This window comes from Anolis carolinensis, chromosome 3 (assembly GCF_035594765.1).
Source record: "Anolis carolinensis isolate JA03-04 chromosome 3, rAnoCar3.1.pri, whole genome shotgun sequence".
NCBI classification, from domain to species: domain Eukaryota; kingdom Metazoa; phylum Chordata; class Lepidosauria; order Squamata; family Dactyloidae; genus Anolis; species Anolis carolinensis.
The window spans coordinates 111,881,598-112,017,887 of NC_085843.1; the positions used below are offsets into that span (position 1 = coordinate 111,881,598).

Sequence of the window (136,290 nt, forward strand, 5' to 3'; positions counted from 1 at the left end):
TTATCAGCAGCAGCAGCACAATTCCAGTATGCAAAGCACAAAAGGAAAATATAAAATAAAAGGAAAACAGCTAACTTTGGAATAGTGAGGGAGAATGTGGGAGAATTCCCCCTCCCCCATTTGTTTTACTGGCAGAAAGCCAGCACAAAAGCAGAAGGGACTCATTGCTCCAAGGCAGGTGATGGGAATGTTGTGAGATTGGAAGCTATAGATACTAGATAGGTTTTACCCATCATTATCTTAGGATGGGAGAATCATGGTGGGAGACAACCCAGGAGTGGATGCACATGGTATCATGTGTTAGTGGCTGTCACCAGAGGTTTGTCTGCCTCGGGTGATAAGTTCCATAATTAGACTGGTGTGCATCTTTCTGTCTGTCCTTCCTTTTCCTATATGGCAGGGTGTTGGACTGGATGTCACTTGTGGTCTCTTCCAACTCTGATTCTGATTCAGTTTTCCATATTATCTTGCAGAGTTAGATTGGCAATATATATAGATCCCTAACACAAGGAACTTTTTTTGCAAGCAGAGTTCTTCGTTTATTGTCCATCTTACTCTGGTAGGCATCCTATCTCTGTATGTGTAACTACTGCTCAATCAAAGCAATTAGAACATGTATGCATAATTCAGATGTGGCAGCTCTGTAATCATCTGTAGTCTTAGCAGCTCAAGGCAGTATATCCAGAGGTAAGAAATGCTAGGAATTGCAGCTCACAATATCTGGGAGGCTATACAATTGTCACCCCTGGTGTATCTATTGTTTGATAAGAGTTTCTGAATCATTGCATTGGTTACAATAAATAGATTACTTACTTCTCCCATTCTTCAGCAGGGGGCAAGCATTATTTTCTGGACTTTGAAGAACAGATCACAACCAGGTTGGTCTCTAGAGATACAAAAGGGTTATTCTTGGGCAAAGAAACATTCATACTCAGTCTGAAAGTCTATAGTGCTAGAAAATGAAATCCCAAAGCTTACTTTTAAACCCTTGTGCTGGCAGAACTGCTGACCAACAGTTTGAATCTGGGTAGAGTAGGTGAGCTCCCTCTGTAAGCTCCTGCTCCCCATGTGGGGACATGAGAGATACCTCCCACAAAGATGGTAAAACATCAAAACATCTGGGTGTCCCCTGAGCAATGTCCTTGCAGACAGCCAATTCTCTCACACCAGAAGCAACTTGCAGTTTCTCAAGTCACCCCTGACACGAAAAAAAAACTTTTCAATTTTTAAGTAAGAACTGATTGTAAGCTTTGCACCAGATTCACCTCCATCCTTAAATCAGGCCAAAACTAGTCTGGATGAAATGCAATCAATCAAGATATTATTCTTAAAGTTGGCATTACAGACATTGCCTGTGTTTTTAAAAATATGTTGGTACATTTTGCCCTATATAGAGATTACAAAGAAATAAAGAGTGCTGACTCATAGAGACAGGCTCACAGTTTGGGAAACATTAGATCATGTTTCTGAAAATCATGTCCCAATTATTTCAGTAGGACTAATAATGTTCTGATCCTGGTAGTCATTCCCCCTGCATAGCAAAACATAATAATAATTTTTAGGGTCCCAAGGTCAGCAACAAATCAGATTGAATAGCTTTGGGCCAGCTAGTCTGGTAAGTTGTTTCTTCATGACACAGCATAGAAGAGTCCCAGAAAAATGCTTATGCCATGTTACTAGGATGGGAAATTGGGAAAGATTATGATAACCAAAGCAGCATCCTAGGAGCCATTAAAGTCAATTTGCTGGAACAATCACACAACTTCTCAAGTGAAGAACAAAAAATGAATGAGAAGGTGCATAGATCAAATACTGATGAACTCACATAAATACTTAGGTGGATTTTGTTTTTAAAAAAACATTGGAATCAGACACCTTCAGATTCAGTTCATTCATCTGTAGAAACACACATTTGTAAATTCAGTTAACTTATAACTGAAAGTCAATGGGATTCAAGAGGAATCCTTTTAACATGCAATTATTATTCACTCTGTCTGTCTGTATATTTCTTTATATTTAAATATTTACCTATATGTTAATCACATATTTAGCCTGGAACATGTAACAACAATAATCCAAGCAAATTAACACTGTAATATGAATCTCCCAACTTCATTGATCTCTTATTAGGAAAAATCAACAATCCCAGAAATGTTTTAAGTGGACATTTAAACAATGGAGAATAGATTGTTCTTCATTTTGTATACTTGCTAGCAAGACAATAGTTTTTTGCATCCATTACACTGGTCAACAGTCAACATACATTTTGGTGCCTCAAATGTTAGTCCTGTTTCTGGATATATCTGACCTGCTGATTCCAAAAATGGCACCAGTTTTCCCCGATCAGCTGTAATTTTTGAGATACAGAACATATGCCACCTACCAGTTGCCACCTGATCTCTCATAGAAAACCATGATAATCATATCTAAAAAATTAGATATGTGATTTTTCCAATCCAATCTCTAAATCAGGGCGCCAAATAACCCCAGGAACAGACCAAGACAGCAATAATTTTGTTGTTGTTGTTGGGTTGTGTTATCATTGAAACATCCTTAAGGGATGAAAATTCCTACGAAGTGCACATTTGTACTTGGAAGTACCGTCCATGTATTCAGTATAGTTTAACACCCAAATAAGTGTGCATAGGGTACATTACTGGCAGGCCTTAATATTCATTGAAGGGTTCAATAACGATCACAGCCTTAATATTCTTTAATGTTTTATGATTTCATACAGTTTATCATTTAGTACCCAAGAGTTATTTGACAGTAGAATATGCTGTCTCAGACTGTAATGGAATCTCCTTCTTTGGAGGTTTTTAAACAGAAGCTGGAAAGCCATCTGTCAGGACTGTTTTGATTGAATGCCAGAATAGGGTTGTACTAGATAGCCCTTTATGATAAACTTTTGATTAAAATTCTTGGTTGTCCAATTTTGCCAGGTTATTGGAGGTAGTCACAGTCCCCAGCTTAAATGGGGCTGGGGGAGGGGGGCTTCTTGTTCTAAGAACCACAGCTTTAATGATAAATAATAGTTCTTTGAACAATGCCATGTCAAGTTTAGGGAGAGCAAATCATCTTCCAGGTCAGATGAAGACATGTGCTTATCGATTTTCTGCTAGCTTGTTTTCAAAGGTTATCTCACACAGGGCAATTCTTTTTCTATATATTTTGCTGGCACTGAAACCCATATTTAACCTAATAGAACATAACAAGGTAATGACCACTAACTAACCTACAACTGCAAACCTACTCATCTTTACTTGGGAGGAGGACTCATTGAACTCTATGGAATTTGCCTCCCAAGTATTATGCATAGTAACAAAGTTATTTAGAAGGTGTCAAGGTTTCAAATGTAGTATTCCCCCCTCAATTTATCCAAAAATGCCAGGAATTGGTAGTTCCCAAGGGGAAGTAAGTGTTTCAATCACTTCAAAAATTTTATATATTATGGATTTGTTGTTGTTGTGGAATTTCAGCCTGGTGACCCCTTTCCTGGGGGTTTGTTGGCAAAATGTATTCTGAGAAAGTTTGCCACTACTTTCCTCTTAGGATTGAATTTGAAATCTGGTCCGAGAGTCTGAGTCCATTATTCAAACCGCTACACCATGCTGATTCTCTAGCTTCAACTCTGGCCCCATCTACACTGCCATATAATACAATTAGAAACTGCTTTATATGGTCACTGTAGACTCAGTTGAGACCGCATTATAAAGCCACAGCAAAGCATCCCGCTTCTCCGGGCTTCTGGAGAAGAAAGAGGGAGCAGCAGGGCAAATCTGTCACCCCAAATTCAGGTCCCTCTCAGTGACGCTTTCTCCATCACATGGGGAAAATGTCGTCATTCCAGAGGGGCCCGTACTTGCTCCATTGAAGCCAGCACAACACGGGAAGCCTCCCGTGTTGCCAGGAAAACTACCAGTGACACTTACACCCCAGTTGGGGGTGTGGCCTATGTTGGAAGTCACAGGACATTGCATGATGTCCGGCGTCTGTCCCCCCAGATGATGTGAAAGCGCCCCAGGATGCTCAAATCACCCCATCTGAAGAGACTGATAATGTCATTCTACACTGACCATTTAACACTGTTTCAAACTGCATTATATGACAGTGTATATGGGGTCTCTGTGAGAAGGAGCTAAATGTACTGCCTCTTCCACAACTGCTAATGCATGAATTGAGCTGAATGGTATGCTGTAGTGTAGCCATCTGAAAAGAGGGGGTGCAAAACACTTTCAAGTTTCATACTTGGGGGAGAAAATTCCAGGTAAAGAAGAGGTCTTGTTTTCAAAAGTTGTTTACTGACCACAAAATTTTGTTCAAACCCTAGATTCTGGAAGCAGCCTGATTTGGCTCAGAGCAATTTGGAAACTATCTGATTACACTCAAATCTAAAGCCACACCTCAAATTGCAAAATTATTATTTCTGCCTCTTGCTATCTTTCATTAAAAATTCCCCAAGCGGCTATAACTTTCCTATCCCATTCCCTATTTGCCAGAATTGGATGGATTTTGACAATTTTGTTCTGCCATAAGACGGGACTATGGCTCCAGTTTTCCAATAAATAAGTGCATGGAGTTTGGGGTATGCTTTTTGACTTTTTTAAAGGTGGGGAATGCAATTTTCTGAAAATTCTTTCCAGAATTAAGACAATGCTTTTAGAGTTTGTAGCCACTTCTGCTAAGTAGCAGAAAAATAGGACTTTGACAGACTTTACATTTAGGAGAGTAAAAGGAGAGAAGCATTATTTTTTCTCTCCAAGACAAATGTGCACAAATGTTATGAAAATAGCATATGGAATAGTGATTGATCCCACAAGGAAACCTGCAAAAATCAGAAAAACAGGTGCAGAAGGTTTGTGTAGAAGGAGAATGTAAAGTAAAATGTGAGGGGTGATTTGCTTTCCCACATAGATTTAGAGGCAACTCCTTTTTAAATAACATTTATTTTGAAAGAGCCCTGAGCAAGTAATCTGTAAAACTTCAGAAGTACAGGTGTTCATGATAGAGAATTATGATAAATAAAAAATAATTCAAGACAATGTAATAGAAGAGGGTGGATCATGGGTGCGGAGCATACAGTAGTAAAAGAAGAACAACTTGAATATCCAGCATTTTCCAGGCATGTGCCCAATGTTACACCCTCCTAGATGTAGCATTGGGCATCTCCAAGGAAGTGCCGCTAATATCTCTGTTCTTGGAAGAGAAATCTAGCATAGAGCACCCAATACCAAAATGGTTTTGTAATATACTGCTTCAGCATTCCAGGCTCCCAAAGCACTAGGATAGCAGAGCTTGGGTAAAACCATTTGCTATGGTCGAGTATATTACTGCCAATCACAGAGCTACTTTACAGTATTTTCTTTATGGGGGTATCTACACTCTAAAATTAATGACATTTGATGCTACTCAGGGCTATGGAATTATTGGGATTATAGGTTTACCAAGTCTTTAGCTGTCTCTGCCAAAGACTGCTGGTGCCTCACCAAACTACAACTCCCAGGATTCCATAAGATTGAGCCATGGCAGCTAAAGTGGTTTCAGACTACATTAATTCTATAGATGCATCCTATATATCAGGGAGGACATGCAAACTTTCCAACTTCCTTTATCATCACTTTAAGCAGAAAAGGAATGCTAGAGGGAATAAGGGACGGCTTCTCTGTCCCAGGCTGCCTCCCATTGGAGACTATGGATTTGTTTCCTCCTTGCTCTCTTCTTGCTAACAAAACCCTTTTATTTTGATTGTTCCATATAGGTTAAGGATGGATACTGTACTGTATGTTAGTATTAGATTTAAAATGCTTAAATTGTTTTAAATTAAGGCTGTTTTAGTTACAATTGCTTACCTTTATTGAGCTCTTTATATTTTAAATGGCTGCTTTTTAATTTAATTTTTTAAAGTGCTGTGGGTACCCTAGGTCCCATATAGGAAAAAAGGACACAAATGAGAGAGAAAGGGAGTACTATGGACACACAAGCTTTTTTAGGCTTACCCTGTGTATACAGAGTGGGAAAGACTTCTCCTGAAAGTAAAGTTCTGCTAGGAATTACATAGTGTATGTACAGTAGAGTCTCACTTATCCAAGCTAAACGGGCCGGCAGAAGCTTGGATAAGCGAATATCTTGGATAATAAGGAGGGATTAAGGAAAAGCCTATTAAACATCAAATTAGGTTATGATTTTACAAATTAAACATCAAAACTTCATGTTATACAACAAATTTGACAGAAAAAGTAGTTCAATATGCAGTAATGTTATGTTGTAATTACTGTATTTACAAATTTAGCACCAAAATATCATGATATATTGAAAACATTGACTACAAAAATGGCTTGGATTATCCAGAGGCTTGGATAAGCGAGGCTTGGATTAGTGAGACTCTACTGTATATGTGAGCCCCATCTACACTGCCATATAATGCAGCTTAGTTGAATTAAACTGCATTAAATGAGCCCACACTGACCATGTAATGCAGTTTCAAACTGCATTATGTTGCAGTGGAGATGGAGCCGTGGAAGCATACGTATTGCAAAGTTGCCCATAATAATAATGTTACTTATTATTATTATTATTATTATTATTATTATTATTATTATTATTATTATTTTATTTCTTACTTGCCTCTCCTCCCGGTGTGTTACAGAATAATTAAACACATAAACATAGTAAAAATACCACAAATACACATATTAAAATGTATTTTTTAAAAAGAACACATATTACTGAAGAGATATAGTTTGGAATAATTGAAATTTGTGCTATTTGCATTTACTTAACAAATATTCAACAAACTTGCTGAACTGCTTAATTATTTAACAAGTGTATTCAATTCAACAATTCCAAATGTGTATTAACCACTGCTTTGATTTGCAAAACAACATGGTGTGTATTACTAATTGCCTAATAGCTTAAACAATAATGCAAATTGGTATTGATCACTGCTCTGTGACTCACACGAAAGTTAGTTTTAGCAAGTGCAGTTTGACCCGGCAAGCAGTGACACTTCAAAGCATAAATTTAATGAGTTGTTTTGCTAAACATGGGATAAGCTAATGGGAGCAATAGAGACTGGCCAAGACAGCAAGGTTATATATCTTCTCTTAGAACAGTGGTTCTCAACATGTGGGTCGTGACCCCTTTGGGCAGGGGTTCCCAAACTAAGGCTCGGGGGCCACATGCAGCCCATCAAAGCCATTTATCCAGCCCCCGTGGCAGTGGCTCCCTCCTCCTCCGCTGAGGAAGGCGTATGCAGCACGAGGGAGGAGGGAAAGGCGCATGCCTTTCCCACCTCCTCCCTCGCCTGGTGCGTGCCTTCCAAAGCTTTACTTGTTTAGAATGGTATTTTAATTATTTTATTAATTATTAATTATTAAAGGGTGCTTTGCTAGTGCTTTTGGTGCACAAAGGCAGAAGGGCGTTGGACTAAATGGCCCAAGGGTCTCTTCCAACCATTATTATTATTATTATTATTATTATTATTATTATTATTATTATTATTATTGACAGAAGGACACAGTTTAACACAGCAAACGAGATATATATGCTGGATTTTGTATCACAAAATCACAAGTCGAACACTTCCCAAGCATTTAGGACTGTGTGTTGTCGACCGCGTTTTTAGGGGATCGGGCCCCTTAAGGAGAGAGCCGATCCGGTCCTGAGAGAACGGACCTTGGCGGAGCCAATAGGAGAATATGAGCCGCAATACAACCTGAAGCCGAAATGAAGAAGGTCCGCCAAAGTTGAAGGAAAATCCGCCAAGGAGTCTTTATTGAGCGATTCAGCTGAAAAGGACTCTAGTAGTGATCATTCAGTCTACTAGGGTACCATATAATCAAAATAAAGCCATATTTATACAATGTTTCAGTCTGACAGCCCCTTGAATTTCCCGCCCCGCTCCCCCGCCCATCTGATCGCGGATAGGCTAGAGGGTTGAACGAGGCGGGCTTTCGTTTCCCGCCTTGCTCTGTTGGCCCAATAGGGAGCTGCTTTTTGTCCCCACTCGAGCCAATCAGGGAGGAGAAGGCGGGAGTTATTGAAACAATGAAGTGACAGGGCAGGAAATATCATATTAATTCCTGCTAGACCGATTTCTAAAGGGATTAATGACAGCAATCAAGGGTTCCTGTCACGTATACAGATTTTAGATATGCCTTGGGGTGTCAGAGGTGGAAGTAAGGATGGGTGGTAATGAGCCATATTTACAGGCTCTGCAGGGCGCCTTCCTGAGGTGTCCTGGTTTTTCCTTTGGGTGAGATATGACAATGTTTGCCTTGGGGGCGAATCACCTTTTGTTTTTGGGAAGGGGAAGCCTGGGTCATAGGAGCTGGGATGGGTTCTAGGGTTCAGGTTGAGTTCAGAATATTTCCTATTTGATTTCATGACTTGACAATTATATGAAATAAAATGAAAAATAAAACAAAGTTGGAATATAAACCCTGCTGGGAAAAATACATATTTTCCGGGGATCCCAAAGAGTACAAATACATATAGGCAGACAGATAGATTTCATGGAAATAAGGGAGAATCCATAAAAGTGAGTTACATTGCATAAGGGGGGAATCATGAGTGATATAAACAATTGAAAAACATTTGATAAATACGAAATTCATAACATCTGGGGAACCCAATATGGAAATTCATAAAAGTGGAGTTTTAGCAGCATGATTTTACAATTCATGAAGTTGTTATCTCTTGCCTCAGAGTGCAGGGATAATCCACAGTAAACTCCAGTAAAAAGTCTCAATCACCTTCTACTATAAATATATGGAATATAGAACATAAAGTCTTGATTTTTGAACTATCTTTTACAAAGTCCTGGGGGGGGGGAGGGTGGTCATCTCGATCACATGTGTGATATAATATTATCATCATCATCAACAAACAACAACAACAACATTGAGGCTGGATGGCCATCTGTCAGGGGTGCTTTGCTTGTGCTTTTGGTACACAAAGGTAGAAGGGGGTTGGACTAAATAGTCCAAGGGGTCTTTTCCAACCCTCTTTATTATTTTTATTATGATTATGATTATTATAAACATTGAGGCTGTATTTCTTCCTGATTTTTTTTTACTTCAAAATAAGATATGTGCAGTGTGCATGGGAATTTTTTCATAGTTTTTTTAAAAACTATAGTCCAGCCCTCCAATGGTTTGCAGGACCATGAACTGGCCCCCGTTTAAAAAGTTTGGGGACCCCTGCCTTTGGGGGTCGAACGACCCTTTCAAAGGGGTCACCTAAGACCATCGGAAAATACATATCTACAACATTCACAGTCTACAACATCTTCAGGAGCCAGAGGCACCATCAGCAGCAACAGAAGCAGATGGCCAGCAGTGGGAAGCGCTGCCAGGGGCCCCTCCACCGCCCTCTCTGCTGCCCCCTCCACTCCTCCTGAGGTCAGCTGCCGGGACGCTGTGCTCACCAGGCTGGCTGAGCTGCTTCTGTGGTACCATGCTGCCCTACAGAGCCCCCAGGTGGTGTGCAAGGTGACCTCAGCGGTGCTGAAGATGCTGCCCTTCATCAAGAGCATGCCTTGCTTCCAAAAGAGCAGCTGATCCTGGGCGCTTCTCCTGGCAGTGGGCCTGGCTCAGGACTGTGTCCACTTCGAAACCATGAGGAGCGCTCAGCCCAGCATGCTCCAACACCTCCTCACCACCTAGCCGCGCCCAGGGGAGATCCAGGCAAGCCTGAGCAGAACCAAGAGGAGGAGGAGGAGTGCTGCCAGGAGCAGAAGCTCAAGGGCCGAGAGCTCCACTGCCCAACATACAGCTGTAGTTACCTTCAGCAGGGGAGATCCAAACCAAGGTTTCCTGGCCTAGTGCTGGCGCCTGGACATCAGCACCAAGGAGTATGCCTACCTCAAGGGCACTCTCAGAACGTATCTCCCCCTATGGGCCATCCCGCAGATTAAGATCTTCGAGTGAGCTCTCGGTCCCACAGCTGTCACAGGTGCGGTTGGCAGGGACGAGACACAGGGTGGCTCCACGGCGGTGGAATTCCTTGCCAAGGGAGATTAGGGAAACCCCGTCACTCAGGTCTTTTAGGAAGCAGCTGAAGACCTGGCTGTGGAACCAAGCTTTTGGCCCATCCTAAGATATGATTTGATATGACCTGGATTCTGTGAATTAATATTAATATTAAGTCGAACACGGACTGGCTCTGACTTTTGCTTAAAACTGCCCCTGTTTTAATGGTCACATGGTTTTAATTGTTTTAATTTGATTTGGATACCAGCTTTTAATTGTGTTTTATGTTTGGTTTTACTACATGGTGTATTATATGTGGCATTTAATTCTGCCATTGTCTAAGACCGCTCTGGGTCCCCCTGGGGGAGAAGAGCGGTATATAAATTAAATAAATAAATAAGTGGAAAGGAGTGACAGAGTTGGACATCATCTGCGTACAGATGGCACCGTACCCCAAAACTCCGTATGATCTCACCCAGTGGCTTTGTGTATATGTTGAACAACATGTGGGACAGTACCGAACCTTGCGGAACCCCACAGAACAATGGTTGTGGGGTCGAGCAGGTGTTCCCCAGTAACACCATCTGGGAATGACCCTCCTGGAAGGACCGGAGCCACTGCAAAACAGTACCTCCAAGCCCCATTCTCGCGAAACATCCCAGAAGGATACTGTGGTCTATGGTATCGAAAGCCACTGAGAGGCCCAGCAGAACCAGCAGGGGCACACTCCCCCGTCCAGTTCCCGGCGTAGATCATCTACTAAGGAGACCAAGGCTATCTTGGTACCATGTCCCGGCCTAAAGCCAGACTCCACTGGATCTAGAAAATTGGTGTCAACCAAGAATGCCTGGAGTTGTGCAGCCACCACACATTCCACGACCTTGTCCAAGAAGGGGAGATTGGAAATAAGCCAGTTGTCAGATGGGAAGGGTCAAGGTTCTCTCCCCCCACTTCCCCCCACTCTCTCTCTTTCCACTCCCTCCCTGCCTTGCCCGTTTTCCTTCCTCTCTCCCCTTTTTCCCCTCTCCTCCTTTCCCTCACTCCCTCACTTTCTCCCTCTCCCCTTCTTCCCAGCTTTCCCTATACTCCTTACTCCCTCTCTCCCCTCCCTAGCTCTTTCTTCCTCTCGACTTCTTCCCCTCTCCCTCCTTCTCCTTCCCATCTGATGACCTTCCTTTGCTCCTTAGAGCAGCCCTGGGGCAAGTTCCACCATTCATTTCTGATCTGGTGAGAAAGAAGCAATCTCAACGTTCGCACTGACGTTGGCTTGTTATGCATACTGTCGCAAAATGTAGCAATGTAGTTTGCTGTTGTTATATATTAAGACTCTTACCCATGCTACACAATGCTTCAAGACAAAATTTCATTTATTTGTAATTAGAAATAAATATTTCACAATATATAATTATGTATTGTTTTTGTGATTAATCACTATGCTTTAATTATGTTCAGTTTGTAATAATGAAAATACATCCTGCAAACCAGATATTTACATTTACATAACAGTGGCAAAATTACAGTTATGAAGTAGCAACAAAACTAATTTTATGGTTGGGGGTCACTACAACATGAGGAACTGTATTAAAAGGTCATGGCATTAGGAAGGTTGAAATACGCATGCTCACACAGCAATAAACATTTATGAGGGTATGGAAATGGTTTTTGACGCCTGCGCACAGAAAGGAACAATTTCAAAAAGAATCAAAAGTTAAACTGTCTATAAAACAGAAACTAGATTGAGGCATGTGTGTGGCGCTCTGGACTTTTTTTGAAGAACCTCACCGTGATGTTTATTGCAATCGAAATAAACTCACTAAAAGAATTCTTGTCTCTAGTAATGAATTGGGACCTGAAATTTCCCAAAATCTACATCAGTTGCCTGGGAAAAAGGGAAACAGGATCTGGGTAATATCATCACAATGTATTTATATAAATACATATTAAAATACACAAAACAGATATTAAACAAAGGACATGAGTTTAAAATTAATGCTTAAAAACTGGCTGGGTAGGCCTATTGGAAGAGATAGGTTTTTAGATAGTCCACAATCTTGGGGCAGCCGATGAAAAAGTCCTCCGGATGACAGTTACTAATCTGACTCTGGACAGCTGGAGTACCCCCCCTCCCCCCGGAGGTCCTACATGTGCAAGACGTATTGTACGAGATGTTGATAACCTGGACCCAAACCATGTAGGGCTTTAAAGGTCAAAATCAACACCTTGTACTTTGTCCAGAAACTAATTGGCAGCCAGTGAAGTGACTTTAGGATAAATGTAATATATTCATTCCTAGATGCTCCTATAATCAAACTGGCTGACATATTTTGGACCAAATTGAGTTTCTGAAAGGTAGTCCAATGTAAAGTGCATTGCAGAAGTCCAACCTTGAGGTTACCAGTGCATGCACTGCCATCTTCAGGTCCTACAAATCTAGGAAGGGGTGCAGCTGGCGTATTAGCCAAAGCTGGTAGTAAGCACTCCTCACTGTCACATCTACCTGGGCTGACATTTGGAGAGACAGATCCAGGAGCACTCCCAAGCTGTGAACACAGTCTTTCAGGGAGAGTGTAAACCCCATCCAAAACTGGGTGACACACCTCCATCCCCAGATTAGGATCCTTGATGGCAAGCACTTCTGTTATCTGGATTCCGTTTCAATTTCTTTTTCCATATCCAACCTCTTCCAGGCATTCATTAAGAGGAGACATACTATCCTTGCCTGAGGCTGTTTTTGAAGGCATGGAGAATAGACTTGGATGTCATCAGCATACTGATAACATCCCGCCCCATGCCTACAGATAAAATAAAATATACAGTAGAGTCTCACTTATCCAACGTTCTGGATTATCCAACGCATTTTTTTAGTCAATATTTTCAATATATCATGATATTTTGCTGCTAAATTCGTAAATACAGTAATTACTACATAGCATTAATGTGTAATGAACTACTTTTTCTGTGAAATTTGTTGTATAACTTGATATTTTGGTGCTTAATTTGTAAAATCATAGCCTATTTTGATGTTTAATAGGCTTTATCTTAATCTCTCCTTATTATCCAACATATTCGCTTATCCAACGTTGTGCTGGCCCGTTTATGTTGGATAAGTGAGACTCTACTGTAACACAATTTTTGTGGAATTTTAGTTGGTAAGGTGTTGCATGAGCTTGCTTTGCACCATGGCAGGTTACAGGTGCCCAAGCCTGTTGCACCTGCTGGTTTGGTGCCAGTCCCAGTGAAGCAACATCTGGAACATAGCCCTCTGGGCCAAAATCAACAACAACAACAACTCCCATGGGCACTCTCCCCTAAAGTGTCTTAACTGACGATAACAAAAACAAGTCAGTCCTTACTGTTTCTTTCTGCACCATCTGCTATAAACAATCTATTACATTCTCTCAACCCTCCATATTGTTTGCTAGTGTTTCCTTTGCCATAACCATGTTTCCTTTGCCATACAGCTCCTGCCTTTTCTAATTCCAGGAAGCAACTGCACCATAAAATTAATGCAGGTCGGCACCACTTTAACTGCTGTGGGTCAATGCTATAGAATCATGGGAGTTGTAGTTTTACATTATCTTTTGTCTTCACTGTCAAAGTGTTGGTTTCTCATCAAACTACAAACCCCATGATTGCACAGTATTGAGACATGTCAGTTCAAGAAGTATCAAACTGCATTCATTCTACAGTGCAGATGCAGCCATTCACCATCAACTTCTCGTGGAAACATATTATAGCATCATGCCGGATCCCTCTTTGGCAGAGAAGGCTAAAAACCTTGAAAAAACTACAACGCCCAGGATTCCATGATACAGAACTACAACAATTAAAGTATAGGTGCACCTGCAGACATTTCAATTGCAACCAAAGTCATTATATCCATCTGCTTTTTCTCTTTCACATCTTCCCCCGTCTCATTTCATACATAGTCTGCACTTCCCAAAACCTCTCTGATGTGCTTTGAAAGCTGTATGTTTAGTAAAACTTTAAGTTCATGTGGACATGCGAGTTCTTATACTACATACACTAACTCATGTTTAGGCATTCAGTATATGTTTATTAATTCATGCAGTGGCTTCACTAGGAGAGCGTGGGATGTGATCAAGAGGTGATACCAAAATGAATGTCTGTAAAATTTCTGTGAGGTGATTTAGCAGAAAGAGTTTTTTTATAAAAACATCCCTGTAGTTAGATTTAAACACAAAAACGTTTTTCAAAGGCTCAGCTTACATGTACCGTATCAATATATTTACAAGGCTAAAACAACATGCTGTTTGACTTTTTGAACCTTTCGAAGTGCAGAGCTGTTATTACCCAATTAACGATGCTTTGAATCATGCTGTTTCATCAGCATGCGCTATAAGCACAAGCTGTTTTCGGGTTTTTAAATTATTATTATAGTTACTGATTTTCTAACTTTTTCTGATATTTTAGTGTACAATATTATTGTTTCACCTAGACTGGGAGGAGGTCCGTGGGGCTGACATTAGTTACTGCATTAGGTGACATTGGCACCTTCCGTGTATGTCTTATTTCTCCAGAGCCATTTTATACCCTTCTAGCTTCGAATATTTCCTCTTTTACAGCTTAAGGGTCTGATTAGAGCTGCTTCATAGACACTCCAGCCCAGAGGTGTCAAACTCATTTTCATTGCAGGCCATATCACTCTTATGGTTGCCTTCAATAGGTAGGTGAATTTAAAGTGGTCAGTGTCTTTCATTTTTACCCAATTAGGGTCCCCAGATTTTATTCAACGACAACTCCCATTGTTAATGAGCAATTTAGAGCAGCATTGGATAGTGAGATCCAAGCTCTGGGTTAAGCCTGGTGAGAAAAAGAACCCAATAATTTCCAGAATATTACTCACCAAGTCGAAGCAGAAGCCATCAAGGAATTTTATTTAATTTCAGCTGAAATAATAAGTCCCTTGGATGGGAGTCTGACACCTGAATGCCAGTCCTATTGTCAAAAGAGAAGCAGCATTGGAAATCTTGATGGGATTAAAATGACTCAGAGTCCAAGGAAGGGAGATGGCTTTGTTTGGACAGCTGGGGCTTATCCTTGCCTCCCCACAGAGGAGGTAAGTCATTTAGGTGAATGATTGGAATGTCCAAAGGTTTCTTCATTCTCAAATGGCCTGGCATTGCCCTCCGAGGTTTGAGAAGAAGTCCACTGTTTTATTTCCAGAGGGTGATCATGGTAATCCATACTTGTAGTATATGGCCTGAGGCATCCTGGTGGTGCTCAGGTCAGGATGGTGTGCTGGTCAAATGTTCACATCAGGGTCACAGTGCTTCTTTTATAAGGTATAATCATAAAGTATAATAAAAATAATAAAATAAAATAAAATTGATAGGAGACACATGTGGGATTCACAATGGGGGAGAAACACGAGATTCAGCATCCGCATGTGTTGTGAATGCGCCTTCAGAGACTGTGGATGATAATGGTGGTGTCAGGAGAGGAAGGAAAAACCCTCGCAAGGAGGGCTCGTTGGAGGATTTGTTTAGGAAGGGGTAAGGGAGACTGATGGGGAGTCTTCTGAGGAGGATTCATGTGTTTTCTTGGCTAGCCTTTAGCCTAGATATGTAAATGTGTCTTAGCTCAAAAGGGAGTCCCCTTTGTTTGTGAGTCGTTGATTGAGATGGGAAACCATTAGAAGAGTCGTTAATTCTTTGGCCCAGGTGTGGCTCAGATTAAAAAGGTCAAATAACTTTTGTGGCATGGTTTCCAGTAATAAATTTGTTACCTTCTGCTATAAATATATGAAATACGGGGCATGAAGCCTTGATTAAATGTACACACATCTTCGGAATAAACTCTGTTTTGTTTGTTAACTGGCATCTGACTCTTGACAGGCACTAACAACAAAAAGGGTCCTTTTTGTTGTTAGTGCCTGTCAAGAGTCAGATGCCAGTTAACAAACAAAACAGAGTTTATTCCGAAGATAAGCCAAAAATAACATAAACACAGAAAGTATCCTTGAAACACTTCACTTATCAGTGTTTCAAGAGTAGTTTGGACAAAAATAACTCAAAAAACAAGCCACGCTATTTTCCCATGCTGGCATTCAATAAAAACTAAAGACGCTTCAATTCAGCTTTGGAGAAACAAATAGAGTTTACTGCAAGAAAGTATGCAAAATAAACGAAGGCTTGAAACCTTCCAAAAGCTGCAGAGTATAACAGAAAGTGCAAAAGCCTCTTTTGGCTTCAAACCGTTTCTGAAAACAGACAGCCGGCTCTGCGGAGTTAAAGGGACAGTTCCCAAAAGAAAAACAGCAAACTGGCTTGAAAGCAAACAAACTAGAAGAGCAGTAAACTGCTTCCACGGTGCAGATAAAGCCGAAGCTTCAAAGGGATGATGAATAGCCGTCGTCAGGAGAATCCAAGGTCAGGTCGGGAGGCAGCAGCAAATTCCGAAAGGCAAACCAGTAGTCAGAAGCCGGGAGTAGTCGTCAGTCAGAGAGCGTAGACAGAAGCCAGGTCAAATTCAATCCAAAGTCCGAAGAGGGTGCAGACATCCAAACCAGGTCCACGATAAGACACAGCGAGAGCCAAGCCAGATGGTATCAGCAGCTAGAAATAGTAATCAGAATGCAGTGCAGGGAAACCCACACAGTTCCATCCCTCTGCTGCAGAGCAGTCCCAGATAACTTACATCCGAATCACAGTCCAAGTCCAGTCTTCACGGAAACACAGAGATCCCAATGGCGCCTCAGCAACACCTTGCCACACGCAAAGTGCAATGGCCAAACATTCCCATTTTATTCCCCTTCCTCCTGGGTGACCAAACACTCACACCCAAACACCAGGTGTCCCAAATCTACTCAGAGTCCGAACTCCACACAACTAGAGCTCGTGGATCCGGAGTACCTAGCAATTCGTCGGCGTCCCAATCATCCTGCCCACACTTAGCCCCATGAACACTTAAAGAACCATCCTCCCTTCTCCAAGCATCCCAAGTGGGATCAGTTCCTGCAGAAACCCCAGGTTCAGTAGTATCCATAGGCCCCAAATCCCCAGACATCTTCAGTGGCTGTGCCCATTCAGTGCCCACTTCCCCAGCCACCACCTGTTCTTCAGCATCCATTTCCCCAAACTCCCCATCTGAATCTTCCTCAGAAGATCCCCCATATAGCGCTCTAAGTCGCTTCCTGTGCAACTCCTCCAGTGAACCCTCATCACGAGGGTTTTTTCTTCCTCTTCGAATCCCATCACCATCAACCATAATCCCCGAAGGCGTAGTCACAACAGTGCCTTTACAAATTGACCAAGACTTAACCTTTATTATCCAGCCCGATGTCCTTGTCCTTAGCAAAACTATAAGTTACTATCTTTTATTTGGGGGGGGGGGGGGGTCACCTTTGACTTCACCATCACTCTTGAGTATCTGCCATGCAGACTGGGGATAATGGGAATTGCAACCCAACAGCACTTGTGACCCTGAACTGGGAGAAAGGCTAAACGGCATTTTAAAGTCAGACATCATATCCACAAGCCATGTGTTTGAATTCAAACCCCACTATATTAAGTAGAAATGCAGCCTTCCAAATATCACTGCATCACAACTCCTATTTGCTGTAGTCATGATATCTAATTAGGAATGCAGGAGTTGCAGTCCAGAGTCCACAGCCATTGGTGAGGGGTACATTGATTGTGCTTTTCCTGCCTGGCAGGGGGTTGGACTAGATGGCCCATATGGTCTCTTCCAAGTTTATTATTCTATGATTCTATAATCTGAAGGGCCGCATAAAATGACATGGTGGTCATGGGCCGTGAATTTGGCAAACGTGCTCCGGTCTATGCCCACATTCAGAGGTTGTAGACAAAACTACTGCCAAAGGAGAAGAGGACAAGGCTTCTCTGGAGGCTTTCAAACAGAGGTTGAATAGCCATCTGTCAGGAGTGCTTTGATTGTATATTTGGTTGAACTGGATGGCTCTTGTAGTGTCCTATTTCCATTCTGAAGAATACTGAAGAATTCATGCAGTTTGGCACCACATCAACTGGCAGAGCTCATTTCTGTGGAGCCCTGGGAGCTGCAGTTTGGTGTGGCAGAGAAGGCTAAAGGCCTTGCAAACCTACAACATGCACGTTTCTATTTTATGATGTTTATTAGTGAAGTCATTTCTAACTCTTTCTGACCTCATGGACCAGTCAAATGTGGACTATGCAGAACTACAGTTATAATAATAAAAACTTTATATACCGCTCCATCTCCTAGGAAGGCTATATTTGGAAGCTATATAGGGACGCCATTGCTGCTGCTGTTGCTTTGTGAGGCAAAAACAAAGCTGCTTCTGCCTCCTTTTCTCTCCCTTCGGCTTCTCCTTCCTTTCCTCCTTAGGCTTCTCCTTAGGAGGGAAGTAGAAAGAGGGATTTATAATATTATGATTTATACAGTAGTCTCACTTATCCAACGTAAACGGGTCGGCAGAACGCTGGATAAGCAAATATGTTGGATAATAAGGAGAGATTAAGGAAAAGCCTATTAAACATCAAATTAGGTTATGATTTTACAAATTAAGCACCAAAACATCATGTTATACAACAAATTTGACAGAAAAAGTAGTTCAATACACTATTTATGAATTTAGCACCAAAATATCACGATGTATTGAAAACATTGACTACAAAAATGTGTTGGATAATCCAGAACGCTGGATAAGCGAGTGTTGAATAAGTGAGACTCTACTGTAATATTATTTTAGTGTTTATTTAAAAACTGCAAAACAGCGAATCCGCGAAAAGCAAACCATGAAGTAGTGAGGGAACACTACTCCAGAAGACAGGAGCAGAATTCAAAGTTATCTTAACAGATTAGAGAGATGGACCAGAACTAACACAATGAAGCTCAACAGGGACAAATGCAAGATACTCCACTTAAGCAGAAAAAATGAAATGAAAAGATACAGAATGGAGGACGCCTGGCTCCACATAAATGGAAGGAAAAAGCAAGAGGTGCCGACCAAAGGCAAGATGGGTGTATGGTAAGTGTCCTTGAAGGAGCTGGGGGTGGCAACGGCCTACAAGGAGCTCTGGCGTGGGAAAGCAGATGGCGACTATTGGATGGCTATTCTGTATCAAAAACTAGAGTTGATGTGGTCTATCCAATGCAATTTTCTGAATCAACACCCCAAATAACCAAACCGAATCTAAAATTTTCCAAAAACTGATTCGTAACCTTTTTGGTACTAATGCTGGAAAGTGGTCTCTGGTCAAAAAAAAAAAAAAAAAAGGTTGGAAGCCACTGGATTCGGTTGAACTGGGTGGCTCTTGTGGTCTCCTCTTCTCACACTTAAGAATTAGTGCAGTTTGGTGTGGCAGAGCAGGTTAACGGTCTTGCAAACTCACAGCACCCCCGTTTCTATAGCATATAGCACTGTGGCATGACAGGTAAAGTGGTGTCAAGCTATGGAGTGCACAGTAGCCTCTGGCAGGCGAGGCCTTCCCCGGAGAAGGCGCGCGGAGCGTGACTGGGACACAGCACGGGGACACGCCTTTCTCCACCTCTATGGCCCTAGCACTGCCAGAGCGTCCGCGCGGGCGGGAGCGCGCGCCGCCGCACGGGCCTACTTTTCCCCATGCGCGGTGCATGCCGGGCTACTCCTCCTTCCCTCCCTCTCTCCCGCGAGTCCTCCAAGGAGGAGGAGGCTGCGCCGCGGTGACATCTCCCTCCCGCCTGCCTTTCTTCCCCCTCCTTCGCGCCCCCTCCAAGATGGCGGCGCCGGGCTCCTCAGGCTAGCCCTCCCCGCGCGCCGCGCCCCGCCCCGCGCGCCCCGCACAGGCCCTCCCTCGGCCTCTCGGCAGCCCCGCGCAGGCCTAGAGCGCCGCCGCGGCCTTTCCCCCCTTCGCGGGCCTCGCCTCCTGGATCCGGCCTCGCGCCCTCCCTGCCTCAGCGCCGCCTCCGCCTCGCTGCGGCCTAGCCCCAGAAGAGGCCGCCAGGGGAAGCAGGAGCGCGACGGGCTGCTAGGCCTCGCAAGAGGGCGCCGAGCGTGTGGTGGGCCCAGGGCGGGAAGCCCGGCCGAGCCAGGTAAGGCCCGAATGCGAGGCCCCGCTTGGCCTGAGGAGCTCAAGGGAAGGGAAGGGAAGGAGGTCTTCTCTTTTCTCGGCGCCGCAGTGGCGCTTTTGTGAGGAGAGGCCGATGTTTTCCTTTGAAACAAAAACACTTCCACCCTCGAGAGAGATGGGCAGAGACGCTCGCCCTGTGGGCTTCTGATCGCATCCAATGCCTCCTCCCTGTCAGTCCCGAGAAGTAGAAGGGGCCCTGGAGTGAGCTTGCCCTCTCCTTCTGCGTACAGCCCACTCCTGGACGTGTTCACTGCAAGAGCAGGGAAGTTTTAGTCAGGAATCCGGCCCATAATCGGCCTCTCCTCTGTCTCGTTAGTTTACGCTTAGGTATCTCCTTGGCAGGTCAAGCCAGAGCCCCCATTTCTTTGTTTGCCCTCGTGTAACGCTGTAGGAAGCAACCCTCGCTTTAAAAAAAATGCTATAAAAATTACGAAAGGTTTGCCCACTGCATCCCCATCCACATGGGTTGCTTGTTCATTGATGGAGGAAAAGTCGAAATTAAAATGTGCACGCTTTCAGGGCCGCTAGCTGTTGGCTGCTGCTATCAGGTGACTAGAAAGCACATTCCCGTGTTTGGTGGAATAAACGTTTGTGTAAACTGATATTTCTTAACACAGAGATTTCTCCCCCCCCTCCCCCCCACGTTTTATACTGAATCATCTGTATAAGTTTGCTGAAAACATTGTGTGTGAGAGGGACGTGATTGTAGAAACAAAGATATTCAAGTGTATAACTGTTTACACAGTAGTTGTATCGTTTGTCAGATATTTGAGTGCATCATAGGATGGCCATAATCGTGTATATTTTGAATTCTCACCAAAAACAAGGTTGGAACTTGGGGATTGTCTGTATGTGGTTAGTGGTGCTGACTATTGTAGTTTTTCTTGATTTTCCGAAGACATTAAAGGGGGCTTAATATTTTTTCATCCCTTTTGGTCACTTGCGGAAACATGACATGTATGTATGACTTCAAGTAATCTGTCAACTATTAGTGACCCCATGAATTTCATAGGATTTTCTTAGCAAGATTTGCTCAAGTGGTAGTTTGCTATTGCCTTCTGACATTCAGCCTTAACAGCACTGGGTCATTACTTGACTCTACTGCAACCTAATAATAATAATAATAATAATAATAATAATAATAATAATTGTTATTTATTTTTAGCCCACCCTGTCTCTCCAGAGGGACGCCAGGCGGCTTCCAAACATAAAACATAAAAACTGGCAAGCATTCAATGCCATTACAACAACATAATAATGTATACAAATAAATTAAGGTAAATTAAAAACAATGGCTGATGTTCTGGTGGTCAACATCATGGAACATACAGGCGAGTGATTAAGTTATATGAAGTATAAAAATATAGCTGTTCAATAAATTACAATTAAATTGTTAATGTCAGCTTCAGTCCTCTTCAAGTGTCAGTGATGTTACTCATCCTCCTCTCCATAGGCAAGCGAGCAAAGGTGGGTTTTTAGCTCTTTTTTAATGGAGAGGAGTGTGGAATCTGTTCTAATTTCTTTTGGGAAGGAGTTCCAGAGGGAAAGGGCAACCACAGAGAAGGCCCTCTCTCTCCTTCCCACCAGCCATGTTTGAGACTAAGTACTAAGCAGGCTTGACTGCATAATTTCCAAGTTCAGGTAGGACCTGGTACACACACAGTGCGGTTTATATGCTGGACTGCAACTCTTGAGACCAGAATTTGAAACACTTTTCTGCCATGGAAACCTATTGCTTAAACTCTTGGATAAACCAGTCTCTTTGCCTCAAGAGGAAGGCAGAAGCAGATGAATTCTGAATAGATCTTGCCAAGACAACCTCATGACAGGTTCACCTTTGGGTTGCCATAAATCAAAAATGAATTCAAAGGTTCAGAACAAATGCAGAAATAATAGGCTGCCTTCATCTTGAAATACAAGTTGTTTTCCTCTCTCAAAAGAGCACTCTCAGGTCATTGGTTTCGGACACCAACTAGGAATTAAAGTCCACATGCACTCTGTAAACTTTAACACTAATTCAGGAGTTTCTTATCTTGTGAGCGTGGTGAGCAGGTCTGCATTCACTGATGGCCCAGCTCAGCTTCTCCCCATTTGGGATGATTTTCTGAGGTTGCAAGCCTCCCGAACAAATTTAGGATGCCTCTGTGATTTAGAATCTGATGTGTGTGTAAGATTTTCAATTTTTGTGGACCCTTCATGTGCAGAACAGGCTTCAAACTTTGAGTCAGTACTAGAGTTGGGCCATCAGCAATATAATTAGTGGGGCTAGTAAGTGTATCTGAAGTGGCATTTAATTGTTCAAACAGAGCTTGGAATGTCCTGGCTAAGCCAAAAAAAAAATTGGCAGTAAAATCAGTCAGTGCATGTGTGTGTATACCTTCAAGTTGCCTATAGATTTATAGTCCAGTGAATTTTCTAAGGTTTTGTAAGGTTTTCTTAAGCAGGAAACATTCAGATGGTTTTGATAATTCCTTCCTAAGAAATGTAGCTTACAATATCTGATGTTTGTTGGCGTTCTCCCACTCAAGCTCTAACCCAGGGATGACCCTGCTTAGCTTACAAAATCACACAGGCTGTGCAGTATTTAGGCTCCCAGACATCAGTACATACAAGGTACTTTTGTGAATGAAGGGAACAGAAGTGAATTTTTAAGCTGGTTTTAGTGATGTCTAAAATATATCTTTAGATTGCTTAAAGAAATAAAGTTATTAGTTATGGTTTTTCTACTATGAGTGTATTACAGGTATAGGATGAAATCTACATTAAGTAAATATACACTGTAAATGTGCCCAAAACCTATTTTTTGGGATATGGCACAGAGTTACAACATTGTTAGAAATGTATCTAAGGGATACATTCCTTGGTTCATTTATGTATTTATGTATTTATTTATTATTGCATTTTTGTACTGCTCTTCTCACCCCTGGGGGGACTCAAAGCAGTGTACAACATAATAAATGGCAAAAATTCAATATCAAAAAAGCAATACATAACATATTTTAATCAATAACATATAGCTATAAATTAAAACCATTAAAAACTGAACAAAACACATCAAACATGGACATAAAACATATTAGACATTTTTCACATTGCACCAAACCCGTGATTGTCATTTAGCTGCTTCAGTAGTAGCATCACTTGCTGAACGCCTGCTTGTATAGCCAGGTTTTGAGTTGTTTTCTAAACACCAGGAGGGAGGGGGCCTATCTAATCTCACCCGAGAGTTCCACAGCTGAGGGGCTACCACCGAGAAGGCTTTGTCTTTTGCCCCCACCAGTTACGTTTGCTACAGTGGTGTGACTGAGAGCAAGACCTCTCCCCGGGCAATCTTAATGCTTGAACTGGTTCATAAAGGGAGATACATTCAGATAGGTAAGCTGGACCAGAACCATTTAGGGGTTTATAGGCCAAAGCCAGCACTTTGAATTGTGCTCAGTAGCAGACTGGCAGCCAGTGAATGCAACGGGGGGGGGGGGGGGGGTTGTGTGCTCCTTGTACACCACTCACAGGAGCTTGTGCGAAAATACATTTGTTATGTGTTTTAACAGTTCTGTATTTAATTCTGTTTAATATTTATACATTGTAGGTTTAAAATTATATCATTTTTAATGTGGGCCACTTTGAGGAAAGTGGGATATACATAAATACATTATTATTATTATTATTATTATTATTATTATGATTTAGCAGCCGTTTGATAATTGCTGATAAAGTATAGTAATTTATGCATTTGCTTGTGAATAGAAATTATTGCAACACCAAGACTCTAGGAAGTTTGGAAGGAGAAGGAACAGACAGTAGAAAACCGTTTTCCTTCTATTTGTCTAATCCAGGGGTTCTTAAACCTTTTCAGTCGTGAAGCCCTTTTTGAAGCAAAAGTTTCTCATGGAACCCCAAGAGATATTTCTATATTATATTATATCCAATTCTATATATATAAAAGAGTGATGGAATCACAGCAGCGGACAAAACAACAAAACTACAGGCCCCCCAACCTCAAAATTTGACAACACAACCCATCACACCTCTAGGCTGATACAACAAAAAGAAAAGAAAAATAAAGTCCTAATTAGAGGGAGAGGAATAATTATTTTTATCCAATTGCTGCCAGTTAGAAGGCTAAGCTCTGCCCACTTCGTCTCCTAGCAACCCACTCAGCCCAAGGGACAGGCAGAGTTAGGCCTCACTTAGGCTTCTTCCACAGATTATCTAATTTGCACTGGATTATATAGCAGTGTAGACTCAAGACCCTTCCACAGAGCTATATAACCCATTTATAATCTTATATTATCTGCTTTGGACTGGATTATCTTGACTCCACACTGCCATATAATCCACTTCAGTGTGCATTTTATACAGGTGTGAAGAAAGGGCCTCATATAATCCAGTTCTAAGCAGATAATATAAGATTATCAATATACAGTACAGTCTCACTTATCCAACATAAACAGGCCGGCAGAACGTTGGATAAGCGAATATGTTGGATAATAAGAAGGGATTCAGGAAAAGCCAATTAAACATCAAATTAGGTAATCATTATACAAATTAAGCACCAAAACATGATGTTATACAACAAATTTGACAGAAAAAGTAGTTCCATGCACTGTAATGCTATGTAGTAATTACTGTATTTACAAATTTACCACCAAAATATCACAATGAATTTAAAACTGACTACAAAAACATTGATTACTAAAAGGCAGACTGCGTTGGATAATCCAGAACATTGGATAAGCGAATGTTGGATAAGTGAGATTCTACTTTAATATGAAATAATTACTGTGGTAGAATAATACAGAACAATATAATATCTAAACCCAGGACAGTAAATAAAGAGCAACACTCTGAAAGCAGGGAAATTGGAAATTCCACAAAGGAAACAATCAGGGCCAGCTAACACCTCCCAAGAAAGGATTTTTCCAGAAAGGAATCTGAGAAGGGAGTGAAGCAGTGTGTATTTCCAAAGTCATTATTATTATTATTATTATTATTATTATTATTGTGTTGCTGTGAACCGTGAAAATGAATACAATCTGGCTCCAAGTATTCAAAAACACTAAAATCTGAATATATAAAAATTACTGTGGTATAATAAAACAGAACAATACAATCTCTAAAATCAGAACACTAAATAAAGAACAACACTCCGAAAACAGTGGAATTCCACACAGGAAACCATCAGGGCCAGCTAACACCTCCCAACAAAGTATTCCCATCATCAAAGTCTGGCAAATCCTCTGTTTTCTCAGGGCCACAGACAGTAGAAGCACATAAAATATCGCAAACAACACCACTCTGAAAACAAGGGAATTCGAGACAGGAAACAATCAGGGCCAGCTAACACCTCCCAACAAAAAAATCACTCAGGGAGGAAACAGCCAGGCTTTAAAGCTGCAAGGCCATTACATGCTAATCAGTTTGCCTAATTGCAACATTCATACTTGCCTCCAACAGACAAAAAAAACAATCAAATATTGTATATTCACAACCTATAGGAAATAATACTCCTGATGGCACAGCGTGTTAAAGCTCTGAGCTGCTGAACTTCTGTACCGAATTGGAGGAGCGCAGAGAGCCCCCACTGTTAGCTCCAGCTTCTGCCAACCCAGAAGTTCAAAAAAAATGCAAATGTGCGTGCATCAATAGGTACCGCTCCGGCGGGAAGGTAACGGCGCGCCATGCAGTCATCCCACATGACCTTGGAGGAGTCTACGGATAACGCCGGCTCTTCGGCTTAGAAATGGAGATGAGCACCAACCCCCAGAGTCAGACACGACTGAACTTAATGTCAGGGGAAAACTTTTACCCTTTACCTTAACTACCACCAATTCCTCAATACTTTATTTCCCATACCACCATACTTCGCCACAGCAACGTGTGGCCGGGTACAGCTAGTGTATATATATCAGGCATGTGCAAACCTTTTGAGGCCTTGCATTTAAATATTTGACAGACGAGCCAGGCTAGTGGAAGATGGATGGAGTGTGTTTGTGTGAACTAATTGAAAAAAGATGAACAAATTTGTATGCACAGTGCACATATCTTGTTTGTAGTTGTGTGTGTGTGTGTGTGTGGGGGAAACAATACAATATTTAAAATGAAAATTTTTTAAACAACATAAACTTAACAGTACTTTAGTGGAAAACCCCAGGGGCCATCCAGTCCAGCCTTCTTCTGCCATGCCAGAAAAGTAGTCAAAGCACCCCCAACAGATGGCCATCCAGCATTTGTAACAACAACAACAGAAACCCCTGGGGGCATCCAATTCAACTCCCTTCTGCCATGCAGGGGGGAAAAATAGAATCAAAGCACCCTATGAGTGGTGGGAGGGAAATAGAGTTTTGGAAGCAAGTAAAGCAAGGGGGGGAAGGATCTGGGCAGCAAAGAAAGCAAGGAAAAAGGCTTTTGGCGGCAAGGGAGCTAGGGGGAAAGACTTTTGGCTGCAGGGGGAAACACTTTGACAGCGCAAAAGGCAAGGGGAGCGGGAGGAGTAGGAAAGAGGAGGGAAAGCTTGGTGGGGGAGAAGGAAAACACAGAGCCCCTTAGTATGCTTCGCGGAGCCCGGCTCTATAGAGCACACTTGAAGAACCGCTGGTCTAACCCCTCAACCAATCGCTTTTTCAAGTACTGCTTTTTCATACGACAAATGCTCGAAGCACTTCACAGTAGTAATCAAGATCCCAGAAATATTGCTATTCATTTTTTTAAAATCAGAATAATTTGGTACATAATAAAACATTAGTAATTTATTTATGATTGTAAACTACATGAAACACTGTCTGGTCTTGATAGCTAGTACAGTAGAGTTTCACTTATCCAACATAAACGGGCCAGCAGAACGTTGGATAAGTGAATATGTTGGATAATAAGGAGAGATTAAAGGGAAGCCTATTAAACATCAAATTAGGTTATGATTTTACAAATTAAGCACCAAAACGTCATGTTATACAACAAATTTGACAAAAAAAAGTAGTTCAATACACAGTAATGCTATGTAATTACTGTATTTACGAATTTAGCACCAAAATATCACGATGTATTGAAAACATTGACTAAAAAATGTGTTGGATAATCCAGAACGTTGGATAAGCGAATGTTGGATAAGTGAGACTCAACTGTAGTTAAATATTATCAATAGAAGTGTTCATGCCTTTTTAATGAGTTTCAGAAGGAGGCAGGGCCAGTTATCAATTCTATAATTTGATAGGTTGTTGAAAGAGTAAAACACTTTGTAACCTAGATGATATGCAACTCTTCGTTCATCTCTTTGTCCTTTCTACCACCATCTTTCAGTTCTTTTTTAAATTGTTTTGATTGAAAAGAGTTTGTTTGCACTCCACTCCCTGCCATGATATCTGCTGCCATTGGATGTTCTAATCTTTCTTAGAGGATTCCTCCTTCTAGCACAAGGGTCTGTAATTGAGAGATTTTATAATAGGATACCCATAAAAACAGAATAATGGCTTAATTTTGATGTGGTACGTAGTGCATGAAATATGGAAGATACGGTAGCAGGTCTGGTTTAAAATATCAGTGTTTCCAAGATCCTGCAGAGCAATCATTGACAGCTGCTGTTTTATTTTCTTTCCAAGAAATCCTCTTTCTCCTACTAAAAATCTTCCTTGGAAATTTCAAGAATCCTCTAATCCAGGCACTGACTAGGTTGAGATATGCTTTATTTTAACTAATTAATAGCACGAGACAAATGAACCCAGTGTTTTATTTATTTTTAACATACATACACACTATTTGTACTTCTGTTGGATCCTTAGATCGTGCAAGAGAAATCAGCATAGTCAAGTGGATAAAGGCTTTACTCTCTTTTGAATATCCTGAATATGTGTACAGTAGTCTTACATATTACATGAGAGGTCCAGGACCTTTTGAATATTACAATTGTCGTACTGAAATGAGCAATATTTTGGCATTCTGGCCAAAGCATACTATAGATCTAGTGGTACAGTTCGATAGTTAAACGTGGTTTGTTATGTGTGAAGACCTTTGAATGCTATAGGATCACACAGGGGGGTTCCCAGCAGAAGGTGACCATAGAATCACGCTGAAGGCCTAGAGAAAACATTTGTCTAAGCATGGTTTGGTCCTCTTGTGCACTTCTATAGTATTCAAAGTTCTGCTCATATAACAAATCAAGTTTGGTGAGCTCACAGAATAAGCAAACCTACTTTATTGATGAGCAATGTATAATCATGTTCTGATATATAATGGAAGCAGTTAAAATGGGGAGAGAGTAATACTGTTTTAGCTCTTAATGTTTCAAAATCATTCAGAAAGGAAACTTATTTGCAAATAATGGTGTGCTGTCATTTAATACTGCAATAAGGTAAGCCTAGGTGAGCTTTGCACCTGAATGCTCCTCTCTCTTCCACCTGTGCTTTTTGCTTAGATTTTCTTTAATGAAGGCTAGCTATAACAAATAGTGAAAACAATCTTAACTATAGCTAAAGGAAATAAAATGTCTTCATACCATAGTTTACAGACCTGCATTCTTTTTATGGATAAGTGACTGCTTGTCAACTTATGATAACCACATGAGATTCATAGAGTTTTCTTAGTCAAGTAACTCTGAGGTAGTTTTGCTAGTTTCTTCATATAAAACATATCCTACCAGTACCTGGAATTCATTGATAGTATCCCATCCAAGTGCTAACCAAGGCTGACCCTGTTTAGCATCCCAAGATTAGAAGGGTCTGCTACCTTAAGGATATTAAAGCATTCGTATTCTTTCTTCTAAGAATAATTAAAATTCACCATATTTATGCACCAGAAAGCATACTAAACTATGGTTAATACAAATGAGCTTTCAGTGTTCAGAGCCATGCTGGAGGGGAGAGAGTATTAAAGCTTAAGGCTCATTTCAGCTTGTCCTCAGATTATTAAACCATGTCTTTATGATATGTGGAAAACAGCTCACTATTTACATATTTGCAGATGTTAGTCCAAATATAATTGTAAATGATGACTTTGTATTCTTGTATCCAGTTAGGAAAACGTGTTTTTCTATTTTTCTTCCTTTCATAAGGCTTTTATCCTTATTTTTCTTTTATTGCCAGCCTCTTCTCTCTGTGGCAGGCAACTCGTGATTACTCACATTAAAATAAATTAAGAAAACTTTAAGATGTGACACAGCCTTCACTTTTTCAACATTTAAATTGCAATGAATTAATTCTTAGTTTGATGTAATGGTTTGAGTGTTGGATTATGACTCTGGGGGCCAGGGCTCAATTCCTCTCTCAGCCATAGAAAACCACAAGGTGAGCTTGGGTAAGTCATACTCTCCCAGCCTCAGAGGAAGGCAGAGGTAAACCCCCTCTAAACAAATCTTGCATAGAACATCCTATGACAGGCCCATCTTAGGGTTTCCATATGTTAGAAATTAGTTGAAGGCACAGAACTGCAGCAAAATGCTTTTCTTTACAACTATGCAGAAATGTTATATCACAGCATTTAAGGAAGAAGTTATTAAGGGGGCAGGAGAGTTCTCTGTAGAATGACACCATGCTGGGCAGGTGAGCAAATTGTAAGAACTAAAATGGAAATCTATCTATATCTATATCCATAATAAAAGCAAAAACCTGTATGTGTGTATGTGGCACGGGGGTCTGCTCACACAGACAGCCTCCACAAACAGGCTATAGTTTCCAGTGCTAAGGAGCCACCAAGTCACTCCCGTCCACTGACATTGCGGTTACAGCGATCGCCATGAACATGTATCCCAAACCCTGCCAGTGTCCATCCCAAACCTTGCCAGTGTCCTTCCCAAACACTGCGGCCTACCACACAAGGAATGCTTTCATTTGGGGACCATTTCATCCTAGATTTTGCTTTTTCCTCCACCACAGGCATGCATCCCAGGGTTCTCCATTGGTGTGGAATTTGCATGACCCCGCCTCCTGCCCTTCCCTTTCAAATCTGTCTGCATAACAAACAGCTGAACTGAGCAGTCACTAAACTTACTGGAGGAGTTTAGGGGATTGACTCCACATAGTGGAAGTTGTAGTTCACCCTGCATCAAATCAGAGCACTGTGACTCCTACTGGGGAATTTAGAAGACTTGTAGTTCACCTACACCCAGAACGCTGTGAACCCAAACAAGGATGGGTCTGGAACAAACTTGCCATGCATACCCGATATGACCAGATTTGAATACTGGTGGGTTTGGAGGGGAATTGGTCTGGACATTTGGGAGTAGTAGGTACTGGGATTTATAGTTCACCTGCAATGAATGAGCACTCTAAACCCCTCCAATGATGGACCAGGACCAAACTTGGCACACAGAGCCCCCATAACCAAAAGAACATATTGGAAAAGTTTGGGGGGGGGGGGGGGGAAATGGAGTTATAGTTCACCTGAATCCAGAGAAACAGTGACCTCCACCAACAATGGACCGGGACCAAACTTCGCACAGAGAAGCCTCATGACTAACTGGACATGCTGCAGGGGTTTGTGGGAATGGGCCTTGATTTTGGGAGTTGTAGTTCACATTCATCCAAAGAGCACTGAACCCAGCCAATGATGGATCTGGACCACACTTGGCACACAGACTCAACATAGCCTACTGTGGATACTGACAGATGTTTTGGGACAATCGCCCCTGGAATCTGGGAGTTGTAGCAGTTCACCCCCATCCAGAGAGCACTGCAGCCAGGAGATGACCAGCCAACAACATATCTGGACCACACTTGGTACACAGACCCAAAATGGCCCACTTTGAATACTGGCAGGGTTTGGGGAGGATTGACTCACTATTCTGGGAATTGTAGTTCACCCACTCCAAACTGAGAATACCTAACATTCAAAGACAAGTAATGCCTTTCTCAAATAACCCGGGCATTGCTGGGTCCCCAAGCTAGTGTATATATAAAACAGACAATAATTTCTTCTACATCAAGAGTGGGCAACTGTGGTCCAGGGTCATAATATACAATTTCCAAGTATGCCCTGTCTGTAATGCAGGATTTTTTTTAGATGTGCTAACAATACTGAATGGAGGAAATATGTATAGATCCTAGTTTCATATTTTTCCCTACAAAAAAAAAGGTTGAGTCACACAGAATCTTTAGAATATGTAATTGTTACTACAGTAGAGTCTCGCTTATCCAACATAAACGGACTGGCAGAATGTTGGATAAGCAAATATGTTGGATAATAAGGAGAGATTAAGGAAAAGCCTATTAAACATCAAATTAGGTTATGATTTTACAAATTAAACACCAAAACATCATGTTAAACAACAAATTTGACAGAAAAAGTAGTTCAATACGCAGTAATGCTATGTAGTAATTACTGTATTTACGAATTTCGCACCAAAATATCATGATGTATTGAAAACATTGACTACAAAAATGCGTTGGATAATCCAGAATGGATAAGCGAGTGTTGGACAAGTGAGACTCTACTGTATCTGCCTGTTAGGAAATTTGTGATCAGTTTTTAACAGTTATTCTCAGGAGGGATAGCAAGATACCTTTTATTGATAAAACTTTGTTGTTGTTTTGCTCTAACTCAACATGACTTGCCAAATAGTGCATTAATAATGTTGATGAAGTTTCTTTTGTAAATTAAACTCTCTACTTTGCTATAACTGCTTGTGTTTCTTTAGCAATTCTGTTAGCTTTTATTGCTGTTGTTTGATTCTACTTAGAATACTTCTGCTATGCTGCTGAAGTGGAAGTTTGTTAGCAAGAAATTGGGAGATTCAGTCAGTATATTTGTTAACATTTCTAGTTCTCCACATTTAGGTTAAAATTAATGAACATAATATTTACTAGGCTTTTCTTATATCTTGATAATTTGAGGAGGTTTTAGCTTTGAAAGGCTAGTTGTGCACAGCAACTAGCTTAGGATAAGAATCTCTGTGAACATCAAAAGATATACTGGAGGACAGGGCAAATTAGCAGCAGAGTAACAGTGAACTTCCAGATAGACATCAGGCTTACTCGTCCATGCAGAAGGTTTATTGCGTGGATCTTTCTTGTTGGATGGAGACAGTACACTTGGTGGAAATAAAGTCAGGTCCAGAAGAACCTTGCCCAACCTGATAGCCTGAAATCCTATAATTCCCTACCATTGTCCATGCTGCTGGGGACAACAGGAGTTGAAGTACAAAACATGTAAAGGGCTTTATTTTTGAGATTACTCAAAATTGGCCTATTGACTACAGATTCTCCCAGGAATCAAAGCTTACAGATTGTGTATTTCAATCCACTATGTATCTTGCAAGTGATTGTTTCTAGTTTCCAAGCTAGTTCCAGTGGAAACCTATATCCATAAATAGATTGGCTAATTAACAAAGTATTGTGCTACAGAAAATTGAAAGGAGTTGTATTTGCTTCGGTTTACATTTTTCAAAGACCGGTTCATAAACCATGTTAATATTGGAGCACATACTGTTTTAGGAAATCAGTAGTATTAATAAGTTGCTCCAGGGAAAAGATCTTATTCTATTCTTTTGCAGGTTGCTATATAGGAAATTACAATAAAATTTGTTGGGTTTTTTTTTGTTATTATAGAATTAAATTGTAATTATGTGGTTTATCCTGACTCAGTTCCAATAGTTTGTGCCCCGGGAATTTCCTGGATTTCTTCATTAAGAGTTTATTATTATGTCCAAACTGAGTAAGCTGCAGGTTTTGGTAAGCCATGGCTTCAAGGCAAAGTCTTGAACATGGTGGCAAACTTGGGCATGGATGAGAAAGACCATGAATTCACAGATTGTGTCATCTGAATTGAATCAGTTATTTTATGACTAGCTGCTAATGAAATGTTGTCATCAAATAATTTAATACAATTATTGTTGTAAAAGAATTAGAGAGAAGACTTATGCCTAGGTCTTCCTGTGCAATTCTTTGGTATGCTTCATTCATTTGAGATAACAAAAATAGGGTTCCAGATTATATACAAAAACTGTACTGCATGAAGGTTCTGTAATGGAGCCCTAGTGTGATACAATGCTTACTGCATACATATTCAGGATATTTAAAGAGACTGGAGCAGGCCTACACAACCTGCGACCCTCCTGGTGTTTTGGACTTCAAATTCCAGAATTTCTGATGATTGAACAAGCTGGCTAGGCCTTCTGAGAATTGCAGACCCAAGCACCTGGAGAGGTGCAGGTTGTGCAGGCCGAGACTAGGGTATGTATCCACTTAACTGTATATATGTCCCTTTAACATTAAACAGTAGACTTCATAATCCTGGGTTTAAAAACAGACACGAATTTGTTTTAAACCAGGATCTCTGGTTCAGATGTTATGCAAGCTGACAACTCTTTTCAAAGTGAAAAATGCAGCAGCTGCTTAGGAGGAAATTAGATTGTTGAATACAATTATACATTTGGGCATGTTAATATTTGTCCTCTTAATGCTAAGTAATGGGTCATAGTTACATGTAAACCTGGCATATATTGATTCATATAGCACGCATGTTTAAAAACTGTAAAGTTTGGAAATACTTCACTATACAAAATAGTTGAAGTAATTATTATTATTTGTAACGAGGACAGTTACACAGCTTATACCTGCATTTTCTTCACCATGGGCCCCCTTTAATATCTTTCATTGCTGCAGACTACCAAGACTTAACTTTAGATTGCAAACGCTAAAGTGTATCGAATACCTGTTTAAGGTTGCTCACAAAGGGTTACAGTAACAATAATAATGGTGATGTGCTGAATCATACCCTAATATTGCTTCTTAATTGTAGTTAATTAATAAGATGACTGATACTACATTTCACTTACAAGCCTTGTTATATTGGGCATAATAGTAGAAACTTTTATTCTCACTCTACACCAGTGGTTCTCAACCTGTGGGTCCCCAGATGTTATGGCCTTCAACTCCCAGAAATCCTAATAGCTGGTAAACCGTCTGGGATTTCTGGGAGTTGTATGCCAAAACACCTGGGGACCCACAGGTTGAGAACCACTTCAGTACACTTTTCAAAGGATTTCTATATTTATTTTCTTTGAAAATCAAGAGCCAAGAATTTTCAAAACCAAGAAAAAACTTTACCTGTTGATAACAAACACACTTCACAGTGTTGCAAAAGTTGATGTTATACACTGTCTATATTTTTATAAAGCTTGTCAAAAAGTCTTGAATTCACTTTAGAAAATTAAAATAAGAATTTTGACTGATTTATTTAAGGTGTGCTTTAGTGTTTCTGATACCTACTTAGCAACTAGAGCTTCTCTATATGTAGCAATGATACTTAGTCACCAATGGTATGTTTTCTTTAATCCATGCTTGATGTCCAGTAAGCTTCCCAAATCTTGCTTATGCCCAACACATTTCAACCAGTCCATATCTTGTGTTATAAACACAATTAAATGGTTGAATGCTTCTTCCACTGTAGTGTGTACAAATGAGGAGGTCTTCAAAATATGTCTATCTAACATAGCACAATAGAATTGCTTTGCTTGTTGTGTATGTACTTCCATCCTATTGTAGAACAAAATAGAGGGCTTTGCCATTTCCCCCCCTAATAACCTTTCCTTGATATTGGCTGACAAACCATCAACTTGCTTTGTAACTGTGTCATTTGGCAAATGTATTAAGAAAAGCTCCTTGGAAACATTCTTTTTGTAGTTGATAATATAAGTTGTTCAGCTATTGTATGGGTTTTTTTCTGTTTTTATCTACTAGTTGAGAAACTTCAAATGAGTCCTTCACTGCATTTTTATTATTGAAGGGTTTTTTTCCATTTATTTCTATTCTGAAGCTCCAGCTTCTCACTTTTAAAAAGATGCTATCTGTGGCATGTTCATGTTTAGCACCAATATGTCTTCTCAGTCTTGAGGGCTCCATGGCCTAATTGGACAATGCCTCACAACATAACACATACTGTGGTAGTTGCTTGTCCTCTGGACCAGCACACTTGAAGCCAATTGGACAGCTATACCTTGCTATAATTGTGACACTTTTTTAAATGACTGGAAAATGCTTAATTTTGCTTTGAACAAGATGCACTATTATCAATATCATCAGTATTTTTACATCAAATTCAGCCAGCTGTCCATCCACAGGCTCAACCAAAATGTATTGTTACAGAATTCATTTCAATAACATCAAAATTTCCTTTTCTCAGTAATATCCCAATGCTGTTATTTACAGACATCAAAGATGAAACGTGATCATTTTCAATAATCCACAGTTATCATTCCAAACGCCACCCGAACACTCACACTGAATGGTTCTTCCTGCAAACACAGTCTTTGTTTTACACATGCATTTCTTAGAGGATATTCTGAAAAGAGCTACAGAATTCTGGGAAGTAATACATGTTCTTGGTGGCACAACATGGGCAACCCTGGAGTTTAATGCAACTATGAAGAGCTTTCCTTGTAGTATGTATGGTACCATGAAATCTCACATACTTTCTCTCAGCCACTCAAAGTCATTCATTTACATGTTCTCACTATGTCTGGAAGTAGCAAGTGCTTTCTTTGTGCTGAAGAGTTTATTATCATTATTATTATTATTATTATTATTATCATCAATTTTTAAACATTTGATTCTTTAATTTTAAAAATTAGTATGATACAATTGTGTTATTACATTGACTTTTCCCAGTTCTATACTCCGCTGCCCACATCATAGCCTATTTGTTTTATCCATGATAGAACATCATCCAGAATCTTTGTACTTTTGATCACATTAGCCACATGTGGGTCCAATCCCGTTTCTCCACAAGTAGCTGAGTGCTAAGTACATTTTTTTTGCTGATAAATAACTTTTCATAATTTTAAACAGTCTGAGATATTTTTCATAAAACATTGCATAAATGATATCTCTGACTCCTGCTCTTGGTGAATATGACCGACTTGCTTGCTTGCTTGCTTGCTTTTCCATAGAAGCTTTTTCCATTTCTTTGAAGCATTCATGGATCTCTTGTGAGAACATTACAACTTCTCTGGAGTCTGTGGACCACAGGTTAAGAACTGCTGGTCTGATCCATCAGTTCTAATGGTGCCACAATGCTGTGAGATGGAGAGAAAATAACAAGTTATACCAAATTAGTAGAAGAGACTATAGTAAAGTGAAAAAATTAAACACTATTCCTCAGTAGTTGGTGCTTGATGTCAATTGCGCAAATTTCCCAGCCTCGGCCTTAGTAGCAACCCTTTAAAAAGTTCTGAAATTTATATTGGTGTAAAAGTTTATGTGACTTTAAGTTTGATATCTAACATAATTTTTCTATGGTTCTTTCTATAGATAGGCAACTTGTTTGAACATAATATCATAGATGGGAATTCTTGCTTATTTTTCTTGTTCTTTGGTTACCTGTTTAATTTCTCCCATTACATGAAATAGCTAAACTAATCAGAACCTAATTAAAAGCAAGCATTTTATCAATACAGATGAATAAGATAGTTATGTCTGAACCTGGACCTAGAGGGATTTCCCTTTGCCCATGATAGGAACCTTTACTTCTTGGTCTACTGACTAAGAGGCTGACGGGAGCCATGTATTAGCATGCCGCTCATTAAGAATCCAGTGTTCTGTACAGGTTTAGTTCATTGTTACATCTAAACCCAAGGACTGTGTTTAGTAAAGTACCATTCATTAAGTATTCAAATATTATAAAGGTGTTTAGATCTGGATTTTAAGATGCCTAGTTAAAAAAAAAATAAAGACTTCTCATACTTTCAGTTATTTTTTAAAAAAATAACCTTACTGTATACACTCATGTAATATGTGTTGACCTCATATATAAGTCATGGGCAGGTTTCGGGGGCAAAATTATGGATTTTGATATGATCCATGGATAAGTCAAGATACATTCTGTGGTGAGAGGAAATCACAATTGTTGCTGTCTAAGGCTTTCATGGCCGGGATCACAGGGCTGTTGTATGTTTTCCAGGCTGTATGGCCATGTTCCAGAAGTACTGGAACATGGCCATACAGCCTGGAAAACATACAACAACCCCACAATTGCTGCCTTTGGGGGCTAGCCATTCCTGGCTAATGCCGTTTTCCTGCTCAGGCTTTCAAAAAGACTGGAAGCAGTGCCATGGTGGAGAGTAATGGGGATTCAGTATGTCTTTAGGTTCTCCTGAGATGAACTAAACTCTTGCCTTTTGCCATTCTACACAGAGAAAGGGGTGGCTCCTTTTCTTGTTAAGGGTTAAGGTACAATACTTACATTGACCCTTGGAAAAGTTGTCCAAGGTTTTTGGGTTGTCATTTTGACTAAAATTTCTAAACCTGTATAGAATGTTTAAAAGTTCTGTTTTACAAATCTGTTTTATTCTGCACAAATCTTTTTTATTCATTTTAATGTGGTATTTTCTAAATGAGATTTTATAAAGGGCTATAATAACTTCACGTACAATGTGATGTCAATCTCTTACATTGCCATTTCAAAAATTGAATCAAGATATTATATTCTAGGTATTCAGCCAAACAGAATCCAATTTGGCAGCGTGCAAGTGCAACCTGCTGAAGCACTGGAAGAACATGGTATGTTGATTCAGTTGTATATTATATTCCTAGAAGATCAAATGATTTATCTTTAACTTAGATAAAACTAGAATTAAACAGTATATATACTGTTTTGTAATACCTTAAATATTTATGCAATTTTTGTATAATGTTTATATAGTTGAAAATTTGCACCGTCAGTAATTAATAAGTCAAATAAATGATCTAGCCTGCAAGTTGCTTCACATGCCCAGAATTGCTTGACTACTGTATGCTAGTTGTTTGTGAACAGAATACAAATTAATTCAGCCTTTGTTTTATCTTAGCTGTTGAATGAACTTTCACTGTGCATAATGGATTGATAAGTCCTGACAATCCATCTGGCGTATTTCCTGTTCCAATACCATATTTTTGTCTATTGGTTAAATATCATGAGAATTACTGTTGCCACTAGCTTAAGTGTTGTAATGGTCTACTTTCACAGCTTATGTTCAGTTTTTGTTAAGCTTCATATGCGCAAAAAAAGCACACAAAAAGCCCCTCACACAAGCAGATATTTAAATTGCAATATTAAATCATCATGATTAAACCTGATTTAAAATATATGACAAAATTAACACATGCATGCTGTGTAAGGTTGTTTAATCCACAACATTGCAGTATTTTGGTGTTTTATTTAGATTTTATATTAGTGTGTTACTTTTCAGTAAGGCTTCATATTAAACATTTTGAAGTTCTACCGAGTTTTAACAGATCAGTTAAGGAACAAGAAAAGAGGAGATGCTTAAATCAAAAACAGTTAAGTTTTTCCTCCTCTTCATAGCTGCCTGAATCCAGAAGCCTGTGTGCACTTTGAATATTGAAATCTTCTGTGTGTGGAAGTATTGCTTCCAGCCTGCTCATAAACAAAGAGAAGGTAAAGAACACAGAAGCCTATCTAGTCCAGCATCCTGTAATCCTCAGTGAGTAACCAGCTGTTTGCGGGAAGGCCATAAATATGACAGGGCACTAGCCTTCTGATGTTGCAAACTGCTGCTTATACTGGGCATCATATATAAATCATGGTTAGTAGTACCTGGCAGCTTTATTTTATGTTAATTTGTGTACAGGTTGATTATCCATGATCTAAAATGCTTAAGATCAGAAATATTTTAGATTTTGGATTTTTTTTTTCGATTTTGGAGTACCTATATTTGCATATACATATGTAAAGACAATTCTTGGAGATGGAACCCAAGCCTCAGTACAAGATTCATTTATGTTTCATATATACCTTATACACATAGTCTGAAGGTAATTTATGCAATATTTATAATGATTTTGTACATGAAGTAAAGTTTTTGTACAGTCAAATATCAGGAAGCAAAGATGTCACTTCCTCAGCCATCCATGTGGACAATTTTGGATTTTAGAGTATTTTGGATTTTTGAATTCCAGATAAGGATTGCTCAACCTGTAATAGACTTTTAACAGTCTGATTTGAGGGGTTTTGTTGTATCTTATGGAAACAACAGTAAGAACAAAAAGATAATACTGAAATTAGACTTTATTTAAGATAAAATTATATTAAAGTGAAATCTATTATTATTGTTATTACTACTACTACTAATACTCATATTCAACTCTTATCTCTTAATTGAGATACAAAGCATCTATAACAAAAGCTGAAGTCTTGGTGAATTTAATCCTGAAAATGTTCCATATCAGATGTGCTTTTTTTTTTTACATGCGCCAGTAATCAGTACTGGGCAGATTTCTGAACTTCAAGTGGCAGCCAGTGACTGCTCAGCTCCTCTTACACTCATGGTATCTCTGGGCCAGCCTACCTGCTTTCTGTCCAGAAATTTTCTCTCAGACTTAAGATGGATCACAATACTAGATGTCAGCTTTACATTTATTCCCTTGCCAGTTTCAGTCTCAAATATTTACCATGTGAATTGGGAAGTGTAAAAATGTTATAGTCTTTTATTTCCATAAAATAAGAAAATTCCTGACTCCATTACTGGGTAAAGGGTTCAAACATGTAAACATTTTTGGAAAATGGTAGATAATAGAATATGAAGTAGGTTGTCTTTTGCTAGAAGAGAATGAAGGAGAAAATGAAATCTATTCACCAATAAACTCTTAGCCGTTGTGAGTTTTATTGCTAGATTTCATTGTGCCTTAAAGACATCACATTTTACACATAGACAGCAGTTGGAGAACAATTTAAAGGGACTGTAAATTGGTAACCACTATGAAAAAATAACTTTGTATATCCTTTAAGTAACTGAAGTAGAACAAATCCCTGTGTTGAAATTGAGAGACAAAAACTTAAAATGTTGTGTAGCCTTTGGTAATTGGTAAAACAGAATTGAAAGAAGGACTTTTTAATTTGCTATGGAAAACTTAGTCTCTCTCTCTCCCCCCCCCCCCCCCAATTTTGTGGGTGTTAACATCTATTTGGTAGACCAAATGGGTAGTTGAGGAATACGTCAGAATTGATTTGTACATCTTTGGTGATCTGCATAGATTGCAAGAAATTCTGGTTCCATATTGTTTAACATTAGCAGCTTATTATTACAGCTTATTAAAAACAATTCATTTGCCGATATTGAGATAACTTCAGGAAAAGATGGGAATAGATATTTGAAGGCATTTTGAGCTCAGTTCTGATAAAGAAAACTAATTTCTGGGCTAAGCCTTGATTTTGTAGTTGACTTTATATTATATACTGTGGAGTTCTATTTAAGAAAATAGTGTTTCCCCTAAGCCTGAAGACTGTGTATTGCTAAATAAATTTTATAATAACACCAAGAAATTTTGTTATGATTCATGCCACACAAGGAAAATAATATGCTTGTGAGATAAAATTCCACCAATTGTGAAATCTTGGGAATTTGATCTCTTTTTTTCCCAATTAGCTTCATTTCATATAGCAAAAGCATGAATCCATTGACAGTTTGGCCAATATCCACATAAATGTGAGGGGTGATGAGCTTAAGTTGTCAAGGATTTGTGGTATTCATTCAGTAAGTGTCCTGTGCTTTTCCAGTAGCCCTTTGTTTCTGCTGTTTTGCTGCTGTTCTGTTACCCTGCAAAATCTCATATTCCACTGGCTGTTACAAAATTTGAAATAGTTGCACATGTAACATTAAAAAGATGTACTGATTGTCAAAAATCAAATCTTAAATTAAATTAAACTGAACAAATCCAAACAGTGGAGCACCAGTAACTTAGATTTTTTGGCTTTTCTCCAGTTCATTTTTATACTTAAAAGTTTCTAATTTTCAAAATGCTTTAAGATAGTTTTGAAACCATGGCATGAAAAATTAGTGGGCTTTTTAATGCTAAAGATAAAGAATTTTGTAAATAGACACAGTTAGGATCAGACAATAGAAATAGGTTAAGACATTAACTGCTTCCGTTTCAGCAATGGAAGTTTTCAGCTGGAGAGCAGAAAGCCAATGGGTGGCCTCGGGGTGCTGTGGGTACGAGTGTTGCTGAATAATCACAGGTTGACAACGACATGACAGAGTAGAAGATCAGCCTTACATCTTATACCAGTGAAACCAGATCACAGGAAACAATTGAAAGGTAAAATATTTGAAACAGATGTCTCCATTACAAATAGGGATACTGAAGAGATATGCCCAAACATGTACATTGCATCATTTACTTGTATTTTTCCCAGTTAGCTTAATTGGGGGATATTGCGAAAAACTTTGGCAATCAGATTAATCATGGTAGTAAAAGGAAGGTCTGTGACACATTTAATGGAAGCAAATGTAGTTCTCACAAAGCATACATTTAGCAGGAAGATGTACTCAGTTACAGTTCTCCTATCAAGATATATTTGCAATTATATTAATACTTTCAGCATATACCTAAGATGCCTCAAATGTACATTTAAAATGTGATGTGGGAAGTGATACTGAGCAACATGGAGGTGTATTGTGGCAGGTATTTATTGGCCTTAGGGGGATCCCCATTAAGCACCTCATATCAATGCAGTCAGAGCCATATCAATACAGTACAAGCAATATTTATATTGTTCATATTGCTATTGTTTCTGAATCTGCACTCTGCCTACCATCTCACTCATAATAATTAGAAAAGAAGGGAAGATTTTTCATCTCTTAACTGACTGCAGATGCAAAAAATTATATCTTGGTGAATATGCTCTGTGTAGTATGCTGTACATTTTTTGACATTAACAGGCTTAGGATCTGCTAAATTTGATCTAGTGTTCATTTTGTTATGAAATCATAATATGTAGTATATTCTGTATGTATATTTGTATATAGTATTTAGAAAAATGTAAAGTTTGTTTGTAACAATAGTATCAAAAACACATTCTTTACCCATATATTACTTGGCCCACTCTCCTCCTGTCAGAAAAGAGCAGCATATTTATTTATTTACCACATTTATATCCCGCCCTTCTCACCCCGCAGGGAACTCAGAGCTGCCTTACAGCAAGTCACAAATTTGATGCCATAGACATAGACAATAAAATCACAAATACATTAAAACAAGTCAAAAACATCTCAACATTAAAACCAAAAAAACTCAACAGTAAAACCAAAAAAAAAAACAAAACACTAATAAAACCACATATTTATTTTATTTATTTATTTCCAATATTTCTACCCCGCCCTTCTCCCCGAGGGGACTCAGGGCGGCTTACACAACTGGCAGGATCACTACCAGTATATCATAATACAATAAAATAACAAAACAGTTAAAATAGTTAAATAACATAGTAAAATGCAATATATAAAAGATTTAACACAGTGCAACGCTGAATATATATGCCAGTCATCCAAAGTCGTGATCCGTAGCTGTTTCAATTGTCATTGCACTATTCCATATTTCCTTTAATTGCACTGCAGGTTATTGTCTAAAAGCTTGGTCCCAAAGCCACATTTTTACTTCTTTTCTGAAGGTCAGGAGGGAGGGAGCAGATTTAATTTTGCTAGGGAGGGAGTTCCACACACGAGGGGCCACCACTGAGAAGGTTCTGTCTCTCATCCCCACCAGCAATGGAGGTGAGATCAAGAGCAGGACCTCCCCAGGTAAGCTGGGCCGGACCCATTTAGGGTTTTATAGGCTAAAGCCAGCACTATAAATTGTGCTCAGTAGCTGACTGGCAGCAACGGGGGGTTGTATTCTCCCTGTACGCTGCCCCGGTGAGGAATGTGGCTGCTGCCCATTGGACCACTTGAACGTTCCGAACAGTCTTCAAAGGCAGCCCCACGTAGAGTGCATTGCAGTAGTCTATTTGAGATATAACAAGAGCGTAGACCACCATGGCCAAGTCTGGCTTCTCAAGGTATGCACACAATGTTTAATTGTGCAAAAGCTCCCCTTGCCACGGCGAGACCTGGGGTTCCAGGTTCAGTGATGAATCCAGGAGAACTCCCAAGCTGCAAACCTGTGTCTGCAGGGAGAGTGTAACCGCATCCAGCACAGGCCGTAACCCTATAGCCTGTTCAGCCTTCCAACTGACCAGGAGTACCTCTGTCTTGTCTGAATTCAGTTTCAATTTATTCGCCCTCATCCAGATCATCACATGCACCTGTTCAGGATGTGAACAGCCTCCTAAGCATTAGGTGGAAAGTAGTGATAGAGTTATACTCTATATGTAAAAGAGCAAGTACCAGTACCATAAAATGCTTCCAATCATTGCTTTAGCAGATTGCAGGGGGGAAATGCACAATGGTAAGATTATCTGCCAAGAAGATATTCTTGCAATTCCTTATTGTTCCAAGATTGCACATAAATAATGCACCTGTTAACAATTTTCAGTATTACAGTAGGGCTGGTGGTGTCCTGTAGGTACATTGAAGTCTTGATTGTTTAGGATTATAGCCAGCACCTTAAATTGTTTCTAAAGAGCAATAGAAAACAAATTCAGTATTGAATCTTTATTATAAAATACTCTATGCCATCTTCATCAGAAAACATGGATGAAAAACACGTATAGCCACAGATGCAATAAAGTTCTCTGGCTACAAAAGGCCCAAGCCCTCAGCCCCATGGCTGAATACAATGCACAGGTTTTGCTGCCTGTTGCTGTTATGGTTTTGTTTGGACTAGGTGAAATAAAAGTTAGAGAGAAGTGGGTAATACAAAAGTATGATAGCAACAAACAATTCTATGTCAACTAATTATCTTGCCTGTTTATTCATATAACTTAAACAATATTCTTAAGGAAATTTAACTACACATGCATTTATTTATTTAGCACTATTAATCCTATGGTTGGCCTAGTAGAAGACAACTGGCGAGGATCTGTTTTTAATCAACGGCACAAAATTGTGATCACCCCAATGTCACCGAATGGCCACAGCTTGTAAGAGGTAAATGCCAAGATAATTGTTGATTTTTTAAAAGTATCTCAGTGAACATAATGTTTGGGAACGCGTTTTTTTTGGGGGGGGGGGTTGCTTTGTAATTGCTTGAGTTGGCGGTCTTTAGGAGGACATTGTCAAGAGAAATAAATTGGATTGACCACTCTTTCTGTATTCTTTGCATGTAATTTAATATTCTTTAAAATGAGACAGCCCCAGAATTATTCCTTCAGAGAGACTGCTTCTAGTCCAGTAAATGGCAGAACCCATAATGATTATGTTTTAACTTCATGCTACCTTACTGGAAACAGGCTCATGGCTTGCAGAAGAAATTGTTGTGTTCAAGACACTTGGTAATGTTGCTTAGTACAACAGATTTGCATTCTTTTGCTTTTTCTCTCATGAAGAATTGCAGTGGAAGCTTGCAGAATAGAGAAACTGCTCTAAGGGTTGTTGGAAGTGAGCCACCATCTGAAATTGCTAGTTCATGCTGCAGTTTTCAGATTTGTGTGTGTGCAGTGACCACACTTTCTGCAGTGGAATTGAGGAATAAAAACAAAACATGTGCAGTGAAATAATATCAAATTAATATAAACCTTTGTGAAATGGGTTTTATACAACATATTGATCACTTTATAGTTCTGCAGCATTTCTGTAAACATTAATTTTGAAATCATATCTTACATTGAAAAACTTATGTTTAAACAACAGATGCATTCTAGATTCTTTTGAATAAAGTTTTAACACAGAATTTCCAGTCTTTCAGCAATTTTATTTTTAAAAGCTGTTCTGTACGTCAGAGTTCTGGAACTATACGAACATAGTTTGTTGCTTCCTAATGACACTCATAAGTATCATTTCTAACAGGGCTTTAGTATTTAGTATTATACATCTGAGCTACTACTTTGGAATGGCCCTGAGTCCCCTATGGGTGAGAAGGGCGGGATATAAGTATTGTAATAAATAAATAAATAAATATAAAGAAGTGGCAAAATTCTGAGTCATCTGAAAACTTGACATGCAAATATAAAATACTGTAAAACAAAAAAAAATCCAATATCTGTAACAGGGAATACCTTTGTTAGAGCAGCCTAAGCCTCCCTTTCAGAGCTGCAAAGTCTGGGAATAGTCAGGCAGAATGGCTTCTCCTGCTTTCCCACTAAATGTCTCTGATAATATTGAGTTTGACAAACATGCTTTCTTCAAAGATCTTAAAACCTGGGTAGGTTCACAGCCTGGACTCAGGCCTAGAGTTTTATAGGTGAAAATACAATACTTTAAAGATGAAGCTGCTGTAACAAAAGAGCTATATTCTCCCTATAACCAGCCTCTATTATTAATCTGGCTTCGAGTTTTTGTATTAGCAAAAGTTTCTAAATGCTCTTCTCAGGCAGCTCCACATAAAGAATGTTACAGTAATTCAAACAAAATCTAACAAAGGCATGTGTTGCCAGGAATAGTTAGTACAACATTTTAATTGAGCGAGTATGCTCCTAGCTATTGCCAAACCTGAACATAGAGGCTCAAGATTTGATTCCTAAAGGAACACCCAATCTGTGAACCCTTGTCCACTCCATTCAGTTTATCCAGATTGACTAATTCAGTTTTAATAGAATTAGTAATACCACTACAGTCATGTAAAGAAACTACATTGAGAGCTGTTACCATTACAAGGTGTATTATATTGGAGGGAATTTTCAGTTTATTACAGTTTATTATAGTCACATTGAGTAGACTAGATAGTGACAATGTGAACTTTCAGTCATATTGTAGATGCCCAGATTGATACATGAGATTGTCACTATACCAGCACCAGTGGCCGAAGAGGTTCTCTTGCAAATCCCACAACAACAAACCAGGGATGAGCTTGCAGCATTGCCTAGTTTGGAGGAAGTCAGCAAAACCATCAGCCAACTAAAAAATAACAAAGCCAGTGGACGTGATGGAATCTCTGCTGAAATCTTTAAAGAGGGTGGACCTGAGCTGATGCAACAATTCCACCAGCTCATTGAAAAAGTGTGGGCAACTGAGAAAATTCCAGCAGCCTTCAAGTACACCACCATTATCACCCTTTTCAAAAAAGGGGAAAGAGCAGTCTATGGAAACTATCGCGGTATCTCCCTTCTAACCTCTGCTGGGAAATCCTCGCAAGAATCCTTGTAAACCACCTCCTTCCTATTTCAGAAGACTTCATGCTGGAATCCCAGAATGGCTCCAAGGGAACATTGGATATGATCTTCACTACATGACAGCTCCAAGACAAATTTAGGAAACAAAATCAACCTCTGCACATGGCATTCACTGACCTTGCAAAGGCATTCGACACAGTGAATCGCAGTGTTGTCTGGACCATCCTCCTAAAAATTGAATGCCTGAAAAATTTGTGAACATCCTGCAGCTCCTCCATTATGTCATGATGGCAACAAGGACAGCAATGACTCCCAAAGTGACCCATTTAAGGTGGTGTCGTGTGTCAAACAGGAATTATTTTCCATCTCTATCGCTATGATACTTCACCTTTTTGATGGGAAGCTGCCTACCATAGTGGAAATCATCTATTGGACAGGTGGCAAGCTATTTAACTTGAGCAGATTGAAAGCCATAACTATAGTTACAACATCTGTTATCAAACACCAATATGTTGATGTTCAATCAGAAGAACTACAAGCCACCTTTGCAGAAGCATACTAAAAGCTTGGCCTCCCACTGAACATTAAGAAAACCAAAGTACTCTTTCAGCAGGCACCAGCCAATCCCCCTGCAATGCCAGAAATAGGGCTTAATGGTGTGCCATTCAAAAATGTTGACAATTTAAATTACCTTGTGTGATGACTCATGGGCCTTGTAGTCCTGCTCAGGACATTGTAATTCCTGATGAAGATGAAAACTTGGGTTTTTTACCTTCCCAGTCTGAACTGGATTCCTCTCAGCCAGATCTTTCCCAGGCAGATCTGGGAACCTTGCACCTGCAAGAAAGTTGTCTCCCAGAAGTATGTCAAACAAGCCCAGAGCCTACTTCTCCCGTATTCTTGCGCCGGGAGTTTTGTAAACAACAGAGAAGTTTAGATTCAGCTTCGCGCAGGAGTGCGAGGATTGCAGCTAAGAATGTGGCCAATTAAGACTGCTTCTCGTGAGAATCTTTGGGGAGTCTCACATCTGGTCTCAGAGTTAGCTTTCGGTTCTGATTCCCAGAGAACTGCTTCGGCGGGAAGCTAGACTCTATTTAGGTGTTTTACCCGCGTAGTAACTTCGCGGAGTCAATTCGTCAGCCTACGGAGCGAGTTGTGTCTGGACAGCGCGCTCCGGTTCAAGCCTCGCTCCTGCTCAAGCCTTGCCTTGCTATCCAGCCTTCGCCTTGCTTCCCAGCCTTTGTTTATCTACGGACTTTGCCTTGTTTCCCAGGATCAATCCTTGCCTTGTTCCACGGATATATCAAGTTATTCCACGGACCTTGTTCTTGTTCTTAGTTACCTTGTTCCACGTTCAAGCCTTGTTTCAAGTATCAAGTTATTTCCTAGCCTCGCTCAAGTTTCATGGACTAAAGGACCTTGTCATCTCCCCTCACTTTGCTTGGCAAAGTGAGTGTTTCGGTTATTGGATTACAACTTTGGACCTTAATATTTCTTATTGGACATTGCTTTTTTGGACTAATTCTGACCTTTCCTGAAAGGTCTAATTCTGGACTATTTTCTACACTTGTTTTTATTAACTTTATATATTCCTACAATAAAGATATTAGATAGATTCTGGCCTCTGTGTATGGTTATTGGTGCTCTGCAGCCTGGGTCGTGACAGTTTGACTCCGCCACCCTAAGCACCAATTAACCTCGGTCAGAATGTCTACCGGAACCGTACCTGGGCCGAGCGGCCAGCCGATTACCTACACCATCGACAAGGAAGAGGTGGACCGAATCCGTGATAAGCTCAATGCACAGGATGGAGAAATAAGGGGTTTGAAGGAACGCGGAGTTCGTCTTCCGGCCATGGCGTTGCCAACCAAGTTTACTGGAGAAGCTTCTAAGGTTCATGTCTTCCGTCGCCAATGTCAAGCTTATCTGGAGGCCCGTGCTGCCGAGTTTCCCCAAGAAGACATCAAAGTGGCATGGGTTTACAGTCTTCTAGACGGGCCAGCGGCCAGCTGGGCGACGGCACTGTTCGACCAAGCCTCTCCACACCTAAGATCAGCGCAACACTTCTTGGACCACCTCAAGGAGACTTGGGGAATCGAGGACAATTTGGAGGCAGCCGGTCACAAACTCCGTCGCCTTTTCCAAGGAGACAGACCTATGTCTCAGTATATAGCCGAGTTCCGAGTGCTGGCCCACAACACCGGCTGGAACGATGTAGCCCTCAGGGGACAATTCCGGGAGGGTCTCAACATTGAAATGCTGGAAGAAATCTCCAAGGTGGATCCTCCCCAGACCCTCGAGGCACTCATTGATCAATGTTTACGGGCTGAAGTCATGATTGCCAACAGGAAACAGTGGGTTCGAGGCCAGGGCAGTAGAGCCGGGGCAAAACCCCCCGCTCCCGCCAGCGTTCAGCCACGTCCGGTGTGGAGACCCCCACCGCCAACCCCATACCCCAGAGGAGGCGAGGAGGTGCCGATGCAGTTGGGCAATGTGCGTCCCAGACTAGATGCCGCCGAGAAGGCCCGTCGTCAACGCTTAAACCTCTGCTGGTACTGCGGGAACGGGGGCCACTTCGCCAGAGAGTGCCCAGCCAAAGGGAAGCCTGCCGCCCGTCTTGCGGCGGCGTCCTCCACGGAGACGAAGGCGTCTGAGCCGACTGGCACACAGCCGGCGGGGGAAGCCAACGACCGGGTGTAGAGGGGCTCGCCAACCCGGTCAAAAAATCCATCCAAGAGCCGCCAACCGGGGTCCTGTTCCTTCTCGTGGTCACATTATGGTCAGCAAAAAGGGGACCCGTCATGATCCACGCCATGATAGACTCTGGAGCTACCAACAATTTCATCGATAGAGAGTATGCCGACTCTCTGGGATTACAATATCATGATTTCAAGAATGCCCGTGTGGTGCAAGCCATAGACGGCCGTCCCCTCAAGACGGGCCCCGTAAGTCAGTGGTCGGAACCCACCAGGATGTGGATAAGGGAACATATGGAAGAGATTTCCTTCTTTGTTACCGAGGTTCCCCATTTCCCTGTGATTTTGGGAATTCCATGGCTGACTCTCCACGACCCTAACATCTCCTGGTCCAACAGAGAACTGCAGTTTGCTTCACCGTACTGCCAAAACCATTGCCTCGTAGCCAAGGTATGCCATGCCACAGGCACCGAGCCCATCATCACCTTGCCAAAGAAGTACTCCGAGTATTGGGATGTATTCAATGAGAAAGAAGCCGAAAAATTACCCCCACATAGACCTTATGACTGTGCCATTGACTTGGTGGAGGGGGCCCCGATCCCGCGAGGGCATCTCTACTCCCTGACTGAACCAGAGCAAGAAGCTCTCAGGGAATTCCTAGAGACAAACCTTCGCAAGGGATTCATCAGACCCTCTCAATCCCCAGACGCCTCCCCAGTGATGTTTGTGAAGAAGAAGTCAGGGGAACTACGCTTGGTGGTGGACTACAGAGCATTGAACAATATCACCAAGCGGAACAGCTATCCCCTGCCTTTAATCTCGGATCTACTGGATCGGCTTCGAGGAGCCAAGGTTTACACCAAGCTGGATCTTCGGGGGGCTTACAACTTAGTTCGCATCAGGGAAGGGGACGAGTGGAAGACCGCCTTCCAGACCAAATTCGGATTATTTGAGTCCCGAGTTATGAATTTCGGTTTATGCGGAGCCCCCGCAACGTTCCAGCATTTTGTCAATGACATTTTTCAGGACTATCTAGACAGGTTCTTGATAATCTACCTGGACGATTTTTTGGTGTTTTCCAGATCACAATCAGAACATGAGAACCACGTCAAAATGGTGTTACAACGATTGCGGGATCATGGACTTTATGCCAAGCTGGAAAAATGCGCTTTTGATCTACAAGAGGTAGATTTCCTTGGTTACCGCATCTCGCCTCTAGGGCTTTCCATGGATCCAGCCAAAGTTTCAGCAGTATTGGAATGGCGGGCGCCAACTAACAAGAAAGAGGTGCAGCGTTTCTTGGGGTTCGCGAACTACTACCGCAAGTTCATTCCAGATTTTGCCCGCTGGTCCGACCCCATCACTAGCTGCATCCGTGGAAAGCAGCCTTTCCGCTGGACTGATCAAGCAGAGAAAGGGTTCCAGCAACTAAAGAAACTATTCACCTCCCAGCCAATTCTACAGCACCCAAATCCTGGAACCCCTTTTGTGGTGCAAGCGGACGCCTCTGATGTGGCAATTGGGGCTGTACTCTTACAACCGGTGGGAGATCACCTCCACCCCTGTGCCTTTTATTCTCGTCAACTAACCACACCAGAGAGGAATTACACCATTTGGGAAAAAGAACTACTGGCCATAAAGGCAGCCTTTGAAACTTGGAGACATTGGCTAGAAGGGGCCAAATTTCCCATTGAAGTCCACACTGATCATCGTAATCTAGAACATCTAAGAACTGCCCGCAAACTAAATCAGAGGCAGCAACGTTGGGCTTTATTCTTTGAACGTTTCAACTTCCAGATCCATTATGTGACCCCAGCCCAAACCAAGCAAGCAGACGCCCTGTCACGTAAACCGGAATACGCTGCAGGACGCAAGGAGACCTTTGAATCCCAACTGCTACAACCTGAGAACTTTGCCACGCTCACGGTGGGGAACACCAAATCCATTCCCATTGGTTCAACTTCCCCTACTCCAGGACCCATCGGTGCTCAAGAAATCAGGGCTAGTCAGCAAGCAGATGCCTGGGCGCAGGACCAACTTCGCCAAGGTCTGCATTTTCCCTTTTCGCTTAAAGATGGGCTGCTCTGCTATAGAAATCATGTCTATATCCCACCCGGACCGGGCAGGGAAAAGGCGCTTCGTCTGTGTCATGACTGCAAACCAGCAGGACACTTCGGACTATTTAAAACTATGCATCTGATCCTAAGGGATTTTTGGTGGCCCAAGATCCGCAAGGATGTGGAAAAATATGTCAACACCTGCCCAGTATGCCAGCGCTCCAAGATACGAAGGGAGAAGCCCTCAGGGCTTTTACACCCCCTTCCTACCCCATCTCGCCCATGGGAAATAATTTCCGCGGATTTCATCACTGACCTACCACCTTCCTGTGGGTTCACCACGATCTTAGTGGTGGTGGACCTATTCACCAAGTTAGCCCATTTCATTCCCTGCGAAGGCCTCCCCACGGCCAAGGAAACTGCGGATTTATTTCTTCAACATGTCTTCAGACTACATGGATTGCCCAAGAGTTTAGTCACAGACCGTGGATCTCAATTCACCTCTCGTTTTTGGAAGGCACTACAAAAACTATTGGGCATAGACTCTCGCTTATCTTCAGCTCATCATCCCCAAACAGATGGGCAAACGGAGCGCACCAATGCCACTTTGGAGCAGTATCTTCGCTGTTATGTAAACTATCAACAGGACAATTGGGCTTCTCTGTTACCACTGTCTGAGTTTGCCTACAACAATGGAGTTCAAGCTTCTACAAAAGAAACGCCGTTCTTTGCAAACTACGGCTTCCATCCACGTTTCTTTCCCCCTGTCATTGAAACTTCAGAGGTTCCCGCAGCAGAGGATTGGCTGCAGGAACTCACAGCGGTGCAACAACTTTTGCTCCAGCAACTGGACCAAGCCAAGGAGGACTATAAACGCCACGCTGACAAACATCGCCAGCCGGGTCCCGAAATCAAGGTAGGAGATCGGGTTTTCCTGTCCACTCGCTTTCTGCCCTCCCACCGCCCTTGCCGGAAGTTAGATGCCCGTTTCATTGGCCCCTATCCAGTGGTGGCGCAATTAAACCCCGTGACTTTCAAACTCCAACTTCCGCGTTCAATGCGCATTCACCCAGTGTTTCACCGTTCCCTGCTCCTTCCGGCGGATGGTGTGCGTCCTGATACAGACCAACCGGCCCCCCCTCCTGTTTTGATGAATGGGGAGGAGGAGTTCGAGGTTGAGGACATTTTGGATTCTCGCTTTCACCGCCGCCGCCTACAATATCTCATTGACTGGGTGGGTTTTGGCCCTGAAGAACGCTCTTGGGAAGACGCCTCCACAGTCCATGCTCCTGATCTAACCCGTCGCTTTCATCAGACCTATCCCGCCAAGCCGCGACCTCGCGCCTCGGGGAGAGGGCCCCAGTTTGGGAGGGGCCTTGAGGAGGGGGATAGTGTGATGACTCATGGGCCTTGTAGTCCTGCTCAGGACATTGTAATTCCTGATGAAGATGAAAACTTGGGTTTTTTACCTTCCCAGTCTGAACTGGATTCCTCTCAGCCAGATCTTTCCCAGGCAGATCTGGGAACCTTGCACCTGCAAGAAAGTTGTCTCCCAGAAGTATGTCAAACAAGCCCAGAGCCTACTTCTCCCGTATTCTTGCGCCGGGAGTTTTGTAAACAACAGAGAAGTTTAGATTCAGCTTCGCGCAGGAGTGCGAGGATTGCAGCTAAGAATGTGGCCAATTAAGACTGCTTCTCGTGAGAATCTTTGGGGAGTCTCACATCTGGTCTCAGAGTTAGCTTTCGGTTCTGATTCCCAGAGAACTGCTTCGGCGGGAAGCTAGACTCTATTTAGGTGTTTTACCCGCGTAGTAACTTCGCGGAGTCAATTCGTCAGCCTACGGAGCGAGTTGTGTCTGGACAGCGCGCTCCGGTTCAAGCCTCGCTCCTGCTCAAGCCTTGCCTTGCTATCCAGCCTTCGCCTTGCTTCCCAGCCTTTGTTTATCTACGGACTTTGCCTTGTTTCCCAGGATCAATCCTTGCCTTGTTCCACGGATTTATCAAGTTATTCCACGGACCTTGTTCTTGTTCTTAGTTACCTTGTTCCACGTTCAAGCCTTGTTTCAAGTATCAAGTTATTTCCTAGCCTCGCTCAAGTTTCATGGACTAAAGGACCTTGTCATCTCCCCTCACTTTGCTTGGCAAAGTGAGTGTTTCGGTTATTGGATTACAACTTTGGACCTTAATATTTCTTATTGGACATTGCTTTTTTGGACTAATTCTGACCTTTCCTGAAAGGTCTAATTCTGGACTATTTTCTACACTTGTTTTTATTAACTTTATATATTCCTACAATAAAGATATTAGATAGATTCTGGCCTCTGTGTATGGTTATTGGTGCTCTGCAGCCTGGGTCGTGACACCTTGACAGCTACCTCCCCACAAAAGTCAGCATCTGCACTGAAATACAACACTGTCTGAGCTCTGCGAGTGCAGCATAAAGAGGGCCCTTCCAGACAAGTCTAATATCCCATGATCTGATCCCAGGTTTTCTGCTTGTCCCAGATTATCTGGTAGTGCGGACCTATATAATCCAGTTTAATCCAAAAAACCTGGGATCAGATCCTGGGATATAGGGCCTGTCTGGAAGGCCCCAGAGAGTGAGGATTTGGACATTCGTAGAGATATCCAGATACTTGTCTATAAAGCTATTGTCCTCCTAACCCTGTTAAAGGCCTTGGAAACGTGGGCCATCTACTGATGTCACACTCAACCTCTGGAACGATTCCATCAACATTCCCTCCAAAAAATCCTGCAGACAAACAAATGTCAGCATTCTGGAAGAAACAAAGACCACCAGCATTGAAGTGATGATCCTCTGCCATCAACTTCATGAGCTGGCCACGTTGTCTGAATCACTGTCTACCAAAGCAGTTACTATATTTTCAACTCAAGAATGGAAAATGGAATGTTGGTGGGCAGGAAAAGAGATTTAACGATGGGCTTAAAGCTAACCATAAAAACTGTGGCATAGACACCAAGAGATGGGAAGCCATGGCCCTCGAGTGTTCTAACTGGAGGCCAGCTGTTACCAATAATGCTATAGAATTCGAAGAGGCACAAATGGAGGGCGAAAGGGAGAAACATGTCAAGATGAAGGCACATCAAGCCAACCCTGGTTGGAAACACCTTTCATCTGGAAATGAAATGACCTCACTGCAAAAGAACTTGCAGATCAAGAATAGATATTTACAGTCACCTATAGGCCCACTGCCAAGACCCTACACTCAGCCACAAGTGATAGCCTATGATGATGACACCAGCATCTACTTCATGGTAGTTGCCATCAATTTATCACACATTTCTTGCAGATATTATAAACACCACTAGTTTATATATAACTAGCAGAAATAATGGGGACAGATTTTATATCCTCCTTCCTTGGTTTGTGCAAGGGGCTTCAATATCACTTTCTGTTCCCCTGATGCCTTTATATAATTAATTTAAAATTTGAATATGCTACTTAAATAATCTTTGTCCCAGTTTTATTTTTCCAGTATTTTATTTAGATTTTGGCCAAGTCTACACAGTTGTATAAAATTCACATTGAACTGGATTATATGGCAGTGTGGACTCAGATAACCCAAAGCAGGTATTGTGGTTTATCTGCATTGATGTTCTAGGTTATATGGCTGTGAGGAAGAACTCTTCTAGGCTGTCACATCACAATATTTCAGAGCAGGCAATAAAAGCAACACAGCAAAATATATGATAAATTATAATTGAAAATCCCCACACCCTTTAATAATAATAATAATAATAATAATAACAACTTTATTTTTATACCCCGCCCCATCTCCCCGAAGGGACTCAGGCGGCTTACATGGGGCCTAGCCCGATAAAACAATCAAATATCAATAACACAGCAATAAAACAATTATACCAATAAAAACATCAATATCAGTAAAAATAATCGTTAAAATCGACATGAAACATACAATATTAAAACAGGAGACTAATTCATAGAACCCAGTGCAGAATGTGCCAAATGGGGAAGGTAATTTCACAGTTGAAATGGACAATAAAGTGCAATATAACATTGGCAACACCTCAAGAATGGGCTATTATAAAATGGGCAGATAGATCAGTCTAACAACAAATTAAGTGTCAAAGGCCTTTTGGAAGAGCCAGGTTTTTAAGCTCCTTCGGAAGGAGAGGAGGGTAGGGGCCTGCCTGATCTGTCTAGGAAGCGAGTTCCAAAGCCGGGGGGCCACGACGGAGAAGGCCCTCTCTCTCATCCCCACCAACCACGACTGCGAGGGTGGTGGGAGCGAGAGAAGGGCCTCCCCCGACGAGCGAAGAGAACGTGCTGGTTCATAGGGGGAGATGCGGTCTCTAAGGTAGGTGGGTCCCAAACCGTTTAGGGCTTTGTAGGTGATAACCTGCACCTTGAATTGGGCCCGGAAAGTAAATGGCAGCCAGTGAAGCTCTTAATCACATCATCCTGATCTTCAAAGGTGCACAGACCAGTATTAGATGTTCCTTTGAATATTTCTCAGTCCTAGAAATCTGTTTTTGGTGAAGTTTTGCATATGGGAGGCAGTGATACAGAGTACCACTTTGAAATATTGCAAGGCAATTTTTTAAAATATATTTAAGAAAATAAATGATGTTTCTGAATTCAGAACGGAACCATTAATTGTAGCATAAACATTTTTCCGATGTTATTGTATTCTAGTTTAGATGCTATAGACTAAAAGTTAGGTGAGATTTTTAGACTGAACTTTGAGAAATTGCTAATTCATTTATAAGTAGTCCTTAACAATTATAACCAAAAGAGCAAATCTTAGCCTCTCTGTCTTCTATAATTACCAACAGGTTTATAAGAGTTAAGTGGAAAGACACTTAAAGGTAGTACTTTAGAAATCGTAATATGTGGAGGTTTCTAGTAGACAAGAATTATTAGAAATGATCTGGACAACAATTTGGCACAAAACATAAAAATAGTAGATTATGTGAACAGCAAATTTAGTAGGCCCATGTGAGATTAAAAATGTGAGCTAAGGAGAAAGCAACGTTTTGTTTCAAACTATCATTTTGCAGAACATAAAAGTTTATATATGGATTGATGTTGGACTTAACACTAAAACAATTTAGTGGTAATTGTTTCTTGTTTTCTCCAAACCAGGGGAATGTAAGGCTAGTTTAAATAATACTTTCTTCACGCGTGCTAGAATAAAACTCATTTCTGTGATCTATCATGTTCACATAAACCATAATTTTTCCAGCTGTCTTGTTTATTCAGCTGTCTAACTTCTTGGCTTGATCAGAATAATAAATGGTAATGAAAAACTCTGTAGTTATACCACAGAATATGTATGCAATATAAAACTGCACTATAGCTTATGGTTACATCTGAACCTGCTTAGCGAAGGAGTTATAATTGTAAACATAATATAATCATGTACAGGTTGAATATCCCTTATCCAAAATACTTGGGATACAAAGTAGTTTGAAATTTGAATTTTTATGGATTTAGGGTAATCAATGTTGATCTGTGGTTATATAGAAAATCACATTTAGTCCATCTACATGAGAGATCTTCAAACCTTTTAAGCAGAGGGCTGGTTCACGGTCCCTCAAATTGTTGGGAGGGCCGAACTATAGTAGCTCTTATTTGTAGTGCAAAACAACATGAAAGAACAATATTTAAAATTAAGAACAATTTTAACCTACATAAACTTACTAGTATTTTAGTGGGAAGTGTGGACCTGCTTTTGGCTGATGAGATAGTCAAGTTAATTAGGATTGTTTTTGTGTGCTTTCAAGTCATTTCGGACTTGTGGCAACCCTAAGTTTAAAGTTTAGGGGGGGGAGTAAATATGGGCCTTAGTTTGGGGACCTCATAATCTTTTTTAAGTAATCTAAATATACAACATACTTACCAAAAAAAAAATCAAAAAGATTGGAAAATGGGAACCCCCAATCTTTTATTGCTTTATTAGATTTTTATTTATTAACAGTGCATTACAATAGAATTTTGGTTATCCAACTTCCGCTTATCCGCCACACCGTATTATCCGACGCACTGGCTTCTTGTCCTTCCCCATTGGTGCCCGGCACTTGGAGAGGCCTCCTGCGAGTGGCTGCCTAGAAAAACACTGTTTCTCTAGACAGCAAGGCTCCAAGCCAGGGGCTTGGCAAGGAGGGAAGGGACTTTTGCACACCATGCATGGAGGAGCTCCTCCAGGGGGTACAGAGGTGGGAGGCCAAACATGAGGTGCCCTTTGAGCAACTTTTGAAAATTCTCTTCCCGGAGACGGTGGGCAGGTGCCTCAAGGGAGGCAGGCTCCGAAGGAGAATTCAATTGAAGTTTTATTCTTCCCACGCCTTGCTTGCTCATCTTTGAGGATCTCGGAGTCTCCCACCAGCTGCTCCAAAGCGACAGACGGCGCGGGGGGGGGGGTGTTCCATGTGGAAGAGGGCGCAGAGCTGCGAGGAGGCACAGGAGGAAGCCGCTTCTGCTGTGATCATGGCTGCCTCTGCCACTGTGTCTGCCTCCCCCTCCTCCACCACCTCCTCCTTCGCATCCTCCTGGGGCAGCCCTAGGAAGGGAGTGTTGCTGAGCCGGAGGAAGCGAGAGAGAGAGAGAGGGAAAGGCAGAGAGAAGAGGACTTTTCTCTCCCTCTTCCTCGGGCTGCCCCAGGAGGATGTGAAGCAGGAGGCGGTGGAGCGGCAGCCATGAGCCCGGCAGCAGCGGCTTCCTCCCGCGCCTCCTTGCAACTCTTTGCCCTCTTCCGTATGGAGCCCCTAGTCCACCACCTCGGAGCAGCTGGCGGGAGCCTCTGAGCTCCTCAAAGATAAGTAAGCGAGGTGCGGGAAGGATAAAACTTCCATTGAGTTTTCCTTTGGAGCCTGCCTCCCTCGAGGCACCTGCCCACCGCCTCTGGAGAGAGAAGTTTCAAAAGTTGCTCAAAGGGCACCTCTCGAGTTTGGCCTCCCCCTCTGCACCCCCTGGAGGGGCTCTTTCATGCATGGTGTGCAAAAGTCCCTTCCCTCCTTGCCAAGCCCCCGGCTTGGATAATAGGACCTCCCTGTTATCCAACAGTTCTGGTTATCCATCATTCGCGCCCCCCCCCCCTCCCTTATGTTGGATAACCAGAACTCTACTGTAGTTGTTCATTAGCTTTAGCTCTCAAAGGTATAGATAACAGATAAAAACAGATATTTTTATTTTTTTCTTCAAATTTTATTTTTCTTAAAGCTATTTCTCTGATAGGGTTGCTTGATTCATTGATGGAATTTCACAGCAAATGAATGTGAATAACTGTGAGTGATACAGCTTGTATGTGTACTTTTCTAATAGATAACTGCACCAGTAAAATACTAACATTTGAAATTGATAATACTGCCTTCTAGGAAGACATTTATGGCAAATTGACATCACACAATATGTGTACACTTAAATTCATATTTATACCTTTCAGATCACCAGGAGAACCTCACTCTGAAACCATTGAAGCTAGCCGAATGTAAGTATAACTGGAATTTAAAGAGATTGCATTTGCGGTATTCTGTGTTAAATCCCAATGCAATATCAGGGTTGCATTACTGCAGTGCTTTAACAACCACCTTTAAGTTGTACTTTAGGCACATATTCTGACTACATGGTAAATTGTCTAGAATTTGCCATATTCGCAATTCCCATCTTCTGTAAATATTGGGGTTTTTTGACATTTGTAAATTTCTAATAGAGGTTAGCATAGAATAATGTCTTAGTAATGTTTTGAGGGCATACTACTGACATTTCTCTGGATACCAATTTACACATACAGTAGACTCACAGTTAAACAATGCCCAGGGAAATTGTTAGATGCCCGATACATGTAGTTTTTGGTTGCTTGAGTGTTACTATTAGTTATAGGCTTAACTAATACTATATCCCATAATATACCATAAACCCTGAATTTAGCTGATATTAATATTGAAATAGTAATTAAAAGCAAATGACAACAAAAATGAACTTAACTGGATGTAACACAGTTGAATTTTACTTAGAAAGAAGCTTGTGGCTATGACGGCATTTGTGTACAAAGTTACTGAACTACCCATCGTATTGTGATTGCATTAGATGGGTAGAGGTATAAATTTCCCTAATGAAATAAACCAGAAACACAATTCTGTTTGTCTTCATAGCTCAGTTTCTTGTTTGTATGACGTTTTTTAAAACAAACATTTGTGTTGCTGCAGTCAATTAAAAGGATGAATTAAAAACATTCTTAAAGTAAAGAGAAAAATACTTGTAACTAAAAGAAATTTTTTGGAGATAATTGTGCAAGTCTAACACTTAAAGGTTGTTTTATTTCTGTGGGTTTTTTTTTTAAAAGCATATACTTACTAGCATGACTAATACCAAATAACATTCTCTTGTCATGGAATTTCCTTTCCATGTAAATAGTGTTACATGACCATGTTGCAAAGATTTGCATGGAGATGTTTCATTTAAGCATTTGTATTCTTAGCATCTCCTGCCAACCTAGCAGTTTGAAAACATGCAAATGTGAGTAGATCAATAGGTACCGCTCCGGCGGGAAGGTAATGGTGCTCCATGCAGTCATGCCGGCCACATGACCTTGGAGGTGTCTACGGACAACGCCGGCTCTTCAGCTTAGAAATGGAGATGAGCACCAACCCCCAGAGTCAGACATGACTGGACCTACGTCAGGGGAAACCTTTACCTTTACCTTATTCTTTGCATAGTACATTCTGTACTTTGAGAAATCAATATTTATTAAATAATTTATTTGGAGTTATCCCTTGTAAAAAAATTATAAGCCCTTTTATCTTGACTTGATTGAAAAATTGGAATGATCACAGTAATAGTTGGTCTATCTTTTATTTGTGAAATTATTTTTAGTTGCTGTCAGAATAGCACCAACATTGAGATTTTTTTTCTAGCCAGTTAAGTTGAAGCATTAAATAAAAGCCAATTGAAATTCACAAATGTGTCCTTCAATAATAAATTCGTAAAGTTAAAAGAATAAACTCTTTTTCTCTCTAACACATTGCATCCCCTCTGTGGCTCTGGGCTTGGTATATCAAAGAATGGGCTAAATGTAAAGTAAGAGCTTAGTATATCCAGTTACTGAGTGATATTTTTTCAAATGAAAATACGATAACAAATATTCAAATATTTAAAGGATTACTCATTTAGCTTGGATAAGGTCTAACAGATTGGAATATTTTTTATTTTAGATATAATACATACAAGAGCTGGCAGACTAGGTTACACAGTCATAAAGGGAATAGTGCATTGGATAGTTTTAACAGGTGCATCTTACCTTTCAGGATCTCCTGATGTATAATAGCTCTCAATTGGAGAGTGACAATTTCAGAGCCTCACTAATCTGTGCTGTGCTGATTTGAATGAGCTTGTATACGAATTCTTGTGCTTACTGTTTGAATGTCTGGTACAGGAAGCGAGCAGCTGCAAAGCATCTAATAGAACGCTACTACCATCAGTTAACTGAGGGCTGTGGAAATGAAGCCTGCACAAATGAATTTTGTGCTTCCTGTCCAACTTTTCTTCGTATGGATAACAATGCAGCAGCCATTAAAGCCCTCGAGCTTTATAAGATTAATGCAAAACTCTGTGATCCTCATCCCTCCAAGAAAGGAACAAGCTCAGCTTATCTAGAAAACAATTCCAAAGGTGCCCATAACAACTCTTGCACTGACAGAAAAATGAACAAGAAGGAAATCCAAGGCCCAAGAGATGATTTTAAAGGTAAGCCATAACAGGAATTATAGAAAGGGGGCAGCATTGTTTAGAATTGCATTTAAATAATGAAAGAACAACTGGAGTAGTTGAGTTGCCGTGTTCTGTTAAATGTAATAGTTGAAAAGGTTTTAGAAATTGTTTCCATAGTTTCAAATATAAATGGAAAAAAACAACTTGATGCTCTTTTATGAGGGTTTCCATCACTTGAAAAGAGAAGTGAGGGAGGGGAGTCTTGTATGACAGATAGCATCAGGTAATACCATCTTGGCCCTTCATTAGTACAGTAGTTGCAATTCTTGCAGAAGGCAATAAAATTTGCAAGTTAGGCTCTCTCGCCTTTTAGAGTGGTTTTTGAAAAAATTGCCTTCTTGGACTGGTTATAATACTTTTTTCTGCTAATTTCTTTTAATTTAAACAATTTATTCAGACCTAAAAAAAAGTTTTTAAATGTGCACAGGTGGATTGGCTAGCTCATATCAAAGGAGAATCATATAGCCTTCCAGACATTGTTGGGCAACATGCAGCAACAGCTCTAGTGAACATATCCAATAGGAAAGAATGCAGAGATCTGCAATCCTTTGGAAGGTCACATTATTTCCATTCCTTCTCTACCAGTGTCTATGTTCCATTTGCTGACAAAAGATTAAAGTGCACATTAGACACTACTTTATACTTTATGCTTCCATGTCATTCAGTTTACAAAATGCAGCCACGCAAATTTCAATTCTTCATTGCAGTGATGCAGGAGAAGGGCTAATTCCTCCTCCGGTGCTATTTTCCATTTTTAATTACTCTGCCCTTATTCAGTGTTAACTTAATTTTATTTAAAATGGGACAAGTAGCAGTTTTTTTCTGGCAGTTGTCTTAATAGTTAACTATTTTAATTGATTTGTATTGTATTTTATATTTTTATATGTGTGTGTTTTATTGTAAGCCGTCCTTAACTGCAAAGATTTTTTTTTTGCATTTACTATTTTATCAGGAGCAGGACAAAAAACAAAACAAAAAAGAAAACCATAAGATGCCATTGACTTTAATAAAACAAGGAAATGTATTTAACTTGTTGTTCATAAAGTGAAGCAGCTATAAAGCATTTATTTTTCTAAAAACTGAGAAAATGATGCAAAAATTAGGAATTGTAATGAGATACTATACACAAGCCTACATGAAAGTCTACCTATTATATTTAAAAGCTTCCTCCAAATATATGAATAGCTTGTCTTTAAAATATCTTATTCTAAAAGAAAATGTTAATTCCCCCCCTCCCCCCCCCCCCCACACAATCATTTTCCCTATTTAAAAATTCTGAATCTTTCTGAGCTTTATTCTGGGCCTACCATCTCTAATATATGATGGTACGCTGATAAAAAAGTATTGAAGGAAAGGCTCAGATCCCAATTGTTTTTTTTAAGAATATATTACTGAGCATATTTTTGTGAAGACTGAGCAAACATATGATTGCTCATGTAGCTGCTGTGGTACTCTTGTTGCATTATGGGTAGGAGTGCTCTGGTGACCTTTTCAATAAGAAAAGGAATGGAGAGAATGCTCCATTTGTTTCTATTTTCTGCCACTCTTCAACTACTGTTATGAAGCATTAATGTTGTTATATGCTACTTGAAAACATGGCTCTTTTAATGTCTTTTCTAAAGAGGTATACCTAACCTAAGTTCAAGAAGGTTTTTCTGGTTTTGTCTCTGAATTTCTAGATGTGACTTTCTTAACAGAAGAAAAAGTATATGAAATTCTTGAACTATGTAGGGAAAAAGAGGACTATTCTCCTTTAATCCGTGTCATTGGCAGAGTATTTTCTAGCGCTGAAGCATTGGTACAGAGTTTTCGAAAAGCCAAGCAACATACTAAAGAAGAACTAAAGTCTCTTCAAGGAAAAGATGAAGATAAAGATGAAGATGAAAAGGAAAAGGCTGCATGTTCTTCTGCCATGGAAGAAGATGTTGTGGCCCCGTCATCGTCGTCGTCATCATCATCATCAAGAATAGGTGATAATGCACAGGGGGATAACAACCTACAAAAATTAGGCCTAGATGAAGTCTCTGTAGACATTGATGCAGTCAGACGGGTCTACAATAGATTACTTTCTAATGAAAAAATAGAAACTGCCTTTTTAAATGCACTTGTGTACTTGTCACCCAATGTGGAATGTGACTTGACTTACCATAATGTGTACTCTCGAGATCCTAACTATCTCAACTTGTTTATTATTGTTATGGAAAATGGTAACCTTCATAGTCCTGAGTACCTGGAAATGGCATTGCCATTGTTTTGTAAAGCGATGAGTAAGTTACCCCTTGCAGCTCAAGCAAAACTGGTCAGATTGTGGTCAAAGTACAGTGCAGACCAGATTCGACGAATGATGGAAACATTTCAACAGCTTATTACTTACAAAGTCATAAGCAATGAATTCAACAGTCGTAATTTAGTGAATGATGATGATGCCATTGTTGCTGCTTCAAAGTGCTTAAAAATGGTTTACTATGCAAACGTAGTAGGAGGGGATGTGGACACAGATCACAATGAAGAGGAAGATGAAGAGCCTATTCCAGAATCCAGTGAGCTAACACTTCAAGAACTGCTAGGCGAGGAAAGAAGAAATAAAAAAGGGCCTCGGGTAGATCCACTGGAAACTGAACTTGGTGTAAAAACTATAGATTGCCGAAAACCACTTATCCCCTTTGAAGAGTTTATCAATGAACCACTGAATGATGTTTTGGAAATGGACAAAGATTATACATTCTTCAAAGTAGAAACAGAAAACAAATTCTCCTTTATGACGTGCCCCTTTATATTGAATGCTGTTACCAAGAACCTGGGATTGTATTATGACAACAGAATCCGTATGTACAGTGAACGACGTATTACGGTGCTCTACAGTTTAGTTCAAGGACAGCAGCTAAATCCATATTTGCGACTCAAAGTGAGACGTGATCACATCATTGATGATGCACTTGTGCGGGTAAGTGACATTGAGATTGGGATAAAATGTTGACTATTGCTGAAAACAAAATATGAAAAACCACATTAGCACATGGGTCTCCTGGGTTTGTTCAAGATAAGATATTAGAGATGTGCGTAAAAAAATTTCCTTCATTTCCTTCGTGCTATTGTTTTGTTTCGACCTTTCGTTTACATAAAACGATTGACAACATTTTAATAGGAAATGAGAGGCAACACGAAAATGAAAGCCGCACAGTCATCGTGCTTGCTTTCGTTTTCCTTTCGTTTCGGCCCCGTAACGATAAGCAGGTACTGAGAGAGGGCTGCTTTTCCATTACAGCTGATGTGTACCAATGGGCGTTTAATATAAATATTAATATAAATAACAATAGTTATTTTGGTACCCTAAGCTGAGTCTGAGAGAGGTCTGCTTTCCCATTACATCTGATGTGTAACAATGAGTGTTAATATTTATATTAATATTAATAACAACAGTTATTCTGGGACCCTAAGCTGAGTCTGAGAGAGGAGTGCCTCCCCGTTACATCTGATGTGTACCAATGGGTCTTAATAATAATATTAAGAACAATAGTTATTCTGGGACCCTAAGCTGAGTCTGAGAGAGGGCTGTTTCCACATGACAGCTGATGTGTGCCAACGGGTGTTAATAATAATATTATTAATAACAATAGTACTCTGGGGAAGACCCAAACGTTTTAAAAGTTGATGGACTAAAATGAGGCAGGTGAGCCATGGAAGGCGTCCTATTACATCCAATGGTCTGAAATTTTGTTTTTTTTGGTAAGCCAGATGAAAATTTTGTTTGTATAGATGCCCCATTTGTGTTAGCGGGAACAAATACAAAAATGAGACAAAATGAATGAAACTACAAAAAACAAACAGCAATTCCATACAAAAGCACAACACTATTAAGATATATCTGTTGAAATTATTGTAAAAACTATCTGTGATCACTGCCACTTCGTCACATTTTGAAGGATTACCCTGATACCCACTTAAACATATTGTACTGAATATGAATTTTCTTTTTGCTACAATCAAAGTAGTTGTTTAAGAATTCTAATCTCTCAACAAATGTTTGTACACTATTTTGATATGATTTATGTTAGCTTTTGGAAAAGCATCTTCGAAAAACATCTGGGTTTCTTAAAGTTCACCTTATGACTTAAAAAAGACTTTGTCAAGTTTGGTTTTTAAGAGCCTATTTGATGTTGCTATTGATGCAATCTTTTACTCCTTTTCAGTGATATTGATCAAATCTTAATTAGCCTAAGATGCTCATCACACAACATTGTTATACTGCAATTGGCATGCGTTAGTCTCATCTTTGCTTAACACTTGTTATCGTGGCTGTGCTGGTATACCACAGTTTTGTCATTTGGAAATTGATTCAATTCCCAATTGAATACTTTGTTAATGACCTCCTGTCTTACTGTGGTTTAGTAACACCTTCAGGTGTGGATGTCTCATTCTGATTCATTACAATATTGGGAGCTTAGGGGGCTTGGTGTAGGAGTGGTTTCATTGTGCCTTCATTTGGGATTTCATGGGGACCTAACTGGTAAACGCCAGAATCCTTCAAGTAATTGGCCTTGAAGGGCAACAGAATTCCCAAGAGGACCAAAAGAAACATTGCACATTCATTCCCTGTTCTTCAGCATGTTTCTCTTTCTACCTTTAAAAAAAAAATTAATAAGGAAACCAGTGAAATAGCATCGTTCTGTTGTAATTCTGTTAACAATTAATGCCCAGAATAACCAAGAGGTTTGGGAATTTTTAAAAGAGTAAATAAAGTAATAAATATGTATAGTAGTTTAAAGAGTAGTATATTAAAGCAGAACCAAGCAAGTTTTGGTTCATGTGGAAATCATAGAAGAAAATGGTAGAAATGATGTGGTATGTGTTCATCTTCTCAATCTAGCAGTGACCAGTAGTAGTTCGATAATAGCATCATTATTTAAGTGTGTAGTTAAGCTTCATTTTCAAAAGAAAAAACAATTGAGCAGGAGGCAGAAAAACATGGTGTAACTGGTATAGTCATTTTTCAGTAGTCATTTTTCTATTGTGAAAGAGGAGACACTGGAACTAATGGTATTTAAAAGTAAATGCAGTCATATTGCAAAAGACTGCATTGCCATTCCACTACCTTTCCAACCAAGGAGAAACCACTGAACAATGTGATAAGTTTCCAAGAATGATGATGGTGTTATGGAAACTATAAGGTATCTGTAAGGCAGACTCCGCAAGGTTGGTCCAAAGGTTATTGTATATGTCATTTCCTTTGAAACAGACTCCTGCTTTCAGATATTATGTGAACAAGCTGGCTTGGCACTGTTTTGGTGTTGAATGGCAGAGACATTATGGGAAATACTACCTAACGACTGAATTGCTAAATGAATAGCCTTAGTAATGATAGACCATGTGTCATTGGCCCTTTTCCATAATTTTCAGAGCTTATTCCATCCTGTAGTGCAGCTGGAGCTGAAATCTGCAACTGGAACATAGCTGATATCCAGTTTTAACAAGAATCTATATTACAGTTGATACTCGTAGCACAGAGTTTTCACCAGAGTCGCTTTGCATTATTTATGCAAATATAATGGAGCATTACATTCTATAAGATTTTATCTAAGATTCTTGTTTCTGAAATGTATTCTCTAGTTTGGCTCTGGAGAGCTAGATAGTTCCTTAAAACATACAGGTGATATTGTCTGTTGGAATATTTTGCCTAATTCCTTTATTTGCATACAGCTGCACTCCATATATCTTTTATATGTGTCTCACTTCAATAAAATTACTAATTGTAAAGCAAATTCTAACACTTATCAGCCCATATTTCCTTGATCTAGTCATATTGATGATTTGGTTTAATGACTTTATTCTGGGTAACTAAATCAAATGAAATGTTTTTGTATTCTAAAAGCTTAAATATCTTAAAGACAACAAATCCCATGTAATCTCTGAAGCTAAGCAGAGCCGGCTCTGGTTGGTACTTGGATGGATGGCAGTCAATTAATACTAGATGCTCTAGGCTAAATTTCAGAGGAAGGGATTAGCAGAACCGTCTCTGAGTATCCTTTGCCTAAGAAAACCCTATGAAATTTACAGGATGGCAATAAGTCAACAGATGACTTGAAGGCACATCCACACACTCTAAAGGCAAACTTTAGAGGATCAAAAAATTCTCTTCATAGCAGTCTTGTTTTAAAATGCTTAACTTCAGGATTTATTAGAGAACAATTCTTTCAGCCATTTTATTTATTTGTTGAAGTTATACCCTGTCTTTCTGTGAGAATGGGGCTCATTTTAAAAAAGTATAAAAGAGGTATGTCACACCTGTTTCCATTCCGTTTTCATTCCTTCTTGAAACATACTTCCACACTTCATGTATGGGCTCTGTTGCGTCTTTAGGTATAGACACTAAATGACTTTAGTCTGCAAGTTCAGATGGCCATCTGTTCAAAATAATCCCAATTGTATAGTAGAGCATCCTGTGTCCAACCATGGTGCTAACACAAAGCTTGCTTGAGTACAGCAGTGCCTCAGTTGCTCATCTATTAATCAGAATTTTTTAGTGATCCAGCCCTAGGGGTCTCTGCTTCAGGTGGTAGATTTAACTCAGGGTTTCTTAAACTTTTTCCGGTCATGACCCCTTTTTGCTGGAGAAAATGTTATGCAAATATAAAATACCTCTCCTTCCTTTACTCAGCTAGCACCCCCTTCTTTTTCCTCTTCCCATATGCCTCTCTAATTCCTTTTCTCAAATGGCACCCCTTTACTTCTCCACCCATATGCGTTTCTCCTTTCTTTTCTTAACTCACCACATGGAAGGCTGCCTTGGCCCAGAATAGGGATTCAGTTGAAGCTAATGTGTGCTCTGTTTCTGTTCTTAGAGATGTTTGATCTGGTCATGGGACCACATTTCTCATTACATCTTCTTTTAGATTACAGTAACGTATTCTGCATACCAGTAGCTTTGAAAAGTTCTCAGAAACATAAGAGCTACACCAAGACTGTAGGCCAGAGCTGGAGAACTACCAGTACACTTGAGATTAACCTGCTTCCAGGCAGAATTCAGAGGCCTGGTAACCTATAAACCATTGTACAGTCAGCCCTCCACATTTGCTGGGGTTAGAGGCACAAGCATTTGTGAAAGTGAAAAACCATTAATAAAGATATGGCTATTTTATCTCAGAGAACACCTCTCTAGGAATTTCTAGGTAGTCCAGCATGACTCCACCGGATAGATTCTCATTAGAGGGTCTAAAGCAGGGGTCCTCAAACTTTTAAAGCAGAGGGCCGGTCCACAATCCTTCAGACTGTTGAGGGGCCGAATTATCATTTGGGAAAAAAAATTCCTATGCACACTGCACATATCTTATTACCGGTAGTAGTGCAAAACAACAACAATAACAATGAAATAACAATACAATATTTAAAAATGAAAATAATTTTAACCAACATAAACCTATCAGGATTTCAATAGGAAGTGTGGGCCTGCTTCTGGCCAATGAGATAGTCAGGTTAATTAGGATTGTTGTTGTTGTTGTTGTGTGTCTTCAAGTCATTTCAGACTTTGGGTGAGCTTAAGTCCCGAATTATTTATTTATTTATTTACTACATTTATATCCCACCCTTTTCACCCCGAAGGAAACTCAGAGCAGCTGTATGTACATACAGTATATTATATTATTAGCATAGCACAATATTAGCATTATATATTACTATATTGAACTATATCACTATACTGTAATATTATATGTAATATATAACATATAATTAATATTATATGGTATTATTAGTATTATATTGTATAGCATAATATTATTATCAATATAATATGTATATACAATATATTATATTATTAAAACGGATATAAAAATATTATGTTATAAATGAGGGTGGGGGCCAGGTAAATGACCTTGGAGGGCTGCATCCGGCCCCCGGGCCTTAGTTTGGGGACCCCTGGTCTAAAGGAAGAACATGTTTAAGCAAATCAATTTGCAGAAGTCAAAATTGCAAATATGTAGCAAAAATTGTACAATTCAGATCGAAGTGGAAGAATGATTGTATTCTTCCCTGTGAGCTGCTTTCTTCTCATTCTTTTTCTTCTTCTTCCTCCCCCTCCCCCCTCCCCCCTCCCCTAGAACTAATTTTTCAAACTACACTAAAAGATACTTGTAACCTAAAATATTGGATCCACCCCTATCACTAGCTGTCATTTTTATTATTGTTGCTGTGTGCCTTCAAGTCATTTCTGACTTATGGTTACTGTGTCATGAGATTTTCTTGGCAGGATTTGTTCAATGAGATTTGCTTTTACTTTTCTTTGAGGCTGAGAATGTGCAAATTGGCCAAACTTATCCAGAGGGTCTCCATGTCCAAGCAGGGATTCAAAACCTGTTCTCCAGAGTCTTAATTCAACGCCTAAGCCACTACCACACACTAGCTCTCTCTTCTTAGACAATATTATTATGACTTGCAAAGGAAACACGCTAAAGGAGTATTTTCTTTTCATCCAATAGTTAGAAATGATTGCCATGGAAAATCCAGCAGATTTGAAAAAACAATTGTATGTGGAATTTGAAGGAGAACAGGGAGTTGATGAAGGAGGAGTTTCCAAAGAGTTTTTTCAGCTAGTTGTAGAGGAAATCTTCAACCCCGATATTGGTACGTAACTAGCGTTCTATAGACTATGTGGATGGTTTGTTGCTGCTTGTCAGTTCTACTTGCTTTTCCTCTGTGTGTTCCATCCTGTAGTAAAATGTTTAAGAATCTACATTTCTTGCTAGCAGATTGCATACTAGATATAATGGTTGTTAAGACTGCTGACTTGTGTATCTAAGAAATGTTTCTGCCTTAATTCTGTACGCTCTACTAGTGTGTTTGTTTTGCTTTCTTTACTGTTAGTATTTGTGCTCCCAGGTTTTCTTCAGGATCTTAGGACTGTTCAGCAAAACCACACGGTCCTTCCTGGAACTGTACAACATTTCAGCACACAGACAAAAATGAGTTCTTAATGCATCAAAAATGCCTTTCACATAGAAAGCTAGCTCTACCTGAAATGTTTTTAAGAGACAGGAAATTTTTTTGACATGAGTGATTGAAATATGCAGTTTCCCCTTGATACACACTTTCCAGTGTGCTTTTTGGAAGAGTAGGAAAGTTACGGGAAAGTTGTACCGGGTGACTTTTGTGGGCACATAGAATTGCTTCAAGGTACATGCAAAAGCCTTTGGTTGAGATGTGAGGTCACCATTTATCTGAAACCTGGTTAATTTAAAATGAATTTCAGAGGAAGATGGTGATTTAATAACATGTGGCTTTTTTGTGAAGTACAGATGATGCTACAGAGTGTTCCCTTTTCTCTGTGAATTGTTTGACCAATTTCATAGATTTCTCAGCTGAAGCTTTCATTATTAGAAACTGTATTGCTGTATTTTTCTTAAATCAATAATGAATTATATTTATTTTTATAGGAATGTTCACATATGATGAAGCTACAAAATTGTTTTGGTTTAACCCATCCTCTTTTGAAACTGAGGGGCAGTTTACACTGATTGGGATTGTATTGGGTCTGGCCATTTATAATAACTGCATTCTGGATGTCCATTTTCCAATGGTGGTCTACAGGAAATTAATGGGCAAAAAAGGAACTTTCCGTGATCTGGCAGACTCTCATCCTGTAAGCTGAATATCTTTTTCTACTTGAAATCTTTTATTTCAGTTTTAATTTTTTTTCTGTTGACAACAAAGCAGTTTCTGAATGCTAAAACACAGCTTTTCTCAGTGATTTCAGCCCTGTAAATATTATAGCCTCTTGACTGTGACAAAGTTTAACTGGCAACTTTGCAGTTCATGCTGTTATTGGCTATTCTTCCAGTAGCAGCTCAGTCCTATGAAAGTTCATATAATGTGGACTTTAGAATATCAGCACTGAGAAGCACTTGTGTTTGCCTGTTAAATGTAATGTAGTATACAGTGACAAGTACTGAAGAAAACAGAATGGATTGTGTCCCAAAAATGCTACTTGACCTTTATATTGTTTCTGCACTATGAAGTTACAATCAAGGGCCCAGAAGCCCAAATTCAGTACATTGATCCACAGAGGAAATGTAGCTAGACATAAGAAGCCAGGTGACTTAATCTGTTTGTTTCCAGGGCCTCTTACATTTTCCACTTATCATCCAGTTTTGAGTGAGAAAATTTTATGTAACCTCAGATATATAGGTATATAAAATAGCTATTCAAATCAAACATTTACTGATAAATCAGCACTTGAAAGGTTTGCTAAACAGGCTGATTTTCCTTTTTGTGTACAGCTGAAGCATTTTCTGCCGAGTCCACTGTAAACACTGTTGTTGCTAACAGATTTGTGTAAATGGATAGCATTCAGAAAGCTTACACTGGTGCCAATTTTTGTGACCCCAACATTAAGATAAGGGGACCCCATTTGGGTTTGGAATCCACAGTTTTAGAAGCAGTAAGCTAGACAATCAATCACAAATGTTAAAATGTAGATAATATGTGGAATTAAACTCAAATGTTTAAAATAAAAATATACATTTGCAGCTGAAATGTATAGAAGAGGATAATAAAAAGGTTCAAAGTTTATTGTCATTGAGGATAACAAACAGCAGCAATATTTTCATTGAAACATTACCAAGATAGAATTTTTCTCCATTTAAATGTTTTATTTTCTGTTACATAATGCTTTTTATTTGCAATGGTTTTTAAAATAAACAGAATTTCTTTTCTTTGTTTTTACAAGATGAATTGCCTCCTGCTGCTTACAATTTTTAGACTGTGATTTTATTACTTGCTGAGTTTGATCACATAGAACTCTGAATAAGTTGAATGCAGCTTTGGGCAGTCTGAGCTGAACTAAATGTTACATATGCCATAACATTTAGTAGTCGCACAATATGCTTCTTTAATTGGAAAGAAGCTGTGGGAAGATGAGGATTCGATCAGAGGACTAGACAAATGATGTTCAAACCTTCTACTACAGTACTTTTTTCAGCCCAAATTGTCCTTACCATATTTCTTTTATTAAAAAATGCATGGTGAAAAGTAGTTTATAAAAAAATGAATTTGATAAAAAGCAATAGTCAAAGAAACAATAGGAAGACACTCTCTCGCTCCGCTTCTTCTTTGAACAAACTTGCAGCCTCCTATAGTTGCATTACATTTTAAAAACAAGCTGTTACAAAGTAGGTATGGATGAGTGTTCATCCATAGGGTGTAATTATGGACTTGATTCCTTTGCTTTTAACAATTGTATAAAAATGTCTTTTTTCATTTTAGGTTCTCTATCAAAGCTTAAGAGATTTGTTGCAGTATGAAGGAAGTGTAGAAGATGATATGATGATAACTTTCCAAATATCTCATACGGATCTTTTTGGTAATCCAATGATGCATGATTTGAAGGAAAATGGAGATACAATCCCTATTACAAATGAGAACAGAAAGGTAATATAATATGTCATGTTTCCAGTTGTGCAGTGATTAGTTGGGCACTTTTTAAAACTGCAAAATAGTCCATGTTGTCTTGTCCTAATTATAAAATGAGATATCTTAATTGTTTATCTTTGTAGGGGGCTACAGTGAAAGGAAATTTTCATATTTTAAATAAAATTGCACTTACAAGATGATTTCTGCATAACTGTGCATACAGTTTTATGCCAGTTATGATTGCCTTCTACATAGTTGGATGGACTTTTAAAAATAGTAGCAGTGGGCTGTTTGCTTGCATCCCTGTCCCTTTATGCTTGGTATGTGTCTGTGTGCTTCACAAAGAGGAAAAAAGTGTGTGCAAATTTTGGAGACCTTACATTAAAAAAGTATTCATTGTCTCACTCTCACATGTGAGGCAACGTTATCTCTTGACAGTTGTTATTTTCTCTACAGAATATTTAGATGTTTTCAGGTAGACTGTCAATAAGAATGAGAAATCTGCAAATAGTCTTCACTTTCCTATTGCATAACAATATGTGGAATATAAGGCTGATAACTGTTGCCACTCCAAACTCTAGTTTTGGGACAACCATAGATCAAAACCTAAAATCAAGTTAAGCAGAGAATATCAGTACAACATATTAATATATACATTGAGATAATCAAATTCAGAAAATTCACAATGGTCATAACAAGTCTGTTTATAAAGCCCAAGGTCTGTTTGAATTCAAATATCTCTGCTAGAAATCAGTTAGTCATTGAAGAGGACTAGATTGGACTTCACTAGAAAGGAATTAAAAGCATGAAAACAGTCTACGGAAAAATGGCTGGTAGTTTTGAGAAGTTCTGTTTTGGCTAAGTTTTGAATTATTTTCAATATTGTAGAAGTTTTGGTAAATGTACATTTTCAATTTGCTTGTTTAGTCATTTAATTTTATGGACGAATGAAAAAAATAAGTTCATTAAGATTTCAAAAGTATTGCTAAACTTGAATTATCGAAATACTTGATTCTTAATCTCATATAACTCTTTAAATGCTTTGTTTATTAAACAACGAAAAGTCAATACCTGTTTTGTGGCATGAGTTTCATGATGTGCTTGAGACAAAGGTTTATACAGTTTAGTATTGTTTCCTTGTCATTGAACAGGAATTTGTCAATTTGTATTCTGACTACATTCTCAACAAATCAGTAGAGAAGCAATTCAAGGCCTTTCGGAGAGGATTCCACATGGTAACCAACGAGTCTCCCCTAAAATATTTATTTCGACCTGAGGAGATTGAATTGCTTATTTGCGGAAGTAGGGTAAGGCAGCATAAATCTGCAAATAACAATTAATTGCTCTTGTTGCTTGCTCCCAGCATGGGATGTTGACAGTGTCTTTTATTTACAGAATCTAGACTTTCAAGCCCTAGAAGAAACTACAGAGTATGATGGTGGCTATACCAGAGATTCTCTTATTATTAGGTATGGGCTGTACATTTTTTATGGGTCAATAAAGAAAGTTTATTACTCAAAACAAATTATATGAATGCCAAATATGATGCAAGATATATCAATTTTAAGAAGGATCAGTAACTTAAGGTTTCCAGTTTCAAATGTCATTGTGGACTGGGTAAAAACCTACTCTATATGCACATGTATGATGAGTCTATGAGACCTAGACACATGTCAAATCAAAATTCATGATTTTGAAACCCCAACATGATGTCGATTTATACGTGAGTATATATGGTAGTCATATTACCACTAATAGTTGATTTCAACAATAGTTAAATTAGTTGTTATTTTAAAATCTTGTCTAAGTATTACTAACTCTAGATGCATATCTATGTATCTTGTTCTCTTCTCCATGCTGTAGCTGAAATAGAAAATGCAATATGATAGAGTAATTAATTATATGTTACAAACATGACTTTAAGAATAGTGGGCCCTCTCCCCAAATATTTTCTGCTCAAATGCACAATATTAAAATCATATCATCACACTATTAAGGTCATATAATGATGGCCACCCTCATAATTATTGTAGTGTAGCTTCAAGTCATTTCCAGAGGTTTTTCTGGGGCTTTGACAATGCAATCCCAAAACTAATTTACTTTACTCTCATCAAGTGAAAGAGCAAGCAATTTTCCTTTTTCCTATCCATTCTTTGGAATGGAGTAATTAGCAATGCTTCTGCTACCACTAACCTTCCCTTCTGAACATGTGTGATTTAGAGGTCTTCTTCCAATAGTCTGGAGAAATACTATTTTGCCCTATAAGTATTCTCTCCTGTGTTTCGAGAGTTCTGGATATCTGTTCAAATTCAACATTCTTCGCATACAGAAATACTATCCCTTTTGTTTAGTGTTTTGGTTTTTTTTTTTTTGGTTTGTTTTTTAAAAAACTATTAAGAGTATACAAGACTAAACTCTTAACTCTTTGGTCAAGTTATGTGCTTAATATCCTTGCATGCATATCTAGTCTGTCAGCAAACCTAAATTTACATTGCAAAAAATGTCCGGCCATAGGGTTGTACGTTAAAGACACAAACCAATACATGTTAGTTGTTAGAGTTAAGTCACAAATTTATGTTAATTGTTAGAGCAACCAAGATTTTTGTCATGTGCCCAGGGCACTGTTAACTGCTCAGTGGAATCATAGATTCCAGGCACCATCAAGTCCAACCCTATTCTGCTATACTGGAAAATTCAAAGCACTCCTGACAAATGGCCATTCAGCCTCTGCTTAAAAACCTCCAAAGAATAAGACTCTACATATTCAGAGATAGCATATTCCACTCTTGAACATCTCTTACCCTTATGAGTTTTGTAGCTGTTGAAGATTATACTCACATGCATTTTTCAACTATAAATACATACTCAAAAGCATATAGAAACATGCTTTCATGTGCCTATTGGATTCTATTCTATTGGATATGCTAATGCTTGAAAATAGGTAAGTCAACTAGTGTATATCTTGTAGGCTATGTTTCAGAGAAAGAAACTGGCAAAACTACCTCATAGCAAAACTGCTATGATGTGCTTGTGTTTGGTAGTTCTGAAGTCAGTGATAAATACAGTTTGATCCAGGTTATCTGTAGGTAATATGAGATGTCACTTGCACCAGCACTCTAACAGGTTTAATCTGGGCAGCTTTATAATGTTGTTTAATTTTCCTTTCAATAGAGAATTTTGGGAAATTGTCCACGCATTTACAGATGAGCAAAAAAGACTGTTCCTTCAGTTTACAACAGGCACAGACAGAGCACCAGTAGGAGGACTTGGAAAACTAAAGATGATTATAGCCAAAAATGGCCCTGACACAGAACGGTAAACTACTGTTTTGTATATCTTCCTCATTTAAAAAATCAGAAGTATGGTAATTTGGAAGTGTAACTAAGCAACTGTGTTTTCAGCCTGTATGCAGATTTGGGGTTTACATCTTAAATATTGCTGTTACTTCAATAAAATAGTGCAGAGCCCAAAAAAACATACAAGAGAGTGATCTGAAGGCAGAAGAATTGCATTATCCGTAATCTTTCTAGATTTATGCAAACAGAAGGGAGGGTGAAAGCAGTAAATGGGGTGTGTGACCCCTTTTAATGTTTTTATTTGTGTCCTGTTTGACAGTATCCCTCTCCACAGTCAAACCTTTGGAAGGGAAATTCCCACCCTTTCTGTTGGGAGCATTAGAGGTTGAATACAGACTTTGCCTCCAAAGCTTTCGTCACTCAGATCTGCCAGTGATATATTTCGGGAGCTTTTCCCCAAGGATTGGTGGGAGGGGCATCCAGAGTTGGATTCCTGTTCCCCAAAGAGAAGATTCACACAGTCTTATGATCCCAAAGCACTTTTGTAGGAATTATAGAATAGCAAAGAAAATAGTGGAAATATTGGCATAGAAGGGTATTTTTAGGTCAATGAGATTTGTGAACTTTGGCCTGTATTTATGAGACTTTCTTCTTCTCTGTTTTCTCCCCATAGGTTACCCACATCTCATACATGCTTTAATGTCCTCTTGCTACCGGAGTACTCCAGTAAAGAAAAACTTAAGGAGAGATTGTTGAAGGCCATCACGTATGCCAAAGGATTTGGCATGCTATAATGAAATCAATAAAATAACAAAAGGGATAAATAAATTGGTGGTGATGGTGTCCCTGTCCAAAAATAAACAAAAAGAATAAAAGAATACCCCACAAAGGCCATAAGATAATAGTGAGCTACCGTAGTCACCTGTGTTTGTGCCTCCCTTCTTCACTTGGGGACTTTGGGCTGGAACAGCAGATTTCAGCTGCTTCTATGAACAAATTATTTTCTTTTAGTGTGAAAGTGTTACATATTCTTTCACTTGTATGTACAGAGAGGTTTTCCTGAATATTTATTTTAAAGGGTTAAATCACTTTGCTTGTGTTTATTACTGCTTGAAGTTGAGCCTTTTTGAGTATTTACCAGAAAACGAAACTGTACTCTCCCAAGGAAAATATTGCCATCATTTGTAGATTGTGTAATCTTTACGTATGTGCTACATTTTTGTCCCAGTTATCGAATCAAAATCAGGAACTGTACTTTTTTGAACAGTTTTGCTTTTGAAACTTGAATTCTTGGGAAGCAAAATGGTGTGATGCAATGACTGCTGTTCTAGCCCCCAAAGAAATTTATGGAAAGTCTTTTGAATCAATAAAGATGGAAGGGAGAACTTGGAATGTTAAACTGCAGCCTTTGAGAACTTTACTTTAGTCACAGCACAACAATTAAAAAAACTCATTTCACTATACATGTCGTCTTTCACATGTCTTGTCTTGTGGCATACCGTGTTTTTAATTTAGCAGGGATTTTTAGCTGTGTGGAAGTATACATGTGGGATTATTTTCTTTTTTTAAAAAAGTTTACTGGGAAAGGTGCATTTTCAGCCAAACTACATTAGAATAGAATGAATTGTATTGTGAGAGAAATCAAAACAGTGGGTCTATCAGCAAGCATGTAAGTAAAGTGCACTTAAAATGACATTTTAATTGCCTAATATGTTGACATTTTAAATAGACAATCTAGTCTTCCCTGCAGTCTTAACTATTTGTTTCTATTATCAAGGCATACGATCAGTGCTGTAGCAAAGGAATGCCTTTTTCCACTCCTCTTCTAGCAATAGGAGGAAAATAATTGAACATTTTAAGAACAAGTTTGCATTGTAATGCTCCCAAATATTCATTGTATGTGTAGAACGTATATCCTTAGATCACTTCCATGATCTTTTTACATCACACACCATAAGTTTGGAATGTATATCTTGATCCCGCGCAAGGAGGGGGGGATCCCTCATCGTCTGACAGACTGTCCCCGCACTCTGGTAATCGCTGCTGTTACAATAAGAAATAAAGGAACTGTACATTTTTAACCTAAACAATGTAATTGGCATACCTCTCCTTACTGTGACAACTGATGTGCAGAACTGAGCTTGTGCCTTGGTGATTGCTAGGTCTGGTTTGTACATAGCAAAATCAGCATGATGTGGGCAAAATTGGTTCTTATTCAAAAGGCAAAATTTTTACATCACTGAAGGGAGAATCTATGTCTTTCAGGATGACTTTATTAAATTCTTTTTGGTAATAGAAATAGGCATCTGTTATGTAACTGTAATGCTAAATAAAGCATTGATGGTTTTCCACCATGGTCCAGTGACAAAGCAGAAAAGTGATTTCCTTTGTTTGATATTAACTTTAAAAGCAATGGCATTTTTTGATAAGGAACTCTGTTTTAGCTCTGCTGTATGATAACTGTCGTGGTATAAAGGCTTGCTTAACAACTATTTTATTTTACCATTCAACCATTTGTTGAAATTGATCTGAATTATCTCGTAGTTCAGAGCTGGAAAAGCAAAGTACTTCATTTCTGTGGTTATTCGCTCATAACTTTGAAACTTAGAAAGTTTTGGAATAGGGATCTGGGAAACTTTGAATAGTCTCAGTAAAGAATATTGTAATAATTTTTGTGTTGTGAGGTAATGAATACTTCTAGGGAGAGCACTGCATTGTAGAGATAAGATGTTTCTTGTTGATTTTTTTCTTCCTAATAGTACAATCCTGTGCAGGTTTAATTAATGTCTCTTTTCTCAACCAAGTGGCTCGTTTTAGAATGAAATCTTTAGACCTTTTTGCAGTATCAGGTGTGTATCTGCCTTCAAGTCGCCTATCAATTCATGGTGATGCCATGCATTTCATGGGTTTTTTTTAAAGCAAGGCATACTCAGAGGTAGTTTTGCCCGTTTCTTTCTCTGAAACATAGCCTAGTTTACTTTTCTGCTTTCAAAGAGCATGCTTCTTTATATTTGTAACACATTGATAAAGAAGCCTATAGTTTGGACTAAAGTTATTATAGAATTATGCAAACCTAAGTATTTTGATGAAAACATGCTGGATTGTTGTGTGTTTTCCGAGCTGTATGGCCATGTTCCAGAAGCATTCTCTCTTGATGTTTCGCCCACATCTATGGCAGGCATCCTCAGAGGTTGTGAAATATATTGGAAAAACTAAGCAAGATCGGTTTATATATCTGTGGAAAGTGGAAGAAAACTCTTAGTAGGTACACTAAGTGAAATGTCTCCCATTGATGAACCACCAAAGAAAATTGGGCCTAATAAAGTGTAGTAATTGAGGTACTTAATATATCTAATTGCATTGAGCAAGAAATGTCTTACCCAAATTCTTTTAAGCAACAATTAACAGGATGTACATTTCTTTCACAAAGATTAGATACTGGGAGAGATTAGAAATTGCCATCTTGGTATGCTGTCAATCATTCTCAGTACACAACCTTTCAGAGTTCCTTTGGTTTATGTGATTGGATCTAAATCTCATAAAGATCAGTTCATGGTAAAACATAAAAGAGATTAAATATATCCATATTCTCTTAATTCCCAAAGAGTGTTGCTGTCTTATCATTTATCTTAAATGCCTAAATCTGGATCTGAAAGGAATGTTTTATCCAGATGACATTTGGTGCATTTTACTAGAGCAGTTAATTGAGAAATGATTCTAAGTTGGGACATGTAGCGAGATGACTTTTTTGAAAAAATGAATCACTACAACATTTAAGGAATATCTCGTAAGCATGGCAAAGCCACTATCAGAAAATACATCCCAGTTTGGTCAACTTGGAGCTAGGCTAGACATGATCAGCTGCTGTGGAATTCTAACTTCATTCCTGTACTATTTCTCAATATCTAATTTGGGGTGGGTGAAAATTTGGCCTTCCATATGTTGGATTGTCAGACCCATCAGCTCTAACCAGTTTTGCCAATGGCTGTAGGTATTGGGAATTGCAGTTTCAAAGGTTCCCAGACTTATTTGGTCTACCATCCTTTTCAGAAAAAAAAACTCAGTCTCTCCCTGGAAATCTAATTTTAAGTTAGCAGTCAGAAAAATGGAGTGACATGTTCACACACGCACACACAGATAGAGATATAGATATATAATTTGTATTTACATCCTACAACATAGTAAAGATGTAAACAAGACACCTTGAAACTTGAGATTATAAAATTTATTTAAATCAACCATAGTAACATTCTCATACACAGAAAATTAAGATAATGAATAATAGTACTAAAATAAAAATTAGGAATAGCATTAAAAATAATCTTAAGTGAGAAGGATGAACTTGGTGCGCTGCTATGAGTTTATTAATGTTCAGCTCTATTTTTGCCAGCAGCATGAATTAAAAATTTAAAAAGCTTATTGCCCTTGCAGTATTGTCACATAGGAACAATATAAATTAGAATTCATATATGGCCTTATTTATACTACCATATTGTGATTACATCATACATGCACATATTCCTGCCAGTGCATCCTGGACATCCCAACAGTGAGCAACACACTTGCCTGACAACACTTGCTTGTGAAGACCTGTTGGGAGAACCTGACTGGGTCTAACTTGCATTCTGTGTGTTCATTTAGAAAATAAGATATTCACTACAATGAAAACTGTTACATAATAAATGAAACATATATGAATGGTTTTCAATTTTTTTCCACCACCTTTTATTTTTGTTTAATGCCCCTCAATTGCACGCCAGTCTACAATTCCCCCCCCCCCCCCCCCCGATCATTCCATTGCTTTCCAAGGATCAGAAACACCCACTTTGGTAAACACTAATCTAGAGGGAGACATTCCCAACTGCTGGTTTGAAACTTGCTATGTGAGTCAGGATCACCATGTAAGAATTTTTTCTACTTTTGCCCCATAATATTCGCAAGCACCAGGTTAGAGAGGAGAAAAGGTTGCATGATAGTCCTAAATTAGTGGATTTTACTCAACAATATTGGAAAACCACAGAATTACTCTAGTGACTGCTAACATCTTGTTCAGTTCTTAGGAAACAGTGGAAAGAAAATTTTCGAAACCTTAGTTTGTGATTGATTTGTAAGGGTTATTGTTCAGCCAGTTTCTTTCCAGTAGATTCTCTTTGGTAAGTATCTCATTGTAGTATTTCCATACAAGTATCTCCAAAGAGCTGTCTTCTCTCATAAAGTTTCTGTCCAATTTCTTTATGGTGATGCTTTGGTGATGGGGTTCAGGGCCAACTAGCATCCATTTGCTCTGCTCCTTTTCTGTATTCCACAGAACGTTCTGGCTTACCTTACTTTTCCTTGTCAGGGTTTCCAGCAATCTCTCAGAATAATAATCCAATAAAGGAGGGTTTTGTTCCCGTTTCAAAGTTGTGATCCTCTGGACAAAGTCTCTGACTTTCTTATCTAAAAGATTGTGACTCCCATTCATGTGATTGTTTGTATTAGGGCAAAATTCCAATGGTGTGTTGTCCAGTCCCAAGAAATTATTCTTAGAATTAAAGAACCATTTATGACTTCTGCTCTGGCTGCTCATACATTTTGGTTCCAGAAAACCTTTTTTCAGTACTTTATCTACAAGTCTTTCAGAGGACAAAGAAATACTGGATTCAGTAGCCTGAGGTGCTGGATGTTGTGGCTGTGAAGGGATTTCCATGAAGATTTCCTTATACATTTCATTCATATTAGGCAGCTTTTCATATATCTGGTGATTTGTGGTGCATGGCCTTTTACGTCTGGAAGCATTGACACGTTGACTAAAACCAGACAGTTTCTTCTCGTCCAATTTCTGTGCACAGATTTTTCCTGTGGCTCCAATAGATTTCTGTTGATCCTTAATCTTACCTTTCCTTCCTTGATTATTGCTGGCTGAGATTGGAGCCAGATGGGTCTGGATTCTACATGGAGCCGAAATAGCTCTGAAGGTTTCTGCCTTCTGTAATATAACTCTCACAGCCTTATCGCTATCTGTCACAACCGTGTGTGAAGTTGGAAAGAGATTCCATGAGAGACGTTTGACAAGCTCTTGATAGCCAACCAGCTTTGCATGAGCCACCTCTGACCTCCTGAGCTTTGTGACAAATCTGTTGTACAAGACCCTTTGATCAAGCATGTGGGAGTTTTCTGCCTGCTTCTTCATCGACTCCAGGACTCGTAGTTTTTTGTTTAGCAGGATCTCTTCTTTTCCATTGCAAGACAAAGCCAGTGGGGATTTCTCGCCATCCTTGAGTTTAGTTCTTTCACCCATCATGAAAGTGAGGGCTACAGTTTAAAATTGAAAGGCACACGCTTAGATTTTCATTGCTTTCTGACTCCTCCCTATAATGAATCATACTTAGTTTTAATAGTATCTATTGATGAGGTGACAAGATTTACATGAATAATTGTTTGAAATGCAATGCTAACAATGATTGGTTTGTTAAGATTTCTTCATCTGCGTTGTCAAGGAAGCAAAAATTAATGCTATATTCAAAGATGGGAGTCATCTTGGGTGGTACCTTTATTAGTCTGCTTGCCATGAATAGTCACCTTCAACTATACAAATACACATTGCAGAATGCTACAGTTTCTGTAAACACTAGATTGCTAAAGAAGCAAATGATACAAAACAAAGGCCTTTTGAAGAGTCGTGTTGTGACTTGAGTGTTAGATTAAGACACTGGGAGGCCAGGGTTGGACATGGAAACCCTATGGATCACATTGAGTAAATCATGTTCTTTCAGCAAGTTCCCCCCATCCAAATCTTGCTAAGAAAGACCTTGTGCAGGAGAAAAGTTTAGGGAAAATGATGAGAATTTAGCAAATAATTTTCTGGTCTAGTAGTATTTTTGAATGACAAATCATAGAGGTTTAGGAAAACCTTTGCATCATGGCATATGGCATTTCTACAAGGATGCTGAAGGAGCAAGTGATGTCTTTGTTCAAAAAAGAACCAGAAAATTGCTTCACTCTTGCAATTGTTGTCAGTGTGGACATGAGCAAAAATATGAGAATTCCCTGCATTTTTCTTATTCTCAACTGATTTTTTAAAACTTTGTAAATATTACTATTAGTAGAAAGTCTAAATCAAAAGGATTAGGGATTTAGGATTACCACACAAATAAACCACATAAATAAACCTGAGATAATACTCTACGAAGGAATCTGTAGGTCCTTCTTCAATCACTGTTGTTTCCAACTCTTCATGACCTCATGGACCAGTCCACATCAGAGCTCCCCGTCTGCCATCGCTGCCCCCAGCTCCTTCAAGATCAAGCCAGTCACTTCAAGGATATCATCCATCCATCTTGCCCTTGGCCGGCCTCTCTTCCTTTTTCCTTCCATTTTCCCCAGCATCATGATCTTTTTCAAGCTTTCCTGTCTTCTCATGATGTGGCCAAAGTACTTCAGCTTTGCCTCTAATATCCTTCCCTCCAGTGAGCAGCCGGGCATTATTTCCTGGAGGATGGATTGGTTGGATCTTCTTGCAGTCCAAGGCACTCTCAGGATTTTCCTCCAGCACCAAAGTTCAAAAGCTCAGCCTTCCTCATGGTCCAGCTCTTGCATCCATATGCTACTATGGGGAATACCATATATGCTACTATGGGGAATACCATTGCTTTAACTATGCAGACCTTCGTTGGCAATGTGATGTCTCTGCTTTTCACTATTTTATTGAGGTTGGCCATTGCTCTCCTCCCAAGAAGTAGATGTCTTCTGATTTCCTGGCTGCAGTCTGCATCTGCAGTGATCTTTGCGCCTAGAAATATAAAGTCTGTCACTGCCTCCACATTTTCTCTCTCTATTTGCCAGTTATCAATCAGTCTGGTTGCCATAATCTTGGTTTTCTTGATGTTTAACTGCAGCCCAGCTTTTACACTTTCTTCTTTCACCTTGGTGATAAGGCTCCTCAGCTCCTCCTCACTTGCAGCCATCAGAGTGGGATCATCTGCATACCTAAGGTTGTTAATGTTTCTTCCAACAATTTTAACTCCAGCTTTGGATTCGTCAAGCCCCACACGTCGCATGATATGTTCTGTGTACAAGTTGAATAGGTAGGGTGAAAGTATAAAGCCCTGCCGTACTCCTTTCCCAATCTTGAACCCGTCTGTTGTTCTCTGGTCTGTTCTTACTGTGACCACTTGGTCTTTTTACAGGTTTCTCAGGAGACAGACAAGTTGACTTGGTATCCCCATACCACCAAGAACATGCCACAGTTTATTATGATCCACACAGTCAAAGGCTTTAGAATAGTCAATAAAGCAGAAATAGATGTTTTTCTGAAACTCCCTGGCTTCCTCCAGTATCCAGCGGATATTGGCAATTTGGTATCTCATTTCTCTGCCTTTTCTAAACCCAGCTTGGACAGCTGGCAATTCTTGCTCCATGTATTGCTCAAGTCTGCCTTGCAGAATCTTGAGCATTACCTTACTGGCATGGGAAATAACTGCCACTGTATGGAAGTTTGAGCATTCTTTAGTGTTTCCCTTTTTGGATAAGGGGATATAAATTGATTTTTTTCCAATCTGATGGCCATTCTTGTGTTTTCCATATTTGCTGGCATATGGCATGCATCAGCTTGACAGCATCATCTTTCAAGATTTTAAACAACACAGCTGGGATCCCGTCGTCTCCTGCTGCCTTGTTATTAGCAATGCTTCTTAAGGCCTATTCAACCTCACTCCTCAGGATGTCTGGTTCTAATTCACTCACCACACCATCAAAGCTATCCTCTATATTATTATCCTTCTTATACAGATCTGTATATTCTTGACACCTTTTCTTGATCTCTTCAGCTTCTGTTAGGTCCCTGCCATCTTTGTTTTTGATCATGCCCATTTTTGCCTGAAATTTACCTCCGATATTTCTGATTTTCTGGAAGAGGTCTCTTGTCTTTACTAATCTATTGTCTTCTTTCACTTCCATGCATTGCTTGTTTAAAAATAGTTCCTTGTCTCTTCTGGCTAACTTCTGGAATTGTGCATTTAGTTGGGCATATCTCCCCCTATCACTGATTCCTTTCTCCTTCCTTCTTCTAGGTCCTCCAGAGCAATGCTATTGTTGACATCTAGCTCAAGTTGACCATAGATAGCCATGCTAGAGGAACTGGTGATTCAAACAGAGAACATACTAACTACATCTAGAAATAATCAAATCTGCAAATGTGGAGCTAATAATGACTGCAAAGAAGAATAAGTTCTGTTCTAATGGACCTCAAAGAGTATTGCTAAGAAATAACCAGTCTTACTTTTATTTAGGTCAGGGGTGGGGGGGAGAGGAAGAGGAAGTCCCAGCAGCCTGATCCTGCACAGCCAGTAGTGATTAATCCTGGGAGTTGCAGTCAAGAAACATCTGGAGGACTGTTACTCTTGCTACTGGTTTAGGTTATCATGGGTTAAATCCAGTTGTTATTCCCAACCAACTAGGGAGGACTTCCGAAATAAATTGTGGAATGACAAATTAACACGTATGTTTCTGGATTTAATGGGTCTATTCTAGTTGAGATTAGCAGTGTGAATTCACTATTTTCTCCACTATGTTAATTTTTCTCACAAGCTGCCATATAATTTTTTCATTTTCACTTTTATGTTACAATTTTACAATCAAAATGAAAATGCTGAAAAAAGTACTCATGTTTGTATTTACATAATAGACATGGAAACTTGCCACTAGTCTCTAGGCAAAATTATGTTTTATACTGAGTAAGAAAACGGGTAAATCCAATTGTTTGTCCCAACTAGAATGCCCCGCATAGTGGGATTTATCTAAGTCTGGATTTACCATTTGACAGTTGATTCAATGGACCAGCTCTTGGTGGAACTAGCAGTTTAATTTAATACATTAAAATCCTTCCCATGCTATCATTGAATCCTCCCCCTCAAATTTAATTTTACAGTCATCAGGGTGCACATACCTACACACTATCATATAATAGCACATAAAACAATTTCCTTGGTTTATATCACAGCTGCTGTATGCTGTACCTTTGGGTGTGTGATGTGCATGAACTACTGTTCATTGATAGCAGTCATCACCACCATTCTGGTTTTCACATTCAGGAATTATGTTGCTAAAGAAACATATTGAAAAGAGTAAAGTCAATATTCTCAAAAGTCGTTTCACCTTTTCCTGCCTCTACCAAAAATATTATAATTTTTCCATCATGTTTCCAAGGTACAGCATGTTCTCTGGATATTCAGGCAGCAAAAGAAACTGATTCTCTGCAGCTGTCAAATTTGACAGCTGAAGTACAGCTTGCAAGCTCTTCCTCACTACTATGTGTTTTATATGTTGGAAATTTGGAAAACCAGAACTAAAGACCACCAAAGCCGCTAGAATCCCAGATTCTAATGTTCTCTGCTCCACCTTCTCCACTGAATACCAAATAGTACAAACATTTTTCATGAAGGGCTAGACTTAGAGTTTAGCAGAGTGGGGCAATTAGTAAAGCCCCACACACTTTAGAGGAGCCCATGACCTACAAACCTGGAGTCCCTTGCCCCTGGAGCTGTTGCACATTGTTATGCATGGCTCCTCTGTTCTATAGGGGAAAACATGCAGGTCTAGAGGGTGAGAAACTAAAACTCGTAGCATCCTCTTTTTCTCTTTTGCTGTTCTCCAAGGGGCCTGCGGAACTTTGGGAAAAGAGAACAAGGAAATTAACAGCAGGAATGAAGGGGAAGTGATCCACTCACAAAAGAGGCCGTATAAAGTGCATTTTATCCAACAGAAACTGAATTATTTGGTACCAGTTGACCATGTCTTTCCCTGATTGCCATTTAAATTAAAATGCCTAAGCAAATACAGGTTGCAACCTGTTCGCTGCATAGATCTAAGTCTGCCTTATGCCTGAATATGTCTTGTTCTCCAGTCATTATGGAGTTGGTATTATTTTTCAACAACAATTAAACACATATACCCCAAATTCAGCCTCACTTTTTCATGGCTGGTGTAGAGCAGGTGGAATGAGAGAGGTGTCAGGCCATAAGCAGATACAGAATTATTAGATTATCAACTGAGGCTGCTAGAAGATCCCTGTGGATGAAATAATCATTTTGCATCTGGCTACAGAACCTAAATGCCCTGAAGGCTACAGAACCAATCTGAATTTGGACACTAAGTTAGTCAACCCTGGTTAGAACTTATGTAGGAAACCAGCAATAAATACCAAGTGCTCTAGCCTATATTTCAGAAAAAACTGACAAAAACACCTTTGGGATCCTATGAAATTCATAGGATCACCATAAGTCTACAGGCAACCTAAAGGCAACATATCTATTATATGCAAAGGGACAAGCAATAAGCATCTCTGATTCCACACTTTCCATTAGCTACAAAATGGTTGTGGTGAAAATACCCGCAGTTCAGTGGTGAATCCAAGAGTATTAAGTGGACAGTTGTACTACAGTTCTACATGTGGATATACACTTATTCTACAATATAAGATTTCAGCCATTATCTTCTATATTCCCTTATAATGGCAACTGAATGTTTGCCATGTATATGTGCATTGTAATCCGCCCTGAGTCCCCTTCGGGGTGAGAAGAGCAAAATATAAATACTGTAAATAAATAAATAAATAAATAAATCATATGATAAGACTTGGTCCACCCAGTTACCTTCTACCTGTTGACTACCTTCTTTATCCCATTCTTTCTGAGAGGTAGAGAACAGGAATGAACATATTATGAAAGAGATCGATTCCACCCCCCACCCCACCCCCTCTCAGGAACTCAACCAAGTCAGTTTTTTTCAGCTTATATCTTGGCTCTTTCATGTTTCGGAAGCATTAAGAACCAGAGTTTCTGCCCATCACATGTCAAAGCTGAAGAGATAAATAAAGAAACTAGAGTCTCTTGATTTTAAACTGATGGTTTATTTGCCAGCATTCTACAATTTGAAGAATTTGAAAGGATTTTGAAGAAAGGCCAATCTGTTGCACTGAAACCAAGGGAGAGGAATTTAAGAATAAAATGAATTAAAGAACTGATGAATTAAAGATCTTGGATTGTGAAACAGAACAATTAAAAACAGGTTTATATGATGACCTCTTAGAACTGGAAATGTATGTTACAGCAACCACATGAAAGGATTTCTTCTATGGCATAACTGTTCTATCAAATAGCCATAAACCAGGGCTAAAGAACCTGTGGTCTTCCAGATATATTGCACTCCAACTCCCATGATCCTTTGGCTATGCTGGCTATGGCTTCTGGACACAGAGGTTTAAAATATCTGGGAGGGCCACGGGCTCTTCAAGACTACAGTAACATATGCAGACATCTTACTACACATTGAATCTCAGTATCACTTCTGGTCACTGCTAATGGTAGATTGTGCTGGTGCTAGAATGACAACTGATTTGTGGTTGGCCATACTGGGTATAACCTGTCCAACTAGAAGAATGGGGTGGCTCCCTTCATGTGAGTAGTTGTGCTGTGCAGATCAGCAATGACTCTAGGACTTCATTCGATGCTTGAATTATATTTTTACAGATTTGCCAGAAAACCAAGTATACCATACATTAAAAGCTATTCAAGAGAGGCTGGATTTAATTTCTAGTTTCTTTGTCTATTAAGTCAGTCTGATCTCCATCCTGTTTCATTGCAATGCAGTTCTTTCTTTAACAAGAATTAAGTGATATTATTGTATAAATAAAAGACCTATGCTTTTTCCTAGCCTTTCCCAAACTGACACTCCCAGATATGTTGGGCTACAATTCCCATTACACACAAGTTGAAGACCGATAACCATGAGACAAATAACACATAACAACTCTGGTGGAAACCAAATTGAAAACAAGTGCTATTTATTATAAACTGAGAAGTGTCTCTTTTGCTGTATCTGGTAAGGGATTCTGTGCAAATATTAGTATTTAATCAAAACTATGTGCTCTTTGCTAAACACATTTTGATTCTACTATTTTACATAGTATTAAGAGTGCAACCTGGATAAATTATAAATCACGTATTGTCACGTAATTCATAGTATCCTCTCACTTTTAAGAAGAAGGTTGAGAAGCCCTGCTCAATTTGACAGCTTCCTGAGCTCCCATTCCCAAGGCAGTGACATTTTTTCTTTGGACTACAACTTCCAGAATTTCTTAGCCTTGGCCATGTTGCCTGGGAGCTGTTGTCCAAAACAGTTACATTTCAGGCTCTGTTCAAATGCATCCTTGTAGCTTGATTGCCTGCCTTTAAAAGAAAACTGGGGTTCTTAGAATCCTATTAAGCTGCCATCAAAGTTCAAATTCTCAGAATCCAATGATTCAGCCAATATTAGGGACTGTGATGATTCATCCCTTTCAGTAAAAAAGGACAGCCATGTTCATGTTCTTGCATCTATTGAACCCAAGATCATAGTACATAACACATGAAGCTGTGGGTTGCTTTTTCATGTATAGAATCATCAATAGATAATGATCATTAATCTAATAGGTCTTCTATTTCACATTAGTCTGAAGAGGTAATCTCTATGTGGAAGAAAGAGACATACTGAAATGACTGCAGCCCCAGACAGATACAGGTTAAATATCCTTTACCCAAAATGCTTGGGATCAGGAGTGTTTTGCATATATGTCCATAATAAGGTATCCTGAAGATAGGACCCAAGTTTAAACACAAAATTCGTTGATGTTTCCTATACACCTTGTAGATATAGCCTTAAGGTAAATTTATACAATATTTTAAATAATTTTGGCCATGAACAAAGTCTGCATGTGAGGAACCATCAGAAGCAAAAGTGTCACTTTCTAGCCACCTATGTGGGCAATTTTGGATTTTTAGAATTTCTCTTTAAAACAAAATCAGAAGAATATTAACATAAATGATCCTTTGCATCATTTAGGAAATACCTAACATGCATATTACCTTTAAATGTTCAAAGAGTTTCAAATTATGCATTATGGAGATGTTAACTCTCACAAGAATCCTGCAAGGTAAGCTAAAATCGTCATGTCCCATAAGCAGATATGAAGATTGAAGAAGAAGGGATGGGGGGGGGGGGGGGGAGGCTTAATGCATGACTCAGTTTTCTAATCCATGGATGTTTCATACAGTACAACCCCTTATCCGTTGGGCCAGTATTTGTAGTTTGTTTTATTCCTGTCTGACAAAATACGCATTACCTGTTTATTTTCTAGGTCCTCTGGCATGATTCTATGGTACACTTGGACTGGAAGGCCTTCATTTCCATAGGGTTCTCTAGTATCCACAGTTTGACATATCCACGCAAAGTTTGGGGATGTATCCCCTGCAGAAATAAGTTCATACTGCATTTTGAAACAACTGAGGAACCACATAAAATGGAATGGAAATGGTCAGTTTGTATGGTCTGTTATGACCTCATCACATGGGCTTTCAGCCCGCTCCTAGGACGCTGCTGAGACACAGCCAGGACTTAGCCTGACGGAGTGCATCACATGATGTAGGGATCCTTCCAGCAGGGCTCCATGCACACTGCGTCTCGACAGCATGCTAAGCAGCAGTCCTGACGACATGGGTGACAACCTGTGTTCTCATGGGACAAGCCGGGGACAGCGCTGGAGAAACCAGGGCCAGACGGATAACAGTATAGGATGGCAAGAAGGTGGGGCGGGACACTGCTCGACGGATTTGCCGCACTAACCCATGGATGCCCCTGTTGTCCCCTGTCTTAAGGACTACCATGTGATGAGGTACTTAGTCTTCACCCTACAACATGAGTTGCAGCCAGCTTGAAAACTGATTTCATCTTATTCAGAATCCCATATTTTGAGGCCAGATGCCTGCCTATTTTAATTTTCAAACACCTCTTTGTACGATTAAAATTTCATTCAGCAATAATAGTCATAATGATCATAACAATTTTAAACAGTTGAAACAGTGCTCTAGAGAGGAGAAGGATGTAGCAGATTAATAATGCCCTTCACATCCACCAATTGGTTCTGTGTACAGCCAGCTGCTACTGCTGCAAACTATCAAACCAGTTTTCTTTGAGCTCAGTCTTGGAAGAAAAGATTGATCTCAACAAGCCTTAGCAGAAGGACTTCTGCAGTAGTCCTGCTATTCCAGGTATATATATTTGTATATTTTTCAAGGCAAAAGTGTGGTATAGCATCCCTCTGGTATTCTTTCAAGTGACCAGAGATAGTAAAGAAGAAAGTTCAAATTTTGACATTTGTGATATATAAGTATAAAATTAGTTCATTCACATTGCAACAATTCGCAGGTACTAAAGCTATGTGTGGGTGCTTCATCTAGTTTCTTGAAAATCAATCGAATGGCTGTGAAAATTGATTGAATATAATTATTGAGAAGCTTCTATGATTATAAAATATGCAAGTAGTATTGTTAGATATACGTGTGTGTGTGTGTGCGTGCATCTGTTTCATCTCTCCATTCACTCTTGAGTTACACAAGGCTCCTTTCCATGCCAAACACACTGTAAAAAGTACAGATTTTTCACACTTGTTCAAGTTGCAAACAAGAATGTGTGCTTAGGGCTTATTAGAAACCAGTAATCAAATCAATACAAAAAGAATCAAAGTACTGAATATCTGTTTCTAATAATATCATAAAACATAATAATTTTCTATATACAAGACAAATGCTTCTATTAAAAACTCTAAAAACTCAATGCTTTGGGTCCATATAAAAATAATGTTTATATGTTTGTATATATATTCCTTCTCCGTAGTGTCACACTCTGTGCAACTCAATTTGTTTTTGCTTCAGCTGGTTTGTCAGCCTCATCTCCTGATAAGGTGCCACTTCCATATTTCTTCACCTTGGTCTCTACTTTTACAAGTCTTTGCTTGACTTTGGCTTGACCTGCCGTGTATTCTGCTAGGAGTCTAGCAAACCTGGTCTGAAGAATGTCCAAAGCCGATTCAAGTTTCCCTATTTTTTCTTCCAGATCTCTGGGGTCGGCTCCTGCTTTTGCTGCTTCCTCATCAATTAAATTATCTTTCATCAAAATTTGACGTCCTTTTTCTTCCAGAGCTTTTTTGGCCTCTGGGTACTCTGTAAGAGCTTCCATTAGATCATCTTTGGACAAGCAAAACAGATCAGAATAACCTATGCTCTTGATGTTGGCTGTCCTCCTGTTACCAGATTTGCTACCTTTGATGTTTAAGATGCTGATTTCTCCAAAGTAACTTCCATCGCTTAGGACCACAAACTGTGTTATGCCATCATCAGCTACAACAGCCAGTTTCCCTTCTTTGATTATATACATTTCTCTGCCTATGTCCCCTTTCTTGCAGATATAATCTCCAGGACTAAAGACAGTAGGTCGTAACTTCAACACCAGCTCAATAAGTAGCCCGGCTTCACAATCTTGGAAGATACGGACTTTCCTCAGTGTATCCAAGTGAACGTTAATGGCAATCTCGGCCTTCAGCTTATCAGGAAGGTATTTGAGAACTTCTTTCTCTTCCACTGTTTTCTTATTGGTCCACAGGTAATCAAACCATTTAATAACCCGGGCTTCCAAGTCTTTTGTGACTTTTCGGAAATGCAAATACTGCTTGATAGAATCAACTTTAGCCTGGAACTCTGCCCTGGAAGCGTTCATGTTAGAAATCATAGAGCCCACATTACCGACGATGGTAGCAAAGATAAGCACACCCACCAGAAAGTCTATGACTACAAACAGATACTCTATATCTCTCACAGGAGGCGGAGTTTCTCCAATGGTGGTTAACGTCAATGTTGACCAATACAAACTGTAAATATACTTTCTGGCTAGGCGCCCATGTTCTGGATGTGACACATTGGGATAAACCCAGGTATCACTTCCAAATCCTATTTGCTTTGAAATGGCAAAAAATATACATGCATTCCAGTGGATAATGATCAGAATGTACAATACAAGGTTCCCAATACGAAACATGTTTGGGTAGTTTGTTCTTGTTTCTGTACGGTCAAAAAACTCAAACAACCTGGCAATCCTCAGGATCCGGTTAAATCGCAATTCAGGATAGTTCATTCCAAATTTTAAATATGCCAAGTCAGTTGGAAAAAGGGAAAGTAGATCCAACTTGAACTGTCTAGTGGATTGGTAATTTAGTCTTAGCTTCTTTTCATCACGAACCAGCAGCCCTTGTTCAAGGAAACCTTAACAAGTGAGAGAAATGAACAAGAAGAACAAGTGATTTATTAAAGAGAAATGTATACATCAGAATGCTTCTCAGATATCTGTAAATGCAAAATATGTTTCCATACTCTAGCTAAGTTACTCTTCTGCCCTATACATCTTCGTCATTGTTGTGTGTCTTCAAGTTGACTCAGACATATATTGGACCTATCCTAGAATTTATTCAAAAATGTTTATTCAGAGGAACTTTGTCATTGCCTACTTCTGAAGCTGTCAGACATTGGGTTTCCATGGTTGAGCACAGATTACAAACTCTGGTCTCCCAATGTCTTAATCCAACACTCCAACCACTGTGCCATGCTGGCAATACCAACAGTAAGTAAATAATAGTTGGATGAAGAGGTCATAGTTCTGAAAAGTTAGTTTTTAGGGAGAAGATTACTGAAGAATCCTTGGAATTGTTATCCAAAAAATAATCAGCCACAGATTTTTTTTCTTCTTCCAAGCAGCAACCTTCATTTCCTCTCAGGTTTTCAGACAATTCCCACCTGACCCACATAGCATTACCAATAATAAAGGGCTGTGGAAATGAAAACCCAAGCATCGGGGTGGCAGGGGAGAATTTCTGCACTGCTCCACAATATGAGCTCAAACGTCTACCTCTGCCTTTCTGATTCTTCTGTTTTGATCCAGTCTCACCAACACTTTTAAAAAGGGAGCCATTACTGCATTTCTGTGGTGGGAAAATGCTGAAAATGAAAGAACATACCTGTCCTAAATCTGACAAATGTGTCCATGATGTAAATGACATCAGAGGAATAATCTAAAATAATCCAGAGTACAAGGTTTTCCATTTGGAGCTCATCAAAGCAGGCTCTAGAAAAAACAGGAGATTTGTTCAGAATTAGCTTCTTGTCCAGGGACTATAAATACCCTAAAAGGCACTAGATCCTATCCTAAGCAGGGCCAACCTTCAGAAAAACTAGATGGGAGACCACTAATTAGTGCCAGGCACTGTAGGCTATCTGTGAGAGGAAGGAACTAGGAAAACCACCTTTAAGTTTTCATTACCTAAGAAAAATCTATGAAATGCATGGGGACACCACAAGCCAGTAGGGAACTTGAGTCACATACCTACTCACCCCTGAACCCAGCAGATGTTAGTGAATGAACTAACCACTGAATAATATGGCTTAATATTGCATAGGAAAGAGCTACAAACTGAAATGATGAAGCTGGCTATTTTCCTAGGCTTGTCCTCCTTGATGCAGAACCAAAAAATGATCTGTTGTGTGTACTGCATTAAGTGAGTAATGAGGTGGAGATGAGGACGATAGCCACTGGTTGCAAAGCTGAGCAGAAGGAATCAATGCAGCTCTCCTAAGCCCACGAGATGGCGCCCATGGGCCACAGAAAGCATGGAGGTTGCTTGCACAGATCTGGGAGGTTTTCTGAGATGCTTCAAAAAGATCTGGGTACACAGAGCAAATGGAGGAAGAAGAACACTAGGGTATATGAACCACTGTCTTAAAGGACTTGCCCAAAATAAAAAGATGGCCAGAAAGAGAGAGAGAGATAAAAAGGACGAATGAGTTGAAGGGCAAGTGGCCTTATACTTTGGCAGTCTCTGGATATGTTGAACTATGAGTCCCATGACCTCCAGTCAGCCTGAATAGAAGGATGGCATCTGTAGTCCAGCACATACGGAGGGCATTAGATTGGGAAAGCTTGGCAAGGAATCTTCTATGTATAGGCAGCTTCTAACATGTTTTAAAAGGGGGGAAGCTGATTTAGAGATTGTTTTTCTCAATACGCTCCTGTGGTTCTTTCTGCATTCCTGCAGTGATATAATACAAGTAAATAAAACTCTTCTTTTAAAAAAAATGAAACCATGATGGAGTGTGGAAAAGGAAACCACATCCCAGCAGTGAATATTAGAGTAGTGCTACTTAAAGTGGTAGTCCATGGACCATTGCCAATCATGAGCCTTCAACTGCCTATATCTGGAAAGGTTCCAGGAAAGAAAGAAACCGGTGTAGGCAATGGGCACAAATATGGCTATGGAAAAAGTGTGCTAGTCCTCCACATCAAATAGCGTAAGAAGTACTGAATTAGGTACTTTCCAAGGCTCGCTCTATGCCCCACCCCAGCAAATCTAAGAGGTAGAAAACAACTCAAAAGCTGAAATCAAAAGTGGAAGCAACAACAATAATTGCAACAACAAAAACAGACATAAAAGAATTATTCTTACCTACAAACTAACAAGCACCAGTTATAGAAGACTGGTGTTGCAATTATGGTTAGCCACCTGTAATACAGGTTGCTGGAAGGATCCATCACAAAGACCTCTTTCTTTTTCCTGGAAAATGGAAACATACAGGTGTGTAAATAAACATGAACTGTCACAGAACCAGGGACAGCTGGTGGTTTCCTGTCCGTGCAGCAGTTGGTTTTGTGCACATACCAAACTTTTAAAGAGCTATCCAAGGCGTTGAATCCTATTTCCCCAAGCAGCTTCACCACCGTTACAGTTCAGATTAAAACGGAGAACAACTCATGGCTCCCACAGACATGTAAGCCATCACTGAAGCCGACTCTCCACGTATCATTGCTCACTCTTTCAGCAGAACGCTGCTATGGTTGCAGCTCAAAGGGGTAATTTAATTCAGGACTGATAAGAATCCATGGCACCAGGCCAGCTCAATACCTTCAGGACCATCCTTACACTGAAGCTGACAGGTACATCTTATCCTCACTCATCAGCAAAACTGATTGTATGCTTTTGTCTAAATACACTGGAATGTACTTAATTATACACTTCAATCCAAAGTGTTCACTGGACCATGAGGCTTGAATTGATGAAACTTAAACTGATTGAAGGCCAGTAATGTTCATACAGATGTGAAAACCTTTCCCATCAAATTACCAATATACAGCCTTCTTCAAGTTGGGCTACATAAAACTACACCAGACCAAAAAGAAGAATAATTTTTAGGTGCTTTTCACCCTGACTTTATGTATTTTACCATGAGCATAGTACTATGTCACAATATATAATATAATATAATATAATATTATTTATATATATATATATATATATATATATATATATATATATATATATATCTCACATTCACAAACAAATAAGGACAGAAGTCACCTGAGGCATGTTCTTAAGCAAGTTAGCTACTAGAAAATTGAATACTATCACAACATATCTATTACTACAAGCTTACTACCAGTGTGTAAAGTACACTACTACTATTACTATTGTTTAATGGTTTGTCTTTTGCAGCAGAGTGTACAAAACACACTTGGGATGTAATCTTTGCAACACACGTCCTGGAATGAGACTTCACTTTGCCTTCAATGCACTCAATTTCATTAATTTTTTTTTGTCATGACGTTGTAAAGAAACAAATCCTTATGAATGGGCATGTGTTTAAGAATTTATAAATACAGTTGTGATTCTAAGGAGATTAACAAAGATGTAAATTCCTCTGAAACATGGGTTGCGTGGTGAACATCCATAATCTAATACACATTACACATACGATTCTAAGACCCATTGAATTCAGTGGTGTTTACTTCCCAGTTAACATAGAAAGGTTGATACTGCAGAGGGAAATAATTTGGTTAGGAATAATATCCATGTGTTTCCATTTGCTCACTCTTGTATCGAAAGCGGGCTTGATGTTGGATTATCATGCCCTGCTGAGAATCCTATTACGCAGGACGTTTGTTGCAAAGATACAGCCTTTTCAGTATACTTACTCTTCTTCCTTCTTTTTATCATCCTTTTTGACATCTTTTTTCTCCTCTTTTTTCTCCTCTTTCTTTTCCTCCTCCTTTTTCTCCTCTTTCTTTTCCTCCTTTTTCTCCTCTTTCTTTTCCTCCTTTTTCTCCTCCTTAACCTCTTTCTTGTCTTCCTTCTTTCTGCGTAATACAGTGTAATAAACTTAGCAGAATTCAGAGTTTACCAACACCTCATCTTAATACAATATATTGGATTTCAGACAGATTTGAACAAACCAGCCTAAATTCACCAAAAGTGGAATTCATGCAGAAGAGGCTGGATTACATATATTGATAGTCCTGACACATACTGGGAAAGGAGCTACACTGGGAAAAGAGGTGGCTGATTTGGTATGAGGCTTGCTCACTCTTTAGGAACTTACTAGTTACAAATAAATTTCCAAGTCTATATTTCCAAACCTAACCTAGGTTTAGGAGTTCAGAGTTGGAAGGAACTTCAAAGATACTCTAATTCAGACCCTGAAGGAAGTCCACTACTTGATTCTTTTCGCTTTTCAAAACCCACTTCACTGCTTTCATTTTGGAGTCAGTTCCAGCATGAGCACTGGATTAATCCCACATGAAACACTCAGACATTTTGCCTTGTTTCCTGAACCAGCTGTGAAATTCTGTCTTAATTAAAGGGCATTCAATTATTTCAAAGTAACTCTGCAGAGATTTGCACTGCACTTGAGAGGGGAAATGGGGAGAGGAGGAGGATCCAGCAGCACCCTTATGACTGACCTGTTTTAATATAAGCTTTGTGGGTTTTCAAGCAACTACTTCAGATGCACTGATGAGATTAATATTAAAGCCATAGGGATAGCATAATAGGATACAGAAATATATAATTTGTGGCAAGGCTGTAAATCTTCTGTAGGATTATACAGATCTGTCAGGCTTTTTATGCTTCTGCAGGATAACCCAGCTATCACTTTGGAAACTACTGCACTTAGTAGTCTTTCCTTACCCAATGATTTATTACAATTTGTTACTTTTGACGGCTGTTGGCTGACCTGGGAGCACAGCTATGGAAAGCTTAAAAGTTGACTAACATGGAGCCTATGCTTCCATCCTCATTCTCACTGCTGTAACCGCAATGTCCAGGTTTTTTTGTACTATGAATCGTGGCCAGCTCAATTCCTTTGGTGGTACTGTGAGGAGGGTAGAGATTCATGGGCTTATTGAGAAAATGCTTTTGGACAACACAGACCCTTGGGAGAATATAGAGTGAAGAGCTAACCCTAATGCAGATTCCCCCGCCCCATACAAGTAAACAAGGAAGGCAGGAATTAAAGAACCGCTGTTGTTTAATCCCCTAGGAAATAACACCGCAAGCTATGAAGTGAAGTAAAGTAGTTTAGGATGTAAACCAACGTGGAAATAAATTACTTCTTTTTGGAGAGTAGATGAACAAACAACTTGAAATGTGTCCCTTTGGGGAAAAATACCTTGCAGGATGTTAAAGTATAAAAATAGTAGATATGATGACAGGCAGACTGAAGACACAACAGAGAGAGTGAGATATACAGACAGGCTGAAATCCTGCACTGTAGATAAAAAAGTATGAAGTTTTTCTCCACTCCTGCAAGACTTGTCTTCAGGGTCCACAGCCATTTAGTGTAAAGTGGGGTGTGTGTGTGAAGGAACAGCTGGATATGAACCAATAGACAGTCACAAAATGACCGGGGCAATAGCTGGGAACCCCTGAAAGTTTTCCAGAAGTCCAAGAGAAAGATGCCATCATTTTGCATGTGGCTACAGGGGTAAAGCAGTTTTTTTTACAGCATATCCCCTTCTCAAATGACCACTAAAGGGTTGTGTAGAGGAAGGACTCATAGGTAATAGCTGAGATTCAGGAGGGGAGAGTCAGGTCAAAAGTGGAGCTTTCCCCACTGCCAAGATATCAGTATATCAGTGTTATACTATCATATATTCCTTACAGGATGTCAGACACAAACTTAAAAGAACATAAAGATTACATGGTATGGTCCCTTTGCGCGCGCACACACACACACACACACACTCAATAATTGGAGAAAATCCAAAAAAATCATATTATTGAAGAAACTGAGGAACTCTTTAAGAAAAAAAATTGATTGTTTGTCTTCTACAGAGGAAAAAAAATCCTCTTGCAAAAGGTTTTATTTTTGGAAATTTAGTTTGGAAGGAAATGAACAAGAAAGCTAGCCTACTCTTTTTCACATTTTATTAAAGGGAGGGTAAGGATTAGGAGAGACAAGGCAAAACCAGATTGTCCATGTTGTACTTACTCTTCATTGGTGTTGTTGGAGTAGTTGATGTTAAATCTGGCCAAAGCCCATTGACTGTCATGAGTTAAAACAAACGAATGAATAAAGAAATGAATGAATAAATGAATGAATGAAGGCGCAGTATGCAGAACAACACAACAAACACAAATATCTCAGTCACTATATTAGCACGGATCATCACCACACAATCACTGGCTGGACTGTTAGTCCTTCTCCCATATGCTGAAAAGATTAAGGAGGTCAACCTTGACTGCAGCACTAAGCTCCTTTGCATAACCATCCAGGGCACCCATTTGCCCTCATTCACGTGCTGCCTACACACGTTTGTGTTCAGGCCTGGTGTCTGAAGCACTTTAGCCTGCTCTCGGGCGTATTAATGCTTGACAGTTGAGCTAATTATAACCTCTGTTTGGCTACAGCTCCTAAATGTTCCCCAAGCTTTTCCCGTTACCCTAAAAGCAACACCGGCAAGATTGACAAGACAAAAAACAGAAAGGTCTCCTTTTGCTACAATGCCCACAGTCAGTGGAAAACATAGCTCCAATGCTGCAAATCCATAATAATAAAAAGTATTGGAATGGGATATATTTGCTGTTTGTGGGGAGTTTTAAAAGCAATGAATGATATGTTAGCTTAGTACCCTGTACCTGTTTTTTTGTGTGTGTGTCAGGAGTGATTTGAGAAACTACAAGTTGCTTCTGGTGGGAGAGAATTGGCCATCTGCAAGGATGTTGCCCAGGGGACGCGGGATGTTTGATGTTTTACCATCCTTCTCTCATGTCCTCGCATGGGGAGCGGGAGCTGACAGAGGGAGCTCACCCGCTCTCCTCGGATTCAAACTGCCAACTTGCCAGTCAGCAGTCCTGCCAGCAGAAGGGTTTAACCCATTGAGCCACCGGGAGCTCGCTTGTATCTGATGAAACTAAAGGAATAGAGCTTCACAACTCCAAGCTGTGATTCTTTCTCCAGGTCTGTTGCACAGAAGGTCTGTTGCACAGAAGAAGCAACAGACCTGTGATGTATGGATTTCTGCATCAGCCCTACTTTTAAAAAAGATTAGAACAAGATAACAGTTTATCTAGCCGCATGAAACCAAAAAATTCCTTGTTATTATCACTGGTGTATGTGCATGTACACACATCCATTTATTCATCTTTCCAGGTCATCCAAAAATGGAAAAGACAATAAAAATGAAATACATAACAAATTTTAAAAGGCCCTCATGTGATCTAAAAATGCCCTGGTCACTTCAACATAAAAAGTAAAGAAATGTTTATTTACTTTATTATTATTCCGTCTTTCTGTCAAGATGACTAACAACAAACATGACACAAGACAAATTCAAAAGAGAGCCAATGTATTAAAATATGAATATAAAAATTAAAAAGCAATTAAATATTTTGTCATGAAGTATAATGACAATATATTCAATTAAAATGCAATAAAAATGATTAAAACTGCATTTAAAAACTACAGAGCTCCCCCAGCCCCACTCCAAATGCCTCGCACACTACCCCTAGCAACCCTCTCCTCATTCCAGATACACCTGTCACCTGATGGCAGCACGGGATGATACAGTTTCACAAATCTAGTGATCTGAACCAAAAAGATCTCATTTGAATTTTTTATTTCTGCTTCAATAGAATGAAATCTGGAAAATAAGTTATACATAATAGATATGTCCAGATCTTGCCTAATGTGAAATGTCTGGAAAAAAATCAGAGACCAGAAGCTGGGAAGGGTTTTGATGTTAATACAGAAGACTGCACCGCCCTGCCCCTTCCAGGCTTTGAATCCAGTACACATTCATCTAAGTCAATGGCAACATTCATGTTTTCTAAAGGCAACATTCAGAAAGGATGCTCGGCTCTCTTACTTTTTCAATCCATCTGCATCTTCATAGTTCAACTGGGAGATGCTGTCTCTGCTTGAAAAATCTTTGAGCTCTGGCCCTCGGATACGTTCGAGGAAAGAATCCGGCCTTTGGTCTTCATGGTGCAGGTTCCTCCTGGCCCAGGATCTTAGCGACAACACAAGCCATGATAATCTGAAAAGCAAGAGGGATAAAGAATTATTGTGAAGTGAATTTGACTCGGTTAACAACTGCACAGAATGCTTCACAAAGATGGCACTCTGTATTCCCTATAGATATCAGCACAGTTATGTCACCATAGTCCTACCTGCAACTTTTGGGAGTGGTTCATACCTCTCTTTCCATTTGATCTATCCACAAATCAGTGAGCAGCACCATTCTTACATTTGAAAAGCAGAGTCAAGTTGCAAAACAGAGGTCAGGTACCAATACTGAACTTCAATTAATGAGGAAAAAGAATCCACCTGGAAGCAGTGATCTTCCTTTCCCTTGGAGCCCGATAGCCAAGAAACTGTTCCACAGATAAGGAGAAGTCTTTGGAGTTGGCTTTGCAGCATCTCCAAGGGTGACAAGGAGGAGGGAAAGGGAAAGGTGTTTGATCACTCTGGAATCACATTAAATCTAGGCCAGAGGTATTTTGTGGTTAGCCAAATTTATTAAAGCTCTATCAAAACTTTCCTATTTACATGATTTTACGCTTCTCACAGGATAACATCAATCTGATGCGGTATAATTTGCTTTTGTCCAACTACTGTTGAGTAGAAATGAATCTTCAGTAGGGATATGAAAGCACTGCTTTAACATTTTGCCAACAGAATAATCAGAGTTTGGGGAAGTTGTTGTTTTGGATTATTACAGCTCAGAGAATTTCTCAGTCAGCTTAGCTGCCATCATCATCATCATCATCATCATCACTACCAACTCAATTTCACCATTTACCGATTATCAATGTTGCTATTGAAGCTCTGGAAATGAAGTCATAGCCACGTTAATAAAACCTACACGCATGAACTTCCTTAAACGAGTTTTACCCACAACAAAAGCAATTTTTAAGAGATCAAACTGTATTGCGTGGACTGCCAAGCTTGCTGATGCAGCAAGCTCTGTCTTGCTTTGCTATTCTGTAAAGATTCTGGGTTACCACTGCTTTCGAGTGAGAGTTTAGCTATGCTAAATATAAAATATAACTGCAACATATGATGAAACGCTAAAAAAACATAGAAACAGATAGAAAGCCAAAAAACATTTAGCCAATAACAAGTTTTCACTGTCACTTTAATGATCTCTTATTGAACAGAGAAAAATGAGCTTTTGTGCCTCGGTTAAACTATCCCATATAAGGGAACATCCTGAAACTGGAATACCAAAGAGTACAGACCAACTTACCCTTCGTTTCATTTCTAATAGTTCAATATGAGCGAAGCTTGTTTCATAGACAATGCTGTTGGCCATCTTTGTCTCTACAACTTGTTTCCAGTACAAATCTCAATCTCTTGTAAGGTCACTGTGCTAACGCTATAAAAATGATGCTTACCTAGCCATAGCTCCACTGCCTGTGAAGGAATTCCTTCGAGATTCAGGCAGGCCACCGGTCTCCATGGAAATGACTTTCTCCAGTTCTGAAGATGTGTCCTCTTCACACAGCGAGTGGGTCCTTCAAAACCAAGCAGTAAAAAAAGAAGAAAAAGAAAAAGGCATTGAATCTCTTTTGAGGTTTGTGTTCTATTCTTGGAGCCCCTTCCAGTCAGGCAACTGTGGAAGAACACACATGTATTGCTCCATCATGGATACTACTATTGTCATGAGTGACGTTGCAGAAATCACCATGCATTAATCGTCTTCTGCCTGAGTGCTCAATCTGTGAGTGGTGTCAGGAAAAGGTTTTGTGAGACAGAATTGCTGACAGCTATATCATCTACATGTTTATTAGATTTTTCCACCAGACCCATTCAAGATGGCTAAAACAGAGCATGAGAGGTGAATTAGATTCAAATGTCCCTCTGGAATTAACATTCCAGTCAAGAAGCTCAGCAGATACTCCAATCCACCTTAGGATGACACATGCAAGTAGGATAGCATTTGTGCATGTGAGCGTACATAATACTTTTAATATTCTTCATCTTCTTTTGTTCTCACTGAAGTAGCTCATTGAGATAAACCACTAGTACAGTGGGCCTTGGGTATCTGCTGGTATTTGATTCTGCTTCTTAGCAGGGGGTTGGACTAGATGGCCCATGTGGTCTCTTCCAACTCTACTATTCTATGATTCTATGACCCAAAATCCAGGAATGCTCAAGTCCCATTATACATAATGGTATCATAAAGTGGTGGCCCTTATATAAAATGGCAAAATCAAGGCTCATTTTGGTGATTTTTTAAAGTCTGAGTATTTTGGAGCTGTAGATGCTTGGATATGAAAAGCCAACTTTTTTTTTCTTCATTTTATAGATGGTGAATGAGAGTAAATGACCACATCTATAGCTGAACGCCTATACAATTTCCAGATTTCCTCCAGATGTGCCATGTTATTCTATCCATGTGTACTGATCTCTTTGGCTTGGCTTATTCCTATCTATCCATTTGTCCATCATTTCATCAATTCATTTCATATCCTCCATATGGGGAAGCATGTGTGAATTATAAGACTTTCTCTTGGAAGCAAAGGAGTTTCTTTGGTCATCTTCTTCTTAGGTCTTTTTGCATCCATGGCATAGATACCTCTGAGAGGTAACAAGCAACCACGACAAATTGTCTTAAAATGCATGGCTTGGATCTAGGATCTGCCTTCTATGGAAAAAAAGGACTCTGCCTCAAACTCGTACATTAGTATATATAGTAGATGTTTATGAGAAACTTATCAGGATGAGTGAAACAGCATTTGTTACCTTTTGTTCCCCTGCAAATGATAAACTGAGCTATACTTCTGGTAAAGGTTGAGCATCCTTTATCCAGAGTTCAGTGTACACAGACTTTGTTTTATGCACAAATTCATTAAAATATTTATATAAAATTACCTTCAGTTGATGTACATATGAAACATAAATGAATGTTATGTTTAGACTTGGAGACCATTTCCTAAATATCTCAATATATTTGTACAAGCGAAATAGGGAATTCCAAAATCCACCCTTTTGGTCACAAGCATATTGGATAAGAGATACTCAATACTGACTTAAACAATAAAATGTGAATGGCACCCTAAAGAGTTAGTGCAACAATTATTAGGAACATTAAAATATATTTTAGCTTGTGAAAGCCAGTATAACACCAAATTTAAGATTGCATTCCCCTCTTCCAATCTCAGAGGTTTGATGTGCCTGATTCTGAAACAACTGCATTGGCTGCCAATAGAACATCGGATCTCTTACAAGATACTGATCCTGACATTTAGAGCTCGAAGTGGCCAAGGACCATTATATCTTAGGGACCGCCTCATTCCTTTTTTTCCATCAGTGGTCACCTCGATCCTCCCAGGAAAATCTCCTATATGTACTGGGCCCTAGGGAGGTACACCTGGAAGCTACAAGGCGTAGAGCTTTTTCGACCTATGCTCCAATTTTGTGGAACTCATTGCCTCCATATGTTAGAGCAATGTCGGAGTTGTGACTTTTTGTAAAAGTGCTCAAGACTTGGCTGTTTGGTTGTGCATTTAAGTAAATTAGATCTAATTTGCCAAATAGTCACCGTTGAATGTTTTTATGTTGAATGTTTTTATATTGTGGAATGATATTTTAAATTGCAAGTCGCTCGGAGCACTCTGGTGGAGAGCGACTAATTAAGAAATAAAGTGAAGTGAAGTGAATAACTCATTGAGCTATTTTTTCTGTGTTCAAAGAAAATTATTGGGTGAAAAACTATCTATTTACAATAGGTTAAAGCACAACATAGAGATTAGCATTCACACTAAAAAAACATTATTCTTTATGGAATTACCACAAACCCCTTAAAGCAGTGATGCATAAATCCAGCATTTCAGAAAAACACATCATGCTGGTTTAGGCTCCTCCATGAAGTCACACTGCACCATCATGGCTACTATTGTGGGTAACCGGAAGTGATGTCATATCACTTCTAGTTATTTTTATACACCCTCTAAGATTTAACAGATGAAAATTAGGGCAGGATTGACTAAGCAACATCAGAGTGTGGCCAAGATGACAAACAGTATTAGTGAGGAAGAAAACACAAACTAGGAGGTGCAGCAGAACTTTGCTATTGCCTAAGCCTACAGAGAAGGTCATGACTCTACTTTTTTATTTTGAACTTAGTTTGCAGCAACTGAAGGAAAGTGTGGACAAAGGGAGAAAGTGGGAAAGGGAGAAGGAGGGGAAAAGGATATTAATTGTGACTATCGCTAACAAATGAGAATAGTGGGAGTCTATACCTTTCATGGTATATTAAGCATAATAGTCGCCCTTCAAAAAAGAGGGTGCAACTATTATGTGGGGAAATACAAGGCCTCCATGGCTTGGCAGCCAAAGAAGGCCCCACAGGCCTTGCCTGCTGACACGTGGGGCAAACAAGACCTACCGGCAGCCAAATGAAGCTCCATGGGCTCTGTGCTGGCAGGTGAGATCGGTGAGACCTAGGAGGCCTCCAGTGGATACTGGCAGCTGAGGCAGGCCCATAGTTCTGGCCAGCCAAAGCTAGAAGACATCCTTTAGCTGGCAGCAGCCAAACAAAGCCTCCTAGCTCACCCTGGAAGGCACATGGGCAGGTGAAGGCTCCCCGACTTGTGTGCCTTCTGGCAGAGCTAGGAGGCCTCTCTCAGCTGGTGACAGCCAGGGGAAGCCTGCTAGCTCTTGTGCCTTCACCCCCTGTATGCCTGCCCCTTGAACATATGGGAGCTGCTCCAAGGGTAGGCACATGGGAAGGAGTGTGACTATTATGCAAGCAATCCTTAAATATGAAAAACGGGACCCCAAAAGAGGAGTGCGACTATTATGCAATGGCAACAATTATGTGATAAAATGCAGTATACACGTGGGTCTTTTTTTCTGCCAGAAAAGGTGGATAGGGAGTGCTGGGTTTTTTGAATGTCAACTCTCCACTGCAAGGGTTACATGCAGCCCACAGGCTTTGCAATCACCTCCCCTGGGCCAGAATCACTCCAAATGCACAAATAGTCTTCTGTGAATAATTTGCAGATGTTTGCTACATGCATCCCTTCTCTGACCCACCAACCAGACTTGAACATATAAAGTCAATGTTTTTGGTTTATTTTAAAAAGTCTCGGATACTGTGTATTTCGGTGTGGCGTAGCGGTCTGATCATTGGACTACAACTTCATTTGAATCCCTACTTTGCCATGGAAACCCATTGGGTGACCTTGGGGAAGTCATATTCTCTGCACCTCAGAGGAAGGCAAAGGCAAACCCGCTGTGAAAAAAATCTTGCCAAGAAAACCCTGTGATAAGTTCGTCTTAGAGGTGCCATAAGCCAGACATGCCTTGAAAACTCCCAACAACAGATTATTTGGAAGGGATGGATTCATTCTTTTGAGTAGTAGTCCTTTACAAGCAGATTCTGTGTGATGCCCACTCCATCCTCTTTGCTGTCTGTTTTCCCAAACCAAGTTGATAGATGTCTGATGTCTTTCCCATGGAGACATTTACTGCAGTATATGTGACCCTGATATAGTTCCAGGGCAGAAAATTGACTCTGTACCTACTATAGTTGCCCACATTTGAGTTAGATTGTAATTCTACCAAACACACCTGCCTGGGATTAACCTGAATCAGTGCAACATATAGTGAGTAGACATGTATTGAATTGCTCCATTGTAAGCTATACTCCCATAGCGTTTCAATAATTAAATCTGGTTTATTTTTTTGCATTTAGAGATACCAAATATTTCTATAGTAATTATTATTACCTGATAAATCCATTTTCAAGTCTATCGGGTTCGTTGTCAATAGATGTTAGAGACAGCCTATGGATGGCCGGGCAGGAGTGATAGGTGTCCACTTTAGCCATTTTGCTTTACATATCAGCCACCAAATGGTACCTAGAATACAAGAAAACAAACCTTAAATTCTTCACCAAAAGAGGACATTCAAAACAACTTTTGTAAAAGTCAAGAAGGAAAAAAAAGAGGAAAATCCATCTGAAGACCTCTGTTATTGAAACCCTCATTCCGCTCAACAATACTTACAACTCAGTCCTTGATAAAATTCACTCAACCTTCCAGTCAAAAGTAATAATATGAATACAAACTGATCACACTGAATTTAATGGGACTTACTTCCAGATAAATATGCAGAGTATTGATCTACACTACTATATAAAGCAGATTCAAACTGCATTATATGGCAAAGTACATCCAGCCTTACTTCATTGTGTTTGGTTATATCCTTGGTTAAGCAATAGTCCTATTGTGGAGCAAAATTATTTTGCAAGGAAAAAACAGTCATTTTCTGTTGTTAACTGTTATTTGTCTTACTGAGGAATTAGATTTTAATTCTGTTGTCTTATATAATTGACAGCAGTTTATAATTTTAACATTTGTTGGTCTTTATATATGCCTATTTTTAATTTAAGTTGATACCATGGTTTTTTTTCATGTCGTGGTATCTCCCTTCTAACCTCCGCCGGGAAAATCCTCGCAAGAATCCTTGCAAACCGCCTTCTCCCTGTCTCAGAAGACACCCTCCCAGAATCCCAGAATGGCTTCCGCCCCTCCAGAGGAACAGTGGACATGATCTTCACTGCTCGACAGCTCCAAGAAAAATGCAGGGAACAAAACCAACCTCTGTACATGGCATTCATTGACCTTGCAAAGGCATTCGACACAGTGAATCGCAGCGCTCTCTGGACCATCCTCCAAAAAATCGGGTGCCCTGACAAATTTGTGAACATCCTGCGGCTCCTCCATGATGACATGATGGCAACAGTCTTGGACAGCAACGGCTCCCAAAGTGACCCATTTAAGGTTGAATCAGGTGTCAAGCAGGGATGTGTTATTGCCCCCACCTTATTTTCCATCTTCATCGCTATGATACTTCACCTTGTTGATGGGAAGCTTCCCACCGGAGTGGAAATCATCTATCGGACAGATGGCAAGCTATTTAACCTCAGCAGACTGAGAGCCAAAACCAAGGTCACCACAACATCTGTTATAGAACTCCAATATGCTGATGACAACGTAGTCTGTGCGCGTTCAGAAGAAGACCTACAAGCCACTCTAAACACCTTCGCAGAAGCATACGAGAAGCTCGGCCTCTCACTGAACATCGAGAAAACCAAAGTGCTCTTCCAACAGGCACCAGCTAATCCCTCTGCAAAGCCAGGAATACAGCTTAACGGTGCAACATTAGAAAATGTTGACCATTTCCGCTACCTTGGTAGCCACCTCTCCACAAAAGTCAACATCGACACTGAAATACAACACCGCCTGAGCTCTGCGAGTGCAGCATTTTTCCGTATGAAGCAGAGAGTGTTCGATGACCGGGACATCCGTAGAGAGACCAAGGTGCTTGTTTATAAAGCCATTGTCCTCCCAACCCTGCTCTATGCCTGCGAAACGTGGACTGTGTACAGACGTCACACCAAACTCCTGGAGCGTTTCCATCAGCGTTGTCTCAGGAAAATCCTGCAAATCTCTTGGGAAGACAGGCGGACAAATGTCAGCGTGCTTGAGGAAGCAAAGACCACCAGCATTGAAGCGATGCTCTTACGCCATCAACTCCGTTGGACTGGCCACGTTGTCCGAATGCCCGATCACCGTCTCCCAAAGCAGCTCCTCTACTCTGAACTCAAGAATGGGAAACGGAATGTTGGAGGGCAGGAAAAGAGATTTAAAGATGGGCTCAAAGCCAACCTTAAAAACTGTGGCATAGACACTGAGAACTGGGAAGCCCTGGCCCTTGAGCGCTCTAATTGGAGGTCAGCTGTGACCAGCAGTGCTGCGGAGTTTGAAGAGGCACGAACGGAGGGCTTAAGGGAGAAACGTGCCAAGAGGAAGGAGCGTCAAGCTAACCCCGACCGGGACCGCCTTCCACCTGGAAACCGATGTCCTCACTGCGGGAGAATATGCGGGTCAAGAATCGGTCTCTTCAGTCACCTAAGAACACACGCCCAAGATACCAAGGTTGGAAGACCATCGTCCTCGAACGTCGAGGGATCGCCTAAGTAAAAGAGTAAGTGATGCCTATTTTTAATTTAAGTTGATACCATGGTTTTTTTTTCATGTCTGTAAGAGCCTATTTGACTCCTGCATATTAAAATTTTCATTCATATTAAAGCAGTGGGGAATCTGTGGCATTTCCAATTTTTTGGACTATAATTTCCATCATCCCTTACTGTTAGCAGTGATGGTTTCAACAGATGAGAGTTAAAAGCCAACTGCATCTAGAGGCCATTGCTTCCCTATACCTGCTCTAGAATATTTAAAACAACATAAAATGATTATAGTATCTTGAATGGACACAGAAATGTTCTGGAGTCTCAAAATTGATGGCAATGCTTGACATAGTCTCTCTTGTTACAGAGCAGATCCTATCAAATACAGTAAAGTGTTAATATCACAAACCTTGTAAGTTGAACATAAAGAATCTAATTGGCATTTTTAATAACATCTAAAATTCTACGGTTTCACTGGCAAACATTGACCTAAAATGTGTATATTGGGCATGTGGTAAAATGTAACAAAATGCAAAATCCACAAAAGAGCAATGCATTTATGGGCCAACCAAAATGCAGAAAATATATCATGCAAAGTTTCGAAAGCTTCATTGGTTTCTTCATCAGACAAACATATTAAAAAAGTATACAGGAGAAGAAAAGCTGTGATCTTGTGGGTTTCAGGAGCAGCCTGGATCTCAAGGGAAGTCCTTTGTCTCCATTCACATGGCTGAGAAGGGGAGTCTTCCACCTACATTGATATTGATACACTGGCCTGCCTTCTAGACCAGTGGTTCTCAACCTGTGGGTCCCCATATGTTTTGGCCTTCAACTCCCAGAAATCCTAACATCTGGTAAACTGGCTGGGATTTCTGGAAGTTGTAGGCCAAAACACCCGAGGACCCACAGGTTGAGAACCACTGTTCTAGACCATCTTAATTGGCAATAGAAATAACAAAATGTAAGCCTGTGACTCTGTCACATGACTTAAACCCAGATGTAAATTTGCAATGACTACAGGTGATATCAACCAGTCTGAATAAACCCTGCCATCAAACATCTACACCTCCCAATATGACTTCAATGATATTATTATATACCTGCTGAACATCCTATCTTCTGGGTAGGAAGAGAGAGAAAGTGATATAATCTCAAATTTATAAAATTTAATGTAATTGGCCTCAGCCCAATTGCTAGTCCCATTGAATAAATCCACTGAAACAATGGGAGCTTGATAAATCAACACTTTTGAAAGATCGTTGCTTCGGAAAATCTCCTATAGCAAGGATTAGCTATTAAATTTACGCTTCTTTAAAAATTGCATGTATCTGTAACTATGTGGCTCCCTGTGACTGCATGTTGGAATCTGTAGTGGGTTCAGTGGGACTATGGCTGGAGACCAGGATTTGAATCCCTGCACAGTTTCAGAAACCCAAAAGGTGATATTGTGTAAGTCACACTCTCTCAGTCTCTGAGGAAGGGAAAGGCCAATACTGTCTGAATAAATCTTGCCAAGAAAACTCACTACACATTTGCCTTAGGGTCGCCATAAGTTGGACAAAAGTTGAAGGCACAAAAGAACAACAAGGTGGTTCTCTATCATAAAGTTACATGCTCTAAGCAGGGTTCAGGAATGTGTGGCCCTGCAGATACTGAGTTGCAGTTCTCACCTGCCTTAGTTGGGATCACCAATAGTGAGAGCTGCTGAGAGTTGCAGTCCAGCAAGGTCTTGATGACCCCATTCTCATAAAACAATTGCCAGGACGTACTTAATACTTCTTGTTCAACATCAAAAAGAGAGGTATATATGCATATGTCTAAGTTAGGTATATGTTTGTCAGCCTTAGGCACCAGATCCCATCTGATCTAAGAAGCTAAGCTGAATCAGTCCTGGCTATTACTTGGATAGGAGACCACCAATGAATGCCAAGTACCATAGGTTATATTTCAAAGGAAAGAACTGGCAAAACAACTTCTGAGTATTCCTTGCCTATGAAAACCTTATGAAATTAATGGGGTTACCATGAGTCAAGACATATAGACAGACAGATGCAATTTAATATTTTCCAGCTTCATGGGGGTATGCTCAATTCTGGCCACAGAGGGAGCTGCCACTTCATTGTCCACTTGTGACACTGAGTCCTTGATGGTAGTACTTCCTCATTCCTTTCCGCACACTGCTGGAAGTTTTTATGGTATTGTAAATTAGTTAAATTAGCCTCCCACATAAAGAGGTACCTAAATTTTCTACTCGGCAGATGCAACTGTTTTTTTCTGCTTAAGTCAACAGCGAACTAGGCTATTAACAGTCGGGCACTCAATCCGACCTTGGCTTCGATCTCATTACGTCTCGGTCAGTAGTGATTTATTGCAGGTGGCTACTAACCAGAAGCATCACAGACTGGACTTTGTGTCAGCAGGACTGCTGACCAAAAGGTCGGCTGTTCGAATCTGGGTGAACAGGGTGAGCTTCCATCTGTCAGCTCCAGCTTTCCATGAGGGGACATGAGAGAAGCCTCCCACATGATGGTAAAACATCCGGGCGTCCCCTCGGTAATGTCCTTGCAGATGGCCAATTCTCTCACACCAGAAGCAACTTGCAGTTTCTAAAGTCACTCCTGACACAAAATACCCTCTAGCTGCAGATAGATTTTTTCCATTAACCAATGCTTCCCTCCCTCCCTCTCGCTGGCTCACTTTCTTCTTTTCTAATCATGTTGTGGAATCTTTCTTCACCCTAAAATGTACAACAGAAGCCATAGCAGTATATTTTTCTAATCTATATATATAAAAGAGTGATGGCATCAGGGCAGCGGACAAAACAACAAAACTACAGGCCCCCCAACCTCGAAATTTGACAACACAACCCATCATTCACGGCTCTAGGTTGATACAACAAAAAGAAAAGAAAAATAAAGTCCTAATTACAGGGAGAGGAATAATAGTTTTTATCCAATTGCTGCCAGTTAGAAGGCTAAGCTCCACCCACTTGGTCTCCTAGCAACCGACTCAGCCCAGGGGACAGGCACAGTTAGGCCTCACTTAGGCCTCTTCCACAGATTATCAGATTTTAACTGGATTATATGGCAGTGTAGACTCAAGGCCCTTCCACACAGCTATATAACCCATTTAGAATCTTATATTATCTGCTTTGAACTGGATTATTTTGACTCCACACTGCTCTATAATCCACTTCAGTGTGCATACCAAACATAAAGACTACCATACAACAGACATTCAATACCACCACTACCTCAACAATTTCTCACCAACACCACCAGACAACGCCACAGCAATGCGTGGCTGGGCACAGCTAGTTACTAATAATATGTTGCTAGTAGGATGAGTGATAGAAGATGAGTGTGGCCCCTTCCACACAGCTGTATAAACCCACATTAAACTGGATTATATGGCAGTGTGGACTCAGAAAATCCAGTTCAAAGCAGCCTTGATATTCTGGGTCATATGGCTGTGTGGAAGGGCCCTAAGAGAAAGCAAAAGAAGGGAAACATGAGTAAAAACAAGCGTAGTCAAGAAAATTGTTGGGGAAGGAGAATAAAGTATACGAGAGGGAAGGAATAGGAATAAGGAAGGAGGAAGGAAGAAAATCAGTGAAGCTAGGAAATGTGGAAAGTGGTATATGAGAAAGAGGTAAACAGCCATTTAGCCAGGAGTTTTGAAGGGAGGAGAGGGAAGAGAACAAGAAAGACAGGAATAATGGAATGAAGGATCGAAAGATTGTAGATAGGAATATTAATGGGGAGAGGAGAACATGGAGGCAGAAGGAGAAGATGTTTAGCTAGGAGTTGCTGGGAGCAGGGACAGAAATCAAAAATTGTAGAAATGAGGAATCCAATTTCTAAGCAAAAGAAAGGTCCTTATACTGTACCAGACATTTTGCAAACTATGTGTTCTTTAGATGAAAAAATGAAATTGTAGTGCAGCTTCAAACATTTCAATTCAGATACAAAAGGTGGAAACAAGTGGGAATGCTAATCGTAACAAAGCAAATGCTAGAAAGCAGCAGTCAAAGCTGTTGTACAACTTCTTGCACAAAAGAAACAGTGTGGAAGACCATCTTAACACCAACTCTAAAAACGCACAGCCTCTAGTACAGAATTGAGCACATGGTTGGAAGCCATCCAATTTCTCCCCAAACTTTAAGTTTATTTTATCAATTATCAAAGAAATTAATTAAAACAACAATTTGCAGGAATTGAAATAAGCCAAGGATTAAGTGGGAGGAGGAGACAAAAACTGAGTCATTTTTAGGGAGTTTTAAAAAGTCAGGGTTAATCAGAACTGATCCTGTCAAATCAGGACAGTTAGAGAGTATACAAGTTGAGTGTCCCTTATTAGAAATGTTTGGGACCAAAAGTGTTCTGTATTTTGGGAATTTTGGAATACCATGTTCCCTCACTTATTGTGGGGGTTACGTTCCAGGACCACCCACAATAAGTGAAAATCCACAAAGTAGGGGCGCTATATTTATTTAAATATTTACACATTATATTAGTAGCTAGGTGGCCTTTCTCCCCTTCACAAGCCTTCTTCCTGGGCTTCTTCTTGGCGGCCTCCTCTCCGGTGCCTGCCAGTTTCCCTTTTGCGCATGTGCTTCCCTCTCGTCAGCATCCAGAGTGGCCCAGCTGGACACCGAAGAGAGGGAGGGTGCATGTGCAAAAGGGAAACTGGCACCTTTTGTGCATGTGCCACCACTCAGAAAAAAACCACAAAGCAGTGAGGGAGCAAAAAGTGAACCACTAAATAGGGAGGAAACACTGTATATGCGTACATATAATGGATATTTTGGAGATGAGATCCAAGTATAAACATGAAATTGATTTATGTTTCATATACACACCACCTGAAAGTAATGTTATTTTTAGTACTTTCATGGATGAAAAATGTTTGTGTACACTAAACCATCAGAAAGCAAAGCTGCCACTAAAGACCAATTCACACAGAAGTAAATTCAGTGGCATGCATCAATTTAGCTCCAGTCACCCACCAAGCTGGCCGGCTCCCATCAGATGACTCAAGTGTGGCTCCATGGGTGAAGGAGGGTGGAGTAGGAACATGCCGCTGCCAAAGCAACACAGGAGAGCTCCCGTGTTGCCATTGGAATGCATGGGGGGAACCACACGGTCCACGTTCTCTCACACTTCCCTTCATCTGATGGCCCTTAGCTGGAGCCAGGCAATACGGGATGTGAGGCTCTGGATTCCCCACACCCCTCTACCAAGCGGAGCACCTCTGGTAGTTGTGTGACACAAGGTCATATCTCAGCCACCCTTTGGACAATTTTGGAATTCTGGACAAGGAATACTCAGCTTGTATAATCATCTCCTCACTACACTGTCACAAACCTGAATGGTTTCTCTGAAAGCCTCTGTCAGAATGAGCAGTAGCTTTTTGCACACTATTTGCAACTGTATTGTTGTGACAATCTGGGGAATTTGCACTGGCTGGACTGTTTGGACAGAGCAAAGGAAAGTGGTAGAAATCATCTGCAAGAAAGTCAAATTAGCATGTAGAAGGCCTCACAGATACTTGGATCATAACTGGCATGGCCCAGATGAAAAGGTATTAGGAAAAGATGATGCTGTAACAAGGATGATTAAACAAGTGTCAAATGGCAAAGTAATACAGGACTTACAGTAGAGATTTAACAGCCTAAGGCTGAGACTGGTGCCAGCAATTTGTAGCTGAGAATTGGACTGCTATTGTGGACATCCTAAATAGGGTCACTCTATGCAGAATGTAACAGTTCCAGGGGTCAGATGTTTTTAGGTCTCTATTTTTCATGTAGTTTATTTCCTGGTCACCTTTTCTGTAATGTGACACAGAGAAAGTGCAAATGTATTACACTGGTACGTTTGGTACTTGGAAAGCAGCAGGTGTGATCCACATGCATCGCTTATAAAGAGGAACAGAGCTGGTTCCCTTTTATATTTCTCATCATGCTCAGAACCAACAGGGCAGTTTTGAAGGTTGACATTGTTATGCAGAGAGATCTCCTCCAACCTTTTTGCAAGCAAAACTCCTCGACTTCAAATCAAAGGAACAAAACGTAAAAGCTGCCTCAGTTCAAGTTGTTATTACCGGATCTTATTAAGTCTACTGTTCAGAAGCTGCTTTTGTCGCTCTCACAGTTGTACAGCATTTCCATTCTTTTCTGACTAAGTGCAGACAGTTTTAGAATCACAGCATTGGAAGGACCTTTTGGGGTGGAGGGACAGCTTTTATTCAGCATCTCCACACACGCACACACCTAACTACACTAACACATTTTCAGCTGAAAAGAAGCCATAATGGGATCCAGAAGCAATTAGAAGACCTTCTAGTTTTCAATGCCTGTTTTGCAGGGTTCCTTGCAAGCTAGGGAGTTGTGAATATTTGTTGTTGTGTGCCTTCAATTTGTGAGTTTTAGCAACTCTAAGGGGAACCTATCACGTGGTTTTCTTGGCAATATTTGTTCAGAAGAGATTAGCTATTGCATTTCTCTGACACTGAGAGGATGTGACTTGCCTCAAATCACCCAGTGGGCTCCATGGCCAAACAGGATTTGTACAGAGTCATAGTCCAATGCTCAAACCACCGCACCAAGCTTGGTCCATAGTTCTGAATATGGATGGTGTCAAATAGCCACTTTAAGAGCTGTTTGTGCAGTTTGCTATTTGAGTCCCTTTTCTGGGAAAGTCTTGGGGGACCTGGGAGCTTCAAAATAGACCTTAGGGAAAGCATGTGGCCTTTGATCTGTGCTTTCCCTACTCCTAAACACATACGTGCAGTATCTGTAATACAGGAGGCAACCACAACATACATGATTGGGACTTGGAACATTACTTTTAAAATTAGTAGAGCTTAGGAGAGTACCCAAAATAGAGAGTGTGCTACCACCTGGGGGCGGGGGAGAGAGAAAATTAACAAAACTGTAGCTGAAATTTGAGGAGGACTACACTCCTATACATGTTTAGTGGGAGAAAGTTCTACCGAATTTGGTGGGGCTTACCCAAACCACTGGAGGCCCTGATGGCGCAGCGGGTTAAGTAGATCAATAGGTACCGCTTCAGCGGGAAGGTAACGGCGTTCCATGCAGTCATGCTGGCCACATGAACTTGGAGTGTCTACAGACAACGCCGACGGCTCTTCAGCTTAGAAATAGAGATGAGAACCAACCCCCAGAGCCGGGGAAAACTTTTAAACCCAAAGAGTATTTCACTGCAACACGATCATTAATCAGAAATTTATACTGGTTCTTTTAAACTGAATTAGAGTTCTTTACAAAATTACGTATCTTTGATTTAAATTGGCATTACAGGAAGTGCAATTTTCTCAGGCACTTGACTTGCTTGAGTGCTATTGTTACAGAACAAAGTCTACTTTTAAATATGATGGTGGAGATGCTTGGATCCATCTCTGTTACTTTCAGCTTCTTCCTATTTGGTGACATATGTTCTGTGTTGCTGCAATCTTTCCAGAACACCTATACCTGAGACAGTGGTTGAAGTAACTCCTAAAAACAATGTCATGAATTTAGTTGTCTGAGAACACTGACAAATGGACAGGATTGTTTATGTGGATTCCTTGCATCTTACATGACCTAGGCACAATGGTCAAACGTAATTTTTTGTGGATTGGAACCTAGATCCCGTATACTACTGTAACAGAAAGTGATCTGAAGCAGCTTCTGCCTTTTATTATTAATATATTGACTACACCTGATTACAGTCTAGCAGAAAGGTGAGTGTGTTATATTGCTCCAGGTGACAGCTGTTTTCAATAGTAAACTTTTGAATCTAGCAAACAACTTGTTCAGATAGTGATTTTTCACCTCACATTTATTTTCTCTCAGGATAGGGTGGGTTTAGCTGAACTATGTGGGAAGTCATGGCAGACATGTGCCATGTAAACAAATCTGTCAGCTTCAGACCATTTTCTAAGACCATTCTTCCGGATGAACAAATCCTCCTCCTCTAAAGTTATCTATCTGTGTTGTGTGTATCTTTCTTCCTTTCCCTCTCTCTGTTTTCCTCTGTGGAGAAATAGCAGTAAGACAGTGGTTCTCAACCTGTAGGTCCTTAGATGTTTTGGACTTCAACTCCCAGAAATCCTAACAGCTGGTAAACTGGCTGGGATTTCTGGAAGTTGTAGACCTAAAACATCTGGGAACCCCAGGTGGAGAGCCACTGCAGTAAGGTAAGTTTTCAAGAACATCTGAATTGGCCTGAAGCAGATCTGATTAGAACCTGCTTCAGATCCAGTCCAGATCTGCCCAAAATATGGTTCCCTGATTACAAAGCCTTACCCTGCATTTCAGGGTCTGTTCCCTTTTCTCCAGCTCTTGGGGTGAAAGGGAGGCACTTCAGAGTGGGCGCACTCTCTTGAAAATTGTGTGTGTGTATGCACACATGTTGATATGTGTGGTTGGTTATTTGGTTGTGGTTGTTTGTTGTCAAGTCAACTTTGACTGGTGACAACCGTATGAGTAAATGACCCTCCAACACTCCAGTCATCAGCAGCCCTGCTCTGGTTTAGTAAACCCAGGGCCATTACTTCTCTTATTGAATCAATCAATCTGTAACACAGCTTTACTATTGGCCTTTTTCAATCTGTAACACAGCATTACTATTGGCCAGTTTTCAGAGCATTATCAAATTTTCCATTAAATTGTGCTGTTTCATAGCTTCTAGGTCTGGGAACCATCTATACATATTGCTGTGTATTGCTGAGTCTGCTGTGTATTACTGTAAAAAAAAAGGGTGCTCTACGGTCTCTATGAGCCCTTCCAGACAGGCCCTATATCCCAGGATCTCATCCCAGGTTTTCTGTTTATCCCAGATTATCTGGCAGTGTGGATTCATATAATCCAGATTCAAGCAGTAAATCTGGGATCAAATCCTGGGATATAGGGCTTGTCTGAAAAGGCTCTAAGAGTACGCCCAGCCTGCTCGTCTCCTCCCACTCCCCCCTCAAAAGCATCCCTAAGGACCGTTTCTGAGACTCAGGGTTTTGGCCGAGATGTCAGGAGAACTGGCAATGCTGATATGAAACATTTCAAATTTGATTAAACATTTAGCCAAATTAGTGCACAGCCCTAAGCTTTTATCCATCTAGTTCACACTAGAAACATGGTGTAGATGTAATAATATATCTGTGCTACTTGATTATGTTTACACATGGTGTGATTTGTCACAAACTACCAGAATTATATCTTTGGCAGCTACAAAAAATAACAGTGCAGCTCTAGAAAGACCAACCTCACTCTCTACATAGCACTTGACAGAAAATCTGACTGCCATTTAATCCCTTAGCCCAACGCTTGCTGACAGTTTCAACATAATAATTCTCTGGGGGGGGAAAACTGACCAACACCTGGAGATCTTTCCCTACAACTTAGGCTAAGCAATCTGCATTTTACAATCCAGAAAAGTACTTCCCCTCCATGCAGTACATGTAAATGTGGGAACTAAAGGGCTGCTATTAGTTAAGGCATGTTTGCTAACACACTAAATCCCATTAAGGCAATCAATAACAGCCTGGCCTCCTAGCCTCTTTTTTTCAGACAGGACCTAATGGAGCTTTTGTTTTTATGCACATGGCTGTTTTTCTTGCCATAGAACATAGGTAGGGAATCTAAGGTCTGGTCTCATTGATTTAATTTCAAAAAACCTGAGCAAGTTCATCCTTCAACTGAGCTTCTTTGCAAATGTCAAGGAACAAGGGGAGAAAAAGGGGTGGCAGAGACTGAAAGACAGAGATGCAAGGTAGGTGTGGGTGGGTATTATCAATTCATAATGTTCTTGACTTTCAAGGCATGAATCTGCCACTCCATTCAAATTTGAATAGAAGAGTTTGGTTAAAAGTATTCTTAAATGGGGCATCTGAAGCATAGGTGGCTTAATCTGATCTCAGATTAGCACAGGAATTGATTTTAATTCCAGGTCTCTCCCTAGTCTTTATGGAATAATCAGGCCTGGCCTCAAGCATATGACTACCTGAGGCAGATAGTAATACTATTAGGTACATGTTCTGAACCTGGGTGGCTCTCTGTGTAAACTCAGTTCCCTGATTCATGGTAGATTAATTAGTTCATTTCCAGTGTGCATATAGTGTGCCAACCATGGCACTATTTGTCATAAAAACAGAACACTATTTTATACATTGTGAGAAACTTTCTTCAGTTGGCTGGCAAGGGGCACTTCTCAAAACATAACATATATTTGTCTCAATCTGTTCAGACAATGGCTAGAAGTCTACACCTAGACCAGTGATTCCCAGCCTTGAGTCCTCTGATATTTTTGGACTTCAGCTCTTAACCTGAGCCTCAACCTGAATGGCCGAACTCAGAGTTTCTGGGATTTTCATATTTGTTTAATATGCCCACTCCTAGATGTTCCTGTAACTAGTCTGGCTGCTACATTTTAAACTACTGTAACTGGAGTTTCTGAACTTGGTACTGAATTATCCCAATGTAAAGTGCATTGCAGAAGTCCAACCTTGAGGTGGCCAGCACATGCATTACCATCTTTAGGTCCTTCATATATAGGAAGGGGTGGGGCTGACCAAAGCTGATTGTAAGCATTCCTGACCATCTCATCTACCTTGGCTGACATTTGGAGGGATGGATCCAGGAGTGCTCCCAAGCTGTGAACAGAGTCTTTTCGGGTGAGTGTAACCCCATCCACACCTCTATCCCCAGGTTAGGACCATTAATGGCAAGCACCTCTGTCTTGTCTGAATTCAGTTTCAATTTGTTTTCTTCATCCAGCCCATTACTTCCTCCAGGCATTCATTCAGAGAAGGCATGCTATCCTTAGCTAAAGCTGTTTCTCCTTGGCATATCTTCTAAAATGCCACTGGGAAACCATTCACTTCTTTAGCTGTACTTGGACTCTAGCTCCCATGATCCAGACCATTGACCATGCTGACTGAAACTGATGAGAGTCCAACAACATTTGAAGGTCCACATGTTCCTCAATTTTATTCTAAAAATCTTCATTGGATAATATGAAAATTAATTGTTAATATCTCAATTGATGCTCACCAATATTCTCACAGTCCAGCCAGACATTTTGTTTCCATCTCTCTCTGGAGTTCTTTGTATAATGGGAGCAGAGCTGGCACAAGTATTGTCAATTTCATCTTGAAGCTTTCTTGAAATTATAATTAACATGCTTATGATGTTTTTACTCTTTTTATGTAGTTGTTTTGTCTTTTTTATTTGATTTGCCATTTTGATTTAATTTTCTTGATCTGATTGCTTGTTTATTATTATTGATATTGTATCTTACTTGTTGCAAGCCGCCTCGAATCCCCCTGGGGAGAGGGGGCATGATATAAATAAAGTTTATTTATTTATCTTCAATCTGGATCAAACACTGGGAGAAGAGGGATATTGGAAGTTATATTTTCCATCATTGGAAAGTAGAAGTGTATATTCTGGCTTCTTATTCAGTACTTAATTTGCACCAGCTTTTGTGTAGGTGGTGGCTAGGAAAGGCAAGGAACCACAGCCTAGTTGAGTCAAAAATGGATACAGTGAAGGACTACTGGGAGGTGAACTGGAAGCCAGGTTCTCTTTCTCCTTAACCACCTATTCAACAAAGAATGGGAAGGAAAAGAAAAGGCTGTGGGGTTGGATGTCATGAGAAATATCTCTACCTTAGAGAATCATAGAGTCATAGAGTTGGAAGAGACCTCGAGGGCCATCCAGTCCAATCTCCTGCCAAGGAGCAGGAAAATCACATTTAAAGCACCCCCAACAGATGGCCATCCAGCCTCTGCTTAAAAGCCTCCAAAGAAGGAGCCTCCACCACAGTCCAAGGCAGAGAGTTCCACTGCTGAACAGCTCTCACAGTGAGGAAGTTCTTCCTGATGTTCAGGTGGAATCTCCTTTCCTGTAGTTTGAAGCCATTGTTCCACGTCCTAGTCTCCAGGGCAGCAGAAAACAAGCCTGCTCCCTCTTCCCTATGACTTCTCCAACCTCCCATAATTCATTACTCTCTCAATAAGAAAACACCAAGTGAAAAACGAAGTGCTGGATCTAGACACTATAGTCCTATTTATGCAGGCCAAAATCCCTTTGGGGTTTTTTTTTGCCACCACATCACATTGTTGGCTCATGTTTAACTTGTTGTCCATGAGGACTCAATGAAAATTGAAGTATTGGAAGCAGCCCTAATAAAGAGGGGTATTAGTTTATTTTTGGATTATGACTTCCTAAGAATTCTGGGAGTTTTAGCCCCAACTATTATGGGATCTTCTACTGTCATCCTGCTAAGATGTGAGTGGTGAAAGCAAATGGGGAAGGCCCTTTCAGGGCTACTCTCCAACTCCAATCCCCGCACAATTGAGAAACACACTGAGTATATTTATATACACAGGTGAGATATTTGCCATTTTAAAAGGTATCAGAAAGCCTTGCTGGGGCAATGTGAAGCATAGTCCTAAACTTATGTTTGCCTACTTTTCATTACAATGGCACTTTCTTTGTTATGTTCCATAGAACTCAATGGAACATAACATGGAACCTGGAAGTCATTGGGGAAAGAGGTCAGCGTCTGTCAACATACCGTATAATACTCGAGTATAAGCTGAGTTTTTCAGCCCTATAATAGGGCCGAAAAAGCCTCCCTCAGCTTATACTCGGGTGAGGGTCCTGGTTGGCTTACATTCGGGTCGGCTTATATTCGAGTACATATGGTGCATTTATTCATTTTCTCTATTATTTTTGGTATTATTACATTTATTATTTTACTCTATTACTTATTATTACATTTATTATTTTACTCTGTTTTATTATTAATAATAATATATTTATTATTTCACTCTGATATTATTACATTTATTATTTTACTATATTTATTATTGCATTTATTATTTTACTATATTTATTATTATTATTACATTTATTATTTTACTCTTATTATTAAAAGGATACATAAGCACATTTACATTGAAGAAGATGAGAATAATGATTTCATCAGAGTTGGACAGTCTTATCTTAAATTACAGTTTTATGTAAATATTCAAAAACATTTAACCTACTGATGCCTCAATTAGTGTAATTTTATTGGTATCTATTTTTATTTTGAAATTTACCGCTCTTGGCTTATACTTGAGTCAATGTTTTCCCAGTTTTTTTAGGTAAAATTAGGTGCCTCGGCTTATATTTGGGTCGGCTTATACTTGAGTATATAGGGTACATATCTCGATCCATTTATCTGCTTGACCTAACTTTGACTCCATTTCCCACACAATAATTGTATACTTTTTAAATAAGATTTAAAAAACCATGCTGCTATGGTAAATACTGGGAACATGCCTTAAATTAATTTCCCATTTCCTAAGAGCCATTGAGCCATTTCCCTTATGAATAATATATATATATGACTTTTATTGATTTTAATGAAAACAATCTACCATTACAGATACCACCAAATACACTTACTAAGATTATTATGGTAATAACCATAACCACAAATCATTGCAGTGGATTCTTGGTATCTGATAGGATTTGGTTCAAGGACCTCCTGTGGATAACAACACTGTGGATGCTCAAGTCCCGTTATATACAATGGTAAAGTAAAATAATGTTTAAAATGGCAAAAGTTTTGCTTTTTTGAGATTTAAAAAAATATTTTCAAGCCATGGATTGTATCACTGAAAAAATCCACTAATTGTTTAATTTTTTAAATCTTCAACTGGTTTATCTTTTAAAACTAATGGTAATTTGGCAAAATGAGCAAATTCAGCAACCTTGATAGTCCATTCTTCTCTCATTGATGTTTCCATCCATTTCCATGTTTGAATGTACAATATTCTTATCACTGTTCTCATACATCTCAGAAGCAGACCATATTCTTGTCTAATTCTTTATTCATAATACTCAATAACAACATGTATAGTGTCATTGCAAACAGTACCTTTAAAACCTTTTGAATTTTAAACCAATAACTTTTTGCTATCTTACATGCCTTACATCTTGGCAACTCCAACACTGATTTGAAACATACAGTAGAGTCTCACTTATCCAACATTTGCTTATCCAACGTTCTGGATTATCCAATGCAGTCTGCCTTTTAGTAGTCAATGATTTTGTAGTCAATGTTTTCAATACATTGTGATATTTTGGTACTAAATTTGTAAATACAGTAATTACTATGTAGCATTACTGCATATTGAACTACTTTTTCTGTCAAATTTGTTGTATAACATGATGTTTTGGTGCTTAATTTTTTAAATCATAACCTAATTTGATGTTTAATAGGCTTTTCCTTAATCTCTCCTTATTATCCAACATATTCGCTTATCCAACGTTCTGCCGGCCCGTTTATGTTGGATAAGTGAGACTCTACTGTACTTAGAGATTTTTGACAATTTATTTAGAGTTAGATACAATCTATTCATCATCTTATCGATATTTTCCTTTAAATTACCATACAAAGTATATTCTATATATTGGATTCACATTTTTCCCATGCCTCCATTTGAACATCATGCCCAAATGTTTGGGCCCACTTCATCATATAATTTTGTACTAGGTCATCTTCTGTATCTAATACCAAAGGTATTTAATATTTATAGGCTTTCTGAATTGCATGATCACCTTTTTCCTTTCCAGGAGTGGATTTAAGAGATGATAAGGGTTGTAGGCAAAAACCTCAGGAACCCATGAGATTGGGGAAAATTGACATGTTGGGTCACAGAGATGAATTGGTCCTTTTGATGCATTCTGGGTTAGGTCCAAGTTATTTGATGGACTATGTCTCTCTGTAAGAGGCTGTTGGAAACCAATGATCTTCTGGGGATGGCCTTCTCTTTGTCCCACCGCCCTCTCAAGTGCATTTGGGGGTCTTTTCGGTAGCTGCTCCCAGACACTGGAAACCCCCCCCCCCCCAAGAGAGACCTGTTCCTGCTTGCCTATTGTGAGCAGAACTGGGGATGCTGTGGTGGGATTTTGGGCTGCTGTGTAGTTTTTCAATGTAGTTTTGAATGTATTTATTTTGCATTTTTATTGTATTTTCATTTTTAATGCTTCACAACACAAAAGATTTAATTGTTTTTAATCTTATATTTATATTTTAATGTGTAGGCTCTGTATTTAATTTATATTATGTCATGTGGACTGCTAGCCACCTTGAGTCCCTATATCAGGGGAAAGGTAGGATTAAATAAAAGGTAAATAAAATTCTGCCCATTCTTGTTTAACTTGTGCTTTTTTTACTTTTAAAAATGCTTTCTAATTTGTATCTGTAAAAAGAATGTCAGAACAGACCATGAATTCATGGGTCTGTTCCCAAAAAGGCATGCACCAATCCTGAAATGTCTCCACAACAAGAAGAGAATGGTGTCCCCAAAAAGTCACAGAAGAAGCAGCCTTAGGGTGTGAAGCTAGCTCAGGCATGGGCAAACTTGGGCCCTCCCTCCAGGTGTTTTGGACTCCAACTCCCACCATTCCTCACAGCCTCAGGCCCTTTCCTTTTCCTCCTTAGCCACTTAAGTGGCTGAGGGGGGAAAGGAAGGGGCCTGAGGCTGTGAGGAATGGTGGGAGTTGGAGTCCAAAACACCTGGAGGGAGGGCCCAAGTTTGCCCATGCCTGGGCTAGAAGCCCAAGCCCCCATCCTGGCAGAGTGATGCCTGAGGACCAAGGCCCCCCTCCCTGGAGAGAAGCAGAGGAAGCTGCCCCAGGCTGTGCATGACAGGCCCAGCGCCTGGCGCATTAAGATTACAGAGAGAGCGACTCAGAGTAAAACCGGCTAAAAGGAAAAGAAGCTCTAGGCTCTTGCTATCCTGTTAAAGTCTTTGCAAGGATCAAGATGTCAAGCAATTGGCTTGCTCTGGGCAAATTTCTGGGCACACCAAAGCAGTGAGCTTAGGCACTCAGCTCAGACTCTTCGAACAGGACTCTGTTGTTTACAGGACTTTTTGCCTTCAAATATAAATAAAAAGGGAAAAAAGAGGAGGCATACCCAAATACCCTGAAATCACTTGTTCCTGACTGCTCCTGGAAACTAAGCAGAATGTGGCCTATTTTACACTAGAATCAGGGACTGTGAAGGAATACCCGATGCTCTTGGCTATAGTTCAGAGGGAATTAATTGCACCCCCCCCCCCCCCCCAATGGCTGGATCTACACTGCCAAATAATGTAGTTTGAACTGCATTATATGGTCAGCTTAGCCCCATATAATACAGTTCAGTGCAGTTCAAATCACAATATATGGATCTATACTGACCATATAGTCAGCTTCAGCTTCAGCTTTAGTATTCTATATCTGAGAAAATTCTGTGAAATTCATGGGATGGTGTTGTGCTACAGGTGACTTAAAGGGGCAGCCTTATTTATGTACACACACAAACCCAAGTTCCTAAGAATGGTCTTAAATGACTTTTTTTTTACTATTCTTACAGGATTGGGAGCTGACTTTACTGCCGAAACAAGGGCTCAGCACTAGAGTTCACTTTAAGAATGGAAAAGGTTGTCTTTGAACATATGTCAATGTACCTTTCTCCTCAGTAAAGGTACATTTACAAATACTCAAGGGCAACTTTTTCCATGGGTTGCTGTGAGTTTTCCGGGCTGTATGGCTATGTTCCAGAAGCATTATCTCATGACGTTTCACCCACATCTATGGCAGGCATCCTCAGAGATTGTGAGATGTTGGAAAATCAGCAAGTGGAATGTTCAGGGTGGGAGAAAGAACTCTTGTCTTTTGGAGGCCAGTGTGAATGTTTCAATTGGCCAGCTTGATTAGCATTGAATAGCCTGGCAGCTTCAAAGTCTGGCTGTTTCCTACCTGGGGGAAACCTTTATTGGGAAGTGTTAAGTGGCCCTGATTGTTTCATATCTGGAATTCCCCCGTCTTCTGAATATTGTTCTTCATTTACTGTTCTGATTTAAGAGTTTTTAAATACTGGTAGCCACATTTTGTTCATTTTCATGGTTTCCTCCTTTCTGTTGAAATTGTTCACCTGCTTGTGGATTTCAGTGGCTTCTGTGTGTAGTCTGGCATGGTGATTGTTAGAGTGGTCCAGCATTTCTGTGTTCTCAAATAATATGCTGTGTCCAGGTTGGTTCCTCAAGTGCTCTGCTCTGGCTGACTTCTCTGGTTGAGTTAGTCTGCAGCGCATTTCAGATTCCTTGATTTGTGTCTGCTCATTGCTGCATTTGGTGGTCCCTATATAGACTTGTTCACAGAAGACAGGGGAATCCCAGACAAGAAACAATCAGGGCCAGTTAACACCCCCCAACAAATGATTCCTCCAGGCAGGAAGCTGCCAGGCTATTCAATGCTAATCAAGTTGGCTAATTGCACCATTCACACTTACCTCAAGCAGACAAGAGTTCTTTCTCCCACCCTGGACCTTCCACAGATATATAAACCCTCTTACATAGTTTCCAACAGAACTCACAACCTCTGCCATAGATGTAGGTGAAATGTCAGGAGCGAATGCTTCTGGAACATGGCCATACAGCCCAAAAAACTCACAGCAAGCCAATAAAAGTTTATTTGTAGACCACCCTATTTCCCTGAGGGACTCAGAGCAGTTTCCAATATATATGGCAAACATTCAATGCCAGCAAGGAGAAACGCACAAAGAAAATACAATAACGTAAGTGTGCAAATGTCCTTAGTAAAGGTACATTTACATATGCTCAAAGGCAACTTTTTCCATTCATTCAGTGAACTCTAATGCTGAGCTCTAACATAGGCATCACATAGGCTCACCTCACTATATACAATCATGAGCCATATTATTTTTGCATCCTTTGAGACTGGAGAAGGCATTCGGCCCAACTCCTGTGGCTGTCGATCTACCCTGCAGCCAAGAGACCCTGAGGCCAATCTCAGCTCTGTTTTGATGCGCACTGACAACTCTCCACACTTTGGAGGAAGAGTTGAGAGCAAGTTCTGAAGCCCAGGCTGGGTGGCCGTCTGCGTGGATTGCCGGTATTGTCAGAACGGGGCTGAAGATACAGCCTGGGACAGCTCTAGGGGTCGAGGTTCCCTACCTGCTCTTGCTGGGTGGGCGCGGACTGCTCCAGGAGCGTGACCATGGCCTCGGCGGGAGAAAGACGCCAAAATCCCCAGAGAAGAGAGTCCCCAAGTGTAATCCAGTTCAGGCGCGCCCTTCCCGGCCCATCCGAGGGCGGCTTTCCGAGTCCCCTTCGCAGAGGAGCCTCTCCTTTAGGACGGAGAAAGGCCGCCCTTCTCCTCGGGGTTCAGCACCAGCGGCGGTGGACAGCTCCGGCAGGGAGCGCGGGGTCTCCGCAGCAGTAACAGAAGGCAACAGCGCGCTCCGTCCGTCTCTCCTCTCCTCTCCTCTCCTCGCCTTCTTCCTTCTTTCCTTCCTTCGCACCCCACCCTCCCGCCTCTCTCTTCTCCCGCCCTTAATCTTCCTCAAGGCGACCTGAGCGGAGGCTCTACAGGGCTCCTCAGCCTCCCCCAGAGTCAGGCAATCAGCCCCAGAGCGCCTTCCCAGCTGCCGCCGCCACCACAGGCTGGAAGCTCCCACGTTTAAATGGGGGGAAAGTTGGAACGGGCAAGAGTCTCTCGCACACAATTATAGCCCTTTCGTCCTATTTCAATTTGAACTAGAGTTCTCCGGAATATAATTTTAAAGTACCTTGAGACATACAAACAGTCCCCCACTTGGGTTGCTGTGAGTTTTCCGGGCTGTATGGCCATGTTCCAGAAGCATTCTCTCCTGACATTTTGTCCACATCTATGGCAGGCATCCTCAGAGGTTGTGAGGGATATTGGAAACTAGGCGAGTGGGGAAAGTCCAGGGTGGGAGAAAGAACTCTTGTCTGTTGGAGGCAAGTGTGAATGGTGCAATTAATCACCTTGATTGTCATTTAAAAGCCTTGCAGCTTCAAAGCCTGGCTGTTTCCTGCCTGGGAAAATCCTTTGTTGGGAGGTGTTAACTGGCCCTGATTGTTTCATATCTGGAATTCCCATCTACTCAGTGGTGTTCTTTATTTACTGTCCTGATTTTAGTTTTTTAATAATGGTAGCCAGATTTTGTTCATTTTCATGATTTCCTCCTCTCTTTTGAAATTGTCCACATGCTTGTGGATTTCAATGTCTTCTCTGTGTAGTCTGACATGGTGTTTTTGGGAGTGGTCCAGCATTTCTGTGCTCTCAAATAATATACTGTGTCGAGGTTGGCTCATCAGGTGCTCTGCCTTGGCTGACTTCTCTGGGTGGATTAGTCTGCCATGCCTTTCAGGTTCCTTGATTCGTGTTTGGGCAATGCTGCGCTTGATGGTCCCTGTGTAGACTTGCACACAGCTGCATGGTAGTTACAAATATCAGACTTACATAGGATTCCTAGTTAAGAACAGGGGAAAGAACAGGAAGTGAGAGAAATCTACCCCTACAAAGGGAAATTCACTCCTGAAAGGATTATCATATGGGAGGAAAACGTCTCAACTTGAGCTTTCTCACCAATCTTTGTTTCCATAACAAGCCATTTTTTTCAAAATCCAATTATCACATGGGCAGAAAGTGAGGTGAAATATTCTGAGCAGTAGCACAGGCAACAAAACAAACACCACAGGGCTTTTAACTTTTCCCTATGCTATCCAAAGCATATATATAGTCTTCAAGTAGCTGGTTGACTTATGTTGACCTCATCGATTTCATAGGATTTTCTTAGTCAAGGCATACTCAAAAGTAGTTTTGTTAATGTTTTCCTCTGAAATGTAGCCAAAAGCAGTTGGTATTCACCAGCAGTCACCCATCTATAAAGATCCATAAAGGGTGTTGCTTGGAAATAATATCATTTGGAAGGTGTGGCATGGCAGGGTGATCCAGTCTTTTCCCATTGCCCTTTGTAGTCCCTACAGCTACCATGTGGCTGGCAATGGAGTTGCCTTCCATTTCAAGGGCCAGGACGCACGCACACACAAAGGACTTTCCGCCTTCTTTGAGGTGGCTTTGATTTTGTCCTTCAAAATTTCCTCTTTCTGCATGATTCAAACAACTCAGCTATGTATCAATGAAAACCTAAGGCCCGATACTAAAAAAAGGAAATAGGCTTCTAAAGCAAACCTGAAGCACAAGCCACTTCACCTTCTTGCAAGGATTGCAGACCCCTCTTTCAAATGCTTTGGTAGTTCTTTGAGGGGCAGCTGCCTTTCTCCCCAAGATAATAGTTTGTTATTATTCTCTTGCTTCTTTTGTATTTGTGCTGATTTTGTTGTACTCACATCCGTTCATGACTCCAGGCGACATAGTAACTCAATGCTGACACCAGTGTCGCTCTCTTCACATTCCTGGTTGCCCATGGGGCTCTCAGGCTCACGTGTCATAAATTACAAAGTAGCTGCAGGTGCCGGGTAAAGGAGGATAGAAAAGCACCAGAGATAAACACACTCTAGTAAGCTATTTCTGGCCAGCAGGTCAGAAGTCTTTATTCTAAATCCCAGCAGTATCTGTGTCATATATTTGATTTTCCTTCTTCTGAAGTGTGCAGAGCTCCTCGCCAGATCTTTCAGAAGTATTTAAAAGTGATGCTACTCCAGACTGCTGTGAAGGATGTGACTTGTGTGATCAAAGCACTAGGAGGGAAACGGTTTTTTGTTACCTTGAAAAATGGGAATGTACTCAGAGTCGATATGATGCTTAATTCTCCCCTCGTTCTTTCTTGCGCACCACTGTTTTTCAAGTTAGGAGTGGCTCAGATGAAGTATCTCTTTTCTGTTCTTCATACCTTATTGAGATGCCATAGGTAACTCAGTTTTGTAGTGTTTGGGTTACTTTTTTAAATGTTTAGACAACAGCTAATTTTTAGAAAAGATGTCTGGGAAAACTGTGACCCTCCTGATATCATGGGATGCCTGGCTATAAAAGATGCAATTTCACAAAAAATTGAAGACACACAGGTCAGCTCCACCAACACCTTTCACTTTAGAGTCAGGACCAGAAATAAAACAACAAAGGATTCAACCATTTTGATCCTATAACAATAAGAACTACTGCAGATAATCAAGAATTCTCAGCTTCTGAATTAGAAATGTGTAATAATTTCCAGAACAGCTTAAAATTCTAGGGTCTAGCTTAAACAAGCTGCTAGACAAATTGATTTAGATTTAATTTGATTCCAGACCAAATTTCCCTGACTTTATTTTAGACTAACAGAAGAAATTTTAACATTTAAAGGTTAATCACCAAACTGCAAATCTTACTAATTGGAACATTGAGAGTTCGAAGCCCAGGTCAGGGTGAGCTCCTGACCTTTAGCCCAGCTTCTGCCTACCTAGCAGTTCGAAAATAAATGTGAGTAGATAAATAGGAACTGCATTAAAGCGAGGAAATATTTAGGCTTGGTGTTTGATCAGAAAAAAGGAGGAAGTTTACGAACAAAGAAACCTCTTCATCAGGGATATGAAGCGACATTACCTCTTTGTGGCCAGAACCAAGCACAGCCTCCAAAGATGCCGAAAGATGGGAAAGCCTATATATACCTCTATCCGTTGTCTGTCTTGTCATTATCACAATTGGCATTGAATGTTTGCTGTATATGTGATTCACCCTGAGTCCCCTTCGGGGTGAGAAGGGTAGATATAAATGCTGTAAATAAATTATGGCACCAGGCATCATTTTAATAACTGTCTCACTATACACAAAACTTGACAGCCAACATTGTTACATAAAAATCAGTTTGATCATTGACCTCATCTACTTTCCCTCTTTAAATCCCTGATCAATTTCCAAATTTTGATACCACCCTCAGTAAAACATTATCTGATTCTGCATACAGAAGAAAAAAAACCAGGCAGTATTAAAGTAGAACATCATCAAAAATCTTCAAGTCTCAAGTTCTAGCAGGGAAAGGGGTAAAAATATAAACGACTTTAAAAGGGTTTTTCTTGTGCTGAAAAGATCACAGCACAGGAATTAGGCAAACCTCCCTGGGGAGACTATGCCACAAAAAGGGACCACTCATGCTAAAACAAAATCATCTTCTCAGTAACCTCCCAGTTCAACTGGAGATATTTCTTAGCCTGCCATGTATGAGCATAATGTGTTTTTTAAACTAATATTCTCAGTGTGGAAACTAGATAGATATAGCATTATGGTTCCCTATAATGTGTTTCTGCCATGTGTACTTACTTAGTCGTGTTTAAAATGTTCTGCCTGTAATAAACCAGGATGTGATACTTCACACCCAAAATCAACATTCATGGTATCCTAGGCAGTCAAGTTATTTCTACTCTTTGGGTGGGAAATCTCAGAAGGAACTGATATATTGCGATCATATATTGTAAGGTTGAGCAATTGGTACTGATATGTTTATTACTATTAACATTTTTTTAATGAAAAAAGTTTTTAGAAGCAAAAATCGCACATAATAAATGTAAAGTTGCAGTTCTGCTCTCTCACTTTCCCCCACCACAAATTCATTGTCTGTTGATCATAACACAATGACCGAATGACACATAATAGTCTGTTATGGTCACCTAAACAGTGACAAGGTCTTAACCTGTGATTCATGGACCACCAAGTGATTCACAAATGGGCTTCAGGGGTCCATGAACTGGGAATATTTTTTAAAATCTCTCATTTCCTTCCTGTTATTCTGAAAATTATATTTAAGTTCCTGTTTCTCTGGGAAGGGGATCCACACCTTTCATCAGGTTCTCAAGGGGCCCACAAACCAAAAAGATTAAGAATTATTGGTCTAATTAAACTTAGTAGCTACTTCACATGATAGAAAGCAGAAGCAACTAAATGCTAAATTTAGAGCTTTTACTGTAAGATGCATGCAGTGGTCTTTGCTGTAGATTCTGTTGCACAATATGGCAAAAATACCCATGTATGAGAATCATAGAATTATAGAATCATAGAGTTGGAAGAGACCTCGAAGGCCATCCAGTCCAACCCACTGCCAAGAAGCAGGAAAATCACATTTAAAGCACCCCCAACAGATGGCCATCCAGCCTCTGCTTAAAAGCCTCCAAAGAAGGAGCCTCCACCACACCCCGGGGCAGAGAGTTCCACTGCTGAACAGTTCTCACAGTGAGGAAGTTCTTCTTAATGTTCAGGTGGAATCTCCTTTCATGTAGTTTGAAGCTATTGTTCTGTGTCCTAGTCTCCAGGACAGCAGAAAACAAGCCTGCTCCCTCCTCCCTATGACTTCTCCAACCTCTCATAATTCATTACTCTCTCAATAAGAAAACACCAAGTGAAAAACAAAGCACTAGTATGAAGGCTGACTACATTTCAGCATCTTCACCATGTACTTCAGTCAGTCAATGCTGTGCCAAATTCATTGACCTCAAGCCTGTGACGGACATTACTGGAAAACACTCTTTCTGATTTAGAGAGATGAATCATGCCTTTATATGCAAACTCAATCTAATTCAGAATCCAGATTGAATTAAATTGCCATAAAATATGAGTACTGTATTGCTGAAAATGAAATAGATACTTATCATAGTCCAGAGCTTCACTACAATCCCATATTTACTTATTGAGACAAAAGCTTCAATTTAATTTGACTTATTTTGACACCATTAACCATTCACAAAAAATCAGCAATCCAATATGTTTACTCAGTAGTAGGCTGCACTGTGATCAAAGGATCTTACTCCCTAGTAAAATTATTTAGTATTGATTCTGTAGTAAGTGTGCTAGGAGTTCAGCTTAATATAGGTAAACAGTGAATAAAGGATTAACTATAAATGCTGTATATAAATCATTATGTGTTTAAATTATTGACAGTTACAGGATCTCACAACTTTAACATGAATGTATTGATTCTAATAGCAAAAATATGTTCACCACAACACATATACGTCCCTTTATCACATGAGTATCAGAATATATCTGACATGGCTTTGGTTTTGCTAAAGTAAAAGTAGCTGCTTTTTATTACTGACAAATAAAAATGTAGGATTTGTGGGCTAATTACTTTTGGAGATTGTTTGCAATTTCTAAACACCTTCCTTGCAAAGATACTGCAAACATACATAGCAACATGGAAATAGTCTATATTTTCCATCAAAGAATGTTAAAGAGAACTTTTGCACTGCAATGAAACTCAGGGCCCTTCCACACAGCCATATAACCCAAAACATCAAGGCAGATGATCCACAATATCTACTTTGAACTGGGTTATCTGAGTCCACACTGCCATATAACAGTTCAAAGCAGATAATGTGGGATTTTATACTGCTGTGTGGAAGGGGCCTAAATCTCATCCAGTTGTTGTGAGAACAAAACTGTGTACCTTCCTGAGCTTCTAGAAGGAAAATGCAGGATAGAATTGCAATTAATAAATGATCAAAACAAACTGAATTCCACTGCTCTCATGAAATATCCATGTTCCCCTGGTTATTAAAGTGGGAAATAAGTTGTTTTTCATTGTCACCAGCATCCGAATAATAAACATTAGAGATAACCTACTAAGGCCTCAGATGAAATGCTATATGATTTATTCATCTAATTAACTTCAATTAAAGTTGCTGCTATGGTAAATTAGCCCTATGTGGAATATGAAAAAAGAATAAAATGCTGTGGCTGACATATTCTACTCCTATGCTGACCAAGAAGCAATATTTCTTTCATTTGTCTTTTTTTACAAATTAAAAAACACACACAATCTCAGCCTCTTTTAACTTTGTGCTTTTAAAAGAATTGGGTTTTTAGTTGTTTAAAACTTTTGTATAATGAGACTTTCACTGCAATCCTATTTGACCATTGCATAACATACTACATAGCACTGTAACAATGTTGTTACATAGTGCATTCCGGCTTAACTAGCCCAAACTCCACTTGCTTGAAGCAGCTACTGAGATCAATAGGGGACGTTCCCTGTTTCCTGTCATTCCCATCCCCTTCTGCAAGTGACACAACAGGCAGAATAAGGATTTCTGCCATAAATCCCCTTTACACCAGAAATTGGTCTTGCAAAACAGTTGCTTCCAGATCAACATGAGAAAGAACCTCTATCAATCCCAGAGCCTCCTTACCTGCAAGTAGGGCTCAGGGGACTTTCACATCTTTGTGTAGCCCCTAAACTACAGGCTGCGTGGGGATTATGAATATGTTACCGTTGTAAATATGCAACCATAGATTACATATTCACAATTGCCTAACAGGATTCCAACATTTACTTTAAATTTGTGTGAATTTGTTGCAAAACACTTTGGTCCCACTACCTCCCATCCACTTTCCTGCTCCTGAAGTATTTAAAGAATTCTTCATTATTGAGGTGCTTGGCAAAATCAATTTTTGTATAATTTCTTTGGGAACTAAGTCATAGGAAGCACCATAGACATTCTAAGTAAACTTGTACAGACTTACACTGTAAGGGGTCCCTTCCACACAGCCATATAATCCAGAATATGAAGGCAGAAAATCCCACAATATCTGTGTTGAACTGGGTTATCTGAGTCCACACTGTCATATATTCGAATTCAAAGCAGAAAATGTGGGATTTTATTCAGCTGTGTGGAAGGGGCCTTCCAGACAGGCCCTATATTCTAGGATCTGATCCCAGGTTTTCTACTTTAAACTGGATTATAAGAGTTCACACTGCCAGATAATCTGGATAAACAGAAAACCTGGGATCAGATCCTGGGATATAGGGCCTGTCTGGAAGGGCCTTTCCACACAGCTGTATCTAAATCTAAAGGATGTTTGGTTCTGTACCCCTGATGCTCATTATCTCTGGACTTTGGTCATTTTGGATAGAGTCCAACAATATCAGGGGTGCACAGTTGTCAATACTGATCGTAAATGTGGTGAAGTGTGGATTTTGGTTTACAGTTATGTTTAATTATAGGTAGAGGTTTTTTAAAAAGGTAAGTATTTGAGTTAGCATTGCTTGGAAGAATGGTAGCCAGTTCAGCATTCTGAGTCGGGTTGCCATAGAAACGAGGGCGGAGCCAACTGCCATTTGGCAAGAGAGAGCAGATTTTGAAAAAGAGTCAGTCTGTGGTCAGGGAACCACAGGGAAGGCTGGTTCTAAGGTATTGAGAATCAGGAAAGTTCAGGTTCTAGCCTGTGTCATTTTAAATAGGTCAAGTGACTTATTTAAGTTAGTATTAGAGTTTGAGTAACAAAGGGAAGGAAATCCCAGTAGAAGTCTGTAGTGATCAGTTAAAATAAGAAACATCAGTTGGAAGGAAAAAAGTTTAAACTGCTTAAAGGAAGAAATCATCCTCTTGAGAGTTGTTTCATCGAATGTTATCATTGTAACCATTAAAGAAGTGTACCTCTAAGAGAGAAGCAACACTGAAACCGTTAAGCATATGTACATCAATAAACTTGTTACTGTTTTCTAACATTCAAGCCTCTGTTACGTCCATTTTAAATCAAGCTACGCTAAACTTTAAGAAGGGAAAAACATCTCCCTGCATCCTTGTGGTCACGACGTCAAAGTAAACAATTTTGGTTTTAATGGACCAAGTTACACTGTGTACTCCACAAAGCCATCTTTGAACAGAAACCTGAAAATTTAATATCCATGTAATAATAAAGCTTAATGACTTGATTCCTTCTGGTCATCCATTTCTGGATCAGAATAAATATAACTGCTGAAACTGTATTATGTGAGAAATTATCTTCAATTTAAAAGAATCTATAGAACCCTTTTGAGGAGTAATTGATTGCAGAGACTCAGGAGTTTGACCATGAATCATAGTCAAATGTGGGGAAATTATAATGAACTATAATTAAGCTGAATTAATGGTTTCTTACATCTCTAGATTTTCTTAAGCAGGTTTTGTATCAAGCTGCTACGTAGAGTGCCACTGCCCAAGATATCAAAAATCACTGGTGTGAGAGGTGCATTCAGATGATACCATACAGAATTCTGGGACAGCATTCAGAGCAACCCACAACTTTGTCTGTGTTAAGGTGGCCTTGCCCAGCATTACCCTGCATCAGATACATCTAGTGTTTGGCCACCATGGAGCTGATTCAGGTGCCCTTCGCAATAAATGGACAGTGCAGATGAAACCTAAAACTTAATAAACTAATTAGGGCTTACTTTTGAGTAAACCAGAGCTTTGGAAAGTAACTTTTTGGATGACAGCTCCCAGAATCCTCCAACCATCATGACTGTTGACCATAATAACTGTGGGATTCTAGGACCTCAAGTCTTCAAAGGTAACTGGTAACCAAGCTCTGGACTAAAACTGCATAGGTTTGCACTATGCACATACTTTAAAACTTATTTCTGAAAGTGAAGAAAATCAGTAATAAAGATGTGATTGGTGCTTGTTTAATAAGGTCATAGTTATTACATCTGATTGGAATCAGATGTACAGTAGTGTAACCTGCAATGGTACATACAGGTACCAGTCTCATAAAAAAACAACAGGTACCGTTCAGCTAATGAACAACTATGACAGACAGCAAAGACTGTCTTTTAAAATAGTATTTCTGAAACATTTTCTCTGTAGCTTTATGCACCATTGCTCTACAAGTGTTCAGCTAATAGATTGCCCTGACAGTAAATTATGTTCCATGACTATAACAAAGCATGAGTCCTTGATACAATAGTACAAGAGCTGCAAAGGAAACACAATGCAGAAAATATATTATGCTTATTGCAAAGGCAAGAGTTTGCAATCTAACTTAATATAATCCTCCTCCCCTCCCAACCCAAAAAGGCAGGACATAGGCAACCTAAAAGATAAATGCATGCACTTCCAAAGATAAAAGAAAATTGCTCTCAGGCTGATGAATGTTGCTGACAAGCAGATTAACATAAATATATCTCATGAATAGACATTCAGACCCAATACATCTCAGAAATAAAACATTCTAACTACATTATGTCAGTGTAACACATCAAGTTAGTACAACCCCACATTTTGATGAAACAGAATTATATTACCCATAAGGTAGGATGAATAATGGCAAAATTCCCTGTCTCAGAATGTATGCATTGGTATTTTGATATGAAAACAGCCTTTTTAAGGAAAATGTACTGCCCATGAAATCTTAAAGGACGGAGAAACT

At 39.9% G+C, this 136,290-nt stretch overlaps 2 protein-coding genes across 6 annotated transcripts; one reads left to right on the plus strand and one right to left on the minus strand.

The window, feature by feature from the left end:
- Positions 1-19,844: 19,844 nt before the first annotated feature.
- Positions 19,845-77,508, plus strand: ube3a (ubiquitin protein ligase E3A). Of its 4 annotated transcripts, none has more exons than XM_062975366.1 (14): positions 19,845-20,006; positions 37,459-37,527; positions 40,901-41,064; positions 43,718-43,832; positions 58,133-58,177; positions 60,122-60,432; positions 62,106-63,400; positions 68,928-69,072; positions 69,882-70,087; positions 71,710-71,874; positions 73,008-73,163; positions 73,252-73,325; positions 75,028-75,171; positions 75,826-77,508. In XM_062975366.1, the coding sequence occupies exons 4-14, from the start codon at positions 43,813-43,815 to the stop codon at positions 75,944-75,946; spliced, it is 2,682 nt and encodes an 893-aa protein (XP_062831436.1). In that variant the 5' UTR covers positions 19,845-20,006; positions 37,459-37,527; positions 40,901-41,064; positions 43,718-43,812; the 3' UTR covers positions 75,947-77,508. The 4 variants fall into 4 exon arrangements, with proteins under 4 accessions (XP_062831436.1, XP_062831437.1, XP_062831438.1 ...); XM_008107097.3 differs by having other exon boundaries at positions 19,851-20,006; positions 62,136-63,400; XM_062975367.1 differs by lacking the exon at positions 40,901-41,064.
- A 9,511-nt stretch (positions 77,509-87,019) lies between these two features.
- Positions 87,020-126,664, minus strand: cnga3 (cyclic nucleotide gated channel subunit alpha 3). 2 transcript variants are annotated; one of them, XM_062975369.1, is made up of 9 exons: positions 126,321-126,662; positions 106,057-106,188; positions 101,716-101,835; positions 100,185-100,355; positions 98,309-98,362; positions 96,015-96,176; positions 94,492-94,599; positions 93,010-93,116; positions 87,020-92,260 (listed from the first exon to the last, which is right to left on the minus strand). In XM_062975369.1, the coding sequence occupies exons 2-9, from the start codon at positions 106,155-106,157 to the stop codon at positions 90,858-90,860; spliced, it is 2,226 nt and encodes a 741-aa protein (XP_062831439.1). In that variant the 5' UTR covers positions 106,158-106,188; positions 126,321-126,662; the 3' UTR covers positions 87,020-90,857. The 2 variants fall into 2 exon arrangements, with proteins under 2 accessions (XP_062831439.1, XP_062831440.1); XM_062975370.1 differs by lacking the exons at positions 96,015-96,176; positions 98,309-98,362 and having other exon boundaries at positions 126,321-126,664.
- Between the last annotated feature and the right edge of the window lie 9,626 nt (positions 126,665-136,290).

Bases quoted from the DNA above. Each gene is read 5' to 3' on its own strand.
- ube3a (XM_062975366.1), top strand. From the start codon at position 43,813: ATGGCCACAGCTTGTAAGAG. The intron at 69,073-69,881 runs GTACGTAACTAG...TTATTTTTATAG, and splicing joins AATCTTCAACCCCGATATTG to GAATGTTCACATATGATGAA. The intron at 75,172-75,825 runs GTAAACTACTGT...TTCTCCCCATAG, and splicing joins AATGGCCCTGACACAGAACG to GTTACCCACATCTCATACAT.
- cnga3 (XM_062975369.1), bottom strand. From the start codon at position 106,157: ATGGCTAAAGTGGACACCTATCACTCCTGCCCGGCCATCCATAGGCTG. The intron at 101,836-106,056 runs GTAATAATAATT...TTGGTTTTGAAG, and splicing joins CTTGAAAATGGATTTATCAG to GACCCACTCGCTGTGTGAAG. The intron at 92,261-93,009 runs GTATGTTCTTTC...TCACTTGTTAAG, and splicing joins ATTTGTCAGATTTAGGACAG to GTTTCCTTGAACAAGGGCTG.